The sequence below is a fragment of the Panicum hallii genome, chromosome 9 (assembly GCF_002211085.1).
Source record: "Panicum hallii strain FIL2 chromosome 9, PHallii_v3.1, whole genome shotgun sequence".
Taxonomy (NCBI): Eukaryota; Viridiplantae; Streptophyta; class Magnoliopsida; order Poales; family Poaceae; genus Panicum; species Panicum hallii.
In genome coordinates this window covers 6437513-6561235 of record NC_038050.1, presented here as the reverse complement: position 1 = coordinate 6561235, position 123723 = coordinate 6437513, and the positions used below count along the sequence as shown (strand labels likewise).

Here is a 123723-nt window from a genome sequence, read left to right as displayed (position 1 = left end):
GCGCAGCGGTGAGAGCCGACGAGAGGGCACGAGAAGCGGGCAAGGAAGACGACGCCAGCTCACGCCCGCTGACGCGTGGGGACCACGCGGGGAGGCGGGCTGTAAAGCGCCGCGATCCCTGCACCAAAAGGCGTGGCGATTTGCGTCCGCCTCATCCGGCCTGTCTCCGCGCTGGAGCAGAGCTGGACGGTCCGCGCCGGGCCCAGCCGGCAGCGTCACGGGTGTTCACTCACGCCGGCGGTGGGGGCTGCTGCACTGGCAGCAGCGGAGGAGGAAACGAGAAAAAAAGGCAAAAGGGAATCCAAGACGGCTTCTCTTCTCTCCCTCGTATGAGGTGGGGCCGGGGTGGCTGCCGATGTCGAACCGCCTCACGCTGGGCCCGGCATGTCAGTGACCGGTACGGTCACGGCCGCGTTGGCCGGCGTGCCGCGTCCGGCTCCGGCATTCAATGGGGGCGGACGGCGAGGGGGGATGGGATGGGATTGGGGGATCCCTTGCGGTTTGAATTCGTGTGGGCGAAAGGCAAGACCCCGCTTGGCTAGTGGCTACGGCGCCCTTTCCCTTTGCTGCTTGCTCGCACGGCGAGGGAGTGAAGGGCTACTGCTGCTGTACCAGTGTACCCCGTACCATGCGGCATCTCTATGCGCGGCCGACGAGTTAGGTCGGGCTCGGGCGGGGCCGGCGCGGCCACACCCCCGATGGAGTGCCGGAGCCGCAAGAGTGCAAGACCCGGCGGGTGGGTTCGTCCTTCGCCGAGGGTTGGTCGGGAAACGGACGGCGGCCGAATTGTCTCCGGTGACAAACCGCCGGGCTATGGTTGAAGACTTGAAGTGACTCGGCACGATAGAGACGATACTCCTTGGAAATTCTTGGTTGCCGGCGATAATCTGGATTTCCTTGGCGGGTATGGGGGCCATCGTTCTCCGTGAAGATCTACGGTTCACGCCGAGAGGAGCAGAAAGGGACGAAAACGAAATAGGATCCCCGCGGTATCTCGCGTTTCATTTCACCGGCCCACATGATTCTTGCATGGGTCGCCGCACTTGGCGGCCCCCTGCCTAGTAGTTTGCACGCCCACCTGACCAATCACCGTTCTCCATGCAGGCGCATCGGTCTCGGTCTCGGCTCTGTTTTTTCCTCTGAGAATTCATCGACCCGAGCTAAAATGGCAAAATGCCTCGGTAGACGACGCACGCGTTTGCCGCGTGCGTGTGAAACTGTTCGTGAGGCAGGCGCCACAGTTGGCTGGCTACATGCCTGCACCGCCCGGCCCCTGACCTGACCGGTAGTCGTTTAAGGCTGCCCTGGGCAAGAGGCCTGGCCTGCGGAAGACAACAGGACGAGGAGGAACCGGGGCCCAACAGGGAGACGGTTCCTCTGACATCCCTTCCCTTGACGGATCTATCAGTGTCCAGGACGGATGTTTGAGAAAACTCGTCCCCCTAGAGGGCGTGTACTACGGCAGCTGGTCGTGGTCTCGTTCAGCTTTTGCTAAGTCAGGCGGAGCCCCCACCGTTCTTGCCCTGATAGGATTAGATACTGTACGTTTTAACTTTTATTTAAGACAGTGCTCATTTATAATTAGTGGTACACTGGTACTGTAGTTGTAGAAGGGTAGAAGTGTGGAACAGCTTCGAGAGATCTGGCACTCATTTATCCAACGAACTGAACTGGTCAGGGCTGTTTTTTCGTGAGCCCAGTAAACAAGGTTTTCTTTTTGTGATACCGTGGATCGGCCCATTTGCATCGGGATCCGTTTGGAATTCCAATCCGTTTCGTAGAGTCTAGAATAGGCCCAGCTCATATAGGATCACGAGGCCACGAGCAGAATAGAAAGCCCTATACTCGTCTTAGCTTTATGAATTACTCCATATAAACTGGTCGCCTCAAAAAAACATATATAAACTGGTGGCGGTGGTGATCCAGGAAGCCGAGAGCAGCATGTCCTCTGAACTTATTTCCTGCTCCATATATTTTTTGTAGTTGATCATGTAACATGGCTGCCCATGAGCTAGCCGGCTTAGGATCTAATTTCGAGTCTCCTAATGCCTGGCCGCCTGGGATGTGTCACTTCCAGACACGTCGCGGGCAAGAATTTCATTACCAGCGATACAGCATTTATTAGTGAGCTCCGGTAACGATAATCAGTTAAAAATTAGTGAAAAATCACCAAAAACGATCGGTAAGGAGATCTAAATTCAAAAAAATAAAAATCAACAATTTATCATCGATAATCGATGCAAACTGAACGATTTATCGCTTCGCCTGCTGAAAATATGTTTTGGCAGTGGAAAAAAATAAAGGTTTGATAGCATTTAATTTTTTAATTATGTATTATATTATATTAGATAAATTACACATACATGCACAATTTTGCATATAGAATTGCCTAAAAAATAAACATGTTTACATATTTTGCCCATAAAATTGCATAAAGCACATGAATTTGCATATGTATACAAACCACGAAGTGCATAATTCATATAAACAAACGAGTGCATAGTCTATACAAACTTTATAGTTTACAGAAATAAAAGAGTGCATAGTTCATACAAACCTCATAGTGCATAGAAACAAGACTACATAGTCTATACAAGCCGCATACAAACTAGCAAGCACATAGTCCATACATGAAGGCATTCGGCATATCAATTTAATCATTCTTCGGTCTCTTCTTGCTGGTACGTGTGATATCCATAATAATATTTCTAAATATTGAAATGAACTCAAATAAGAGGGGAACACATAATGATGAAATTATAATATATGTACATATATACCTGTAATTCACCAATCTGACCACTAGTGCTCATGCCAACATATACCGGTAGTTGAATGAAGTGGCTTGGATATGGTGGTGGGTGTGAATATGGTTGTGGGTACGGATATGAGTATGGTTGTGGGTATGGATATGGGTAGGAGGGTGGATGTGGATAGCTGAAGGTTGAACTCACTGAGCTGGAGCTATCACCTTCCCGAGGATCAGATCGATGTCAGTTGCTTGTCGTCCTCCGTTGTGATATGGGTTGACCATGATCTTGATCTCGTGTGGTATGGGTGAAATCTGTCTCCCCGGTAAATCAAATAGGCGACATACTATGATCACTCCTTCCACCAGCTTGACTAGATACGGTATAACTACTCCCTCCATCATCATTGTCATCATCATCGTCACCGTCATGGTGTTGCCTTCATCACCACCACCACTAGGCTCAGGTGTTGTCTCATTGCTCGCAAGCTCTTCCTCTGGAGGGCTCCTAATTATTTTTCCCTTCTTTTCTGGTCGCCGAGGTCGGAGAACTTTGGTCTTCCTCTTGCCAAGATGTGTATCATCAACATTCTCACCTGCCCATTGCTCTAAATTTTTACTGTCCTCTGCCAAAGAAGTGAACATTGGATTAGGAAGGGGAACATCACTAATATCAGAGTCCTCATCCAATGTTGGAGGGGCATTGGATCTGCTGTGCTCCATCCAATTTTGAATCGCACTTCGTTGGCGATAGAATGAAAGATAATCATCCGATACAAATCGATAATCAACGATTTACCTCGATTATCGACGCTACAATCACAGCTCCCTCGCTCCCAGCTGCAGCATCATCGATAATCGCCGCATATATATTGATTATCGGACTTAATAGCACGAAAATCAGTGAACGGAGCTGAAATCACCCACTCTCTTGCTTTGTGCTTGCGCGCGTGTGAGAAAAGTGACAGGCAGGTTGGGGAAAGTGAGCTGGAACCTGAGGAAAGGGACAAGAGGTTGCTGGGAGAGAGAGTGATTGTGGTCCTCGTGAGGCCACAGTGTGGTGGAAGAGTTAACGGGTTAATGGATGGTAACGGGTAGTTAGATAAAAATATTTTTTTCTCTAAGCAAACAATTGTTGCTTTCAACATGTGATAATATTCTGGAATCAAGAGAAGGTCTAGTTTTTTATAAAAATAAGTTCTCTACTTTTTATGATTTTTTAAATTTTTGAATTTTCCATTGAAATCCAGCGAAATTCCAGTCGGTTTACGTTTTCAGCTAGCATCGGTAACGATAAATTTCACCGATAATCGCGATTATCGAGCGGTTTTGTATTCCATGGTCGCGGGGTACTCTGTAAAAAAAAAAGTGCAGAAAAGGAGTAGATACGATGCAATCTCGCGGGCATGGTCATTACCTTTTCTACGAATAAAAGGGTAGCCTCTTTACCTCTGCTTTAGCAGCCAGGGCCAAATTCCAAAAGGAACTGAATATATCGACACTTTCCATCACTTTCCTTCCTCAGCCGGGCCGGTCCATGTCCCAGTAATGTTCTGGCCGAGTGTAAGGGTCTGAACATTCTCCGAGATTACTTGCTCACTCGCAAAGCCAACAGCCTGTTGTCTGTAGAGGCCGATGCCTTGCTTAAACACCCGGCTCGGTAATATACCAAACCCAAGACCACCTCCCCTGTGTAACCTCAGATTCCCGGGCCAGGCAGGCCGGCCGCGCGGGGTCGTTAAAACCCCGGCGCTCCCATGCAACCACCGGTCAAGCTAACCCTCCAACTGCTGCTCCTCTCACCCGCCTCCTCGCGCCTCCGCTCGCGAGCCGCGACTCCATTGTGTCTTCTTCTTTGCCGGCGGCGGAGAGCTAGACAGCGAGCGAGGTTGCCGCAGGCGGCGGCGGCGGCTAGCCATGGCGCACGGGATCATCGGGAGCCACCACCACTCCATCATGGCCTCGCGGGTGGCCATGCTCGCGCACGTGCTGTTCCTGGCCACCGCCGTGCTCATGCTCGTCTGGCTGCTGCACTACCGGGGCGGCATCAACATACAGTCCGAGGACCCCGAGCAGATCTTCAATGTACGTCTATGATTTCTTCTCTTCGCGTTCCCCTTGTTCTGTTCTTGATACGAGTTGGTGTCGATCGTCGTCTTCCAATTAATCGGACGCAAGATTATTCATTCTCACAAGAAAAAATTCCTTGACAATCGCAATGGGTATAGTTGTACTAGTTTCTGGATTTGTATGATCCTGGATTGTTCACGAATTGTTACCTAAATTTGCCTTTAATCTTCTGGTGCACTCTTTTTGCAGGTTCATCCGTTTGTGATGTCCTGGGGGTTCATTCTTCTTATTGGAGAAGGTATGTCCAACTCCAACCTGATAAAATTGCTCCAGATCACATGATATGAGTATTGCGGATACGAATTATCCTCTAGAATGAAACTTTAGAGAGACTATATATATGTCTGTTTGTTCGATGTGACGGCTCAGCAGAATCACTGCCAAAAGCTAGCCCCTGAAGTCTGAAATGACAACATGCAGTAGTTGTCCACTCGTCCTTGTCGAAATGGGACACCATTCCCTTTGGTTTTTAGTGCGAAGAGGAAGGTGATCACTGGTTCACTGCGCTTTAGACCGAAAGATGGTAGGCAGCTAGTAAGAGGGGGGGGGGGGTGTTTGGTTTGGTGGCTGCAAAAGCACTGGAGCAGCTCCTCGTTAAGTGACAATCAGTGTGTTTGGTGCCTGTCTTATGCATCGGATTTTTCCGATGATGACCACTCTGATCGCTACGTTTTCCTGCCAAAGTTGGATCGATTAGTGTTGCAACTGTACCATGAATGTTTTGCAACGATGAAGATTGAAAGCAAGGGACCGTGATTCTTCTGCGTGGTTTTGTGCTGAAAAATATAATGAGAGTTCAAATAAACTTCGCAGCCATCCTGGCGTACTCGACGATCCCGATGGACCACCGGACGCAGAAGATGGCGCACATGATGATCCACCTGGTGGGCCTCATCCTGGGCATCTTCGGCGTGTACGCGGCGTTCAAGTTCCACGACGCGGCCGTGGTGCCGGACCTGATGAGCCTCCACTCGTGGCTGGGCATCACCGCCATCGCGCTCTTCGGCCTGCAGTGGCTCTTCGGCTTCGTCACCTTCTGGCTGCCCGCGGCGCACGAGCACACCCGCGCCGCGGCGGCCCCCGCGCACGTCATGGCCGGGCTGGCCATCTTCATGCTGGCCGTGTGCGCGGCTCAGACGGGGCTCGTGGAGAAGAGCGCCGGCGCCGCATCCGCCGCCGAGATGAAGCTCATCAACGTCACGGGCATCTTCATCCTCCTCTACGGGGTCGCCGTCGCATCCGCCGTCGCGCTGCGCAAGGCGTTCTTGTAGGCGTTTGTTTGGCCGGCCGGTCGGTCTGGATCGGCGTTCACCATTGATGTGACACGGTTGGTGTTCCCTTGCGGAGTTGGTTTGGGCGGTTTGCGTGGTGGTTGCGTCTGCATAGCACCGTGTGTCCGTGTGAGTGAGTTTTTCTGCGACATTTGTGTTCGATCGATGCCTGCCTTCTTCATCGGGAGCTTAAAAAAAAAAGATGCACTTGGATTTGTCATTCGTAATTCTTTCTTGGGCCTCTCTACTTTGTAGCTTCAGCTTTCAATCAATGTTCCTCCAAAGCGGACCGAATTATGGCCCGACAAAAGTGCAATAGCTTTCTGGCCCAGGGAAGAACTGGGCCACAGAAAACCCAATGGGCTGCCCAATTATTCTGTAATATTCCAAGCCCACCAAGTAGGAAGAATAAGCCCGAGACCGTGCTCTCTCTGAAAAACCATTTTTTTAAAGGACTCCCTCTGAAAAACCTGGTATCCACAAGTTCGCAGCAGATACCAGGAGCATCCGATTCTCCTCCGCGCCGATACCTCTCGGGCCCCAACGCACGCGGGCGAAGAGCAGCATATGCGGCTTCCACAAACTGCTCTCTTTTGTATTTTCCATCTCTTCCCCCCACACCACAACTCCACGAGTAAGGATGCAGGCGGGCCCGTCTGCAGACGCCTGAAGCGCCACCCGCATCACCTGCAAGCCAGCAACCTGCGATCTCCTGTCGGATTTTTACAGTATAAATCAAGCAGGCGTGCGGACGCCGAAGAGCTGATGCATATCTACATCTTATTCGTCTAATAAATTTGAAGGATAAAACTTTACAAGGGATTGAACTGGCAAAGCAAAAGCCTATATTATCCAAAATACTGCTGCAAACTATGCTTTAGGGAGAAAAAATTTGTTTATTTATAAACAAAAGCAGCATGGACTCCCTCCTGCAAGTACAATAACATTTATCATGAGGTTCAAACATTCAAATATGACTATATTACTGCTTGTATTTAATTTAATATACCATCACATATATGAATCCAAAAACAATGGTTATGGTTAGTGTTGTAACTCTCTCCTATGGGTTTGGTCAGGAGATCAACAGAGATATTAGCCTATATTTTGGGTTAATATAGGCTTTTGCTTTGCCAGTTTAATCCTTTGTAAAATTTTATCGTTCAAGCTTATTAGACGAATGAGATCGCACGTTCCTGCATACGTTAGCGGGCTCCTGCAGAACGATTAATTAGTGCTTGCATGTGATGCGGGTGGCCCTGCAGCGACTGCAGATGGGCCCGCCTGCATCCTTATCCACGAGGAAGGCTTGGGAGATTTACAATATACTACGTGCACAATTCTTGCCCAGGTGACAAAATCATCATGCAGCTCTAATCTTGCGCCAGAAAAAGGAAAATACGAAACGGGTTCCTCTGAAAGCGACGACGAGGAAGACGGCGGCGCCGACCTTCTAGAAACTCCGGCACCTACTGCTGCGTCCAACAACCCGCTGCCCTGCAGGTCGCCCGAACACGGGTTGGTCGGTGTCGCGCCTAGGGAACGCTGACTTCGCAACAGGTTCGGCCCTCGCAAATCGCGACCTCGCAACAGGCTTGACGGACGACCGCCGGCTCCCAGGTCCCGGCCGCCTCAGCATCTTCGCCCCTCACACACAGGGTTCTCCGTCCCACTGCTCGCCGACAGCAGCGCGCGCCGCCCCCTCGGCCACGCGAAAGGGCTCCGAAGCGGGCACCGGATTTCGCAGCAGTGCCCACCGGGGCCAGCAGCGGCGGGGGTTGCCCGGAGACACGGCGATTATTGGCAACGACGGTCGCCGTCGACGCGTGCCGCTGGGCTGGTCGAGACGGGCGCCGCCGAGCTCTCGCCTTCCCGTTTCAACCGCAGCGGGGCCGGATCGCGGCGCCATCAATTCGCGATCCCGGGCAGCTAATCAGAGGCGGACCGCGCTTAATAATCGTCTTCCCAGCGTGCGTCGGTGTCACCAGGGAAGGGGGCGTCGACTTCTCCACCCGCACGCTCGCCTCCTCCACCCGACGACAACATGTTCATCGACGACGACGACGAGGAGTACCGAGTAGACTCGCAAGTACTCGTGTCCATGAGCATGTACATGTTCTGCGATCGTATCGATCTGGTCGTCGATCTGATATGGTCTGGTGATGCTGGCGCTGTCAGGGGCGGATGGACCAATAATTGTACGCCTGCCTGCCAACCACCACACACCCTACAAAGCCGGACCGCCCGGCTTAGCCTGCCTCGTAGAGTAGGCCTCTCGTCACATGCCCGGGATCCTAAAACATCCTTGTACTGACATGACCCCCGACAGGTCGCCACTGAACTTCGCCCCGCTCTGCACGGGGTGGTGTGGTGCCACTTGGTTGATAGGTGATAAGCAATATACTATCCCATCCCATCTCATCTCTAATGTCTTTTTTCCTTTTGGAGATGCCATCTCTCACGTGTGACTCTCGTCTCGCCGTTCCCCAACCGCAAGCTGCAGGAATGCTCTCCTGTCTCCTTCAGGCGGGTGAGCGGAACGGAATAACACCCGCCACGATCCACTCGAACGGGCGCTTCTTACACGATGGCCGTCCATTCGCCGCTGATCGGACGGCCCACAGATCCTCCGCGGCGTCCCAAGTGTAGAAACCTTTCCCAGGCGGCTCTCCGCCGGCGACGTTCCGGCCAATTCTGATGGTGGCAGGCGGGGCCGCAGGGAGGCCATCTCGAGCGAGAACTCGACCCCCCCCCCCCCCCGGCGGCATCTTTTCTCGGCCGCACGATTCGCTGCCGTGCACTGCGCGCGCTGCGGCTGCTCCACTCCACAGGACTGGCAACGATCCAAGGGCCCCTTTTGGCCGGTTGCAGTTGGTGGTGGGTCCGGCGTGCGTGCGATCTCTGATCTCTTCCTCCTCATCTCGCCGAAGGGGGCAACTGAATGTCATCATTGGGTGTGGCGGGCGGGCGGGGGGTGGGGGGGGGGGGGGGTGGGGGCGGCACGGCAGCGGCAGGGCATTGAACCGGCCACGAGGAGAGCCGCCGCCTACTTTCACCGGCTCGTGAATGTGCCCGCCTGGCCGGCTGTCCTCCGCTTGCTTGCTCGCGCAGGGCGCTCGGTTGGAACGGCACGCGAAAGGCTTCTCCCGAGCGGCAGGCAATCGGCGGCGGGGTTTCACTGCGTGGCCAGCCGTGCCCGATCCGCAGCGACATGGCAGGCTGGCTTTGCTCGCAGGTGGAAGAAGATGCAGTATTGGTAGGTGGTGGCATTCTTGCAACAGAAACGAAAGGCAGCCGCGAGGTTTCTGTGCTTGGAAATTCAGGCCGGCCATGCCAGTATGCCACAGGTTGGGTATGGAAAGTTGGTTGCTGATCGGGAAGCTTACCAAAAGCTGGCCTGGTCACGACGTGCACCGCACTGGACGCTGCTGGCTTGTCCACTTTGGACGGGTTCAAGTTCAAGTCAGGGCACGGCGGCACGCGAGTCCACGGGTCCGTAAGGAGATGGCAGTAGGTGAAGCACTGTGGACCGTGCCTGGTGACGCACACCAGGCAGCCTGCCTCACCTTCTCCTGTACTCGGCTGCTTGATTTTCTTCAGGTGGTTTTATAATTATCTGTGTGCTCAGCTAAACTGCTGAAACCAACGGATTCCAACTTCCAAGCAGTCGACGTCGCAGCATTCAGTTTATAATTATAATGAGAAAACGATCGGCATCAGAGAATTTGGTCTGGATTACTGATCAGGCGATCCACTACGAAAGGCTTTCCCCGTCCTTTTGCATCGCAGGGGCACCTGGAGAAAGAAAAAAATTCCCACGAGACGTTTCGTGCTGTAAAAGGGAGTGGAGCGATTCACCGTCGCCATGATGCCCGGGTGACTCGGATCGACAGGCTTGCTTGCTTGTCTTCGCCGACAGCCATCACGAGCAAGCTTCCCGGTGCTTATTCCCGTGCGTGCGTGCGTGTTCTGAGACACCATCATGGCAGCTAGCTTAGCTGCTGCCGCGTCGGGTTATCCGTCTGCTGTTCGACATGATGTGGTGGATGGATGGAGTGAACGGACGGCTCAGGGTCGGCGTCGTTCTCCAAGTGGATTTCGTGGATGGCACTATGGCGGCGAAGACTTTCTGCACTTTTGCACGGACCCCCTGAAACGTGAAACAGTGCTGGTGCAGTCTTCAGTCTTGGAGGTTCCGGGATACGCAGTGATTCTGTGAGGGCACTTCTGAATGCTCGCTTTTTAATCAGGATTCGTGAACATGCATGTTTTGTGACGATGCATTGAGATACTTTATTTTCTACCCTGATTCATCCATAATATTTTCTTTATAAAAAAAGGTCTGAATCACCAATCATGCATACCTGTTTCCTATCCTCCGATCATTCTTTGTCGATAAGAAAAAAGGTTTCTTCTTTGGGTTAAGTGGTTTTCTGAATCCCTAGAGCAAATTCAAACCAAGATGCAGTCCATATAGGGAGTAGTTCGACGTGGATTAGTCTTGCCAGAAATGGACGACAGAGATGGAGAAGTTCCTCCTCTCTCCCGACCAGAAACTAGTATGGCACACAGTTTAGATGACCCATCCCTTGAAAAGAAAAATCACAGCTCATGGTGGTCTCCCACGTAACACTGTGGTGCTCCCGGTTTTACCATACCGTGTGAATCGCCGAGCACGAAGCTCGTAGCCAATGCCAGGACGACAGGGCCAAGCCAGCCGTCCAAGGTTGGGAGTCTGGGATCTCCTCATCAACGATCGATCATGGGTGGAAAACTCGGACCACAGCACGACACTAAACCGTGACCAAGTACCTCGCATCTACCGTACGCGAACGCGAGAAGGCGCATTCGGCGCTGCCGGCCGCAGGGACGGCACGGGGCACAGGGACCACGCCCACGGCCACCGGCCTCGGTCGCGCGACACCGCGGCGCGGCGCGGACTGGGTGGATGGACATGGGGCCTCGCGATTCGCCGTGCGCTTCTGCAACGGCCGTGAGGCTGGCGCCCGCCGCCGCGCCGCGCATCCCGCAACGGCCGGCCAGGCGCCCATGCGGTACGCAGCGGCCGGTGGTGGTGTCGCTGTGATCGATGGCAGCGCGCGACGATCGGTTGGGTCGGCCTGGGCACTTTGGCCGGCCTTCCTCGCTCCGGCGTCTCCTGGGCACGTGCCGCCGGTTGTGGACGACCGGGTTGGTCGCTGTCGATTTTGACAGAGATATCGGTGCGTTTCTGTTTGTGACTCCGTGTGTGTGGCGAGGGGATAACATGGGTTACCTGCGCCAACATTTTGACGGTTCTGGCTTTAGTACGCAGGAAAAGGTCACAGATTTTGCAGCTAGCTTCAACCGCATACCGTCCTTCAGACTCTGTCGCTGCTAGCAACCTTTGGCCTATACTATACGTGCACGTCGCGCTCCCCGGAAGCCAGCCAGCGTCGCCGTGGGCGCGCGACGCCTTAGGCTGGCCGGCGGCGGCGGCGACGGTGCTCGCGAGCCGCTAGTCGACGGAGAACGGGTGGCGGGCCTCGGCGGTGAGACCGGCGGCGCGTCGTGGCGCAACGTCGACCGGCCGGCACAGACGCAGCGCCCCCCATAACTAAAGTTGCTCCAACCACTCGCCGTTCGCGAGCCGGGATCACCACATGCGAGTGGTGTGTCGTTAGCTGAAGCCTCTTGATCCAGAGCATTGTGTGCCGCCCAGTGCCCACGCTGGTCGACTAGGCTGCAGGATAGAAAGGAGGGGATTCCCCGCTATCTACCCTGTCGCCCTATCCGGACGTAGGAAGCTGCCGGCGTAAAGCCTAAAGCGGTAGAGTGATTGTTACCATCCTTGTAAAGAACGCCTCGGCGTTTCACTACCGTTCGGATGGCCACGGAACAAAGTCGATCAGAGCAATTTTAAAAAAAAATATAAAAAAATTCGATACGAGCATCATCACGCCGCATTTTTTTTTCTACCACCAACTAGAGTAGAGTGCACACAAAGCACCGGTGGTGGGTCACGGCAGAATGACAGAAAAGACCATGCGCGAGGCTAAACAGCTGCTGCACGACGGAACATCCGTGTAGACGACGGTATGGTATACTTGCTTTATTTATAAGGCGTCGTACAGGCGTACGGTGCCTGTTCTGCACCTGTGCTTGCGTGTGGGCGACAAGCACTGTAGCGCAACCTGCCGGTCCAGTCGAGTCAACGCGCATAAAAGAATTGGGAGGGGGTCTGACCAAGCCGATGCTAGAGCAGTTGCAGTTGTTGCAGATAGCAAATGGAAATGGTTGCTTCTTTTTTATGTTGGCCGTCTAGGCATGTGGCCTAGAAACAAGTATAAACAACACGTCCTCGTCAGATCAAAACGGACACTAGATAGTATACTATTCGAGATGCCCTGTTCTTATAATATGAAGCTGCAACGCTCCCACAACACGGCACGGTGCTACTGGTATACTATACATATAAATAAAATAAGTGTTTGGTCCCTCAACTCTGCCGCGCTTTTGGACTCCCTCCAACAGCTCACGGGTCATGGCGTTCCAACCGATGCCTTTGTGTTCGCAGCCAGTGCCTGAACGGGTTGGCCGGCCTGCCGTCGTCAAGGACCTCAGGCTGTTTGGACGAAGGCAACTAACTTTTCCGTCATCGGATGTTTTGAACACTAATTAAAAATATTAAATATATACTGATTATAAAATTAATTGTATAAATAGAGACTAATTCATGAGACGAATCGTTCATGATTTGACCATATTGTATTACAGTAAATATATGTTAATAATAGATTAATTAGATTTAATAGATTTATCTGGTGAGGTAGCCTCCATTTATACAATTAATTTTATAATTAGCTTTTATTTAATATTCATATTTGGTATCAAACATCCGATGTGATGGGACTAAACTTTGGTCCGGCGGATACAAATTGCTGGGGTTCTGCTCGGACGTGGAATACAAGAACATTATCCCGGGAACAATGGATCTCCGATTAGCGTAGCAGTTTTCGCTTTTCCATCTCGCCAAGAAAGTTGGGGGCGTGACAATATGATATGCACATGTTCCCTCCCCTTTCCGTCGATGCTGCTAACAGCCTACAAGTTTCTAGGTGCACCTGTTCTATAGTGCCAGCTTTCGGAAATGATTGGGCATGAATGGGCTGCTGTTCTGCTATGCCGCTCGGAGAACCAGACACAGCTGATCATAAGCTGCCGGGGCTAATGATTTGGATTTGGTGCAGAGGGGCTATCCCAACGGCCACGGACACGATCACTTTAGTAAACACCTCGAGGCCGCACGCACGAACTGCCGCTCCATCACCCCGCGACCAAACGCGACCGGATCCCGATGCAGGTGTGCAAATACCCAGCCGCGTGCTGTCTCGTCTCGTTGGGGAAAAAGGGGATAAAAAGTTGCTTTTAAGCCGAATAATCAAAGAGGGAACACGCGCAGGGGCTCCGTTCCCTGACCAGTAATCGCGCCTCACTTCACTTGACCCATGTTAAGACAGGGCATCGGTGATCGCAGCAAAGCGGAGCGGAGCGGATCGGCGAGAAGATTTGTCCCGGGGGGGGGCATGGCGCCCTGTTGACTGTTGACGACGGCGACCACCGGCTCTGCCGTGCCGCCTCATCCTCGCCGATACGCTCGCTCTCTTTTTGGACCCGCGCCGGATTCGTTGCGCGCGCCGGCCCCACCCAGGGCACCCACGCGGGCGCGGGCAGGCGGGGCCTGGCGAGCGCGCGGCGAAGGGATCTCCCCCGTAACGAGATCCCCGCGACGGCGACGCGCGCACCAACTGCTCAACCACTGCCGGCGACCGCGCGGACCCACCCCCGACCCCGTTAGGAAACCAGGGCCCCGTTTAGATCGCAAATATTTATAACATTTGGAACTTTTTAGTACTGTAGCGTTTTCGTTTGTATTTGACAAATTTTATCTAATCATGGACTAACTAGGCTTAAAAGATTCGTCTCGTGATGTACAATTAAACTGTGCAATTAGTTATTTTTTTACATACATTTACTGCTCCATGCATATGTCCCAAAATTGATGTGATGGAGAGAGAGTGTAAAAAGTTGGAATTTGGAGTGCATCTAAACAAGGCCCAGGGCAAATTCACCAAACCGCAAGGGAGGCGGCCTCCGTGCCCCCGGCCGTGTGGCCGAGCCGGCCGGCGGAGGGCACAAACTGGGGGACGGGGCGCGGACGTGGTGCGGCGGTGGGGCTCGGATAAGGGATAGCAACGGGGCACAGACACCAGCTGCCGGCCGGGGCAGCAGCGGCAGCGGCGGGCGCGGCGACGGGGTGGGGTGGGCGGGGCCGCGAAAAGGCCGGGTCCCATGCCGGTGGCGCCCGCGGGGTGGAGGCGGGGAAAACACACGGGTTATTTTAGTCGCAGCGTATCTCGTGAAATCCAGGAAATTCGATTCACTCGGCGCCCGGCTGCTTTCTCCTCCGTCGCGAAAAGCCGCAAGCCAACAAAAACACATCGAAGCAGCGAGGCGAGGGAGGGAGGAGAGAGAAGGAAAAAAAAGAGGCGAGGAGGCCTCTCTCCCTCTCCTCTGTCAAAGGAGGTGGAGGAGGAGCAGCGGGCGGAAGCAGGAGTGGTTGGTGGCCTGAGCGGCGGCGCATGTGAAGCTGCGGAGGTTGGGGAACTGGGATGGGGGTGGGAGGCGGCGGAGCGGGGGAGGCCGCCGCGGCGGCGGAGGAGGAGGCGGGGAAGGATGGGGAGGGGGCCGGCGGCGGGTGGCGCGTGAAGGTGAGGCTGAGCAGGGGGGTGGTGGTGCTGTGGGTGCTGGTGGCGGCGGTGGTCTGGGCGGGGCTGCACTACCACTTCCGCCGCGCGGCGATGCGCAAGGCCGAGGAGGGGCTCATCAGCATGTGCGAGGAGCGCGCGCGCATGCTGCAGGACCAGTTCGCCGTCTCCGTCAACCACGTCCACGCCCTCGCCATCCTCGTCGCCACCTTCCACTACGAGAAGCACCCGCCCGCGCTCGACCAGGTCCGCGCCCGCCCCCCTCCCTCGCTGCCGCTGCGATGTTTGTGGTCTCTGATGCTCTGCGCGCGCAGTTAATTGCGTGTCTCGCCGTCTTCGGAAAATCCTTGCTGCTCCTTCCATTGCCATAACACCTCGACCATGTAGTAGTACTTGCTCTGCCTCTGCTGCTGCTGGTCTGCTGCTTCCACTTCATTTAATTACTGTCAAGCCCATGGCTCCCTGGTGGCATAGGCTACTGTGCGCGGACCGTTCCTTGCGCCACTTCTTAAATGGAATTCTCTTTGCTGTTTTTTCCCCTCTTTTTTTGTGTTTGCTCGTGTGCGCGTGTGATTTGCCGATGCAGATTGCTGTTCGGCCGATTTGTTTTGTCGGCCGCCGTCTTTATTTTCGTGGGATTTCTTCTGCAGGACACGTTCGCGGACTACACAGCCAGGACGTCGTTCGAGCGGCCGCTGCTGAGTGGCGTGGCGTACGCGCAGCGGGTGGTGCACGCCGACAGGGAGAGCTTCGAGCGTCAGCAGGGGTGGATCATCAAGACCATGAAGCACGAGCCGTCGCCGGTGCAGGACGAGTACGCGCCGGTCATCTACTCGCAGGAGACCGTCTCCTACATCGAGGGGCTCGACATGATGTCCGGCGAGGTCTGCATCGTCGACTTCCGTTTCGTACTTTCGTTCCTTGGGCAACAATTGCTCTCTGCTGGTGTTGGCTCTGAACCTGGGTGTGTTTCTGTGGCGCCGCAGGAGGACCGTGAGAACATTTTGAGGTCAAGAGCATCGGGGAAGGCGGTGCTGACGAGGCCGTTCCGGCTTATGTCGAATCACCTGGGTGTTGTATTGACGTTTCCTGTTTATCTCGTGGATCTTACCGCTGATGCCAAGGAGGAGGATCGTGTTGCGGCCACTGCAGGGTGAGGTTTATCTCCAGTTTTCATTAAGCATTTTCTCCATTCAGTTGATTCCTCTTCTGTGTAGAATCCACTGCCTGTGAAAGCCTATGGTTCTCACTGGGAGCTGCTAAAGCATTGTCAGTGACTCTAGAAATGGAAATAAGACCAGGGTCTGTGAAATACTAGTAAAGAAATGGGACTTCTATAATTGACTGATATCATGTGTTTTTCTTACAAACCAACTTTACTCTTACCCTCTCTCCACCTCTTCTCCAATTGCAGCAACCGAGCTTTAGCGAGGTAAGGGTTATGTTTGGGGGAGAGGATTTCTCTAGCAAGGCTCCAGGGGAGTTAGGGTTTTGGGATTTGGGTTAGGGGCTTATGGCATGTGCCTCCACCCTCCGGAGCTCCAGGCTTAGGGAGTTAGGGGGGATGACTAGGGAAGCTGGCCAGCCTGGTGCCTGATGCCAGCAGCAGCTGAAGAGTGGGGCAGTGAGATTGTGTCGGAGTAGCAGTGGCGTGCAGGGTCGGAGCAGGGGCAGCTCATTAACAGCCCATGGTAGACGGGTTACCATAGTGGTGCCCGTGGATCAAGTGGAGGAAATCACCAGGGGGGGACAAAGCAAAGGGATCAAGATGAGGAAGAATGCTTTTGGATTTAGATCTGACCGTCCAAAATCGAGTTTTTTGGGGGTGGGGGCAGGCATAACTTGAGGCTTACAGAAATGACTTCAACTGCAATTGTGGTCAAAACTACAGTTGTGTTACTTTACCTCACGTGTTACCTTACCATGTCACAAAATCAAAAGATCTAAATGTGTAACTATTCGCACTTGGAATTTGAATTAATAATGGGCAAACATGGCTTTTTTAATTTTTTATGTTTATTATTTTTTTAGAATAATTTTGCTGTTTATTTTCACAGGTACCTTGGGGGAGCTTTTGATGTAGAATCATTAGTAGAAAATTTGTTGAGGCAGCTAGCTGGCAATCAGGAACTGGTGGTAAATGTTTACGATGTCACAAACAACTCAAACCCTCTCCTCATGTATGGATCCGAAGTTCCTCTTGGTAACCCCTCACCATGGCACGTCTGCATGCTAGATTTTGGCGACCCATACAGAAAGCACCATATGATTTGCAGGTAAAATGTGTGTATTTATTATTGGTTTGTGTCGTCTTGTACTTTGGCATGATCTAGTTTTACATCCCACTGTCCATAATCTGAGCAGGTACAGAAACAAGCCTCATGTTCCATGGTCTGCAATTACTACGCCATCTGGTGTCTTTGTTATATTTATGCTTGTGGGGTACATACTTTATGCTGCTTGGAGTCGCTATGATAATGTTAAGGAAGATTGCCGGAAAATGGAGGAGCTGAAAAAGCGGGCAGAAGCAGCCGATGTTGCTAAATCTCAGGTTTAAGTTAGTTGCAATTTTTTGATGTCTTAAGTTTGTACTAGCAATTTTCTTTTGGAATCTAAAAGAATCTTGTTTGTCAATGGTAGTTCCTTGCAACTGTTTCTCATGAGATCAGAACACCCATGAATGGTGTCCTAGGTAAAAAAATTTCGATCCTACAACACATTCCAGCTTGCTGTCATTGTAGCTCATTCTTAGGAGGAAAATCTAGTGATTTGCCCTATTCCTTGGTTTTGTAGGAATGCTTGACATGCTGTTAGACACAGACCTAAAATCAACCCAGAGAGATTATGCACAAACCGCTCAAGTCTGTGGAAAAGCTTTAATATCCCTGATCAATGAAGTGCTTGACAGAGCGAAAATTGAAGCTGGAAAGTTGGATCTTGAGTCCGTACCATTTGATCTGAGATCCATCCTTGATGATGTCATTTCGCTATTTTCTTCAAAGTCAAGAGAGAAGGGAATTGAGGTAACATTCATAGAATTGGTCATCCTGCATGTCTAATTTATTGTTCTATCCTTACTAATTTCCTTTTCCCCTGCAAAATTGTAGCTTGCTGTATATGTCTCGGAAAGAGTTCCTGAAATCTTGTTGGGTGATCCTGGAAGGTTTCGACAGATAATTACAAATCTAGTGGGTAACTCAATTAAGGTAAGTCTGCGTGACCTTTTCTTCCAAGCATGATTATGAAAATGAAGGCCGTTTTATGTACAGACGGAGCATCTCAGTTTTAGCAAAATGTAGGGGAGTGTTTAATTAGCACTCTAGAGTTTGTTGCTGCAATAAGTTCATGATTGATTATTCTTTTGCACTGACAGTTCACAGAACGGGGACATATTTTTGTACAAGTTCATCTAGCAGATCACTCAAATCTTGCAACAGAAGCCAAAGTTGAACCAGTTGCAATTGGGATGAATGGGCATAAAAATGAGACGACTGCTGTAGCAACCAGCGTCTCTCGCAACACACTAAGTGGTTTTGAAGCTGCTGATAGCCGAAATAATTGGGAAAACTTCAAGCTTTTGCTTTCTTATGAGAAAAATGAGATGCCTTATGAAAGTGTATCTGATAAAGTGACTCTTGTAGTAAGTGTGGAAGATACAGGGATAGGAATACCATTGGAAGCCCAAGGCAAGGTGTTCACGCCTTTCATGCAAGCTGATAGTTCAACTTCTAGGACATACGGTGGTACTGGAATTGGACTGAGCATCAGCAAATGTCTTGTTGAAATAATGGGTGGTCAGATAAACTTTGTCAGCCGACCCCATGTTGGCAGTACATTCACATTTACTGCAGTGCTCCAAAGATGTGACAGAAGCGCTATTAGTGACAGTAAGCCTGTTATGTTGCACCCTCTTCCATCCAGTTTTAAAGGTTTATCTGCACTATTGGTTGATAGAAGACCAGTAAGAGCTACTGTAACTAAGTATCACTTGCAAAGACTGGGAATTACCTCTGAAGTTGTTGCTACCATTGAACTGGCTCTTGGTGCGTTGTCTGGGAGAAATGGCCATTCCCTAGCCAGGTACTTCTCTTTCCTACATGCTCTCCAAAGTTAAAACCCTGAAGTGATCTTGAAGATGTAGCTATAGCATAGCATGCTTGCATACTCGCATGAGACTTCTTTTGAACAAAGATATTTGCTTTGCAACAATTTTAGTTGCAGAAGAGTGACCGTAGGCATATTGATTACTTCAAAGCAGTACTAGTTGGTCCTTTTCAATTCTAATTATCAAATTCATGGTGTTGGTTTCGTTTTCTGTTTGTATCATTGCTACTTTGAGCTGTAGTTCATGTGAGGTTCTTGCATATCATTTATACAGTTCATAAGTCATATTTGGTAAATATTTCCAGGAAAAGGCAGTTTTTACTCTTGTGGACTGCCCTACTCAAATGGCTACTAAATTAATTGTTAACTATAATAATTTTACATGCATGTTCGTTCATGTTTCTTGAATCTAACTAGTTCCTAATTCGTTGTGCAGCACAAAGCTACCATGCATGTTGTTGATTGAGAGTGATTCATGGAGCTCAAAGATGGATGTTTCTTTGCGATCTAGACTCTTAGAGATGAAGCAGAATGGTCACACACCTGTATTACCCAAAATTATCCTTCTCACAGCTGCAGAATCGGACAAGCTAAAAGCAAACTATGCTGTTGATTTTGTGATCACCAAGCCTCTGAAAGCAAGCACACTTGCTGCTTGTCTATTCCAGGCACTTGGTATCACACAGACACAGCCGAGCCACGAGAAACGCGACAGCTCAGTTTCTCTTCGTGGGTTGCTTCTTGGCAAGAACATATTGGTGGTTGATGATAACAAGGTAAACCTTAGAGTGGCTGCTGGCACATTAAAGAAATTTGGAGCAAAGGTGGAGTGCGTGGAGAGTGGAAAAGATGCTCTCACCCTCCTACAAATTCCATATAAGTTTGATCTCTGTCTCATGGACATTCAGATGCCTGAAATGGACGGGTATGTTGTGCTATTCAAGCTTTCGCATGTGAACTTGGGCCTGTTCTTTTTCCCTTGTCATTCTCTTGTTTTTAGTTGAAGGCAATACTCAACTACTTTGTACACCAGGTTTGAGGCGACCAGACACATACGGGCAATGGAAGCTAGAGTGAACGAGCAGGCAGACGCCGGTGACGATTCAGAAGCAGACGGCGCGACAGGGGCAGGGAAATGGCACTTGCCGGTCCTTGCAATGACCGCCGATGTCATCCAGGCCACCCACGAGGAGTGCACGAAGTGCGGGATGGATGGGTACGTCACGAAACCCTTCGAGGAGAAGCAGCTCTTCCAGGCGGTGCAGAAGTTCTTGGACCCTGGCATGTCTAGCTAACACCGAAGTGATGCATCCTGTTGCGCGCTGGGAAGCCCTGAATCTGAACTGAGGCAGCCGTTCTCTTCCATTCTGTAATTCCTTAACTGAGGACGTGCTCTGATCCGGAGAAAGCCCGCCCGTCACCGTGGTTCTTCCGGGCTGAGCGCCGGCTCAAGGCTGCGGCGAGGAGCACACGGTCAGGGCAGCACGCAGCACAGGCCGGTGCTGGGTCTGCTGGTGCAGCCGTCGTGTAAATGTATTGTATTGGCAGGGACCCTGTTTATAGCACGTAGTGTGGCGTGCGGCTGCATGCGTGCTGATGAACCTTGAGCAGAGTTTTGTTGTACAGCTTCCACGATTTTTCTGCTCCAGTCCAGTCCGTTGAAGAAGGCAGGCATGCTCGCTGGGTGCAATGCAGCAAACGCTAGGAGGAGATTCTTAGTAGTTTTTGCTGTTTACATTGCATTGGCATCTGTCATGGATGGTAACAACCTACATAAGTCGATGTAATTGGCTCAGGGCATTTCCATATTATGGATATCAATTAGGATGGCATTGATAAGAAACTGTGCCCTCCTGAGATTATGCCATTTTTTTTTGAAGAAATGAGATTATGCAATTTCATTCTTGTCAAAATGTTGCAAGGGAAATCTCCCTGCAAGTTCTCTGGAGCATGCAAGGGACCTGGTCACCTGTATAGTCATGAAACTTGAACCAACAGTCCAAAGGTTTATGGGCCAACTCCGAGGCCTCATGCAAGCCACACAATCATCCAACTCACCCCACTTATGCTCAAGTTCTCGTTCTCCGAAAGATTCAGGTACTCGTCTCAGGTATCCACGGGATTCTGGAACATTCTCTCTCTCTTTTAAAAGAGAGAGAGAAACCTGGTCTAAGAGAAAAATATTCAAGCTCAACATCATCCTGGAACAGGAGGGACGCGAATTCAGATAGCCCTATCTGAAGGCGGGAAAACAAAAAAAAATACTGGCGGTGGGAGCACGTCCACGACACGATCACACAGTCGGCAATGGTTCCTGGCCTCCTCTCCGGCGTCGTGTCTGCACGTCGACCTCAGCGGCTCGCGCCTAACTTTACCAGGCCAGACCAAAACCTCAGGGCAGGGGCACGGCTGTAGCAGCTAGCTTCCCTTCTCCAATCTGCGGTGCCCGAGAGCACCCAACGAGACCACGTCCCACTTCGCGATCCCCACACGCGCACATGACAAGCGGACAGGTCCGAGCGTGAGGCAGAGCACGAAGCAGATAACGAAACCAGCGGGGGAGGGGGAAGATCTTTTCTTCCCGCCGGTGATATCGTCGGTTTCCGGCGCCGAGACGCAGGGGCGAGCGGAGGAGAGGTAGCTCCGCACGCCGCCGCGCTCGGCGTGTGGTGGCGGTGAGTTTGGTCGGGGATGCATCCTGAGGCCGTGGGGCTGCCGGGTCACGGGGGAGCCGTCTCCATCACCGGCGAGAGTTGGAGGCCCCTCCGGAGGCTACGTGGAGCCGTGGATGCGTCTCTGGGCGATGTGCTTGGAGCCGGAAAAAGATCTGTGCCGCTGTGCGCCGCAATGCGCCGGCGTCTAGATTCAGAGAGACTTGGTCATCAGCATCAGATAAACCCTTTTCAGAAGGAAAACATCAGATAATCCTCTAAACATATCCTCGCAAAAAAGAAGCATCATACATACTCCTGTTTGAAAAGGAAAATCAGTTCTACTAGCTAATCCAACCGCTGTATAGCATCTTGGAGTTTTCTTTAGCACGGCTTAGATCAAAACTATCAAAATAAAAATTGATGATACTATAAAAAATAGTTTTTACATACGAGTAAAAACCTATTTGCACTTGCAGAGGCGGGTGCGGTACCCGTCCCTACTTCTCGCAGCTACAAATGCTATTTGCGGGGGCGGATCACCCCCGACCCGCCCTTACATATCAAATAAAAAAAATTGCGGCAGCTGGCAGCCGCCGCACCCCGCGTCGGCAATTGCTGCTGCCTCGTGCCGACTCGGGGCGTGCTGCCAGGGACAGAGAGCATCGCCGCCGCCGCTGCTCGTGCGTTTGCAACCGGAGTCCGCCCATGCGCTCGCTCGCCAATGAATCCACCCGTGCGCTCGCCATCTGATCTACCCACCCGCGCGCTCGCCGCAGCCTCTTGCCGCCGGATCGGGCCACTGCTGCCACATCCGCCTCCCTCTCCCGCGCCGTGCCGTCACTGCTTACCCGTGCCGCGCCGAGCCGCTACTCCTCCCCCGCGCCGACCGCTCCCCCGCACCGGTAGCGCTGCGCGCCGCCGAGGCCCCCTGCCGTTCATCCCGCGCGCTGCTGTCCCCCTCACGCCGCGCAGCCCTCCTAGAGCCACCGCGGTCCCCCTCACGCCGTCGTGGTTCCGGGTGACGGGAGTGAGAAGGGGAGGTGGCGGCGAAGGAGGAGTGGCTCGATCTGCGCCGTCGCAGCCCCCCTCGAGCCGCCATGACTCTGCTAGACAAAGAGGGAAGGCCGGTGGGGGAGGGAGAAGAGGGGAAGGGTGGTGGGGGAGGGAGAGGAGGAAGAGAAGGGAGGGCGGTGGGAGAAAAGGGAATGGTGATGTGGTGAGAGAAGAGGGGATCGAGAGAGGAAGGAAGGAGATTGAGGGAGAGAGAAGGGAGGGGATTGGAGGGAGAGAGAAGGAAGCAGGCAGGGAGGTGGGGTATGTAGAGGCCGTGGCGGCGTGCGATTGGCGGAAGACGAGGGGGCGCGGATTGATGACGTGGATCGGGGAGTGAGCGAGAGATAACTCAATTTTCAAGGGTAGGCGACACCATCACCCGCCCCTAAAAATATATATTTTCTACTTTATTCCGAAAATTTATTTAAATCATTTCATATAGCAAAATAAATAAAAAAGTGAAACTTCTACACTATAGTTATTGCGAACTATAACTAAAAAAATATACCAAGTATATTTTAGTGTATATAAATTGTTAAGATTGTTCAAACCTCAAGGTATGACTTGAGTTGTACGAGATACTGTATAGTCATAGCCATATGTAGGTTTATAATATTTTTTTTCCATTAAATGTCCTTATTAAATAAAAATTTATAAAGTATAAAGTTTTAGATCTCGTCATTCTCTACAATTTTGATACAAAGTTTGATTTCATCCGAGATCATATGAAAATTATAAATTTTTTTTTGTGTGGAACAATTTTTAGGGGGTGATACCATCACCCACCTGCTAAAAATATATTTTTAGAGACGGGTGATGCCATCACCCGCCCGTGAAAATAATTTTTTAGAAGCGGGTCGGATGCTACATTAACCGCACCTCATTTGAGGAGCGGGTTAGCTTTTGACCCATCCTAGAAAAAGACCAGGCCGTCCCTGCAAATCGTCGAATCATTTTTGGATAGTGTGATCTCTAGGTTGTTCAGCCTTTGCACTCTGCTAATTGACGGCATATATTACCTCAGGGGGGCGAAAGGAAGAAATCAGACAAAAGGTGAAGTATCAATCATGTATGATTTGCTGAATCAGATCAGCACTGTCGGGAAAATGCTGATCCGTAATCACACAGTTAGCTTAAGTGGACAGTTGTACGTGTAGAACTCGTCGTTAGGAACTTTATCCGTGTCTGGTTGGTACTTTCGCTTTTAGCATTGAGTGTGCCTTAAGGATGGAATAGTACAGCTGCAGAGGGTGCCCTCATCTAAGTTCAGAACTAGGCTATGAAGTTCACACGGACTCTCAGTCCTGAAGAATCCTGCGTTCCTTGAACGAGACGGCAAATGCTGCCAACACACTCCGTTTGCGTCAGTGTCTCCGAAAATGAAATTATGACCCTATGAAATCGTGAATAACTTCTAGTTACTTCCAGAACATCATGAGTTTCTTTCAGCGGCAAATATAAAAAAGATAATTAGTCGTAACTAGCTGCCCAAGAAAACATACAAAATACAATCACCACTAGAATGCCAAAACTCCTATCAACCCCTAAACAAATGGGACATAAGAAACACAAATAATAACACTGTACTTCCTAGATAACATTACTTATTATTCACTAAAAAGTAACTAAAAACTATCTTTTTACATCAAATTATAGCCAGACTATCTAAAAATATACTTCGACCTTCAAGGGTTGCATAGATCTTTGGAATTTGTGAATTGCAAACCGAGCCCTAGCATGCGAACCACAGGTGTGCGTACCGTGCCACCTGCTCCATCACCCGTATTTTTCCAGCCTGCGTGCACGTTTCCTACTTCATTTTTATTTCCCTCTCGTTGGAATTTTAATTTTTTTTCACACGAAAAAAGTAGACCATGAAAAAGAACAGACAATCATATCGCCACCTGTTCTAACACGCGAGAAGAAGAAACACGGCGATGGCTGCTTCGTTTCCGTCCGCGTGCTCTGACCCCGCGGCCTGCCCCCCTATATAACCGGGCGCCCCAAAACCCCAACCTGACCCAACGAATTCCCAGTCTCCAACCAACCACCGCCGCGCAGAGAGAGATCCCCAATTACGCAACCCCAGGCCAGGCTCCCCGGATTCGCGCGTGCTCCGTCCAGATTCCCGCGCCCTAGGCTTCGAATCGGCCCATGGAGGCGGCAGCAGCAGCCGCGGCGCTCAGGTCGCCCACCGCCGCCGCCGCCGCGGGGCCCTCGCTGCGGCCCGCGGCGCCGGGCGCGAGCTCGCTCCCCTTCGGCCGGAGGCGCGGCTTAGCCTTCAGCTCCATCAAGGTAGGCTTTGTGCCTTGACGGGCGTGTGCTTCTCTCTTGGAAAATGGAAAGGAAGCTGGTTGGATTTTATCTCTAGTTTCCTTGTGGCGTGCTTATCCATTTCATGGCTTTTGTCTGTGTCCTTGCTTGAGGAGGAAGGATTTCACCTTCCTGGGATTGCTTGGTTTTGGTGCGATTGTCCTGCAATTTGTTCATTTTTTTTTATCTTCACACAAGATTCGGCTTGTCATGTGTAATCTGTTTGAGCATGGAAATGGAGTGGTTGCCTGATCCTGCCGGTCGTTACGCGCAGGGTCTCGGGCGGCAGCAGCTCACCTCTAGAACCAAGAGGCGAAGCAGTGTGGTCAGGGCCTCCTGGTCCCCCTCGGATTCCCTGCCGCCGTCCTCGTCGATCGCGCCGCTCAGGATGGAATCGCCGGCGGGGCAGCTCCTCTCGCAGATCCTGCACACGCACCCGCACCTGCTGCCCGCCGCCGCCGAGCAGCAGCTGGAGCAGCTCCAGACGGACCGCGAGGCCGAGAAGGACAAGGACAAGGAGAGCGGTGCAGGCGACAAGCCAGCTCCGTCAGGGGGCGACCTGGTGCTGTACAGGTAATTGTGGTTTTTCGTCATTGAGTTCGTTGCCCTTGTTAATTACGGTGCATCCAGCTATTAGAGGATAGGATTTTGGTAAAGATATTTATTCTGAGTTATCAGATTGCGTATCAAGAGACCAGGCAAAACAGACTCACATAGGGATTGTATAACTGTCAAGCTATCATGACCAGCTGACATGTTGACCTCCTTAAACATTATGTACGGTTAAAATAAATCCAGAAATGTTTCGGGAGATGGCAGTACCATATACTGAGTGATTCTCAGTTGTGTCATGCACAGAGGAAAAGATAAATTATTCTAGCCTATTTGATTGTGATGGAGCTATCATAGTTGATAATATATGAGCAATTGATAATTGTGATTTAGAATTGTTTTCTGAATCACACTGTAGCTTCCTAAAAGGGGGGTTTTCCTAGTGACATCTGAAAGTCCAATTTTGGTTACTTCTAATAATGAACTAGTAGTTTCATGTGAGTTGGACATGGACTGTTGGAAAACTCTTGGCTAATTTCCCCTTCTTGTTTTTTTTCCTGGAAATAGGCGGATTGCTGAAGTAAAGGAAAAGGAGCGGAGAAGGACCTTGGAGGAGATACTCTACGCTCTGGTTGTTCAGAAGTTTGTTGAAGCTGGCGTTTCTTTGATTCCAGCTCTCTCACACTCCATTGATTCTTCTGGAAGAGTTGACCAGTGGGGAGAAACTGTAGAAGAAAGGCTTCAGCGTTTGCACTCGCCCGAGGCCTATGAAATGATCGAGAACCATCTTTCTCTCATTCTGGGGCAGCGTCAAGGTGTTGCCACCGTTGCGGCCATAAGTAAGCTTCGTGTTGGCCAGGTCTATGCTGCATCTGTGATGTATGGTTATTTCCTCAAGAGAGTTGATCAAAGATTTCAGCTCGAGAAGTCGATGAAGAACCTCCCTTGGGGATCAGAAGAGGGAGACGATGTTTTCAATGAAGTTATGACGACCGACTCTATGCCCTCAGCTCAGGCTTCTAGCCCTCATCCGGAGATTGCCTCATGGACCCCACCTAACTTCAGCGCAGGAGGGCCTAGCCAATCTATCAAGCCTTGCCGCCTTAGATCGTATGTCATGTCATTTGATTCAGACACATTACAGAGGTATGCGACAGTTAGGTCAAAGGAGGCCTTTGGCATCATTGAGAAGCACACGGAGGCACTATTTGGGAAACCAGAGATTGTGATTACACCTGAAGGCACAGTTGATTCTTCCAAAGATGAGCATATTAGAATTAGCTTCGGTGGGCTAAGAAGGCTGATCCTGGAGGCTGTTACTTTCGGATCCTTCCTCTGGGATGTTGAGAGCTTTGTGGACTCCAGGTACCATTTCGTGACCAACTAAGATTGGTCCCAAAGAGTCAACAAAGATTCATGGTTTGCATATCTGGTCTGTTGCTACGGGCTTCAGGAAAGAATGTTGTACAATGGTGTTACTGTTACGGCAACCCGTGCTATATGCAATCCTATTTATGATTCGCCTAGTTTTATGGCATCACAGTATTGTAAAGACCTAATGTCATTAGCCTGATATTTAGCCATTAGGTTCTCTATTAACATCTGTATTGCCCCGGGTGCTGCTTTGTGTTGTATTTTATGACTCTCTCCTCTGAAAATTGCAAGAGGAGTCCTAGGCTCCTAGCCAGCTCTTTTGCGAAGCTATTCTTGATTGCCTAGCTGCTGTTATATATTTGACTATTTGAGTGCTTTCCTCCAATTTAGTTCGGAAGGCAGTGCCAAACATCGCATAGATTTTTGCTCTGAATTTGTTCTGTGGTTTAACATTCTTTGTTGTACGCTGCACATGCCTGACGACCGCGAATAGGGATGAAGTCTCAAAATTCACTGCATTGAACTTATGGCCGCGAATAGGGATGAAGTCTCATAATTCACTGCATTGAACTCGAACCAGTTACGAGTTCATTTTGTTCGCAAGGTTTAGAGGTCAAATGCACTAGAGGGGTAACTGAACGTTGGGTGGCCCACTTGTATCCCTTTCCGCCAAAGAAGACACAATTTCATGTCCATTTTGTAATATGACATAGACGTGTGGACATGTACAGTAGTTTGACTTGGAGCGTTGTGACACTTGAACGTGAGCAGCCGAAGTTTACATGTTTGAGCACCAGCGGAATTACGCTGATGGGAGACCAGAATGTATCGTGACAACATGGTAACCACGTATGTCTGCTGCTTCCAACTAGACGAATCATGGAATGCCGTTCAAGGCTTCGTAGCCTTCAATGATCTTGATGAAATTCTTGATCATGAGCCTCCCTTCAGTGGTTATGATGCTCTCTGGATGGAACTGCACGCCCTGCATCATGAATGTTCACGGTGTAAATCAGAAAGGGAGGACGGTGACACGTAAAAGAAAGAAAAGACTGTGTTTTCAGTTGTTTGCATTCATAAGCATTAAGCATGCTAGGCAGATCGAAACAGTTGGTTTGAGCAAAAATAAAAACAAGAATTTCAATGACATGGTAAATAACAGCAATGGTGTCGAAAAGTATACTGGCAAAATGCATATAGATATAGGCTCTACTGGCAACACCAACCAGAGGTCTGCTAGTTTTGCTCAAAGGCAGCCCGAATTCAAGCAACCTACGCAAACCCACCAAGTGTAGATCAAAGTTCCAAAAAAAAACCCTAATCTGCTCCCCTTGGCAATTTAGTTATGGATTGTGTGCTGATAGCCCAGAGGTGAGCACGGAAGAAGACAACTTGTGTTGCTGAACAGGTAATTTCGGTCATGATTCACAATTACAAAGTAGTAGGATGACATGTTTCCATCTCAAAAATTATGACATGTTTCAAAGGCCTTAACTGCTATATAGGCTTCCAGTTATTATGCACCATTTTTGGTCTTTGTGTGAGAGACCACAAATCACAAGGCAGCAGAAGAGGCATTTTATTTTGAGGAAAGAAACTTATAAACACAATAGCAAATTTCTGGGTTACATGATGCTTAGGATCACATCAAAAAAGATATATGAGCATACCTGAATATGTCTGTATTTTCTGTGGCGAGCAGCCATGATCAACCCATCATCTGTCCATGCAACAATTTCTAGGGCATCACGTGGAAAGCTATCCTTTTCAATCACGAGGCTGTGGTACCTTCCGGCTTGGAATGGGCTACAGGACAAGTGATCAGTCTTTTGCATAAAAAGGAGACAATGCTAATAGATAAGTTGAGACTCCAAATGAAGCTTTAGCCTGTTGCAACTGAAGTGTTTCTTCTTTTCAACATGAATGAGATTGGCAAATTCATTGTCGAAAATGTCTGTATCCTATTGCATTTTTGTATGTCGCTGATGCTAATCCAAAAAACTAAATTAGCTATGAAAATTGCACCCTGAAAACAGGGAGTTATATTTTTTAACAAGAAAAAAATTCTCCATTTCAGACCTTCCCTCCTGTACTGTTGACTCAAATGTTAAGAGAAAAATATATCATACTTCTCTACATTTCCAATAGCCCTAAATGGATGCTCCAAAGAGACAACAAGACAAATTAACTTCCTTTCTTGGAGAAAATAAAGATGGTTCAACAATGCTTCTTTGTTCCCTTTGTGCTAAAGCTATTAAATGGAACAAAAGAAGCAATTCTATTTCTGTTGTAAAGAAACTCTACTTTTGTGATAAATAAGTATAAGGATGATAAGTCCAACAATACAACTCTCAACAAAAAACTTGATTCCGATTTAGTGAACCCAAGTTCTTAATTGGCACTATAACTTTTTGTTGTATTGTCAAGCTGTTTGTACCATAGTGAATATCCTTTATCTTTAAATCATGTATCATCATTCCACATTTTGTAGTAAAGCCTTACTACTGTGCTCTTAACTCGGACATACATGAATTGAGCTTATTGCTTGTGGCACTAATAGGCTATATGATAAGCTGGTCATATCAAGGGATCTTACTTTGGAAGACCAGAAAACAGAGTTCCATCAAGCTTCTCATCATAATGAACAAGGGAGCCCTTTCCATGCACAACTCCATAAGGAGATCGGACAACCTTCCCTACAAACATACAATACTTGATAGGAACACTTTCATGCAGAGCAGAAAATCAAGACAGATTTGAAGTTTATAAAGAAACTAATGAAGTGAACAACTTTTTATATACAAACCTCCAAATGCCTCTCCAATGCATTGTAAACCCATGCAAACCCCAAATAACGGTATAGAGGGTCCAAGCTCTGTAACTGTTTGCAAGGATATTCCTGAATCTTGAGGCGTGCCTGCCATTTCAATTTGGTTAGAAAGAAACTGAAGAATACTTAGACATGCCAAAACAGTAGGTTTCAACTTTGAGCTCTGTTGCATCTAATATGTTAGCATTGTTGTATGGAATTATTAAGAAAGACACTAACCAGGGCCTGGGGAGATAAGTATTCCTCTAGGAGAAATCCTGTAGAACAAGCACCACGTTTAGATGATTTTCTTTATTGATAGAAATCAACATGTAAACATGTAAGACTTTATATAGGACAGAACAGCTACCAACTTCTTAATTTCTTCCACGGTGATCTCATCATTGCGATAAACCTCAAAATTAGCCCCCGCCTCTCCCATGTACTGCATATAGATAAATGTTAGGGAACTTCATTGAAATCCAGTAGAGAAGCTGTAAATATTTGTGATGCCTTGTTCCTTTCAAGAATGCATATTTGTTAAAGATTTTCCATTGGACATTCTAAGAAATGTCACAGCTTTGATTGCTTTAAGCTAGCTTCATTCACCAAACATTTTTTTTTTAAAAAAAGGCATCACTAAGGATGTAACAGGGCAAAATTAAAGTTGTTCCATTTAATTATCTGAATAAAGATGGAAAGTATTGTCTTAATAGTAAACACCATAGTTTACCATACTGAAGAGAATGTGGAAAGCTGCCTTTGATACTAATACACTAATTATCCCATCACATCACCAATCTAATTATATTTGAATTTACCATAATGTGTGAAAAAGTCCCTCCATCATTAATGCAGCAAAAATATTGCTTTTACCTGGCATAGATTGTATGTGAAGCTATCGTAGTTGTCTATGACTATGATTGATCTAGTATTTTGCTTTACTCCAACAAATGCATCACCACCTTCCACCACGGAGATAGCAGATTTAGCAACAAATTTTTGTTGTTGAACTGTTGTGCATCCACTCAGAGCCCCTGCATGATGCAGTTAAAATATCTATTGGAATTAAACAAACAGGGCTAGATTCTGTGAATTCTGGGTTTTCTCATTCTTATTATGGGAAAACTTAGCATAGCAACTTCAAGTGATGGAAAGATATCACAGCTTGCTAAAAGAAATCGCATAGACTTCTTTGACCATTCAATTAATTGATCCGCGAACAAGAACCTAGTCTGCTTCACTGAACAGGAAAAGTTAAAAGCAGCATGTTTGTTTCAACACTCCCAATTCCTAAGAGTCAGGTTACCACTACCAAGATTAAAAAAAGGAGGACAGAATACAGATCATTGGTTGGGGGCAGGTAAGACAGAAAGAGACAGCCAACCAGCTTGACCAAGTACACGAAGCATCGCCGGCGGCCGGCGCTCATGACGAAGGCTATAGGTTGCTCCTACCCCTCGGTCGATCTCGGATTCATCCCGATCGAGGGAACACAGCTAAGATACCCGACGGCAACAAAGCAGTAAACACGCGTAGCGCCAAGTCGCTCACCTACGCGGAGGCTGGAGGGGCGGCGCGGCTCGGACCGCGGCGTCGCGGCGAGGGAGGCGGCGGGCTGGATCCTGGCCACGACGCGTGCGGCGTAGGCCATTGGATTAGAGCAAGGAGGCGGGGCGGCGGCGGGGGGTCGACCGGAGCAGAGAGGGGATGCACTGCTCTGCTCGGAAGGCGATCAACTTTCTCTTGTTTGGTGGCGATTGTGCGTTTGATTAATGATCATGTCTTAAGTTGGCTGCAAATTTCTTTCTTTTTTAGGCAGCGTTTCCGGCATTTTTTTTATTTGACGAATTATCATTGACGCATCAGTGCTAGTAGAAACCCGGGACCGTATGTCAGCAAGTTGTGTGTGTTAGATGCTCTTTGATTGCGGTTGTGGTATCTATTGAATACATTGCCGCATCTTAGACCGTGTTTAGTGTTGGAAGCCACACAAGTGAGGAGGAAAAGGCAAAATGGGCGCTTCGATCGTAAAAACGGCAGGCATGTGAGAAAGTTTTGGCAAAAGAATCAATCTACGACTGTTCGGATTCGAAGTTTTGGCAAGAAACGAGTCCTTGCGCAAGATTTTCAAAAAGTCTATAGCATTTTGGTGATAGCTGGCGCGACCTCCATTCGAAATCCTCAAAGCCGTTTCCAGAGGAATCCAAAACCTCGAAGTGCCCAGTAGCACGAGCGGTGGGCCAATTCCCTCTCCCTGGCGCGCCAGCCGCCTCCAAAAGTCCAAACGTGCCGGCCCATCCATCACCCACCCGCCCGAATCTCCGCGCACCCCCTGGAGGCCTCCTAGGACGAGGACGATGGACCCCGAGCCCGAGCCATGCCCCGGCGCCGGCGCCGGCGCGAGGAGTTGTCCGCACGCAGACGGGCACGTCGGGGGCGGGGCCCTGGCTTCCCTGGCCGTCCGCCCTTGGCGAGTGGGAGGCCACTGCTTCCTCCCGCACCGGGTCGTGTGGCGGGGCGCGTGGGGCCACAGGCTGGGGCCGCGGCTCCCGGCCCGGGGCGCCGAGCGCGCTCCTCCGCTCGCGCAGCGCCTGCGACACCCCCGCGCCGTGGCTTATATACACCCCTCTTCCCAACCCTACTCTTCATCACCACCGCTTCGCCCCTCTCCTCTCCTCTCCTCTCCCCTCCTCCCTCTCACCGCCGCGAGCTCGCCGCCCGCTCCCCGCCGCGGATCGCGCCCCCCCCCCGCTACTCCGGTAACCGCCTCGCCACTCACCACCCTGTGTCTTCTCGGTAGAGCCCCCTCCCCTCTCCCACTCCGGGACGGTCCTCTCAGATCCGCCCGGCATTGCTCGCCGGGGATCCGATCTCGCATTCGCGCGCTCCCGCCGCGGATCCGGCCGGATCTCGCGGAAATGGGGCGCGGGTTCCTTTGGAATGATGTAGATCTGCCTGTTCCGGCGCGTGATCTGGTGGCGCCGCGGGCGTTTCAGTAACGAAATGGCCCGATCTGCGGCGCCTTCGGGGAATGCAATGTTTTAGTTTGTTAATTGCTGGTTTGGGGAAGTTTTTTCTATTTTATTGGGAGGGAAAAAAACAGAAACAGAGACTTCAATTGATGCCTTTTTAGAACAGATTTTGTATGTAGAGCAAAAAATGGACACAAATCATCGATTGCTTTGCAATTTGCCTGTTTGCCTTTTTAATTCCTGCTTGATTTGACAAATGTGGCATCGTGCGAGCTTTCCTGTAGGTAGAAAATGGCTGACGCTGAGGACATCCAGCCCCTCGTCTGCGACAATGGAACTGGTATGGTGAAGGTAAGCAACCGTTTTGATCTCTGACACACTCGTCTTCATTTGGTAACTGATGAGGCTCTAACAACAGCAATGTGGGTGCGCTCTTTGATGGCAGGCTGGGTTCGCTGGAGACGATGCGCCCAGGGCCGTCTTCCCCAGCATCGTGGGGCGCCCGCGCCACACCGGTGTCATGGTGGGGATGGGGCAGAAGGACGCCTACGTCGGTGACGAGGCGCAGTCCAAGAGGGGTATCCTGACCCTCAAGTACCCCATCGAGCACGGCATCGTCAGCAACTGGGACGACATGGAGAAGATCTGGCATCACACCTTCTACAACGAGCTCCGTGTGGCTCCCGAGGAGCACCCGGTCCTCCTCACTGAGGCGCCCCTCAACCCCAAGGCTAACCGTGAGAAGATGACCCAGATCATGTTCGAGACCTTCAACACCCCCGCCATGTACGTCGCCATCCAGGCCGTCCTCTCGCTGTATGCCAGTGGTCGTACCACAGGTGAGCTGATTTGATTCTTTACTGAACTGTAGCCTTTTGAATTTTAGAAATCTTGGAAAATGTTCATATGATGAATCAATCTAAATCTGCTCTCTTACCTCTCAGGTATTGTGCTCGACTCTGGAGATGGTGTCAGCCACACTGTCCCCATCTATGAGGGATACGCCCTCCCCCACGCCATCCTTCGTCTTGACCTGGCTGGCCGTGATCTCACTGACTACCTCATGAAGATCCTGACTGAGCGCGGCTACTCCTTCACCACCACTGCTGAGCGGGAAATTGTGAGGGACATGAAGGAGAAGCTGGCCTACATTGCCCTGGACTACGACCAGGAGATGGAGACTGCTAAGACCAGCTCCTCTGTGGAGAAGAGCTACGAGCTTCCAGATGGACAGGTCATCACCATTGGTGCTGAGCGCTTCCGCTGCCCTGAGGTCCTCTTCCAGCCATCCTTCATTGGGATGGAAGCTGCTGGTATCCACGAGACTACCTACAACTCCATCATGAAGTGCGACGTGGATATTAGGAAGGATCTATACGGCAACATCGTCCTCTCTGGTGGTACCACCATGTTCCCTGGTATTGCTGACAGGATGAGCAAGGAAATCACTGCCTTGGCTCCTAGCAGCATGAAGATCAAGGTGGTTGCTCCTCCAGAAAGGAAGTACAGTGTCTGGATTGGAGGGTCCATCTTGGCTTCCCTCAGCACCTTCCAGCAGGTAAATAAACATTGCTTCAATAAACTACATTCCAATTTCTTCAAGGTTAATGGATTTGCTTACAAGTTTGCTTGCAACTGCAGATGTGGATCGCCAAGGCTGAGTACGATGAGTCTGGCCCATCCATCGTGCACAGGAAATGCTTCTAATTCTTCGGGCCCAAGAAATGCAAGCCGAGAGGAGCCATTATCGCCAGCCTCCTGCCCCGTTTCTTTCTCTTTTTGTTGCTGTTTCTTCATTAGCGTGGACAAAGTTTTCGGCCGGTCTATCGTGATCGTTTTCTTCTATTCATCAAGACTGTAATATCTATTGCTACCTATGCTTCTCACTTGTGATTTTGGACGCATATGTTCGGTTTATTCAATTTTAATGAGATGCCTGATGAGGCAACTAGCAAATACATATGGTGTTCTGATTGTCATTGGTTATTGATGTCTTATGAAATGAATGAATAATATCAAAATTTGAGCTCTCTATATCTGTGTTGTTACACGAGCCTTTTGTTGTGGAATTTGGTGCCTTTGTGATGCTTTTAACTTGTCTAGCTTTGAGAATTGAGATGCATCTATTTTCTGATTGCTGAGTCCCAAGTTTCATCAGATTCCCTCCTGCCTTGGTTGCTGTGCTGCTGCATGCATCAGAATTATTCTGCTGTCTAGGCTTTTGCAGCGCATGAGCACGCTTTGCTGCTCAAAAGTTGTTCCGATCGATACATCCTCGTTGGGATGAGGAATCTTTTCTCTTTTCTTCAAACAAAACGCGAGCGAGCCTGGAACCATGTGATGCTTTGGCTGTCGTCTGGTTTTCTACAAGGTATACATTGTGGGCCTCTTAGCTTGTTCCAAATGGGATGATGGTGTGCAATTGCCATGTCTTCGACAGATTGGATGAGCCTTCACCTGATCTGGTCGATCTGGTCAATGCGAGTGCATCTTTGCACGTTATGTGTCCAAAAGAATGTGACTCATGTCACACCTTTGCTTTGTGTGTGCTCCACATGTTCCTGCCTGATAGCTTTGCACTGTGCCTTGTGTTAGATGGGCGTTGGAAATGGACAAATGGCTTCTAAAGGTTGCACAACGCCGCCGTAGCCACACAGGACTAAATAACAGGCCTGCAAATTTCATAGTATCCAAATAGACGACATTTTTTTTTGCCACTTTCTAAGGTTTGTGTGCATTTTATTCAGCTTTTCTGCTTGACTTTCCAGTCGATGAGAGGCCTGGGTAAATTACACAGAAATGTTTAAATTTGCCCATATCCTGTAAATTTCCTTTTCAGAACAGGCTATAGTACATCTGTTCGAATCCAAATATCATCATCACAAGATAACTTGTGTTTACCATGGTAATCTTGGAGTTATATTGAAGCAACAAATTGGGATGCAGATGGGGTCGACAGATGAAACGGCTAGAAATTGAATTCATCAGGGAAATCATCTCTAGCTACAAACACATATATGAAGCAGGAATTGACACAACAGAGGCAAATATGCACTATAGAGCCATGTTCGTCACATTGTACATCGACTAACAATTTGCTGTTTCATGTGAACTATCTCAGAAAAGGCAACCTGAAGAGTTTGCTGTGCAAAGGTGAAAACCTGCCCAGATGTTGATCCTTCCCTAGCATATCTAAGGGCATCTCGGTACAGCCCACTATATCGCAAACATTCGTCCAACACGAAACCATTCTTCGCTTCTTTCGTCCACCGTTTCAGTATGTAAAACTCTGGTATGGCACGCACATCAAGAGCTAAGAATAACCTCAGTATATGCCGACACAAGATCCCAGAACTCTCGAACTTACAGCAACTGCAGTACTGCACTGAGTTCTCTTGTCAGTGGCGTCGTAGCTGACAGTGAATGAAGATCCGGTGTCCTCCTTCATGACTTTATTTATAGCAATCTGCCCATCATTGTTAAGACTGGAAACATAATATCCTAATGATTCGATGAATTCCTCCTCAAAGATGTTGAAGACTGTAACTATGTATATTTCTGAAACCTATTTAACCACGTTTGAGGGAATTCTTAACATAGGTATAGTACTAGATGTGGCCAGATCCTCCAGAGCTTCCTTCTCTGCCCATCCAACCATCGCATGTCCAAATAATGAGATGAAGACTGGCAAAGTTGTTGTTTTGTTGAAATATTTCTTGAAGAAGCTTCTCAAGCTTTCAGGTCCGTGAGTTTCTGAAAGTTCAGCAGTAAAAACATTTTTGAAGTACACAGGAGCCCATCTTTGCCGAATACTGTATAGAGACTGGAGCCATAGGTTGTCATCCAGATCATATTTATCAAGGATCTTCTTCCAACTCGACTCAAATATTTCAGTTGTTTCAGGCTCATTAATTCACACACCAAATTCCTCTTCAAAAGAAGCATATCCAGAATATATGTTTGCTAATTTTTCCTTGCATCTGTCCACGATAAAACTCAATGCTTTCTAAGCATAAAAGTTGCGTTTCTAGCACCATGAGTCATATACCCTGGAAAAAGAATAGTAGATCAAACTCATTCCGTCTATAAATCTACACGTGCAAAAATACGTAGACAATTAACCAAATGAAAGATAAACCGCCATCTAAACTATACATAGCAGTCCATTGAAAGCTTCAGGCTAAAGACTAATTGTTCAAAGTTACAAAATCATGATTAGTCAGGTGCTACAACAGAATATTACAGTAGTGTCACTCTCAATCAAGGCAACCTCGAAGGCCTTTGTTGTTCGCCATCTAGAACTAAACCAATGCCAACGAGACAAGCGCAAAGATCTAAATTTTTCTCGGGGTGACTACAAATTATGAAGTCAATATTCTATAGACTAGAAGAAGGTACCTATTAATATATCATAGAGCTGAAACTATGAAAATATAATAAAATAAATTCAATTACCATTTAAGCCTCTAATTCATACATCTTGAAGCAATTATATTTATTGTTTACCGTCATCAAAGATCTTTAAATATCCCTCTTCTAACTTATTAATAGGATCCATGCCCTGAACCAGGAATTCAATTCCTGAGTTTAGCCTGAGGAGAGGGAATATGTAAGAAATAAATTGTCAATTATAAATCTTAAATAGCAAGCAGACTGGTTTATAATGTAAATATATTGGTTTTGCTGCTTCAGTGTTACTAATTTACATTTCTTGAGAGCACGCAGTCAGTGTTTCCTCCACAAACCTTCAAGTGGTGAGATTGGGATGAACAAATACCAGCCAGAACATGACGCACGAGCGTAGATATTGCAGGAGAGGAGCTCCAAACCAGAAGAGTTTGCATCCAAACAAAAACTAGATAACATTTCTTCAATTCTTTGGTTCCATCTGTAATACATAATGTTAACTGATAACAGATCAATTTGAGAACGTATCACTGATGTTGTCAGTTTGATAATCTAGAATTCAATATGGCAGTTTGATACAAGCAAGTGGTGGTGCGCAAGCGCAATCACAAGTTACAATCCCAATTCACATCAGTTACAGCCTGAATTTTAACATTCAGTCACACGATTTCTGAACTCCACTCTAGATTCACATCAATTACCATCTCCAATTTAGCATTTGGCATGCGTTTATGAGCCCCTTCTTGCTGCCCCCACAGCTGCTTCTTCACAACAGAAAACGAGAACAGTATGACGCCAAGGCTAGGCAAGCAAGCCGCAGACCAGTGCATACCATATTACCATCCATCAAGACTCGACAGCGCTCGCTTTGCGACCTCGACGGTTCGGCGGCGGCGCGGACTCGCTAGCTCTACGGCCTCCACGGCTCGCTGGTCGCGGACTCGGCGGCGCTCGCTCCTCGGCTTCAAGTCTTCAACTGGCTGGTGGCGTCGATGACGCAACGAACCCGAGCAATGTTGGGCCTTGCTTGTTTGTTGCTGCCGACGGGGCAAGCGGCGCCTCACACTTACCGTTGGATGCCGAAGGAACGGCGATACGCGTTGGACGTCCCTCGGAGGTAGTTTTTAGTATGTTGAGAATCTGGTTCCATCCACTCGTAGGCGAGACGCAAAGCAACCAGAGCAAGGCCAGAGAGCTGGAGAGGGATGGGTCACCTTCGAGCAGCCGGATAATCGTACGGACCAACCTCCACGGCCGCCGCCGGCGGTCCACTGCTCGCGAGAAGCTAGGGCTAGCCGCTAGGGCGTCACCACCACCTCCGCCGGTTTCCCGTTGCTCGCCCTGACGCCCTGGGGCTTTTTACATTTTTGCTATTATCACAGACGCAGTCCCAGATGGAGACGCCACGCACGGCAAAAATATCCGTTTTTATAAATTTGTAGGATTTCTTCTAGTTTTAGTGGCAATTTTGTAAGAGTAACTGTAAGAAATGATATTCGGATGAATAATATTTGTAATAATGGTAAAAATGTAAAAAGCCCGACTCCCTGGCTGTCTAAACTTGTCTCGTAGCGGTTGATGGATGGAGTTGAGGCCTACTTGATTCAGTTGGCCCAAATTTAGAGGCTGAAATTCAGCGAGAGCGCGGCCGAGGGCTCATCGCGCTCGGCGTCATGCCAAAGTCCACGCACCAAAGCCCAAAAGGACCGTCGGGCACCATCATGGGCTCATGGCCCAAATCTGCGAGGCAGGGGCAGCCCGTGAGCCGTGTCTGGAGGAGAAGCCCCACAGGCCCACACGCTGTTTGTGCTCACCGTGGAGGAATTGGTGATCCGCTTCACTCAAATGGCTCGCCCAACGGCCGGTCAGGTCAACTGCTCAACCCAACGCCTTCAAATCTCAAAAAAAAAAAAAAAATCAACGCCTTCAAAAAAAAAACGCATTCCCAAGCACAGACGGGGTTATCCATGTCATCAAATAACTGGAGTACCTTTTTAAGCTGTGTAGGGTCAACATATTTTAGTTTTGACTCAATATCCTTTTGTATGTTTCAAATTAACTTTTGAAAATGTTATGGATAGGTTCATCTTTTGAATAGTAGTTTCAGAACTTAACATATTTTTTATATTTCAAATGCATATAATTCTATTATTTTGCGATTAAATTATTATCTTGGTGATTATCACTGTAATACGAATCCTGTGGGAGAGGAAAAAACGCAGAGCACAGCACATCCCTATTTATATTGGTTAAAAATAGCTAAGGGTGCAGGTGAAGATAACACCACGATCGCCCACATGTAATTTGCTAATTACTGTTTACCGTTGAAGGAATATAGCTTGTCTGCTGAGTGCATGTAAAATGACGGCAAGTGCTGCAGGTACTCAAATCTAACAAGCTAATGAACTCTGTGGCGCAACATATAGCTGTGTAGCTGCACGAGCCACCAAGGAATTCATGATAATCTTTTTCCTTTTTTTTTTTGCAAGACACAATCTTTTCGTAGCTAGTTCTTCGCAAAAAAAAAAATGCTCCTAGTTAGCTAGCGATGTGCCCTGGCGAGGCTACAAGAGCTGCAGCCAGAATCTAAGCTTACATACATATAAAAAGCTGGACCGATATGCGTAGCGATTTGTGAATCCTAGATATGATACTCCCAGCCTCCGGAAAGTTGTCGCCGTTACGGCCAGATCGCTATGTGCTCGCCGTCCTTTGATTCGCTCTGATTTTTCTTCCAAGTAGTGGAGCAGAGTGACCACTACGACGGCGTGCAAGATCATGGACTTGGTGCTAGGAATTTATTTGTTTGAAAATTTGGTGCCAGGAATTGCTAACCAGTAGCCAAGTGCCATGACCAGCAGACCAGCTGCTTGCCGCGTAGTGGCATGAACGTTCTGCGGCCACGTTTTGCCTCCTACCGAGAGGCCGCAAGATCTCGCGAGGGAACCAGCATTCACTGCACCTCTCTAACGGCACACTGGAATCTCGCGCTTGCCCTATGCGATAATGCTATCTAGTACAACTTGACGAGCATGTCATGTTCTCTTGGCTAATCGTGTGCATCATGTAGCTTTTCGCTTGCATGAAGCTTACCTTGCTGGGGGGCGTTGTTTGTTTTGACCGTCAAATCCATTTGTATAAATCTATTTGTATTTTTTTGCCAGGTGAAAACTTGATCTGCTCCTGCGAGGATGGACAGACGATGGTGGCATCCTCGAAGTCAGTGGCGGAGCCAGACACAAACAACAGCAGGGGCCAATGACAATGAGCACAGAGAAAGTTCGCAAAGAAATAGAGCTACAAGAACCACAATCACTATATTAATTAAGCTTACTATTGTTCAGCAATACATAAAGAGTGTTCAAAAGATCGAACTTACTTTAAGTTGGCAGTACATAAACTTCAAAAGTGTACTTTTCGTTTCTTCACATCAATAAAATCATGAATTATGTCTTCATAATTGTAGTCCCCAAGAATTTCAGCTTCTATATTCACTAGCATGCTATTAGCGAGAAAGTCATCTTCCATTCTGTTGCGTAGCCTTGTTTTAATGATCTTCAAGATAGAAAAAGCACGCTCAGCAGTAGCAGTTGAAACCGGAAGAGTGACAAGCAACCGAAGTAACCGATCAACCAAGTTGAAGACTCTATGACGTCCTGTGTTAACAAGACATTTGCAAAGCTCGGCTAAAGTTGCAATTCTTTTGAGGTCATCACTTCTAGAAGCCTCCACAACAAAATGGTTTAATTGGTACTCCAATCCAATTATTTCTTGTTGGTTAAAATCAGCTGGATAGTACTTCTCAACCATCTTACAAATCTCACTAGATTGGAAAGATGCAAAACTATTTTTTGGAACCAATGTGACACAAATGGATAAAAGACCAATCACCTTCTCATTAAACTTCAGATTTAGTTCAGCCAACTGAGTATCAAGTGTTGCCCGAAATACCTCCACTCTAAAGAAATGATCTGTGGTAAAATGATTAGGTTGACGACGAGCACGGCCACCACGTAAAATGTATGTTTCATCCATGTTCGGGATATCAATATCATGGTCCACACAGAACTCCATAACCTTGCAAATAAAAGTTTCCCAACCATCATCTGATCTCATTTTCTCAAGAAGAATTTTTGTTGTTTGCACAAGACGGATAGCATTTACTATGTCCTGTGATTTCTTTTGGAGAGCTTGACCAAGTTGTTCGGTGATCTCCAATATTTCTCTCATGAGACATAGAATAAATACAAACTCAAAAGATATCATGTAGTTGAAAGAAGTATCCCCATCAGCACGATTTGTACTAGCTGTTGAGTCAGCAGCTAAATTTTGCAAAACTGTACTTACTGGATTAAAAATGTCCATAAGGCTCGAAATTGAACCTAAGTGTGAACCCCACCTAGTGTCTCCTGGACGTTTTAGTGAGCGGATTTGATTTGCCCCTTGACCTGTCTCAAGCTCATCAACAGCCAACAACCGTGCAAGTTCAACCACTTGGGCATCATGAAGCTCATCATGCCGCTTTGCTGACGAGTCAACTGTATTCACAATAAAGAGTAACTTCTGAAAAAACTGAGTAACAGGAACAACATCCTTTGCTGCAGCAACCAAAGCAAGTTGTAAACGATGTGCATAGCAATGGACATAATAAGCATAAGGGCATTCTTTAAGAACAAGTGCTTGCAGTCCATTCAACTCCCCCCTCATATTACTAGCACCATCATAACCTTGACCTCGAAGGTTCTGCACATCAAAACCATAGGTAGACAATACATAGCATATCTCCGCTTTCAGCGTTAGAGCTTTTGTGTTCCTCACATGTACCAAGTCAAAGAATCTTTCTTGTAAAACACCATCAATATCAACAAATCTCAGAACAATTGCCATTTGTTCTCGCTTTGAAATGTCACATGTCTCATCTACAAGAATAGAGAACTTTTGATCACCAATTTCTTCACGAATATGCTTCCTGATTTTCAATGCAAAAATACTTAAAATTTCCTTTTGAATATCAGGTGACGTGTACTTGGCACATTGAGGAGCATTTTCCAAGACAACGGCAGCAATTTCAGGATTAAATTCTGCAAGAAGTTTAATCAATTCAATAAAATTTCCTCTATTTTTTGATTCAAGTTTCTCATCATGAGCTCTAAGAGAACAAGCTTGAAAGGTCAACCACTTAACAACAGCAATTGATGTTCTCAAACGTAGACGATTTTTTTCCCTCTCTTGATTACTTGCTACCTCCATAATATTATCTATATGATTCAGATTATTCAACAAAGCTTGGCATTCCTTAGCTGAGTTGTTGTGTTCCGAGCAAGGATCAGATCCTATATGAACCAAGAATGCACAATTTTTTCTATCATGAACTTTTTTCCAATTGTTGAATCCCTGTATTGTGAAGGCATCAAAACCACCCCTTTTCTTTATATTTTTGCTGCAGAGAAAACAAAGAAGACAATATGCCTTGCCACTACTCTCTGAATATTCTAACCAAGATGGAAACTCACTGAACCAATGGTATTGGAAACGGCGTTGATGTCCCTGAGGACCAAAAGCTTTATAATTCTTCAATTTTGGTTGCATCGGACCTAACTTCAAATATGCTCGCTGAACTTCATTCTGTTGATTGCTTGGATACTCCCATATTTGTGGACGCAATGCAGGGTCCCTCTCTAAGAACTCAATTCCGCGAAATAAAACAGGAATAGGCTGCTGTTCCTCTTGCCTATGATGATGTTCGGCCTCAATCAGGGGAAGGGGAGATTGATCAGCATCACGAGGTGGCTCTTCCACTTGGACTTGCACTTGCTCATTCTCAATGTTTGATTCATCCCTTTTCCTTTTGAAAAATGAATTAATTCCTTTCTATTGTATACGCATTGTTATCTACAGAAAAACATACTAATTTGAAACAGGGGAACTGAACAAGGCACCCTAAAAATCTAAATGGAGTAGAGAAAAATTTAGATTAAACTGCTATCTGTACCTTCGTAGCTCTGGCCTCTGGATTAGATCAGCAATTCAGAATACAGCTGCCAAATGCGATGAAGAAGGAGCCGACTCAGCCGAGGATGGAGTGAAGCTGCCAAATCCGGTCTGCGCCTGGCCGCTTCGGCCTCTCTGGCGGCGTCTCCGCGTATGCCCTCGCCGCTCGTGCTGCTTGCGTTTTGGGAACCGACCAGAGCGAAGCTTGCAATGGAAGGCAAAACGTCTCTGCCTCTCTGGACTCCCGCCGCGTGGGTGCTATTGTTTCCTGGCTTGCTTGTTATCTGCTTCATGGGCTGATCTCGTGATACTTGGCCTGCTGGCCTGCTGCTGCTTATTTACTTCATGGGCCGATCTGGACACGATCTGGTGCAGTCCCCTGCTGCTACGTGTGTGTGTTTGTGGGCTAAATCTGCTCATACTTATTATATCTATAGAAATTTGCAAAGGGCAAGGGGGGGCCGCGGCCCAGGCTGGCCGATGACTGGCTCCGCCAGTGCTCGAAGTCACGACCTTTTTTGAAGACATCGTCCTTCATGACCTCCACATCGTTCCTCCTGCTGGTCTCATTAGTTAGGCAACCTTTGCGGTTATCCATAGTTTCTTCTATCTCTGCAGGTTTTAGTCGTTTTAGGTTGTTTTGGTGTAGGGTGATGATGTGGTTTTTTTCTATATGTTGCTTTTTATAATTTTTTAACTTTGCATTTCGAGAATTTTCTTGTAGTTGTGTTGTTGTAATTCTCTTCTTTTTAATAAAATATACGCTCAGACACGCTCTCAATATACAGATGTTGCAGTGGCTTTCTTAACATATTAGATAACCTCTGCATATGCTTGTACATACCGTATGCAAAGGAAGCAAACAAATAGCTATCTCTCACAAAAGTCCTTAGTAAAAAAGATCATTGCCCAGCAACCGAAGCTGCTAAAACTAAGAGGCAGCTACGCTAGTTACAAGCGAACGGGCTTGAAGCCTAGTGGTTGTAAAAGACTCAGTAGCATCTTAAGTTCTGTATTTGACTCTCTATAAGAGCAAATTTTTTAAATTTAACGGCGTTGTAGTTTTAGTGGTAGGCGATGTTTCCGTCGACAGCGAGATATCTGTGGTGACTTCGTCAATCTTAAGAATATACCGGATCAGTCTTCGAAGATGCTCATAGGGATAGAGTTTGCGTACGTGTGTTCATAGGGATGAATATGCATACGTTGTAAGCGTCTACGTTGTACTAAATAATTTAAAAAAACTAGCTAATTAGAATACTTTTAAAAAAAATCATAAAAAGCCATTGGAGTACTCCATCCAGATATCCCCTTAAAGTCTAGCTAGATTCTAGTAGACCGCAGCGTAGCAACCACGAATTTAACCTAGACGCTCACACTGCCGACACACGCCCATTGATCATCAGGAAGGTGGCACTGTCCAATCCTGAACTAACCACATGAATTCCGAGCTCCACACGCACACGGCCGCAACATTTGAGCCGAAAAGTCCCCGATCCGGACGGAACGGCAAGGCAGCTCGCCCCCTGGCCGATCGAGCATCTCTTTCCAGATCGCAAGGGTCCGCCCGCTCCCGCCACCGCGGGTGAGCGATGTGATCCGACAAGACAGTTCGTGGTAATGCACCACCACGATGACGCGCCAACCCCCGCCTAAACACGCCCGGGTGCAGCGCACCTCCCCTTGGACGGTCTGTGCATTGTGCGTGGGCTCTCTCGCGCCGTGGCCTGTCCGGGTTAGCTCGGCGGCAGGGAGTCGTCGCGGGCGCCCCCACACGGGAGTTCGGGCCGTTCCCACCGCGGCCGCTCGGGAGCGAGCGGGACGGGGCTCGCGTCCGTGCGCACGGCGCGCCCGGGTCCGGCATGTCGAGAGGAAGAAGATCTGCCCCCTCCCCGTGGATCGCGTGGCCGCCGCCCGCCGCAAGCAACTCGAGCGGCCGTGAACGTGCGGGGCGCGTCCCGGCCTTGCCCCCCGGGACGGACATGGCGGCGTGAGCGCCATGTGCCGCCGACCCGCGCACGGTCCACGCCAGGGGTTGGACTCTCGCCGAGAGCGAGACGAGGGCGGGGGGCATGCGGATATGGGGAAGGGAGAGGACGGTGTCAGGGGCCGTCAGGGCTCCGGCGTGGCGTACTGGCGCGGGGATAGGGTTGGGCTGGGCTGGGCTGGTCAGCAGCTGGTGTGATCTGCTGCCTGCCGGTCAGCTGGTGGTAGGTTTGTCGGCGTGCGGCTTGGACTCGCTCGCTGGCAGGCACCTGCCGCCTAGCGCCCCTAGCCCAGCGTGCTGCGCTCTAGCCTCAGGGCGCAGGCAGAGCGAGGCCTGCGGCAACGTCTAGTTTGAAGCGTCAACGCTGGTTCGCAGGCAGAGCATGTGTTCAAAAATTCTACTACCACCTGTTGATCGCTCGAGCACCTTGCACCTGCTAATTTTTCACTACGGATTTGCGAAGTGAAGTCGATCTGTTTCAACATGGCGTGCCGTTTTCTATTGCCGGAATTTGGTGGCGTAATGTGGTTAGCGGAGGAAACTGTGATGAGGATCTCTCTCCAAATGGGCGCGAGTGGCACGCAAGCAGTGGAGGATGCGCCACGTCTGCAGACGAAATGGCCTGGATAAGTACCACATGTTTCTGCGTACTCCAACTAAAATAAGAGAAGCAGCAGGTCGCTCCAAGATAAAACCACAGAAAATCTCCTTAAAAAATCACAAATTATTGGGGACTGGCTGCATTGTGGTGTACTCCTCCTTTTTCTTTGCTCTCGTGGCTCAAGTTCCGATGCTGATTAGTTATTTAACTACGCGCACGATTTGATTAGTCCTCCTCCTAATCTGTACGCTCGATCCAAGAGCTTAAATAAATAGGGTTACGCAGGGGGGCACCGACCCACCCGTTTTGTCCATGAGCGAGCCACCAGATTATTCCTCATTAGGCAAGGTTCCATGTATCGGATGGAGCCGCACGCTACTAAACAGGCTAGCGGTACCACTCCATTATGCTAATAATATGGTCACTCTGGCAGCCAGTTAAGAGAATGTACAAGACACAAAACTATACGGAGTGCCTTCAAATAGGAAGAAAGGCTGAAGGGGTCCCCCACCCCCAACTCCAATTAACACCATGGAATGTTCCAATAGTAAAATTCAAAAATTAAATAGGACCGCGGGGAAAAGGTTAACATTGCATCACGCACATAGACACATTGGAGTAGTAGCACTATATTATCGTTCATTATTCAAGCATAGTGCTGCAAAGTAGGAGTGCAAATTGGTGATCCTCTTTAATTCAAATATTTATACTAATTTTCTAAAATTGGATCTTATTTTGGAGAAATAGCATAAATATTTGAACTAAAAGGGGTTGGAGGTGCATGTAAGGGTCACTAATTTGCATCCCTACTATAAAGATAGACAACAACATGCATGGAATGTTAACATTATACTTGGCTCAGCTTTGCTAGTTTGACAAATTGTTTGGTCCAAACTTGACACGATAAGAGGTTGTTGTGCAATGCACTGTAAGCTTAGACATTGCTAGTGCTAGAGCCAAACACGCAGCTAGATCTTTGAAAAGATACGGCTGAGAGACATCGCACCTACTACCAGTCTCTCCAAAGAAAAGCCATCCAGGAAAGTCAACTACTAGTACTTGGCTCGTGCCGCCTGTTTGCTCGCCGGCCTGTGCTCTGGTCCTGGATCGCAGTCCGGATTGCAAAGATCGCAAGAGCAGCCAGCCATCGGAATCTGGACGTGCCCCTAACTGCCAACCCACAACAACATCTCCTCACCGCATTACTGCCGAAGTGCTTAGCTTGCTGCTAACCTTCGATCTGCATCCCAGCAAGGAGCTCGAAGATGTTTACAGCTCATACATCCCCGGCGGCACTGGCCTAGATCCCTCTCTTCTCGAGCTCCCACGTAGCATGCGCACAACAGCTGCTGCTCAACGAGCCACATGCTAGTAGACTAGTCTTAGTAGTTAGTACCTAGCTAGAGAGAGAGAGAGGGGGGGGGGAGAGAGAGAGAGAGAGAGAGAAGCGAGAGGGAAGAAGCAACCGAGAAGGAGAGAAGGTAGCAAGAAGGAAGAAGGCGAGCGGAGAGGCTGAGGAGAGCGCGCAATGGAGCAGCAGCATCAGGAGCGGCCGCGGGAGGTGTACCGGGAGTGCATGCGCAACCACGCGGCGAAGCTGGGGACCTACGCCTCCGACGGCTGCTGCGAGTACACCCCCGACGACGGCCAGCCCGCCGCGATGCTCTGCGCCGCCTGCGGCTGCCACCGCAACTTCCACCGGAAGGCCTTCCTCGACGCGGCCGCGGGGGCGCCCGGCGGCGGCGGCGGCTTGCACGGCGCAATGCTGACCTCCTCCCCCGGCGCGCCGGCTGGCTACGGCATGCACATGGCGATGGCCGCCGCCGGCATGGGCGGGGACGGCGGCGCGCACGGCTCCGCGGGCAGGCGGCGGACGCGGACCAAGTTCACCGAGGAGCAGAAGGAGCGCATGGCGCGGTTCGCGGAGCGGCTCGGCTGGCGGATGCCCAAGCGGGAGCCCGGCCGCGCGCCGGGGGACGACGAGGTGGGGCGCTTCTGCCGGGAGATCGGGGTCACCAGGCAGGTCTTCAAGGTCTGGATGCACAACCACAAGGCCGGCGGCGGCAGCGGGGGCGCGGGCGCCGGCGTCGCCGCTCAGACGTCGTCGTCCACGACGCGTGGCGGCGGCGGCGTTGGAGCAGCAGGAGGAGGGAGCATGTCTCCGGTGATGGGCGGCGACGGCGAGGACGACGAGGAGGTGAGGGGGAGCGAGATGTGCATGTAGCATCGTCGTTACTTGCGGCGGCAATGCCATGGCCTGCTGGCTGCGATCCCATGATTAACACCTCCTTTTGCTGCTAATTCCTTTCGGTGATTTTGCTTCCATGAGTTCATGATTGTTGATGATGAGAGGCTGATTGTTTAAACGGCTGTACCTGTACTGATGCTGTGCTATTGTGATCATTCATTCATTTGTATGTTCACGATCTCTTGCTTTCCTGTCTTATCACTACTACCTACCTCGCCATGAAATTTTAAGATCGGTGATACTGTGATACACATATGCATGGGCATAGCAGGCAATAAAGCATAGGGTAAGATCGTGAACTTGCCTTATTAACCTTAATGTGTACTAGTTTCTACAAACATTCCATCTTTCGAAAAGTTTAGCAACGTTTTATCGGGAACAACAGCTTCAGGATGCGATGTCAGATCGAAGCTGCATGGGTACATGCATATAGCAATATTCCAGAAACTTGAGGAAACGGAGCGCTACCAAGAAAATCCATGAAATACTAATCAGAGTTTGGAAGTGTTATTTCGCGAAATGCGAAACACTATTAAAAGCCGTTTGCATCCTCTTATTTTTTAAAGAAATTAAAATCTACTTAATAAACTAGACTATTTGGTCTAGAATTTGACATCCCACCACTTTCTGACACTTACTTTCCAAAATTTAGATATAAATCTATTCTAAATTCATAGGATGGAAGATATAAATTGATTCTATACACCGCCAAAACTATATTTTTATTCCGTAACTTATACACGCTATTTGGCTCGCTCCTCTACAGCAGAAATATAGCATGCAAATATCTTCCTCGTATAACTAATAATAATGTATAAATATATTTCAATAATATTAGCTTAATAGATTTATGTCTAAATTATAATTATTAAAATAAAATTTAATTTTAAGGTTCTGAACCGGAACGACCACCCAGGTAGTTAATCTCAATCTTAGGGTGCTATTTTTCGAAAATAAAAATCGTGTATTTATTTTCTATATCATGTATGCTTCGATTTTGCCGTCTAGATATACAAAATAACTGATCAAGGAACTAAATAAAAAAAACATATGAATGAAGAACTTCCCAAAACAAACTTAGTGCTATGATGCTATCTGCTTATATGTAGTATGCGCATGTTAGCCTGTGTGTCTTTTTCGTGAGAGATTACATGAACTAGTTCGCGCACTGTAACATGAACTGCTACGTTTGTAGTGCGTGGACGACTTATTAGTAACCCATGCAATCAAAGGGTCAAATTAAAGCGCAGAAGCATGGACCTCTAGAGACGATTCGTACAATACAGACTCGTGTAGTTGACATTGAAATCGAGCAATTTTTTCTGAAGGAAATGGAATCTCATAACTCATAAACGTTATTGAAAGGCTGCATGAAATTTTGAGTCCATGCACAAGTTTCACCCAGATAGACTCAAAACATGAACATACAAGTAACACTGCGGTGCTTGTGCTTGCGGTAACACACACCATAGACAGGGACCTAAAGCGAGCCTCCGGTACGTTGTGAGTTGTGACGGCAGCCTTTGACTTGTCCCGACGTTTGAGAATGAAATTAGGGACCAAATTAAGACCAAATAAGGAGTTTGAGAACCCTGACGTTTGATATTTAAGTTATGGATTTGAATGTATAAAAAGAAGGAAGTTAAGGGATGAGAATGTCTGGTAACAATAGGGAGAAATTTCCCATACATAATGCCATGGATTCTCAGGACCGACACGCCTGCAAGTCCTTCACCCTGCAGCTCCGATCCACGGGCCCTCCACGGGCGGGACAGGCAGTAGGCACGCTCGTACTCCAAGAGTCAACGCCGTCCAGGCTAAAGATCACTGCGTCGCCACACGAGGCCGCCGTAGCAGCAGCGATGCAGCGCTGCGAAAGCCGGCTCGTGCCACGGTCACCGCCCTTGCTGCCACTGCCATTGCCAGGGCACGCACGCTACGCTACGGCCCGCCCGCTACCGGCCACCGCCGCACCAGCAGGGTAGCCTAGCTACGCACGTCCGGCGCGCGCGGATCCGGCGGCAGCGCCGTGCCGCGCTCCGGTTTCGGTGGGTGGGGTTTTGGTTCGGGCCGAGCCTCTCCTCTGATTCCATCTCGTCGCGTCGCGTCGAGTTCCCTCTTCCCATGCCGGCTGCCGCGGGGCAGAGGCAGCAGCGCGATCGGTACGGCGGATTCGCTCCTCACCCCGCGCTTGGCGCGACGTGCGCTCACGCCCAAACAGTTCGCTGCCGGCCCTGCCGCGGCGGGGGAGTAAACAAACCGGGCGCGCGGCTGCGGCATGGCCGCGTACCGGCCAGACTGCCTCGATCCCGCGTGCGCCCGGCCGTGGAGCGCAGGCAGGTTGCCGTGCCGCTGGCCCGGCGCCCATCGCCTGCTGCCCTCCTCCGGCGCGGTCTCCCTGTCGCTGCCGGGCGGCGGAGCAACAGGGAGGACCGCGGATCCCGGACGAGTGCTCCGTAAGATTTGGGAGATCTTGGGATCCTCGTTTCACTCATAAAATGGAGGGAGGAGGGCCGGCCGGCGGCGTGGCTGGCGACTCGCTTTGATGGAGGAAAAACGGACAACTGAGTAGTAGGACGTCTATGCGTGGCAAGCTCCCACGATGTGCTAGCATTCAAATGCGTCATAAGATACGAATCACTCATGATTCATTGGGCAGTGGACATGAATTGCAAGACACGGCCCTGGCTGTCTCCAGCAGCGTTCTGTAAAGCGTTCTGTACTCTATATATAGAGGAAGATTCCGTTCTCTATTAGTTCAGCAGCGTTCACTGAATGGTTCTCTAAAATAGAGAACGCTACAGGTTTCCTCTATATATAGAGATTCTCTCTCCTCTTCTCTATTTTTTCTTTACGTTTCAAACACTGAATTAAATAAAAATAAAATATGTCCATAGCGTTTGAGGTATGATAAATACGTACGTATAAAAATTTGGAACAAAATACGTTTCTAATATAGGGTTTAATGTATAGAGAACGAGATTTAGAGAACGTTGTTGGAGAGAAATGAGATATAGAGGAGAGAATCTTGTAGAGAATTCTGTAAATGAAGGATGTAGAGAATGGGATTTGGAGGATATCGCGACAGGCTAGCCTGCTACCGATGCCTGAGGATCCTGGGTATTCCTCAGTCCTCACCCTACCATACGACAAGAAGATCAAGGTGCGACTCGCCTGATGAGCTGACATAACGAAGGCTGAAAGACTATTACCCGTGGCCAGCTTTCGTTTTTGCAGCCGCACGGCAGGTCCCGTCTTGTTGTGCAAACCGCTTCATTTGCCCGGTTTCTAAAAGGTTAACTTTATTTGTCGAAGTCTACAGTACAAAGGGGAATCGCTACTTCCTTCCACTTTGTTCATAACGTGATGCCATCACTTCGGGTATTCAAAAAAGAAATGCCATCACTTCAATGCCGCCGGATCCTTGATACATAGGAGAAGGAACCACATTTTGGTTGCGTCGGGTACACTGTAACTGTTAACAGATTATTTGCAAAATTTTCCACAGACAAATGCGAGCTAACTACACAGACAAACAAGCTCTTCTCGTGATGTTACATGAGATGCGCTGTTTCGAAGCATACAGATTTGATGAAGTGTTTCTCTAATAGAACAAACACTGTTGCTCTGTTTTCTTTCTCTAGCTATCGTTCACCTTAAAGAACGTGTAGGAAAGAACTATATTGTTCACCCCCTCCATTTTGGGGTCTGTCTCAAACTCAGGATCGATGTAGAAGAATACCTGAAAAGTTTCACAAGTGTTGTAAAAGTTTTGCGCAGCGCACATAAATAATTGTAGATAACTGTATGTACGGAATATTTCATGACAGTGCAAACTGAACTTACTGGCATGTCTATCTGCTCCCCAGGAAGAAGTGTTTGCTCCTCAAAGCAAAAGCATTGTATCTTATTAAAGTAAATGGCAGCCTGCACGATAAGAGGAAGAAAATACTACTGAAAACTCAAAAGAACAGGAGACAGAACTTCTCTTAGCTAATATCATGCAACACCCTAGCTCAAGTTAAACTTTCTGACCCACACCAATTTGCAAAGCCACGAGAAAAGAGTCAAAGGTAATTCTGTCAAACATTGGTTTGAAGCTATTTCACAGAAAGGAACCATACTAGTGTGCCTGATAACTTCTCAAGTCCCAACAGCATTCCTGTGATTCTCTCACAAATCTTGCTGCTCAGGACATGCTGATATGCTTTAGGGTGAAAAGTTGTACTTCATTACAAAACAAGTTTTTTTGATTCAATAAATAAAACATGTGCTTTTTTATTTTACTGAAATGTTGCAGGTGTATAAAACAATACATGTACAACTTCCATTAAAAAATTTCAGGCAAATGGAATAGGTGACAATTACAATTTAGAAATCTGGTTAAGTGTTCGAACTTTCATGGGATGATAAAGCCAATATAATCTTCAAATTCAAGGAATGGAGGAAACAAAAACCAATACCCAGAAACAGTATTAAAAGTATACTACAGACATTTTAAACATTTTTCTACAACTTGAACTGAAATATTTAATCCTTTATCACCCTCGACTATTAGCATAAACTGTGATTCGTTCCATATGAGAATGCTCATATGAAAAAGTGCACTAATAGGGGAAGTATTACACCTAGCATTTCTTGGCAGCAGACTGAAAGATATGCCAGAAGGGAATACCTAAGTATTGAACAACCCAGTATATTAGAAATGGTTGCGGTAAAAAAAAAATCTATTGCACAAAGATGGCATCGCATTTCTAAAGAAAATGTCAAAATAGGATCAATGATAATATAATTAGCTTCGAAAAAGAAACAGCAGATACATGCGAATTGTGTTGATAGCAACCAATGAAATGCAAATTACAATTTCAAACCTTCATCGGAGCAACATTGTATGTGGATACACCAGTAATTGGAGCTGAACTGCGATTTTCAGCAGTATAAAACGCCAGAGCACTTTCACCAGGTTTAACCCTGACCTACAGCAAATGGAATAGGTCCAGAAAGAGTATACAACAGAAAGTGCTAGAAAAATGTATATTAATCCCAACCAATTAGGCAATTACCTCTCTCTGTGTAGGAATGAACTTCCATGGCATTCCATCAGCAACATCAGCATTAAATTGGACAATGATCTCCCTGGAAAATGAAATATTTTTAAAAATGAAGGTGTAAGCTCTAGAGTTTAACTAGAAATATACTCAGTACGCAATCATTTCACTGTAGGGGATGCAATGGTTGTCAAGACTGTACCAAGTTAATCTTTAACATGGCATTTCCATACAAACCATAAACATTGATGAACAGACACCAAGGAAAGAATATGTCAAAGACAAGTAAAGAGGGTTTGGCGCTCCTATGAAACTAAGGCTTGGCTTGATTTTTGAATGAATAAGTACAAAAGGCTCAATATCATGAGTTATAATTGGCAGAGCAGAATTAAGTGAAGCCGGTGAACACATTAAAGTGTCCTGGTATATTTCAAACTTTTTCATAAAACATATTTCTGGCAAAAATCCATTAATAGAGTCTTCAGGTTTAACATCAAAGACACAATAAGGAAGTGGCAGGATAAAGTATTCAGAGGAAAGTGTTCCATTAGTGTAGGAACATGAAACAAACAATGCAAAAACTTGGTATTTCCATGTTGAGCAAGGCTCACCGGGACGTTGTAGTTCCATCTCGAGCATGTCGTGAGATTTTCTCCTCCACACTCTGCAGAGCCAAAAAAAAAGTTCAAGCCCATTTCATAAATAAATTGGAAAATTCAAAAGGAATTTATCATCATATAAACTTTCAACATGATCTATTTGAAATATGACTTCTGGCTTCTCTCGGTTCCAATCATTTGGATAAAATTTGGCAATAACGGTTTCAGCTGATGATATCATCATCAATGTCAGCCTTCACCTGGGAAACGAACTAGAAACAATAACGTCATCTAATGACAGTTAAAGAACTCATTCCTAACTTAGGTTAACATACACGCACCAACTCCAGCATGCACCGAATGAGTCACAGAGGGGAAATTCCATTTCTCTGAAATTGAAAATTTGCAACTCCCTTCACCTCCAGGGTATACACAAGTTTCCATTGGCTTAGAGGATTTGCTACAATGCTACTGTGTTTTTTTTCCTCGAATACACAGGACAGCTGCGTATCTTTGTATTAAGAAGGAAAAAGGATCCAATTACAAAAACCAACTCCCCACCTTGGATCAGAGTGAGGAGTGGAATGTTTTACCAAAACAGACTGTTACAAGAAACTGAGAAAACTAGGACCTGACCAACAACTTAACCCAACTAGGTTACCCGCCCTAGGCCCAGGGCAGCAAGGCCCTTAGCGCCCCATACTAGGACCTGGAAGACATTTGCCACACGTCCTACTGTATCCCATTTTTCAAATATGGCAAAAGCTGTGGTTGCGCTGCAAGCATAAGGCTTCAATAAAACCAATAGCAGAAGTAGGAGTAGCTTTGGCCGGCTTCAATGAAATCAATTTTTGGAAGAAGCAAATCATTACTTTTGCACGGCAACAATGCAGCTACCGATTCTAAATTTCCATTTCTCTGGGGGCAAACACAAGATTTCAAACTAGACAACTCCTAACAACTCAAAGAAATTCCTATTTCCCTCGTAATAAGTCCATTGGAACAATGAACTCCATATAGCTTCGAAATGACACACATTCACACAAGCAACATATAGCAAAGCATAACAAGCTATGGAACTAAACCCTACCATTGATCGAGCCATGCAATTAAAAATTAAAATGGACCAAATCAAACACATGGTTTTAATTTACGCACAATGGGCAATGCACATCTCCAACCCTAACAAGGGGATCGAAACACAAATCGAAAATGAGGAGAGTCAAGTGTCAGACCTCGCGTCGTTGGACGGTGCCGCCGTAGCCGGTAGCCTGGCAGAAGCGACGGTATAGCGGGACCGCCGCGTAGGAAGCGCCGACCATAGCGACCGCCACGCCGAGCAGGTACCCCAGCGTCCGCCTCGAGCTCTTCTCCCGACCCGCCGCGGCCGCGGAGGACGACGCCGACGAGGCGAGCCCGCGGCAGAGGAACGCTGCGTCGGCGGCGGGCGGCCACGCGCGGCTCGGGGCGTGCTGGCGGGGGATCAGAGCAGGGGAGAGGCGCTGGTGGAGCCTGGCGAGCTGGCGCATCGCCATCGCGGCGGGGAGGCGGCGGGCGGACGGGCGGTGGTGTCGCCGCCGCGTTGTACTATTTCCCCTCTCTGTTTTTTCGGTGCGCGACGTAAACCGGACCGCGGGTTTCGCCAACCACGGCCTCTTTTTCGATGGGCCGAGACTGGCCGTAGAATTTGCGGCCTAGTTGCGTTGTTGGGTCGCGAACTGGTGATCCAGCGGGCCGTAGCAGGCCCGCGGATGAGCAAGTCCTAGCTAAGCATAAAAGAAAAGAAAAAACTAAGCAAGACTGCGGGCCTGCTACGGCTATTTAGCCGACCTCCCCCGGCGATCAGTGGGCACCTGCACGTTGGTCACATCAGAAAACCCCACTGTGGCGGCAGTGCGATCCACCACTCAACCGGCCATCACTCACTCCCACGGGAATCTACTACCCGTCCATGGACTCATGGTCGATCGCACATTCACACGCACCACAAAGCCACAAACCGATCGAGCCGGCGGCCAGAGTCGCAATCGATCCACCTTCTGAAGCCACCCCCAGCGCCAGAAATGGTGGCGACGACGCGGCTGGTCTGGTGCGGCGCGTGTGCGGTGGGGATGTCGGCTAGTTGGCTCCGAACGAACACCACTGCAGATGCGTTGCGTGGCCGCGTACACGCACGCACACCTGCAACCGAAAAGAAAAAAGGCTGCCGCGCGGACGATGGATGTTCTTGGCACGCATGCAGTGCTCGTCGAGTTGCAAAGCTTGTTTTTTTTTTGTTGAGGAAAAGAGTTGCAGAGCTACAATCTGCAAACAGATTAAACAGCTACCCGGACGTGATTGTTGCCTCTATGGAGTGCGGACGGCGGCCACCTCTCTCTCACCTTTATCTGCAGAAAGAGGAAGTGATCATCGTGCGACGACTTGATCACCGGATAACATTGTTTCGCCGCCGCCACTACCCGTTCCATGTACACACACGCATGATGCACGCACGCGCCCACAAGGGGAGAAACGGAAAATATCTGGTCGTGCCATGCCTGCATCGCAACTCTGTCTATAAATACTTCACACTTGCAGGCTAGCTACCATACTCCAGGAAGCCAGCCACGAGCCATCCACTACCACTAGGACCAGCACTCCAAACAAGAGCAGAGCTAGCAGGCAGCTACTGCCCGTCCGTGCAGTGCCGATCGAATGGCTCTGAGATCCGCGGCGCTCCTCCTCGCGGCGGCGCTGCTGATCTCGTCGGCGGGCGTCGTCCGCGGGCAGCAGCAGCGGGGCAACCCGTGCCCGACGAACGCGCTGGCGGACCTCAAGGTGTGCGCCGACGTGCTGGTCCTGCTCAAGCTCAAGATCAACGTGCCGCGGAGCCAGCAGTGCTGCCCGCTGCTGGGGAACCTCGTCAACCTCGACCTGGCCGCCTGCCTCTGCGCCGCCATCAGGCTCAACGTGCTCGGCATCCCCGTCAACCTGCCGCTCGACGTGCCACTCGTGCTCAACTACTGCGGCCGGAACGCCTCGGCCGTGCCGGGCTCCAACTGCTCCTGAGCGTGTGTTAGTAGCCGCCGGCGGCTGGTCCTGTGGATCGAATGATGGATGGATGCTCAATAATGGCTTCAGGTTAATCGCGATGAATAACAGTGTTCCCAACTCGTGTGTTTACATGTAGCAATCATCTATTCTTCAGTGACGGTTCTGTATGCCACTGACAAGTCACTCCGTGGCTATGTGTTCCGTTGGACCAGCTAGCACAAGCAGAATAAACATATAGTTTATTTACTCTTACCATCCTGTGACCCTGTCCTGATTGGAGAGTCGTGTTGACAGGTACCAGGTTAAACGTGTGTCCTGCTAAGGTGATGGCCAAAATCCGGGAATTTGGCAGTGAAAACTCTGTGTGCCAAGGAAGATAAGGCGCCTATGCAAATGTGCTTATACCGTTTCGTTCTCCTTTCTGCGCACTTACGAGTTTTCGGCACCTCGTCGCACATGTCTATGGCAAGCCAGGTTTTTCTATAGCAATGGCTAGTTGAAAGTGTCTCCTAGTTCCTTGTTGCGACGACGGGGCAACACTAGCCCGAAATGAATTGTTGTTGTGTTTTCTTTTCATGAATTTTGTCTCGTGGGACTACAATCTTGTATTTTTTTTCTTCTAATCCTTCTTGTATAAGATACGCACAAGCACCGTATGATCAAAGGGCCCGCGCCACACTCTTATATAATGAACTATAAAAAATAGAAAATAGTTGACCTCTTCATGCTTGTGTATGTTTTCTTTTGGCTCCGTTGCTGCGTCTAGTATTGGTTAGGTTAACAGCATTTTCCATTACTTTTCGAGCACCCCACTTCTCAATTGAGCTACCTTTTGCACATCCCAACTAATAATACTGCCTTCACGTTTTATGACCTATGTCTTCCTTAAAAAAAACAACGGAATATACCGTTCATTTGGTGCACCCAAAAGTAGAAGATGGTAACTTTCATCGGCCTTGATCCATGGTAGGAGTAGAGTAATGGAGCATGCTATATTTTACAATTTTCCCCTCAATGGAACCGTGCCCACGGGAAATACCAAAAAGCACGATGTGGCCGACAGCACTACCCGCCGGCGCCGCCCTACGCCCACCGCCGACCGTGCACGCCGCCGCCGCACCAGCAGAGGCACGGCTCCACGAGGTGATGCCCGCCTCGCCGGCTCGCCCCATTCCGTTGCGCTGCTTCCGGCAGCTGATCGAGGCAAAGGCGCCGTTGCCGGTTGCCCCTTCCAAAGTTTGGACACGTCCGACCGAGTTGAGCATACGTGCCCGAGCGCCACCGTACCAGAGCGGCGATCGAGCTCGCTTCCGCCGACGGGAAGGGGCACGCCGCAGCGCACGCGCACGCCTCTGGTCTGGTGTCGCGATAGAGCTAGCAAATGTTCTCATCCATCAACCGTCACCAGCACAACAATTCGAATATGAATAGCAAACGATTTTTCCAGCACGGCTATTGACAGGTTGATAGCCCTTCCAAAAAGAATCATCTCTGTATGCAGCACTGCTACAGGTAGTACTAGTATGTACACGACCGTGTTGCTACTATAGCAGCACTCGTTTTCGACCTGCGATCAGTTCAAGACAGCGCCAGCGACGAGGACATGCCGCCGCCGCCCTTGGGCACGGCTGCGTAGCTGAACGGCGGCCCGGAGAGCCGCCTCGCACCCTTGAGGAACTCGCCGCAGTGCCCAGCTCCCGCCCCTGCCGCCGAGGACCGGGGCCTCAGGAGCTCGGCTGCGCCACCGCCGCTGCTGCCGCTGCCGCTGGAGGACGCGCCGCTGCGCACGGACGGCGCGGGCCTGGCCGCGTCCACCCGCTTCCGGTTGACGGCGCAGGGCTCGGCGCAGCCCCGGCCGAAGCTGCTGCCGGGCCGCTTCAGGTGCGGCATCGCCTCCTTCTCGCTCAGCAGGGTGCGAAGCTTCTTCTGCTCCTGCGCCATGGAAGTCAAGTCACTTCAGGTCAATTCTTGTGGCTCAGCAGAGCAGTTCATTAGCGTGTTCTTGGAGGTGCCAAAGCCAAACAATTGCAGTGATGTTTTCTCTTACCCTGAGCCGCCGCCTCTCCTCCTCCTGCCTCAGCCTGGCTTGCTTGTGCTCCTCCAGGACGGCCACCAGGCGAGCCCCGTCGTACAGGAACGGCTTCTTCCTCTCGCTCTCCCACGCGAGTGTTCGGCTCATCAGGTTGTCAACGATGGCTGCAGGTTTACCCCCAGCGAGTTAGTGTAAGTGAACATCTTTCAAACAGAGAGTCAGAAAGTCGAGCTCAAAACTTCAGAATTCAGAGATGCAGTTGGAATAGCCAACTCATCATCTGTCAATGCACCTGGGATCTTGGTGATGATAAGCCTTGCTTTCTCGGCGCGTTTCAAGTTGAGCCGCGCGATTCTGCCAGTACTGAACCTGTTCTCATCCTGAAAGCAGCATTCCCTTTTGTCTTTATCTTTTTATTTATCGCATAAGAAATTCAGTTGCCAATCAGTATTTCTAAATGCACATTAGGACATACCATGTTGTACTCCTCGAGCCATTGCTCCTCCTCGCAAGCCAACAGCCACTTGTTTATCCTGTCCATGATGTCTTTCCTGGACTGGAGCTCTTCCCTGGCCTTCGCGATCTGATCGTCGATGCTGGCCATGAGCTCTGAAGGATTCACGAGGCCTGAATAAGATTCCACCCAACATTAGAATTGCCCTCACATACATCTCTTTCACTTGGAACGCAATTCAGTAGCCAACACGAGAGCTCTGAACTTTTACCGGAATCGATCAGCGCAATGGACTTCTCCGGCACGGTGCTCGCATCGGGCTCCACGTGCATGCTGCGGCAGATGTTCTCCAGCTCCAGCCGCCTCTTGAGCACCAGCTCCTTCATCCGGCCGGCCTTGAGCCTCGTCAGCCTCTCCACCTCCTCCTCCGTCTGCGCCGCGCCGACGCAACATCTCAACAGATCAGTCACCGACATTGCAGCTGCATCTAGTTGATGAGCGACGGGAGCAGAGTTGTTCAGCGCCGCACCTTGTTTATGGTTGCTACTGACAGGACACCGGAGGACAGGGCCTCGTCCTTGTCAGGGTTCAGAACGGCCGTCACCTTCCTGAAGCCCCGCCGCTCCTCCTCCGGCGAGTCCATCAGCTCCCACAGCTCCACCAGCGGCACCACGGCCTCTCGCAGCTGCAAATGCAATGCGGAACACGCCGGTCGATAAGCAAGTTCAACAAGAAGCGGATCGGATGCAGGGGAAGGCTGGTAGCAGCACGCACCATGGCTGCCCGCTTGGCCTTCTCGGACGCGAGCATCGCCACGACCTGGGCGAGGCTGCCCAGCGTGCTGTCGCTGATGCTGGTGGGCTTGCCGGGGTCGGCCGTCTCGTGCAGCCCCGGGTGGACCTCGTTCACGATGGCGATGAAGTCCTCGCCGAGCACGTCGCACAGGGAGTGCACCTCCGTGACTTGCTCCAGGACCCTGTGGAGCCGATCCGACTGCAAAGATTCCACAATTTGTGTCAGTTCCTCAGTGTCATGTTGTAGGTTAATGATGGTGACTGCTGGTCAATTTGAGCTAGTCTCATTAACTCTGGTCAATTTGAACTGAAAGATTTTAGCCTCGATCTCACAGTCAAATTCCTACGAGTGTGACAGGTGACGACAGGCTTCTGAAACCAGTACGATACTACCAAGGCCAGGAAAGCCAAGGGCGAATTGACTGATGAACCATTACCAACTGAACGACATGAACAGAGTGAGACTGAACTGACGGACCTCCTACTAGTTGACAGGCCCACCTCACCTAAGGTTCAGACCTGAGTGTTTCTGTTAATCAATGATTTGTGTTAAGCAGCCCCTGTTACTTTTAGTTTCCTATCTGAATGTGCCGTTGCACAAGTTTGCACATTCAGAAGTTTCAGAATCAGAACCAGAACCAGGAATGCGTTAGGTTGCCGTACCTTCTCTTTCTGCAGATTTGTCAGGCGTGCCTTGTACTCGTTCAGCCTCCTGATCGTCAGGTCATGTTCCTCCACCTCGCTGGCCCTGGGGGAGCCCTCGTAGCCGTAGCTTCTCCCTGCGATTTCAGCGCTGATCTTCTCGATTTCCCACTTGATGTCAGCGAACTGTCTGCTCCGTTCTGCTCTTATCGTCCTCAGTTCTTCCAGCAGGGACGTCGCCGACGACACCCGCTCGGTCAACGACATGGTCCATTTGTTCACCTAGAGGAAGGAGGTCACGACGGTGTACCAGTCGTAAGATAAAATCAATTGTCGTCTTACTACAATGCCTGGAATGAAGCTATCTCAATCTTGATTTTATTGACAAGAATATTCAGACTGAATGTGTGAAAATAATTAAGTTGGCCTTGAGAACTACTCCTACACATGTACTAAGTTTTATTGTGTTCTGCTTTTTTTTACCGTAACTATACTACTGTAGAAATTTATGAGGAAACTATACTTTTGTACTGTATCAATTTCCAATAGCTACACTTAATTACTTGTGATTACACGGGTAATGCTATACTACCACTGCATTTCGCAAAAAAAAATATACTACTGCAGTTATCCATTTTGATTCTTGACAGTGTTACATTGAACGGATAAAATATTTCAGCAGGAGCAGTACTAACTGTCTAAAACACTGCAGGGAATTAAGAAAAAGAAATTACGAAATGGAAGAGAGCAATCAATACCTTGAGCTGCGGGCTGTTTTCGGCGCCGAGCGCGGCGGTGAGCGCGGCGATCTCGGCCTCCCCCGCGGCGAGCGACTGGTGCAGCAGCGCCCGCTCGCCTGTGGCCTCGTCGACCTTGCGGCGGTACACGCGCATGCACTCGGCCTCCAGGTCCCGCACCATCCGCTCCCGCTCCTCCCGGCTCTTCCCGATCTCCCCCCACAGTTGCTGCAAATGAAACCGCAGGCGACGGCAGCAATCACGCGCTCAGCCCAGACATGCCATGCGCGCGCTCGCAAACGACGGAGAGAGAGAGAGAGACATAGAACGCACGGCCACAGCCACACACCTTGAGCTCCGCGAGCAGCGCGCCGCAGCCGCCAGGCTCCGCGCCGCCCCCGTCGCCGCCGGTCACCGACCGAAGCAGCGGCATGCCGTAGAGCAGCTCCGCGGCGGTGACGGCCTCTCCCATGGACCTGCCTGCCGGCGAGCGAGCTTCTCGCTTCTCCGATCGAGCTCGCGCGAGCCTGAGGGCGGGGGGGTTTAAGAGGGGTTGCTGCTGATGCGGAGCAGCACAGGGGAGGGAGGAGGAGGCGCGTGTACGTCGTGTCAGGTTGGTTGGAGTCGGGTGAAGGCATATATAGCTAGCGAAGGATCGGGCCGGCCGCGGGTCGTTGCATGATTAGCTGGGCTCGCCGACGTCGCTGTCGGCCGCGCCGGGGAGCTACCTGCAGCACCGGCAGACCAGACCAGCATTGCATCGGTGATGGGTGTGGTGTGGCCAGCCACGCCGCCGGCTGGTTGATTCCGTGTAGGCCCCTGAGCGCGCCGCGAAAGGCGAACGGAGAAAAAGAAACGAAGCCCCGCTAAGAAAGCCAGGGTTTTGGTGCGGTGCCTGGATGGATGGATGCTTCATGCTTGGTCCGCCGCCACCTGCTCTCTCTCTCTCTCTCTCTCTCTCTCTCTCTCTCCGTGTGTTTTGCATGCCTAATCCTGCGGTTAGCGCAGGACTATCACGCCGTGTTTGTTAATCGATCACCAAACTGAAGATCGTTGGTTACTGCCTTACTGGCTTCGATGGCCAATGCATTCGCTTCTGGGCCAAATTAAATTAAGAGATGCGGACCAAGTCAATAGTAGTAGCATGAATCGTCATGGCAAAACAAAGAGAGACAAGCAGATAGTGTATGGGGTGCCGTTCGTCCATTCCTTTCATATACACACACGTACGCGCAAGTTGATCAGAATACGTTCTCACGGGTCACGAGCAGTCTTGTCCAACCCGGTTTTATTTCTTCCTTTTCCATACGTCCGGCCTGCCGGAAATACGTACGTTGGGCCGTGCTTTTCATGCATGGAGAAAACGCTGCCAATAATTAAGCAATGCAAGCTACCCATCAGAAAAGTTCAGGTCATCAGAGGCCATTTCATTTCGTTTCAAAAAAAATAAAATAAAATTCGTTTCAAAAAGAGGCCATTTCATTTCACACTCTGAACACAGCTATTAGACAATTGTGCCCCTGTACATGGAGCTAAGTACTTTAGCATCTCTGGCTCCACTGATTGCTTGATGATTATTAGCTAGCTAGGGTCCCTCTGATTCCCACGAAGAGCTAGCTGTGGGTCTTAACCTGCGAGCTTTAGGTTAAGCGAGCGAATGGTTGGAGCAGAGCATCTCGTGATCTGAGGTCAACCACTACTACAAATCGACCACGCACCAGATGCCCTCATTGGGAGTTGGGCAGGGGACGCTGTGTGTTCCCAAGCCTTTGTTCCAGAACAGTGCCAGTGAATCATGAAGGCATGATTTGGTCTTGGTGGTGAGTCCCAAAACCCCCATTGATCCTCCTTGCTAGCACCAAACATGTATATTAGTTTCTTAATCTTCTCTGTCTCGAACAGTTTAAGATAGGGAGAGTTCCGTGTGGGCTCTGCGTGTGATGCAAACATTCTAACAGTCCATATCATGGAACACCGAGGTGCACTTAAAATAAGCACTAAAGAGGGGAGTTCTACGGGCAGGTCGCATCAAATAAAGTAGAAAAGGCATGCATGCATGACAAGAAAATGACCTCTTAACAGATTCTTGAATAGAAAATAGTGGCAGTCGGTGGGCAGAAGGAACAGGAAACAGGAGGAGGTACAGTCACAGGAAGGGGGGAAACGGAATGTCGTTTCAGTCATTTTCTTTCAGAAATGAAGGTATTTCTTCGCAGGTGCCTGAGAGGAAGCCTGAATTTTTTTTTTTATAATGTTTGAGAACTTCTGCACTTTTCTTGTGAGGAACTTTGGTGCATGCTCTCCTGAGGAAAATGCTTCGATTGATTATGGCTTTCTCGGTCTGCCTTAACGGATCATATTTGGGTGTCTGCACACAGGCAACCGAGAATGATTGGCCAGTGATCGAACCGTCAGTTCCTTCCCAGTAGATGCTGTACTGACAAATGGCAACTGCTGGATTCATTCCTCAGCCAGGAGGGCCTTCATGTGCCGCGGAGTGTTATCCGTATGTGTCGCCTCACGTTCATCTCGCGTCAGAGCACGTGGATGCTGGCACTGCATCACCTGATGCTACTGCTAGATCTGGATGCAGGTCATGCCCAAACCGGTCGAACCGCCAGAACAGGAAGTGAACAGCATGCCCGTTGGCCGTTGGTTACATGTGCTGCCTGCCAACACACGTAAAGACTCAAAGCAGAGAAGGAAAGGAGTCGTAAAGAGAGTTGACAATTGACAACGAACAGCCAGGGTTGTTAACGGCTTGCCGCCAGCCAGCACGGCAGGAAAGACGAGCGACGGATAGATTTCCGAATCCAACGCGCGGTGCGCACACCAGAACGTTCCAGCGCCGGACTGCCAGACTGCATTGTCTAGCTGAACGCTGTTGGCTCGGTGGAGTCTGGAGTGCGAGCAAGGCGACCGGATCCCGTGAAACTGAGCAAGAAGCCAATCGCCGCTGTGACAGTGTCCATAGCATTCGCATTGCATCGCGAAATGAGAGTCGCAGGAGTTCGTTGCAGTCAGATTGTTTCCTGCAAAACTCCCGTAAAATTTGTGGCACCCTAACCAACAAAAAAGGCAGTTAGTTCGTTCAGAAGACTGTAGACTACACATGATATGTACACTTTTCTCTCTCAAAAAAAAAATAATCCTAAACACCCTCTATTGTCAGGTGCATTGGAGTCTCCAACCGCGACTGAGGTCGGGACAACCCAGCCAATCATGGAGGCACTAATTGAGACACGGTAGATGCAGGCATTATCCATATTGGATGCGCACAGGCCGAACCAGCACGCAATCCCTGACTGTACCTTGGGCCGGCCCGGCCTAGAACAATAATTCATGGCACCAACCGTCTTTTTTCCCAACCTCTCTGTTTTTTTTGAGGGCTCTTTCTTCCCAACCTCTCTTTGTCCCCTGTTTCGCACACTTTTCTTTGGCCATTATCCGCTTTACAGTGATTTCAATTCTAAAAAGAACGGGCCAGCAGCCCCGGATTATCGTAATGCGCTCTGATCCCTTGGTTGCATTGTATCGTATGATTGTGTGCTTTGTCTAAAAAAATACAGGCTTTACAGTTACCACCTACCAAGGTTAGTTAGCTGCAGCTTTGTTGAGCACACAATAATTGACAGTATAAGCTGGAGATTTGGTACAACTCTAAACTATCCTGTCGGAATTGGATTATGTGGCCTTGATTAAACCAAGCTATATCGTTTCAAAAAAAAAAAGAACAAGAAGAAGAAGCAGCTATGTTCCATAACGACTTGCCGTAATGCAAAAACGATGGAACCCAAGATAGGCACACCAACTTGTTCAACCATCTAACATACTGCATGAATAATGGAAGAGTCTACAATGATGCACCTTGCATGATTCTCAAGAGTGCGTTAAGTTATAGTTGCCTTAAATGGACCAATATCCAGATGGAGTACAGTAGCATCACAGTTGTAGACAGCTTTGCAACTGAACACTACAGTTCTACATATATTTTTTTTATCAATTCATTGTCAATTACTGACGACATGCTTCAGTGACAATCTTGCAAAAAGTATATTCATACACTGTAGCATGTCTCTCTGCTCAGGTTTTTGGGGATAGCCCCGAGTAGTTCAATGCAGCAAACATTAATTACAATGCAATCATATATGGTAGCATAATATATAAGCTAATCAGTTCCTATCTGGCTAGAACAGTTAGTGGATAAGCACCATAAGTTGGAAATAAGCTGGCAAGTATGGTTCAAATGATTGGCCAATCACTCCAATGCTAGATTCTACGAGAGCCAATGAGCCACTCACGGGTACAAATGCACAGCAAGGTGTGCTGTGCAGTTTGCTGCCAGGAGAGATGCTGAGGACAATGGATCATGGATGTAATTTTCCAGTGCTTTATCAAACTTCATTTAACAAAATTCACACTATCTTTTCATTCAAATATTTATAGAAGTGGGCAGATGAGCGTCTTGTAATTAGAGCATCATTACCATGCACAACACTCCCGTGAAAGTTTTCATGCCAAGGCCAAGCAGAATATATACACAACTGAAAATTGGAGCCGACAGAGATCACAAGGGCTGGCCTGTATATGTGCGAAACTTCGGTAGGCAAGTGGAGCTGAAACAGAGCTATGATTTTGAGTGGCGTAACATGCTCTTCAATGAAAGGGCTACAGCTCTATACCAAGCAGCAACAGCCATGGCTCCAGGATCAGGAGCTGATGCCAACTTGTCAGCAGCAATATAGGATGATCTACCAGCCTGAAATTATAATTTCACAGTATCAGTACCACTTGCCATATGGGGGAAAAAATACAGGTTCAAATTTAATCATCGAGTAGATGGTTTGATTTCCACTGCCTCAAAACTATTATCTAGCATGTTCCCTTTTGACAATAAAACACTAAACTATAAACTAAATATAAACAGCAGAAGTTCAAGCTTCATCATCTAATAAAAAATCCAGGCCACAGATGAAGCAAATCTGGTAAAACTGCTTGATTTTATTTTTCAGAAAATCAGGCCTCCTGAAGTTTAAAATGCATAAAAAGAACCTCTTCTCTTTTTTGCACCAAAATTCTGAAGATGACAAAATATCTCACCTGGGCCTGCATGTGTCTTGTGGATTCAGCGCCAGTCATAGCAGTTTCAGATGATACAATGAATGCATCAAGAGGGTCATCCCCAGCTTCAAGTCTCTACTCAATAAGAAAGACTTCTTGGGTGAATGCTGATACTTGCCAACATAATAGAACCGATATATACAGTAACTGCCTACCTCTCTAAGCGTTTCTGAAGCAGGAATCAGAGCATCAAGCATGGTACGATAGCCTGCACGAGCACCACCATATTTGCTGATGGCATCGATGGATGCTTGTAAAGCATTAGCCCCTGGAAGCAATGCACCCCTTGTATGACTTATATGGTACATGGAAGAGATTCAGTATGTACATGAAAAGTTTCTTACAATGCTTTGCTTCTACTGTTTTAATGCCCTTTAAACTTGCATAGGCAGCCTTACAGAGGATGTCATACCTATATAGAACCAGGATTAGTTATGCTAGAATTTTTCTAATTTCTAAAAGGAAGCAATTCCAGCAGGAGAGTGGTGATACAAGATCCCAGTTGTTCCTCCCATGACCCGTCTAACTGTGGCACCAATCTCATTCACTGTTTCAGCCGCATCATTCATCGGGTAGCTGAGAAGAGGGATACTAATATTAAACACAAATCCTGAGATGATATGCAGGGTCATATTACAAAGGGACCCTATTACAAATGATATAATCGCAGGAAAACAACTCACAGATGATACATGAGGTAATATAGTTGTTTCTACTCAAGTGTCTCTAATGCCAAGTGTTTAAAACAAAATTTTACCCAGTCAGCGTGTTAAGCCATGAGCCCATGATACAGGTTTACCAGTATACCAAGAAAGTGGTTGGCATGTAAAACTGATTTTAGTTTTTCTCAGAGTATTACCATTTTTTCATGTCATCAAGTATAGCAATTGCCCCCCTATACATCTGAAAAGATTAAAACAAGTTATATTTTTACATGCTATGGGATTATAACTAGAAAATAGCAGAAAAATAGTCCTAGAAGTATGGCTCACCGTTGTCCCACAGTCACCATCACCTACTTTACTGTCCCATTCATTTAAACTATCCTTTATCCTGATTATTTCTTTAGCACCTGCTTCAATAGAAGCCTCTAAAATGCAGCCCTCCTTGGTTAGCTCTCGACTTTGTTGAAGCATCTGCCAATTAACAGAAAATGAGGTAAGTATGAAAGTATCAACCAAAGACACATTGTATAGTTTTTTTTATGTCAACAAATTCCCCTTTTTTTGAAAATTTGCAGTATAATTTATCTAGCTTCATCCACTACCAGATGAAAATTTCGGTAATAGTGTCATCAAGTGGTTATTTGAGCATAAAAGTAATATTCCTAATTATCCTATTTGCAGTAAATTAGATGTACAATAGTGATCCCATCCATAGTTTTGGTTTGTGCATGTTCTCTTGTTACCGAAGGTTTTATGACCAGATGGGACTAGCAAAAACAGAAGCAGCTAGGAACATGGGAGAGTGTTGGACCCTACTGGTTGCTTGAGCGCTCAAATGCATTTCTATTTTTTCTGAATGCAGTAGACAGTTAACAATAAAATCATGTACTATAATGAAAATTGGCAATTCGATAACTTAAGTACTTGAGCAGATCGTCCATACAAACTCAGCAGAGGCACTATTTCAATAATGAAATATAGGAGTAAGAACAGATACAAATCTATAGAGGAAAGCAAAATATAGTTTTGCTTTCAGAGACAATGACAGAGTTAGTGTAATCGCTATGGAAATCCTACCTTATCACTCTTCATCGCACATGATGGTGGTGCTGGAACAGAAATTTTTGCAGGTTTTTGCCGATCTCCTGCAGAGTAAGCCATGTCTATCTTTAAGGGTCAATACGTTCTTGAGTGTGTACAGAAAAAATATATAATAGTGAAGCTTGGAGCAATGCTTGCTTGGTTAATGTAACATGAGCATGGTCTAGGTCAACTTTCACCAATAATAACACCTTCAATCAACTTCACAAGTAAATATGGACCAGATAATAAGAATCCTTTTTCTTTTGTCAAAAAGAAAATATGGCTAAATAGACCTTCAAAGATACATTTTGGACAACACAGTAAATTCCTAGCCATCCAAATTACCTATATCCTAGACACGTTAAATCTGTATGCTTATTCCGTGTGTCATCCAGAAAGGGCATGACTAATCCAATCAATCCAAATTACTGTATATCCTAGCAATGTTAAATCAAGTAAATGGATTGCCAAAACTAAGAGCAACACTTAAGTTTATCAAGTATGATGCACTACTGAAAGCTGAAATGTAAGAAATCGCTACCATGATAAATCAAATTACTGTCTAAAACAAAATTATTACCATTGGTTCCAGCTGGCCAACAAGGAGCTTTAGTAGAGGCATCTAGGCACTGCAAAATGGTTGCATCTGACTTCATGATGGATATTGAGAATCCTACAGAAAATGATGGATACTGAGCATCCCACCCAAAGATGTTTGAAGCCATTCCATGCTATCCTAGTCCTCAAGCAAAATGGTAGTTTTTTTTTCTTAGTTCCATCATATTAAAAATCTTATATGCTACCTTGCATGTCAAGTGAAGTCATAAAAGATCCTGTGTAGACTCTGTCAGTAGCAATTCCATATTCCAGTTGCAACTCACGCACAGCCTTTCTAGTGGCAATCATCAACTCCATGATCGGAGTAGCACCTAATCTGTAAATTAGAATGGTACATAGATGAATATTGCATTCATTTACCTAATCTTTTAATTCAAGGGAATACTTAAAACAGTTGAAAGCGACAGTATCATGCATGTGAAAAAAATCAAACAAACTCAGACTCTCATTTGAAGAAAGAATAACAAATATGTAAAATTGCCAAACTTCATACATGAATTTCAGGATAAGCATGATGCATAAATTATGGTGAAAGTATAAGTATAAATTTCGTTTGAAGTCCTTTTCATGGAACATTTTCTGTTTTCTGCATGGAATATCTACAACAGGTTATCGATCTTCATCTGCAAATTGAAGTTTGCTAAAGATACAGAAGTGTATATATAGCTTTATCTGCACATTTTATGACTGTCCAATAGCTACTACCAGAAAGTCAAGGGCGCCAAAGGGCCAGTCCTAGAAAGATGGGACAAAGGCCAAATTGTGCTATACGCATATACTATACTGTTGTTGCACATTTCTCATGTCAAGTTCAATCATACCAAAATACTACAACCATCAACCATGCATGCAGCACCAATGTCATTCCGCATCATTACCCAAAAGTCAGGCCGAAGACGCACTGTCAATCAAGTCAAGCATGTTCATATTCTGGAAGAATATTTTAGCTAAATGATTTAATCATATTCTATGATTTGCATAGTACTCAACATTATTGCGTCAGGAATGAAGAAAGTTATATATTTAATAATCTAATATACTAAGTTGAGAATGTTACTAAGGAGATGCAACAAAACAACATTTGATAATGATGTACCCATTAGTCAGGAGAAGAACCCTGTCGCCTCTTGTAATAGGAACATATCGAGTTTCCTGTCAGAGTGAGCAGAAGTACATTCTTAAAAACTCATTTAAATAGTTCTAACAACAAGTTGAACTAAACTTTTAAAAGACAGATCAACTAACAATATGAAATGTTTATTATTGGTTTTTTAAGTTATTGTGAGCACAGCAGTACTAAATGATAATAAAAGGTAGCTTAGGTCAACGTTGTCAAATTCCTGCAATTAGGCCTAGTTCCAAAAACAATTTTTATAACTAGGTATGGCGAATAAAACTAGGTGGCAGGCACGAAGCAGTTGAATATCATGGTAATTGGAGAAACAAGGTTTGATTGGATTGAAAGAGGAAGAAACATGATATTCATATTATCTAAATGTGAGATGGATAAGCAGCACAAAAATAAGAGAAGTTCCTTCTCAAGGTCTAGCTTGGGAATTCACTTGTTATCAATTGTCAGCAAATTTGGATTATTGTATATAGCTTGTGATATATACATACAGCTTAATTTGAATGAATGAACCGCATACCAATCATTTGCTTGAAGTGCCAATTTATATTATACTAAATTAGCCTTTCTTTCACGTTGACTTCTAGTTTCTAAAATTTAAAAAATTGTTTATTTAAAAAACAATGAAAAAAACTGCAAAGTCAGCAGAATCATGAAGTCAAGTGTCAGAAGAGCTAGGATACCGGTGACAAGATCTGCTTAAGAACACGAGTCACCACTACATCAACAGGCTGAAGTTCAGTGACAGCAGTGCCAGGCTCTCCATGCTAGAAACACAAAAATACTGTACAATTAGATAATCAAAAGTTTATGCAAATGATGTATTCTCAATAATAAGCCTTTTTAACCTAAAATGTAAAAGATTATCACAGCATATAATCTCAAGTATATAGGTACAACTCTAAAGCATGAATCCTCTGTGCCATTTATGAGCTGACAGAAATTCGCTGAAGTAAACTTACTATTCCAAGACCGAGCTCTATTTGTTCTAGACCTAAACGATCAGAGGTATCCTGACCAGGCAGTGTGCACACTGACAGAGCAACTCCCACTGTACCAACTAACTCGGATGCATGCCTTGCTTGCTCAGCTACCTCTTCAAGGGGCAAACCAGCATCAGCAGCGGCTCCAGCTACCTGTGAATCAGACAGGCCGATATTAATCTTAAATAATCTAGTGAAGCTTGTGAGGAATCAATAGTTATCTCTCGGTTGTAAATAGTTTCAGAACGAAAACAAAGCCTTTAACATCAGAACAAGAACCAAACAAATGAAAAATTAAAAAAGAGGTGTTCACAACGATGTGCATTGTAAGCGGAAGATAAATTTTAATCCATTTAGAACAGAAATAAATGCATTTGTCGCTCACTGGATCTAGCATACAAAGTTCGTATCAGGCTATCAGGAAACCTTATATGAGTTATTATTTCTAATAAAAAAATTGAACATTAAAGTAGATAGAATGGAAGAGTTTATAAGATTATGTCATGCATCACGACTTCATGGTTTCACCAAAGTGATGAGTGACAATCAACTATCTAAATGACACTATTTAAACCCGAGAAAGTAGTAAACCCCCTGATCTTTGAAACCAGGTTTTATACCCCCTGAAGTATTTCAAACCGTTTAAATAACCCTGGACATTGGTGGGTTAAGTATACTTATTCCAATGACAGAATATGCAGCAAGCAGAAAAGATAGGTATCTGATCTTGATGCAAAACAGCAAAAGTAAGCAGGGAGCGCCACTGCATTCTGAACTAAGAAAACTAATAGACAAATCACATGATCACCTGTACATAAAAGGCCCATAGAGGAAAAGGAAGATCCTCCACCTCTATAAATTTGTAGTACCTCGTAGTTTAGAATGTACATGTCATCCCACATGAAGATTACGGTCTGAGGTAGAAGTTTATTTTTGGGAACGACATAGTCTACCACCTTTGACATTTCATTTCTATTATTTACGAGTAAACCGAAGAAGGCAAGATAGAATTAAGGAACAACAGAAATGGAAATAATTAACCCATATTTAAGCATTGAGACAATGCCAAACAACTAAAATAGGAGAGTATTACCTTATTCACAAGAATTGTCCCTGCAAGGCCTCTCCTGCCAGCTATGCCTTGAGTCGGTGGGAGAGCACAATCATCTCCAACTATAACCATCTGATGTTGTTGGATACACATATGAAAATACATTCACCAGTTTTTATCTAAATTGATATTTAGAAGGCATAGAACATGCGCAACCTCGACTTTGTGGCCTTCAGATTTTGCTTCCTCAGCTGCTAGGCCAAAATTAAGCCGGTCGCCCGTGTAATTCTGTATTTAAGAAGGGTGTTTATATACTCAATTTAACATGTACTAAGTAGAAGCTGTGGCATGCTGCCAGCAAAAAAATCCAGATGTATTAACTCATTGCCCTATGGGTGTTCCTATTAAAGGCCCCCGTTATCATTTGATGTAAATTTGTAATACATGAAAGTGGTTGTAAAGGCAAGTACCGTTACTACTAGAAGACAGCCCTTAGGACCTGTTACAGCTCGGATAGCCTGCGGTATTAGAACACAGCATGGAAGTTTTGAAATCCAAGTGATTTCAATTCTCTAGAAGCGTTTTAAGAAGGAGCATACAGCCAAAATAGAGTTGACAGGTGGAGAAGTGAAAACATCTCCAGAAACAGCAGCAGTCAGCATTCCTTGACCAACAAATCCACCATGGGCTGGTTCATGACCACTTCCACCTCCTGCGTGAAGAAACAAGTTATCAAACCACCTCATATTAGTTAATATGTTTAGCCAGCAGGAAAATGGATAGTTGCCATTAAACTTTTCGAAATTTTACTGAAAAAAGAGAGAAATCTGCCTAGACAACTATCGAACCACTGTTTGAACACATGAAAGGAATTAAATAATCAAGGATAGCATGCGAGAGCACGTCATGCCATTCCATCTAGCAAGATCACTCTTCAGCTCTCCAAGCAGATGCTTGATCAAAATTCAAAGTACCTCGCATCTTCACTTAAGCAGTTTATAACTTCCTAGCGAATATCATACTATACTCTGTGAAGAGGATTGCACTTCCATATCCAGCGACTCTAGCAAGCATGCTTTAATAGCTTGGCAGACAGCACAGTATCCGATATTTTAGACATTGTTAGCTATCATGCACGCCAGAACTGGAACTCATACCAAAAGTACAAAGTATAAGCAACCACTCAAACTATCATCAAATATCAGCCTAGTACTAGTGCATGATCGTTAAAACTTGCCAGTTACTGCACGAAATTATCAACTGCAAAATAAAAAAAAATATCAGTCAGGTTCATCAGCAAACTATACATTGCTCTACCCTCGATTACCATCGAATCCTAGCCTGATCATCGGCCTGAGTCCAAAATTGAAATTGACGCCCAAAAAGTTCCGAGGTGAGCATGATTACCGCAAATAACAGCAACCTTATCGTACGTCCCGACCGCGACATCAGAGCGGAGAACCACCTTGATCTGCACACCCGAGTGCAAAATCAATCGCACAAACCACATAAAAATATTGGGTGCGGAAGCGGCGGCCGCCGTATAGAATTCAATCGCGTCGCCTCACCTCGGGGAACCCGTCCAGGTACTGCAACCCCGGGTACGTCTCGGCCAAGCCCTCAATGAACTGCGTCACCACATCTGCGCCTCAAAAGTCAAAACCCATCAGGTTCCCCGGGAATGAATTTCGCGGGGGCCGTCGAAGCAGCCCGAGAATTCCACGCGAACGAGAAGGAAGCGGCGGCATCGTACCGTTGGGATCGTTGATGAGCTTCTTCCCCCGCGCCGCCATGGGTGCCCCCCGTGCCCGGAAGCGCAGGCGCGTCGCCGCGGACGTCACGGGAAGCGAAGGCGCGGTGCTGGGGAGTCGCCGCAGTGCACAGCACAGATGCTTTTCTGGTGCTCCCCGCAGGGGTAGAGTGGAGTAGTGGCGCTTTGTCTCGTCGCCGTCGTCGCGAGATGGCGACAAGTGTTTGGACGTGCTGGTGTGATATTACGATGCTGCCCCTCTGCTGACAATGTGTGCGCGTGCTGCCTTGAATCACCTAGTACGAAGCTGACCTCTGACCACAGGTTTGGTACCGTTTCGGATTTTGGAGCTACTTGAGTACTTGACCGTCGTGATATACAAAGTTCTCGGTAATACCAATGGGCAACTTGACTCGCGAGATGTGCGTATGCAGATCGGCGAGACCCAGGCTACCACCAGCAGCATTCTTATCCAGAGAACGGTGCAGCACTCCATCTCCATTGATCCAGTCATCCAGATTATACTAGTCCTTTGCAATCTCCAGTTCTCCACGACAGGAGGTAGAAAGAAGGCCACCATTTCAGTTTCAGGCGACATCACACGCACAATGAAGTTACGAGTTACAGAAGACCACAGCTCGATCAAGCTGGTTTGCACCATTGACATACCTAAATGCGCGCAGCTGAAACGAAACTCGGGCAAGATAAACAACGATCGTTACCACCACCGAAAGAAGCAAAGGTATCACGGGCAGTGCAAAAGCATGGTTTCACTTAACTTGTAACGTCTACAGACTCTTTGACCATCTCTTTGTAAGATGTGAGCAGGGTGAAACAATATGGAAGTCTCTTTCTCGGCTCATGCAAAGCACAAGCGGAAACCAAATCTAAGTGGTGGTGGGGGGGGGGGGTGAGAAAATGCCCCAGCGATTTTCCTGTCAGTATGGTATTGAAGCAGATCATACGCTATTAGCTCTTTGAACCGTGCAGCTTGTTCTTCACTGCAAGAGCAGCGGCTCGGTACCAGGCAGCTGCAGCCATTGCTCCTGGATCAGGGATTGAAGCCAGGAGGTCTGGAGCAATGTATGACGACCGGCCAGCCTGCAAGTTGTACAAATTATAGAAGGAAATAGGAGTATTTCTGTTTAATAATCTGGCCACAGTCGGGCAATTGCAAAGCTTAAGCATAAAGGATGTGGAGTAGGAGTGCGATTATATACCTTTGCTTGCATCTGTTTAGTGGATTCAGCACCAGCTGATGCTGCTTCAGAAGATGCAATGAAGGCAGTCACAGGATCCTCCCCAGCCTTAAGTCTCTGCTCAGCATGGTAATTTTTTCAGAAAACCATGGATGATTGAAGATTGAAGAAAGAGAAATAAGAATCAAGAAGCAACCTGTTTCATCACAGTAGAAGCAGGAATTAGGGCATCCAACATTGTGCGGTACCCTACACTGGCACCACCATATTTGCTAACAGCAGCAACAGAGGCCTCTAAAGCATCAGCCCCTGTAGAAAAGCAGCAAGATATAGTGTAAAATTCATGGTACATGGACAGAAAGATCAAGCACATTTCTTACATTCATTTGCAGTAACAGTTCTGCTCTGTTTTAAGCTTGCATATGCAGCCTTGAAGAGTATATCATACCTGGAGTACATTAGGAACTGTAAGTTTACTTAGTAGGAATCATACATTCAATAAGGAAACTACAGGCACGGATAGAACAAATATCATACAAGATTCCACTTGTTCCACCCATCACCCTTCGGATTGTAGCCCCAATTTCATTTATTGTTCCAGCTGCATCATTCATAGGGTAACTGGCACAGAAAAATGCACTAAAATTAGGTCAATTTTTTTGACAGAAATAAACTAGAATTGTATCATAAAACTAGCTAACCCAATTATAATATCAGGAAAATGACACATAAAAAGCCACTGGTTGGGAATGAATCTAATACTACTAATGAAACACTCATCATCATGTATCATTTTCCACTGGACAGGAACCGAAGTAAGAATTCGAAATGTATTGAAGTTAGTAAATCATGTTGTAGTTCATATATTGTATACTATCACGTGTCAGCAGCTTAATCACTGTATTTCTTATCTAGATTTCAAGAACAAAATTTAAAGTTCTCACCAATATTTTGAAATGCTTTTAACTTACCGCTTTTTCATATCTTCAAGAATAGCTGTTGCTCCTCTATACATCTGAAAAAACAGCAGTGATATGCTCAATCGTAAATGGCAATAGTCAAATAAGCGTTGAATTGATAAACAACTGACTCACTGTGGCTCCACAGTCACCATCGCCCACTTTACTGTCCCATTCATTCAGGCTGTCCTTCAGATTGATAATTTCTTTAGCACTTGCTTCGATAGCAGCCTCCAGGATACACCCTTGCTTGCTCAACTCCTGAGGTTGAGCAAGAAGCTGCAACACAATAACAAAATCTTCATAACTGAGGGACTGCAAGAGGCAACTGATGGCCGTGCATCTGCCAGTGTGTTAAAAACATCACATCATGGTTTTGACTAAAGTTTCATGAAGCAATACAGTATTACTGGAAATAGAAAGTTGACACCATAACCACTGCAGAAACAGTAGACCGCTAGTTGGATTTCTTGCATACTTCCACATTAAATCACAGGGGAACAGATGATCTGAGAACAAATAGTAAAAGAAAATCTAAAAAGGGTTTTTGTTTTACCTCGTCATCCTTCATTGATGGTGATGGTGGTACAGGAACAGGAAATTTTGCTGGAGGGCGGTTTCCTACAGTCAAGTGATCAACATTAAGTTCAGAAAAAATGATTTAAAATCAAAAGGTTCTGATAGAGCTTAAAATGTTTTCTGAGAAAATATGCAAATTTTCCCATGTTCCAGAAACATGATTTGAAAGTTTCGATAGCAGTCCAGTGTCTCATTGAATTCCCATTTATCAGAACAACCTGAACTCGATTTACAGCCTTCAATCAATGTTCATATAAAATAGTCTGTAAGCAGTCCTTTTAGTATGTAAATGGTAGAACCAAAAAACACATGGCAAGTTAGATGATGGTAGCAGGTAAGGGGAAAATAATAGGAGGAAACCATGACAGATTTTTCCAACTTATATACCAAAAATAAACTGACTATAGCACTGTTCTGAAACATGACCATCTCAACCACCGAGCCTTCACCTAGGTGTGAGGTGCCATCCTTCCGCCTAAGACCTAGTCATCCAATTAGCCACTAGGCACCAACAAACCACCTGCCTAGCAGCGATTAGCCACTAGGCACGCCATTCACCTAAGACCTAGCACCTTTTAGAGCACTGGATTCAAACCTCCAAAGCATAGCTAGAGAATACTAGCTAAAGGCAGATGCAAAATGCCTGGGATTCTGACACTTTGCTATCAAGTAATTTGTGAAATTCAACACATTAGTTGATTTTGTCGCCATGACCATGGTAGTTACCTTCAGAACCAACAGGCCAAGCCGGAGCTTTAGTGGGAGCATCAAGCCTCTTCAAAATGTTTTCATCAGACTTCATAATGGTAATAGATAATCCTGCAAATGTAAACAGAGTGAAACAATATTGCCCACAGACCAGTTAATTTGAGAGTGTGTCGACAACACATGCTTAGGTATGAATTGTGGTTAGATAAAGAATTCCACTCACTACTAGTATAGCGGATGTTAATGCACAATACATGAAGCATTTTCTTTCATGGGTGTGTGGGTGGGAGTACCAATTAATGTTTATGAGATTTGGTCAAATCATGTTAACTGAAGTAAGAGATGACAAAACTCATTCACATTGCTATTTCAGAGAGATCAAGCAAAAACTGACCAGCCATATCAAGTGATGTCATAAGTGTGCCAGTGTAGACCCTATCAACAGCAATTCCATACTCCAATTGTAATTCAGGAACTGCTTTTCTCGCTGCAATCATAAGTTCCATGATAGGGGTGGCTCCTAATCTGTGTATCAGATATGGGGTTAAACAACAAAGCAACAAACTGCACTCAATTCAGTGTAAACAGCAAAGAGAAGGGTAATATATATGTTGATAAACGTAATGTAGCGCTTTCAAAGAGATCCAAGATAGAAAAAGATCTGGATTTTATATTTAAGTAGGACTTGATATGGTAGACCATATCATAAACATGCTGTCAGAAAGATACACTTTGGTAATAAGGACTAGCTAAATTAATGTGGAACCAGCTATTTCTAGTCTCTATCCTAATAAAATCACAGAATGAAGAGTTACAGAGATGGTACAATACTAAGTAACCTTTCAGGAATCCAAAATGGATCCCCACCACCAGCGAACAAAGGATTTATCCATGACACAGGATGACCTCTGTACAAGTGCTATCGATATGCAACATTTAACCAGGTCCCTTTGGCGTATGATCAGCAGGGAAGGAAGCAGAAATCTCCTACTGAAAGATACTCATAAATTTTTTCAACTCTTGTTTCTTCTCCCATGGATACTAAATTTTTACACTGCTTCATGTCTAGCGCTGTATACTCAGGAATCAGGATAAGTTTGCAGAAACAACTTTCACAATAACCCGTAAAAATAAATGGATAAGAAGATGGTCAAAACCAACTAACCAAGATTGAAAATGAGCACCTTATGTCATCATGAAAGATGCAAAAAGTAGAAATAGGGAAAACATCAAGATATAATTAACCTTCCCACGTTCAATTTGTGTTAGTACTGACTCCATAAATGTTATTCAATTTATAGAGCCACGGGAAATGTTCAGATTTGTATTACCCATTGATTAGGAGAACAGCATTGCTCCCCCTTGTGATAGGAAGATACTGAGTTTCCTGCAAGGATGCAAGGCCACCAAATGAATTATTAAAAGCATCTCAAGCTGCAGTAGAAAGTTCCCTTTTTACATAGTGCAGTTACTGAGAGTCCGAGACAGATACGTATTGTTTCACTTAAGGTAAACCATGGAAGGAGAGGATTAGTCTCCATTCCCCGTAATTCATCTCCCACCCCATTCTCATCTTTGTCTCTCCTGTAATGCCTTTTTATTAATCTTAATAAATAAATTTCCTACTTTCTTGTTGAAAAGACCTATCTAAATCAATAAAGAAGAATTTCAAAGCCGAGACAAGCTATAGTTTTCACCTTTACAAAATAGCTAACCAAACGCTAAATACAGTTCAAAGTTGGACTTCAGAAATAATGGAAAACAAAGTGTTGAAATTAAACAGAGAAACTTGATTAGAGAATTTTGTAGCGATCTATGTGCCTGCAATGCAGGAAATAAAATAAAATTTGAATTTTGATCAACGAAGACAAATAGATGAAAATAAATTAAGGGCTCAACAAAATATTAAATCAAAAACTTACCTGTGACAGTATCTGCTTAAGAACATGTTCAACCACTACATCAACTGGCTGGAGCTCAACAACAGCAACACCAGGCTCCCCATGCTGGAAACAAATATATGTTTGTTATTTCAGATTTACAGATCTCAGATATGTAGAAAACAAACATTAATGCACAAAAGCTCCCAACTATATCCATGTATGCTAATTGTCTATACAGTAATATAAAAGTATAACAACAGATGTGGTTTAAACTTACAATTCCAAGGCCAAGCTCCATTTGCTTTGGACCCAAACGATCCGATGTTACTTGCCCAGGCAATGTGCAAACAGAAAGTGCAACTCCCATTGTACCAACAACCTCAGATGCATGTTTTGCCTCTGCGGCAACATCTGCAAGAGATAAACCAGCATCTGCTGCAGCCCCAGCAACCTGTGGATCAAACAAACTTAACATTAAAGAACAAGAAGAAATTTTACAAGAAAGTATCAATTGCTTCATGTTTGACATCCATGCAGCACAATGCCAGAATTTATTCCAGAAGAAAAGAATGGTGCAGACTGGTCAAATTAGATTAGAAACGTGTGTTTCATAAACATGCAGTACATCTTCAATGCTAGTTGAGAAGATAGCTATTAGCTAGTATTATTTAGTGTTTGCACACGCAAATACCACATCAGTTTACTTAAAAGGCACTCCCCATTATTTTAGCAAGCATAGTGCAAGGCTAGTCAATTAGAGGGAAAAGGTTGCTTGCATGAAGAACAGATAAGTTGAATCAAAAGATATCTTCACAGGCCAGCTTTGCTGAGTAAACGGATGTAACATGCCACATGCCAGTAACTGAGATGATGCCTAAGAGCAGAATCTAGGATATAAAATACAATAGCAACAATAAAATACCTTATGCACAAGAACTGTTCCGGCTAAACCTCTCCTACCAGCTATCCCTCTAGGTGGGGGAAGGGCACAATCATCTCCAACAATAACCATCTACAAGTGAGGGATAAATGTTAAATAATTAATACATGATGTGATCTGCTATACGAACATAGTAAGGTGTGTTGATCAACCTCCATCTTATAGCCTTCAGATTTTGCCTGCTCAGCAGCTAATCCAAAATTAAGTCTATCACCAGTGTAGTTCTGCGAATGTTTGGCAATTGAAGGTGAAAAAGAAATGCAACTTAGTAAGATGAGAGTAGGGCAATGCTTTACAGTTTACACATATAAGGTGGAACAGAAAGGAGCATTACAGATTAAAATATTGGGGGGAAACAGTATAACTACATCAAGCATACATAACTATCAAAAATTAGCCAGCCATTTCAAAATAGATGCAGAGGGGTACTGCACCTTTCTTACTGAACTAAACTAGGGGGGAGGGGGGTGGTAATTTTTCCGAAGTAAATTCAGAGAAGCAAATCTTCTCCTTCCTCTCTATCCATCACTGCCAGTTTACGCACAAATACAGGACAATCGGTGGAGAAGTGCTAGCATAAAGTTAATGTGGTAATAAAGAAAGAATGCACCGTCCCAAAGCATCAGGTATTCAGAATGCACGATCTGCTGGTGCACTAAAAGATCCCTCTTAGATCACGATTTGACTTTTTAAAGTTGATATCAAAGTGAGACTACCTTTACTATCAGAAGGCACCCCATGGGACCAGTTACAGCGCGAATAGCCTACAATGAGAATGAGAAGATGTAGTTCAATCTCAGTTAGGAGATGATTTAAGCAGCCGAAGCTAGAGAGAATTTTACAAAAGAAAACATACAGCTAAAATAGAATCCACAGGTGGAGAAGCGAAAACATCTCCAGAAACAGCAGCAGTCAACATCCCTGGCCCAACAAATCCAGCATGGGCAGGCTCATGGCCACTTCCACCACCTATGAACAAAAAGTGGTGCTACAATTAGTTGAACATGGCATGAACAAATAGATATATCCAAGGAACGAACCGTCTGCCATGAAAGTTCATAATGAAGATTTTTTTTAAGCAGAAGTTCCTAATTGACATTTGTGCTAGTGATTGCACTGAGATCTGATCAGTTAAAGGGCGGACAAAGAAACAGCCTGTATTTAGGTTCAAACAAGGAAACACAGCAAGCATATAAGAGATTATATGCGTGCAGATATGGCAACTAGCACATTTTTCCACAAGTCTATGATACTGCCGTGGAATGCAAGGGCTACATGGGCTACACTGTCCCATATTATTCCTCCGGCAGTATTATCTCCAAAGCGTAGTCCAACATTATACTTCTAATGTACAAAGAACATCCTAGCTTAATATATTACATAAATCCAAGCAACTAGCCCAACTACCATTATAGCATCTAGCTTAAAATATGTAGATTTGAATGTAGCATGACTTAAACTGATTGGGAAAAAAAAACTAGATCTGGCCAATTCTATTTTAAAAAGGGTAACGAGCATATGGAAGCAGCCCTACTAATAATCATAATACTTCAACGTAATAAAAAGATTTCCAAGCTAGATTATACCATATCTGATACTCGAAACAGGGCAATTCCGTGGCATTTCATATGTTCGACATAACTCAGGAACAAACCATCATATGCCAATGCAATTAGAACAAAGCACAGTTCGAACCTTGGAAAATTACCTGAAATGACAGCAACCTTATCATAGGCGCCACGCTCGACATCAGCACGAAGAACGACCTTAATCTGCACGGGTTTCAGGGGAGATCCGTCACTTAATGCTTCCCGAAACAGCTCCAAATTGTTCCCTAATGCGAAATATCACCTGAGGGAACCCGTCCAGGTACTGCAGGCCCGGGTAAGTTTCTACCAGCCCCTCGATGAACTCCGTCACTACATCTGCAAAAATAAACCAAACCAAAGCCCCGCCGGGACCATCCGATGCAATTAAACCCTAGCAATCGAAGAAAAACTGACCGAAATTTAGCGAGAAATGGGGGAATGGAGAAGCAGGCTGTTACCGTCGGGGTTGTTGATGAGCTTCTTCCCCTGAAAGGCCATGGCGCGGGGGCTCCCTGCGGCTGCGCGGGGCCCAGCGATCGCCGGCAGCGGGGAAGGTCGAGAGATTGGGGGAAAGACGGCGAGGCGAGCAGTATGAAGTCGCCTCCCTCACTCGTTCTGTGGGCTTTTGCTTGCTCAAGGAGCTTATCCTTTTTATAGAAGCGGATTAGCAGTCCAAAGGAAACTGATAAATATAGAGTTACCGTAATGCCCTTCTTGGTATAACCCGCACCCTTCTATGCTGTTTCCGGTTTTCATACCATATTCTTAGATGAGTAGATGATGTTGTCACAACTTATTTCATATTTTAATGAGTATCGATTTTTGTTTTTTATTTATTGTTTTTAAATTATAAGACAAACTAAGGCCTGCGTGTGGAAATGATATCTCTTTTATCATAATAGTAGAGGAAAAGAAATTGATAGCAAGAGGCAATCTTTTTATTTCCTATGCATAGAGATGGATTATACAATCATTGTATCTTTTACCCCTCCAAATTATATCTTTATAACATAGTGGTAGAAGAAAATAAATATGGCGGTCCTTTATTGCTCTCACATAGGAGATAATGAGATATACTCATATCTTTTCTCAAAAGGAAGCATTTATTGCATAGTGTTCCGTTGTGACAAATCATGTAATACTTTTGATCAAAGTGATATCTCTTTTATCATAATACAAGGAAAGGAGAAATTAATAGCACACGGTACGTAATACTATATTTTTCACATATAGAGATAGATCATACGCATTGATTGCATACTAATCTAGTATGGCTCGTTGTAGCTTATCTCTATGCAATACTCCTCTATTTGAAGTGATATCTCCTTTATCATAGTAGTAATAGAAGAAAACAAATTAATAGCATGTTGCAATTCTTTATTTCTCCCACATAGAGATAGATTTGTATCTTTTCACAAATTGGTGCATTGATTGCATAGTGATTTGGTACCATTGACGATAAATCATGTAATAGTGCTTTTAGGTTCAAAGTAGTATCTCTTTCTAATAACACTGGAAGAAAAGAAATCGCAATCCTTTAATGTTTTTCGCGTATAGATAGATCATACAATCATCGTATCTTCTCTCATATGGGGACATTGATTGCACAGTGATCCGGTACTATCGTGGTAGCTCATGCAATACTTATCGTAGTAGTAGAAGAAAACAATTTGATGCATCCTTTATTTCTCCCATATAGAGATTTATCATACGATCATCAAATATTTTCTGAGGACACTGATTGCATAGTGATCTGGCACCAACGTTAATAAATCAAGTTAAAAGTGTAACTTGGTTTGCTTGCACATGAAAGCAATATGAATAGGTTGTGTCATATTGGCATTCATCTTATAGTATTCCAATTTTGCTTATTTGTTCAGCATCTTGCAATAAAAGCCATAGTCTGAGTTACATTTCATAGCTAGACCATTACAGATTAATGATACACAAGTGACACCTCCATGATAAAATATTGTAAAGGGATTAATTACAAATATCAACGTATTATATCAATTATGAAAAAAATACCAAAAGGTGGTACCAATAACAGCAAATCTGCATATACACTAAACACAGCCTCACACATCGTGCAATCTTTCTTAAGCAACATTATGCTAGAGAGTTTTCATATGTAGTCTTTCTTAAGCAACATTATGCTAGAGAGTTTTCATATGTGCAATGTTATTTGCATTCATTAGATGGAAAATTAAATGATAATATGCTAATACCAAGTTATACTTGAGATTTCATTAAAGTTCACTGGGAATGCCAGTCTATAGTTGAGATTTCATAAAGAAAAAAAGAGCTTCTGGGAATCTCCCCCTTAAAAAATTCCACCGATGTGAGTTTCTTATCCAACAACGAGACCTGTAGGTCGTGGTGCCGGCTTGGTCATTTCCTTTTCCAAGCGAGAAGCACGAGCATTGAGCGGCGAGCATGCCCGATGGCAAGCATGTAAATTTGAGGTGGTGTGCATGGCAAGAACGGAAGGTGCCGAGGTGGTGACTTGGAGCTTTCTAGAGAGGACAAGGTGTCAACCCGGCCCCGCCGGATTGCGGCGTCGAGTTCACTGGTTGGTATCGCCCGCTGATCGAAGATTCATCCCGGCCGTCCACCGGCAGATCGGACGGCACCGGGTCTCCGCGTCGATTGGCACCACCCTTCCGTTCAGAGCACCCCCCCCCCCCTCCCTCTCCCGTGAACAATTCTTGCGTGAAGCGATGGACTTCCGAGCTCTCGCCGTCGCCGACTGCGACGCCTGAACAACCCCCGGGCGGGAATAGAACGGAGAGAATCAGAGAAACGTACTGCGCTGATACGGGAAATCGATGGCCAGCGAGTTTACTTGTGCACCATCACATCACGTGTACACGAGTCGAGGTTGCCAAAATCACGAAACGCTCGTACGGTCGCACAACCTCCGACACCGGCAGTGGCTTGCGGCGGCCACGCTAGCCACCCGGGTTCGCCGTGCACACCGCAAGGCGCACGCTACACGGTGGCAGGAGACGCAAACCCAGGCACAATCCAGAGCAGCGTTGCAAGCAACACAAAAGGCTAACGTGCCAGGAACAGGAAAACAGAGCCTCGACATCGCATGGGGAGACCGAGACTGTTACAACTCTGATTTGGAATTGCAATTAAATGCATCACCCCGAGGGGAATGGGCGTCTAAATTATATAGTATCGGACACCACTCGTGTGGCCACACAGGGCGAAACGAACAACAATTTTACAAATCCATACGTATCCCTGACCAAAAATCTCGGGATACAGCACACCGCGAGGCGTCAGTAAAGCGCCATCACCGTAGGTACTCGGGTTCGGGTACTCCTGTCCTGCTCTCGCACCGTCACCGCGCCAGGGGGCGAAAGACATCTCCTGCTCTCCCTGCTGCTCCGCAGCCGCTGATCGCACCGCGTCATCACCGTCCGGAGGCGAGGCGGCGGCCCGCCTGCTTGTCCTCCGCGCTCCGCGGCTGGCGACAGAGCTGCGTCCTACGGTCAGCGCTTGCCGGCTGCGGAGGACGTCAGACCCTGGGGCGCAGCCATGCCACGATGTCCTCCATCACCACATCCTTCTCGGGCTCGATCAGGAGGTCGTGCAGCAGCCCGTCGTAGAGCCTGAGGGCCTTGTCCGCGGACGAGGACAGCTCGTAGAGCGCCCGCGAGCCCTCGGGGTCGGTCACCATGTCGTCGGCGCCGTGCATCACCAGGGCGGGGACGGTGATGCGGTGCAGGTGCTGCTGCAGGAAGGACGTCAGGCGGAGGATCTCGTAGCCCGTCCTGACGCGGATGGCGCCCGTGAACACGAGCGGGTCCGTGTACTTGGCGCGCAGGGCCTCCGGGTCGCGCGACACCGGCGGGCCGTTCCGGTGGGACGCCGTGAACTGGTACCTCGGCGCGATGAGGGCGAAAAGTGGCGCCATGACCTGCAGTAGTAGGCAACAGGAAAATATTTTTGAGAAGGGCTGAAAGGCGAGCAATGATGTGTGCAGATTCCACAAAAACTCTAATTGTTAGCACAATGATGTCCACAGATTCCACACAAACTCTAATAGCTAACACATCATTGGTTACAAGCAGGAGCGGAAACATTGTTTTCTCTTCAAACATAGTACACAAATGATCAGATATTGTTTAAGAAAGATCGAGTCATACCCTTACGATTGGGTGGGCAGGCTGTACACGAACAGCTGGTGATGTCAGGACAATACCGTGAATAAGAGCATCTACCTCTGGGTCAAGGGCAGCCTGTCAAGAATCAAAATACCATTAAATGTATGAAGCAGAACCCAAGTGCACAAGCACACTACTGGAGAAGCAAGCATTGCACAGTTACAGTTCATATGGTGCCACTGATGTTACCTTCAAAATGATGCCACCACCAGTTGAATGGCCAAAGCAGAAGCATGGAAGCCCAGGGTTCTCAGCTGAGACTTTCTTGAGGTACATTTTCTACAGTGAAACAAAAGCAATTGAATAAGAATTTACATCACTAAGGGTGTGTTCGTTTCCTGGGGGTCTAAAGTTTAGAGGGATCAGATCAAATAGAATCTTGTCATTTAGAAGTACTAAATAAAGTCTAATTACAAAACTAATTGCAGAACCCCAGTGCTAATTCGCGAGACGAATCTAATGAGGTATATTAGCCCATGATTAGCGGATGATTACTGTAGCATCACTGTGGCAAATTATGGATTAATTAGGCTCATTAAATTTGTCTCGCAAATTAGCACCCAGCCATGCAAAAAGTTTTATAAACAGATTTTATTTAATACTTCTAAATAACAAGATTCTTTTTTATGTGACGGGTCTAAAGTTTAGAGGGTAGGAAACGAACAGGCTCTAAGTCTCAAGAAACAGAAAGTAGATTTGATTGCTCATACCAAGTCACTGACAGCATGATCAAGAGACTGCACATATCCATGAAGACCATCACTTCCACCATGGCCTGTAAGACAGCATAGTCTTGTAGGTTAGAAAAGACTAATGAATCAATGTGTCGCACTGAATTTCAGTACACCCTGAAGTTCAACCATAGAAGTACCACAAATTATTAACATCAGTTAGCTCAACACGCCCATAATGTTGATACAAGTGGTCAATTAAGTAAGCGTAAGTTTACTTAAATGGCTAGTCAAAGGTGGCGACTCTAGCAGTCAGTGCCATGAGAAAAGTTCAAGGTAGCATGTCACGGTTTATCTAATTCAACAAGGGAGAAGCTAAAGTGAAGAAAGGAAGATTTTTCTCATAGGCCATTTCTTCTTCAGAATTATTAAATGATACCGCGTACCTAGTATCTGTCTATCCCTCAAACAGAGTAAATGTCCAAGTCAGCAATTATGAATTATCAGTTATCACAGCTTTTAGTTAATACCAATGAGAAACCGTCTATCTAAGCTTCCAGGTCACAAATCATTTACAAAATATAAGAATGGGAACCATGAAAGTGATGTAGCATCATATCTAAGCTCCCAGCTAGAAACCAGTCATTAATATATCCATCTCAAGGTTAAAAGCTCATCTTGACAGGCATTATGCTTAGGATCCACCAAAAGTTTCTGAAATCTACCACTCAGCCAAGGGTCATACACATTTTGAAACCCACCAGTTAGCTAGGTTGTCTCAATGTCATGATCTTTTTCTTTAAATGATGCGGATTTGTTTCAAATTAAGATGGAGTTGGACCTCCTACGCTAGTGTCAACCTAAATAACCAAGGAATGAACGGCCAAATGAAGCCAGCAAAATATCTAGACATCCACAAGCAGAAAGTATGTTCATCCAAAATCTAGCCTTCTAACAGACACATTTCATTTCAATTTCAGGATGCTATGTAGCCCTAAAAACAAAGATTTTTCAAGCCCTCGAAAAAGTTGTAAGCCTCATATAACTAGATTCCATGTGAGATCTTTTTCCCTGTCTGGTTCTGAGACACGCAAATCTATGGTCACCATATTTGACACTGACCCGTGCTATTCTTCTTTCAGAAAGGAACTTGAGAGAAACTGACATCTTTATTAATTTCTCGTTAATAATTGTTTCCCGCACGAATTAGTAAAGTTCACAATCAAAACCGTGGAGTATAACCGTGATTCGAGATATAATAAAATCAAATCAAAACACAAATGCCTACCATAATATAAGTGTGAACCATCAGAACTAAAAAGAAGGATAAAAAAATCACTCACCAGTCCAGTCCATCCCGTACACCTTGATGCCGATCTCATTCAAGCGCCTCGCTAAATGATCATATCTCCCACTGCCACACCAATCCAAGGAAGGTCAGGGTCAGCCATCCGCTACCAATCAGCATAGCCGAATCATCATTTCGAAAGGAACTGACAGGAACAAGAACCGTTCTTACCTGTGCTCGTTTAGCCCGTGCATGACAACAACTAGCGCCCTGCACCACAAGATCGCCAACAACAAAGGACGAATAATCAGCACAATAACACCAGAAGGCACCTTTCCAGGGAGAAAAAAGGAACAAAATTTTCAAGCACATGTGGGCACAGCCCCCTGGATGCCTGGATTTTCTAGTTCTCTCACCGTGGTTTACTGGTGGAGGTGGGCGGGTACGGCCACCAGCACTGCGTGAAGAGCGTCTCGCCGCGGGCGGTGGAGATGAGCTCGTACTCCCGTCCGCCCTCCCGCGCGCGGCGGATGGCTATCTCCCTCCGCGCCGACGCCTGCCTGCGCGCGGCGACCATGGGCGAGCCGGCCGGCACCCGCAGCACCACCGACGCCGACGCCTTCCCCTTCTTCCCGGTGGCGCCCGACGCGGACGGCGCGGCGTCGGACGCGGCGTCCGCGGCCGCGGCCCCCGGGCGCGCGCGCCACCGGAAGGGTAGGAGCAGGAGCAGGGCCAGCGGCTGGAGCACGGCGAGGAGGCGGCGCAGCGCGAGCAGCGAGAGCAGCGCGCTCAGCCGCCCCGCGGCCTCCGCCGCCTGCATGCTCCCGGCCATCCTCGCGACCACCGTCGCCGTCTCCTATCCCTTGTTCTCCCTCCTCGACGCGGGGCTGGGCTGGGTCGGGTCGGGTCCCGGGCGTCGCCGCTCTCGTGGCCTCTCTCGCTCCCAACAACAAAAAGCTCCCGATCCCGGACCGATCGCGCCGGCACCGCCCTAAAAATGGATTCCCCCACCCCACCCCACACCCAGCGCGATCCTCCACCGCCGCCGCCCAAAAAAAGGAGCGCTCGGTTTTATCGGTTTATGCCGCCGCCCACCGCCGCCGATTCTCGAACCAGATGCTCGAGGCGCACGCAACGGAGAATAGCTTCTCGCAAACGAGGCCGTGTTAATCGGCAGGGAGAAAGGGAAGGAGAAGTTTTTTTTTTTATACTATAACAAGGGAAGGAGAAGTTGAGCAAGTCTTCCCGAGTGGGAGTGGAGGCGAAGCTTTATAGCCGCCGCTCCGAGAACCAAGAGGCGGAGGCGGCAAGGCGGAGGGAGAGCCCGCAACCAAATCGAACCCGCCGCGGGTGGTGGCCGCGCACGGGCCCACGTGGCGGGAGCCATCCGGGTGGGCCCCGCGCACCAGCCAAACGTGTGGACGGGGGGCCGATGCGGCAGGCCGCGTGGCGCCCCCCCAGCGGCCTGGGGCCGCGAAGGGAGACCGGCCGAGGGCGGTGGGGCCCGTGAGTCAGCGGGTCCGGCCGGTCGCCGTCGCTTACCTCTTTTGTTATCTCCACCGGGGGGCATCCCCGCATCGGTAGCGTCGCGCGGGGCTCGCCGTCGCCATCTAGATTCTCGCGGCCTGTGGCTGTGGACGTGGGAAAAGGGGCGGACGGGGATAGGGGCGTCTGGAAATTTCGGGAGCGTCGCCGCATATGCTGCCACCCACTACTAGCGCCTAGCGGGGTGGGACGCTTGTGCCCCTGCGGGAGCACGTCGCCACAGGGGTGTGCAGTGCTGGGGCTGTGGTCGGGCGCGGCCGAGGAGCGAGGATGGCCGCGAGGTCGCGATAGTAGGAGGATCACGGTAAACCTGCGCGGCCGGAAATCTCGGCGACGCTGCTGCGGGATAATCTCGACAAGGGAGGCACGTTGGAGCCCAGTTTGGGCGAGGGCCGCGCGGCTCCTTCCTGCACGGCTTCGTGCAGCCGGCGCTCTTTTTTACCGGCGAGGCGGCAGTAATTAATTGTTTAGGTGGAGAAGGAGACCTATTTATGTAATTTTTCTTTCCTGATGAGGTCTTTTTTGTGAAGTTACAGACGGTTACCCTGCCTTCCTCCACGCTTTGCCAACCAGAGAAAACGACGTACTGGAAGCATACAAGAAAGCCTACTATGATCCATCTTATTCACCCTTGGGCTTGTGCAGAGACGGTAAAATGAAAGCATTTCTTTCGAACGCAACCCGCGTGCACGCCCCGGTCCAAATCGAAATGGAGCAACGTGTCGGAGGCGCCTAATTTTACCTAGTTAGCGACCATGATGGCCGTTACTTTCGATAAATTTGCTATCCCTCTTTGGCTCTTTCGCACTCATGCTTGGTACACAGAGACGTTAGAAAGCACTTCTTTCGGTCACAAGTTCACAACCCCCACGTGCACGTCTCTGTCCCGGTCCAAACCGAAGTGGAGCAGCGTTCGAAACATGCCTAATTATACCTGGTTTAGCGACCGTGATGGTCGTCGTTAGTCAGTTTGCTATCCCTGTTTCCACACATCCACAGCACTGCAATCCACAGCTGGACAGACAATCCACAGCACTGCAATTGGGCGGGCTGCGCGACCCAACTACTGGCGACGACCGATCTAAAACTCGCAGAGGAAGACCCCTTCCGGCCGTGGCGTGCGCAACCTGGTCCGCCCCGGGCGGCCGCGGGCGGAGACGACCGCTCGAGCCGCGGCGCGAGCTCGGCGGCCGGACCGCTGGGGAGTGGGGAGTCGCATGCCAGATAGGACGCATGGAGCTCAGCAAAATAAGAGCCTGCGGCCGTGTCAGGCCAGGCGCCCGTGGGTGGTGCCACGCTGATCAACTCGGCGCGCACGAACGGGTCCACCACGGCGCGCTCGACGAGACGACGAGTTTGAACGAACACTGGCTAGCTACCACCGGCAGCACGGAGTTGCAGCCTTGCAGGTGTATCTGGCCGCGGCTGCGCGCGCACTCGGCCGCTGATTACTCGGCGGCGGTTGCGCGTGCCCGACCGAAGGCAGCTGACATTGGACGGGGCCGTGCGCCATTCACCTTCTTTGCACGAGATGGATAAGCAATTTATCATTAAAGTCTATCAAAATTTACTAAACTCATCTTCTTCTCCCCACCCTGCCATCCTCCGTCCCGCTCTCTCATTCTCCACTCAGGCTGGTGGCTCTCGCTGCCTGCCCACCACCCACAGCCTTCGACCTTGCTGACCCCGATCTTCTTTTCGCTCCTGCCGTCGGCCACCGTCTACCTAGGATCCAACTTCAGCCGGAGCACCACCTTGCCTCCCCCGCCGGCCGAACCACCGACGAACCTCTTCTCTAGAGCTGCCGGCTATTAAAACTCTAACTCTGCCACCTCGACCACCATCCCAATCATCGCCGGCCGCTCCCCCACCTCTCATCCTATGCCGACGTCCTCCTCCCCTAGCTCTTCCTGGAATGATGACGGAGGAGAAAGAAGCAAGCAAGGCGGAGAGTGGAGATGATGGATCCAACAAATAAAAGCTCGTGCACGAATCTTAAATATCGAAAGCTACTTAAAATGCTTTCTTTCGGAAGATATATGGGTTCTGTTGCCCCGCCGCACGCGCGTAGGGCCACGGCCCACGGCCCACGGGCCATACGGGGCGCGGGCCGGCGCAAGCGCGCCGACTCGGCAACGCCTCGCGGCCGCCGCCGTCCACCACGTACAATCCCGATCAGTAGATAGCTAGCGCCCCCCACCCATGCTCTCGAGGAATCTATATCTATCGCTGATCTCTTGCACGCGGAAGGCAAAGGCGCGGAGACTGTCCTGTGCACGGGGATGGGCCGGCGCCAATGATTTGTTTCTCCCGCGCTTCTATGAGACTCCTTCAGTCGAGGCGACGTCGCTATCTGGAACAGAAAAATGGGTGTGCCTTTGCTTATTAGTGCATGATACTGATAGCACACGTCTTGTGTGTTCGGGAAGGATGAGTAGTCTTTTGGTGGCTCGGTAACGCCACACGGTGACACAGATTCGATGAGCATGAGACTATGAGTGCATGCCTTCCAGCTTCTATGGCTGCAGGAAGCTCCCAGCATCCCAGCATGTTCAGGCTTCTGCTCTTCGTCTTCAAACTAAACGATCTACTCTGGACGACAGCACCCAAGATGCCACGCAAATGGCAATTGACGTACTGCAAGTGGGGATCTCGAGAAGAAATAAAATCACGGCAGGTCAGAGGCCGGCCGCGGAGGATTCATCTGGCGGAGTAAACAAAGCCGTTGCTTCAAAAGCATTAGCCATCATATCCCCATTCGCACGCTGCAGGGTGACAGGCATGTTAGCATGTACTAGGTCCGGATGGCCACCGAGTATATGCCACCCATCAGCTTGGTACATCAAATCGATCGCCCTTTGAACGGCAGTGCATTGATGATTAAGGGAAATTGTTGAGACTCGTGTCATTTTTCCCGGAGTGCGTACAAAAGCAAAACTTTGGTCTCATCACACCCCTCCGCCCTCACTTTCTTCAGGACTGTTGCGGATGTGACTGACGCTGACTGTTAAAAGCAACATCATCCTAGACATCATTACCCGCAAGCGTTACCTGAGGCCGGTTTAGTTGCAACCGGAGATACTGTAGCGCATTTGTATTTAACGAATTTTATCTAATTATAGACTAGCTAGGCTCAAAAGATTCGTCTCGTGATGTACAATTAAACTGTGCAATTAGTTATTTTTTTACATACATTTACTGCTCCGTGCATGTGTGCTAAAATTGATGTGATGGAAAGAGACTGTAAAAAATTGGAATTTGGAGGGGATCTAAGCAAAGCCCTGACCGAAGTACAAGTTGGACAGGATTCAAGCTTCAACGGAAAAGATTAGGCATGGCAGCAAAAGCAGATTAAAAAAACGTTTAATCTGAACATACGCTACCTGGCGACCAACTCTTGATAACAATCAGATAAGGCAAGCCAAACCTTGTAAGCTTCGCAGGCAAGCTTTGACAGGCATATTCCTAAACACCCGGCAGTGCAACGAGAGAGGAGAAACGTTCAGAACTTGGGTTAGAACCGTAACACAGGTGCACAGCATGGCACGGCCGCACGGGGTTCAACAATGATCACACCATGTACAACATGACAGCCCTATTCCTAGAAATGCGTTCCAAAGTACCTAAACCAAAATGGCCTGTTACATCGGGGGCTAGAGATGGACAAAAAAAAACCAAAGTTATATTACAAGCACAACACAGGGCATGCTGTGATAGTACATGGCGCATAAGACCACCTGATTGTGGCACCAAGACATGATCAAACCATATCCAGATTTGCCTTTTGGACTTTGGTTGATGCCATGGCTTGGTCGTGGTAGAACATATTGAATCTTGATCTATCAAAATTTCATGGTGCTCAGGTGTCGAGACAAATGTTAAGCCACCCGTGACCCAATAACAATATGCCTCATGAAGATATTGGCTCGTAAGGAAAAGAAAGCCATGGATGTTTCAATGCTTCTGAGGCACTTGGGCGCTTCTTCGGGTTTACCTCTAGAAGGTACGCAACAAACTCGATAAACCCTTGATCAGCCATGGGCAAACGGTGCCGCAAGGATGTCTTTTTGGGAATCAAGTATTCAAGTCTGTTACTTTCCTGAAGCACAGGAAAATGCGAGCTTAAATGTTAATATGAGAAGAGATTCACTAAAATCTACTGAACGAACACTGAGGAGCACAAACCTGATTTCTTTCATACAACATGTGGTTCTTTGTGAAATATTTGTAGGTATCCCGTCCCTGCGCAAGCATAGCTTGTTCTATGGAGCCAATGATGCCCATAACACGTGCAAGTAATGTTGCAGGAGAATCATTTTGGAAAAGGACCTGAAAAGCATAGATGATGCATACATCAGCTCCAGTACTCGATATGAACATATAACAGAAAATAGATAAAACAAGACACCTTCAAACGATAAATGAACATAATAACAAAATGCATAGCTTTCAATCACCAACTTCACTATGTTCCTTATTCCTCTGATTAGCAGTAGTGGCCAATGAATTATAAGTACATGATCTTACTATGACAAGCACCTTAAAAATAGAACCGAGCAGTTAGAAGAGGTATAAAATGAGATATTTTATTTTGTTTTAGTACATTCTTCTCTTGCATTATGTGTTTGTCTGTATCTCCTAATATCATAAGTACAACAGTAACCGGTAAGAACAATAGCAGTCAGCATGCAGTAACCACTTACATTTCCGGTGCAAAGTTCTGCTAATATACAACCAAGTGACCATATATCTATCTTTTTGTCGTAAGGCAAGCCTAGTATAACCTCAGGTGCACGGTAAGATCGTGATTGCACATATGAGCATAGATGATCTGTCTCAAAACAGCTGCTCCCAAGGTCAATGACTTTTATTTCACATCTGCTGTAGCTCTTTACCAATATGTTTTCTGGCTTCAAATCACAGTGAATTAGACCGAGACCATGCAGAAACTGCAGTGCCTCAAGACACTGAATAGCTATTGACTGCATATACAACAAAGGAAAATATTAAGTTGATGTGAAAAGTTGAAGTCACATGTCTGGTTACTGGTGGTTAAACATTAAGTCAACAATAGTGGATATCATAGCTCAGTAATACCTGCAATCTTGGCATTGTGAAGTAAACCTCACCCCCTGATTCTCTATTGAACTTTTGAAATTCATATAAATTTGCCTTCAGAAGTTCACAGACTATCAGTAAATGCTCCTGCAAATAAAACTTCGAATAAGCGCTACAGCATTCACAGCAAACTTTAGTACAAGATTTGACATAAATTTAGAAGACATTTTTTGGGAAAAGGTAATTTATCAACCCTAAACTGAGGCTCAGTTCAATTTTCATTCTTGAACCTCTTCATACACATAAAATGCCTACAAGCAGTTATCTAGCCATTCTAATTGATCAACTTGAAGAATTTCAGAGCACTATACTGAAAACGCAAGATTCACATGCCTGGAATTTACAAACAAATAACCCACCAAATAAATACGGAAATATTTCACAGGATGTGATGCCAAATATTTCACAAACATCAATATGGAAATACCAAGAAATGTGAGCCATTATAATGGATCAATTCTGAATAATATTAAGATGTGCCTTAAATATCTGGATCCTATAAACTGTAAAATGTTGTGGCACACATAACAAAAATGGAATTGTGATATTCAGAGAGTGAAATGTAGAGTGCTGGATAAATTACATGCCGAATCATGTAATTAAGAAACACTCAATTTGACAGTTAAGAGTGGAGTACAAGACGTGTATAGAGCCAGTAGAATTTCAAACATGCCACGACGCAACATTATTATTTACTACTTCAGCGACTCATTAAGATTATGTAGTGAAGTTGTGATAAATTCCAAGACTCAGCGGAAACTAAATTACACTGGAAAGGGATCTATTAAGAGTAAAAGCACAAATTTACCCGGTAGTAGAAGTAATCATACAGACGCAAAAGGTGGTACTTATCAGCAGGATCATGCTTGTTAACATACTTCAGAAGCTTGATCTCATCAAGGCTCTGATCAAAAAAATCTTTGTTATTTTTTATTATTTTGACACAAACATCCATTCCTGTGTGCAAATCATGTGCCTGGATAGCTTTGCTGAATGCAGCTGAACCCAAATACTCTGAGACATGATAACGCCCAGCAATGACAGAATTGAGAACAACATGGAAATTTTTGTCTTCCTCAAAGCCAGTTCTGTCATATTGTTAACAGGAAACAATGTTAGAAGAGATAAAATCCTCCAAGAAAAAGGAAGTGTAAGTGTTGCACGGTGAACACAGGCATAGTGGAAGGATAATAAAGAACTGGAAATCACGACATCATTTTTATGCTTTACCAAAATTAAAAGATGGAACAAATATTTAAAGAGCAGTACCTGTTTTTTCTATGCACAATCTTAAGATTGAAAGTTTCAAACTCTTCCTCCTGCGCCTTTATCTGTCTAACTTGCTCTTGCAATGCTGCTGCTTCCTCGTCATCTAAGGTGGTTCCAGTGTCTTCTTCTTGTGCGTCGTCTAGTTTGTGATGCCGAACATTGGTTGTGTCCTCCGTTTCATCGTACGATGCACTTGAATTTCTCGATCTGACAACATCAGACGTCATTTCATCTCTAGAGCTCCTTAGAGAAGACTCACTGTTCTTTTTCCTCCACGTGGCAAGCATATCATCTGATACCATGCCATTTTGACATTCATCAGGATCATTAATGCAATACATTTCATCCTTCTTTGACCACAAAGATTTAGCATCAGAGTCATGATTTTTCCCAGAATGCAGTGGTGGAGGAAAAGAAAATCCACCATCAGCTGCTCCAGGTGGCAGATTGACCTTCTGGATATCAGCAGCATAATTGATTTGGTCATGTTTAGCTCCTTTACCACCTATTCTCTTCTTTTCAGTTTCCTGCTGAGAATGTCTTTTTGCACTAACACTAAGGCTGCTCTCGTTGAAGTATTCAATATCCCCTTCGCTGCTACCTCCAATCAGACTTTCCCGCACCTCACTTCCAATGTCAGCAGCATCACTGCTTATCCCAACACCAATCGACCTAACAGAGCCATGCTGATCATCCTCCACAAAAGGGTCATCAGGATGGGGTCGTTCAGAATCATTAAGGAATTTTCCATTCGCTAACATACCTAATTCACTGTTCTGCGACACAAATCCCTGCCAGACTGGTTCAGAATGCATCAAATTAAGCTCTTCGGGATCCAAAAGTTGACCATCATACTGAACCATCATATCATTATCAGGAATTCCATGCACCATTGGCCCCACCGAAGTGCCTACTTGTGCAATATTCTTTCCATGAAAATATTGCTCACCAGATATGTAGGAGTCTTCCTCAACAAATGACTGGTCATCATCTTCGTCCTTTGTGGGGCGATCATGTCGATCAGGCCCTCTTGTGTGGCCAGTTGCCTTCTCATTGTCGCTAGGATAGTCAATCTCATGCGCTAGAAACCAGGTTTCATCCTCAATTGGTTGTCGGGTGTAGCCAACATCATCATCGTCATCATACTCATCGGAGTCCCAATATTCACCAATTGGATATTCAAGCGTATCATCACCGATTGTTGCAAAACCAGATACCAGGTCAGAAGTGTCCTCTGCAATACCTTGACTGACAGACAACCAACTATTGCCAATTGGTCGCCTTCCACCTGAATATGTTCATGCAGAGGTCAATGTTCAGGAGACAAACAATTAGCAAATCTAGACGTATAACACACTCTGATAAAGTTTAAATTAAAATAACAGCATTAAAGTCAATTGGAGTTATCACGTCATACTTATAGAAACACAATTTCCTAGAAGATGAATGGAGAGCAAAACAATTACAGAAACATGAAACATCAGTCAATGATCCTGCGCGAGGGGAAAGAATGAAAACACTAATTTAAACAATTGAATTATGAAACATGGATGGTCACTAATAATCTATACACAAAAGAAGCATTCATTACAAATGACACATGTACTTCAGACTTCTGGAAAACAAAAACCTCATAATTTTCTCACATGATAGTGGCACTAAAGGATCCATGGCATGAATAAGTTAAGTGTCAGTAATGTACTACTGACACCAATATGCAAAGATTTCACAAGGTCAGTTGTGCTTCTTTTTATTATAGCAAAAGTAGAGGAATAAATTACAGAAACTACATCAACTGATGTCCTTAGTTGGTCCCAAATATGATATAAATCACATGAACATTAGCCGAATGTCCAAGTTTTCTGGCCTACACAACCAAAGTCAAAATTATGCAGTGACTTTTGAACAATGGATCTTTTTTCAAACAGCACAGTGCGCAATAATCACAACAGCTCACTGGAATCCAGAACAAATCAAGTAGTCAACCATTGCCTTCCAGCACACAAATACTTCACAATTTCCAAAGCCTTTTTGCCATAACAAAGATAGATTGGTAGAGACAAAAAATGTCTTGAATTAGATCCTAGTATTATTGCAGTGGCATATGTTTGCACAGAACTGAATTAACAAATCATATTGAACACCATGTAACACTGCTTGCCTAGTAGTTTGAACTCAGTACCATGTAACTCACTAGCAACATACCTGAAGATGTTATTTCTTGCCCGATTGGAACATCGAGATAAGACCCAATCATAAAGGCATGATCAGCAGCACTAGATTGCTTGGCTCCAGATCCATGATGGTTTATCTTGTCCTCCCAGTTCATATTGACTAACTTATCTTCAGACTTGAGCCTCACAGGGGGTAACTTGGGAAGCTCCTCACGCTGGTTATCTCCAACAAGCTGCAGATCAAAGCAGCGGTCAGCCACCTGATCTGTACCCTGGGACTTTTCAAAGTAATATTGCCTGTTCCCTTCATCAAGTTGTCCTTTCACTGCTTTTCCAACACCATCTGCACTAATGCTCTTCTTTAGTTCTTTCTTCTCATTTTCGTGGTGTGTACCATTGTAGCTAGATGACGGGTTTTCTGCAGGGAACGGAAGCACTGTCTTAACTGTGCAGCCATTCAAGATCTCCTCTTTTTCTGGAACCAGATTTTTATCCCTGGAATGACCCTGTTCGTTGGTTTCAGCTCTCCCGGTAGCATCAACTTTTCCCTTCCCTCTTCCAAACGAGGCTTTTTGCTCCAGCACCGGGCCAGGCTGCTCAGTCCCAACGCCTCGATCCCTCTTCTCTGCGATCATCGCACCACGTCTATGTCTTGGCACCTCCTCCGACACCAGAAGCTCGGCCAGCTGCTCTGCTGTGCTGTTCGCAATGCTGAAGGTCCAAGGATACAGATCCCCCATGTTGTTCTCCTGAGGCTGGCCTATCCCGGAGCCCTTCCTTCCATCCGACCCATTCGGCAGAGCTCCCACATCAATCTCCTTCACGATGAACTCCCTCGATGAGTCTGCGCTCCTCACTGACGCAGCGCCCTTGGGCCCTACATTGGAGCCCACCGAGTCCTCCTGCTCCTCGTCCTCTTTCAGCTCAGCGCCGCGCCTCTGCGTGGCTGTGCCGTTCGAATCGCCCCGGCCAGTGAGCTCCCCGCGGAGAGCAGCCTCCGCCTTGGCGAACCGGTTCTTCCGCAGGAACTCGAGCACCAGATCGATGTTCTCCGACATGGTTCCCTCCAATATCAGCTAGCCCAGAAGCGAGGAAATGCTTACACAAAGGCCGGAGACGAGCTGAAGGCAGCGCCTTGTCAGAGACCCGAACCGGCCGAGTCGAAGCTCCAGACGCCCGGAGACTTGGGAAGCCGCCCAATGCTGCGGCGCCGGCAGCCGCAGATCGGCGCCCCTGCCTCGGAAACCCCGCGGCGAATCGAGCTTCCGGAGAGCTCCTCGGAACCGCAGGGCCTCAGCGAGACGAAATGAAACCCGCGCGGCGGACCCCCTAGGCGAAGCGCGGACCGGCACCCGCAGTGCAAGCGCGAATCCGCTGGGGGCACCACGAGGCGAGTGCCGCGGAAACCCTAGCAGCCGTCCCCGCACCCCGCGCCGGCGCGGGCACGACGAGGGCAGGGGCGGGGGAGGGGGAGGTGGGGGGCAGCGCGTGGGGTGGGGCCCGGCCGGTCAGCGGGGCCCGGCGCCGCCGAGAGCGGAGGGCTGCCGGGCGGGAGCGGATCCGGCGGCGGCGTGGCAGCGGCGGCGGAGCAGGGGGCGGGGAGGGCGCATCGGGTGGGGGGGATCAGGGCGCGGCCGGCGCGGCTGGGGGCAGCATATTCGGGGGGGTGGTGGTGGTGTGCGTGCGCGAGACCGGAAAGGGCAGCCCCGAGCCCCCAGCGAGAAAAGGAAAAGAAAGGGAAATGGGAAGTTTTTTTTTTTTTTGGCTTTCGTCCCGTTCCAGCTCGGTTTGGTCGCTTGCGCTCGGGCTGCGGGGCGCCGATCCGCACTGCGCAGATAAGCTTTATTTTTTGGGGGCGTCTAGTACGTTGCAAACCGTAGCTTTGGGCGTTCAAAACTCCCCCTGGTCCCGGTCCCGTGTGGCCGTAGTGGCTGGCTGTGGCTGGGCTTGAGCCCTGGCGCCAGGCTGAAGTGAGATCCGTGGCTGGGAAGGGCTGTGGACGGAGTGGAGAGGAAACCGGTTCGTGCGACCGTTCGGCGGCCGGTGGCCGACCTGGGTCTGTGCGGGTCCTGTCAGAATTTTTCTATCACTGATTGGCAACGAGAACGGGGAACGGTCGCCCCGGATGACAGTCCCTGTCTTGGTTTTTCAATTAATAATAACGGCAGTCCTTTTCTTGTTGAAATTGTAAGATAGTTTTCTAAAAAATGTATGGCCAGTCGATTTTTGTTTCCACCGTATGGTCTTGATGCCGTGATAAGAATTTTGTTTACTCCATACTAATAATATCAGCGCTCAATGCTAGCATAACACTGATGAATTCTTTTTCTAACTCATTATTCTTGCTTCAAAGAAAAAGATGAATCGTGACACTGCAAAAATCATATTTAAGTTCGATCATGGAACTTTTTTATCACGAAAGAATAAATATTCAGAAGACTTTAGCTCAAGTACACACGGGCGATTGGTTGATGAGCTCTATTCTATTTTATGCTTGTAGCAAAAAGAATCATGCTGAAAACTTTGCAATTAGTTTTCCTTATTGTGATAAATAGTTGACTTTGTGCACCTCGTAATATATAAGAAAATTTGGCCAAGGCTACTTTAGATTCCAGTTAGACGGATTCTTGTCGAGGCTTACCGTGCTAGTACCGTTAGCAGGACGTTGTCTGGATCTCGTTTTTGAATTAAAGTTCAATGAGGCGGCACCGTCCTGTTTGTCCACTAACAGAAATCCAGTTCAACTGCCAAACCTCGGTTCGTTGGGCTCGGAAACGAGATAGTGCACTGGTCAAAGCATGGTGCGGTCACTACTAAAGCGGACGCACCCAACGGGCAACGGTTGAACCGTCCCGTCCCGCAGGACGGCCGAGGGATGCCGCCCTCTTTCCCGTTTCCTGTGGCCGCGAGTAATGAGCTCCGACAACCACCACCCCGTATCCTCGCCACCTGATTGGCGCTGGATCGGAGCAAAGACCAAAAATTCCAGTTATCAGGTCAGTACTCAGTACAGCCCCTGCGTTTCGAGTCGACGACGGCGGCGTGGGGGCTGTCGGGTACTCGGGTTGAGCTCGGGGGCGGGCCGGCGACTCTGCAGTCTGTCTGCACCGCCTCCGTCCGTGGATTTTTGTCCAGAAGACCCGAGCGTTTCGCCCGGTGATTGATTTCCAAGCGCTTTTTTCCGTGCGGTTACAGTGGGTGAACGGCACCGGGTGTCTGCCCTGTTCCCGTGAGAGGACAACAGCGACGTCCCTTGGATAAAACAGTGATCCAATTGTGACAGCGATGGTACAGCTGCTCGGGCCACCCCCGAAATGAGTTTTCTGCGGCCGGCCTGGGCTGTAATCTCAGCGTGCTCTGGGTCCTCGGTCTCACATGATCGCCGTGACCTCCTTGAATGCGCCGAGTGTCAGCTTGTCAGGCAGGGGAACCTGGAGGCTGGATGCCCTTTGCCAGCACCTGCATCCGCATGTTGCAGGTTCAGGCCGCCGCTACTCGATGTGCAGCCCACGGCCCTGTCCCACGCGGACCGGACTTGATGTCCTGGTCTCGTTCTTTTCTTCTTGCAGCTGGAATTCTCCAATCAATGCTAGGTGCTAGCAGGGTTTAGGGACCGCGTGGGTATCCGACATGAACTCAAGGAGGTCTACAGCCATGGCGGCGGCGACCGCTTGTTAGCGGCAGCAGAAATGGAAACGGCGATGGGGGCGAAGCGCAAGTGCGCAACGGTCCGCACGGCTCGCGGGCGCGGTCCGTGATAGTTGAACGGCTGCCTGCGCGGCTAGCCTGATTCGAGCCCAACACGAAGCCCGCTCCCTGTTTCCGGGTATGCGAATAGCCACGAGCCCACGGGCCTCGAGCACGGGGGCAGAGCCGTTCACGTAGCGGTGAGCCGGTGAGGATAAGGTGCGTTTGGCAGCTTTGCATGCATAAAATAGGTAAAGCTGAAGCCAAAATAAGCTATAACAAAGGAGCCTAAGGGTGTGTTCGTTTTCTGAGATGTAAAGTTTAGAGGGTCACATCAGAAAGAAAAGTTTAGAGGGATCACGTCAAAGAGAATCTTGTCATTTAGAAGTATTAAATAAAGTCTAATTATAAAACTAATTGCAGAACTCCAGTGCTAATTCGCGATATGAATCTAATGAGATATATTAGTCCATGATTAGCGGATGATTACTGTAGCATCACTGTGGTAAATTATGGATTAATTAGGCTCATTAAATTTGTCTCGCGAATTAGCATCCAGCTGTGCAAAAAGTTTTATAAACAGATTTTATTTAATACTTCTAAATAGCAAAATTCTCTTTGATGTGATGGGTCTAAAATTTAAAAGGTAGAAAACGGGACCTAAGTTTAGTTTGACCTGCCAGTCAACTTCCCTTATCACGGATAGCTCTGAAAAAATTCTTGACTTGGGTACACCACCTGCACAACCAGTACAAGCACGGCGCATGGCCTGATGCCTGATTGGCAGAAACAGGACACCAATCTGCAGCTAAAATTGACGCTTTATTCATGTTAACTTAAACTTGAAACTTACACGGAAGGATTTTCTGTTTCTGAAAGGATAAAAAAACTACACAGTTGGATAACAGGTAGAAACAGGGCAGAAATACAGGGCCTATTATGCCCGTACAACCTTTTCCACCCTGACAAACAACCATACAAGTCAAACTTATTCATGCATTCAGTGGCCCTACAACCTGCAGCATTCCCATTCTCCACGAACCATCTGGTTTTCCGAATGAACTGAAAGAGAGCTGGAATAAGAGCCAAAATAAAATTCTTAAGCGAAAAATTAACATCGCTTAATATTGAAAACTGGAAATTGTTTAAAGAAAAGCACACATGAAACAAAATGCATCACGATATAAATAGACCATTAATCAGAATCAGCCACATAGTTAACCTCTATACTGTATTAATTTTCTCTGAATATGCAGGAGATCTATGTATCATTCCCCATCATACTGAAAACATGGGTATATTATTCATTCATCATATAGCCATAGCAAGATTTTTGGGAAATGACAGAATATTTCAACCTTAAGTAAGCAATTCAAGATTAAATGTTCTACTGGCAGGTATCAATCACAAACCCCACTTTAGTATGTGTAACAGAGCAAAAATCAAGTAAGGAGTTGCATAACCAGCGGTTGAGTGGAAACAAACACAGCAGATAACCTTAGCCCGTTTACAAACTAGTGAACATACCATTCGAAACCACTTGTTGCAGTGTTGGCTTCAATGTCCACCGGCGGCAGGAGCAGAGGCAAGTTCCACGGTAAGGATGAAGGTTGACATGCCAGCTTCCCTCAGGTGACGAATATCACCATTCATGAGCCTCAGAAGGTTTCTAGAAACAAGAAGGCTCAACCCCTCTTCTGACTGTTCCTTATTGTCCTCCTCGTACATTTGTGATAGTATTTCTGCTGGAACACCTGTTCCCTGGTGCTTGATCCTGAATATTCATAAACACAAGAGTAGCTTTACTTTAAACATTCATACTTCAGAATTTAATTATCAGAAACAAGTGTATGCATGCAAATTTGAGTGGCCGGTGTACCTAAGCTCCAGGTCTATGAGATGGAGGCTTTCCCCAATGCTGTTCTTAGTCAGTTTGGAAGAGATATCAACAGAACCTCCAACAGGAGAGAACTTCACCGAAACAAATAGGAAGTCAGAGAGGATCTGCTGGATTCGAATACCATCCCCGTACACTTTTTGCTTCATGAATCTCTCTGGCAGGTTGCAAGAAACTCTGATCCCTTTATCCTGGCAACCTATCAGTACTTGACTGACTGCAGCCACCACCACATCTTGCAACACAAATTCAGCCATATCCAAATCCAAACAACTTGACCTGTGGACACAATGATAGAGAAATATAGAGTTTATAGTAACTCATATGACTATAAGGTTCAGTATTTAGTGAAAATAAAACAAAGAGTGATATCATTAACCTACAGTCAGAAAACTGACAAATAACAAATGTAGATGAAATTACAAGAACCTAATAGAACAGTTGAAAAGTTTTATTCTTACTTGTCAGTAATGTTATCTTGATCTAAGTCGGAAAGTATTAATAAATGCAGATGAAATTACAAGAACCTAATAGAACAGTTTAGAAGTTTTATTCTTACTTGTCAGTAATGTTATCTTGATCTAAGTCGGAAAGTATCTTGTTTAGCTGGTGATGACAACTATCTGCAACATGGACCTGCCTCATCTGCTCTTCATTCAGACCTGTGCTCTTGAGTGCTTCCCTAGAGTAAAGCATACCTGAGAGAGGTGTGTTGATGGCATGTCGCATGTACGAGAAAGCCTTCAGCCTTCTCACTGCTGTTTGTTCCGAGGCTTGCTGCACATGTAGTGCATGCTGCAGCTCATCACTAGGAACATGAATGAAACAGAACACTCCAGTGACAACACCATCTGCATTTACTTTTCTGTTCACTGAAAGAAGACACTCAATGTGCTTCCCATTTCGATCGAAGAAGCCAAATGGAGCCTTTTCTGCCTCGTCACCGGCTAATGCACTATTGATGATAATGCAAAGACGCACAAATGCATCTTTGTTCTTCAAAAGGCAGGAAGCATTACTGCTATCAAAAACCTCACCAAGGAGCATCTTATCAATCACCTCATCTCTGTGCCACCCGGTAAGCTTGGTCATCGCTGCATTCCACTCAGAGCACCACCCAAATTGGTCAGCACCAAATATGGGAGGAATGAGTGGGTTCGGGTTATGAACGATTGCCTTGTAGTCCCCTTCAACACGAGTAAATTTGTCCATGACCAACTTATGAACAGTCATATCCTGGGCTACAAAGCACACCCCAACAACATGGTCATGAAGGTCACGACTGGCACAGGCATTTACAACCAAGATAACAGGGCCATCATCCCTCTTGGAGCCATGTGTTTTCAACTCAAATCGAACTTCCTTCTCTTCTCTGCCTGCTCGAATGAAGAAATATTTAGAAATCAATACATAATAATAATTAATAATTTAGTCTTTTTTGTGAGGGTTGACTATTAAATGACAATCAAATGTAGCAGATAATAAATTAGGTTCTTGACACCTAAAGTTTCTTTTTTTTGGGGGGGGGGGTGGGGGGGTGGCGGGGGGTTCCGATAAATAATGCTGTCAGATAAGGATAGAACCAAAGACATTAGAAATATACTAAAGCAACTAGAGTGAATCCACTCACCCTGCAGAGCCAAGTATAGCATCCTCTGAACAGTTGATACAGAAGAATCTTCCACAAGTGTAAGTATGTGTCTTCCTATAGCCTCATCAACTCTCAATCCTGTCAATTCTGCTACCTTTTGATTCCACCCATTGACCAATCCATTGCCATCTACTGCTAAGATTGGAACAGTTGCTGTTTCCATCAGGCGAACCATTTCACTTGTCACTGCCTGCAATTCAGCAAGCCCATCAAGTTTGAGATCACCAATCTGGTTATCTAAACCAGATGTCTGGGCCGGCTTTGTGGCATCATTCAGCGTACCTCTAAGTATAAGTTGCAATGAGTGAATAGCATCCATCTCGTAGTCATTCCATGGCAAACTCTTCATCTTGACAACCTCAAGGAATGCCTTGAAGGACAACCTTGGGTGCATCCTTCTGTTGTCGTCCTTGTCAGATGGATCATGCTTTGCACCTCCCCATTTAATTTCAGCAGCTGTATGTGACCTGAACCAGAAAAGAATATCCTTGGAAGTGATCTTAGCCACTGCCATTCCACAAATCATGTCACCAAGGGAGGCAGCTCCTGGATATCCAGCATCCTGGAGGCTGTCAGTACTCAAGCCAGTGGAATCCCTATGAACTTCTGAAAGCCAGAAGGCAATATCACGTATCTGAGATTCAGTTGGAGCCGTTTGAAGACGCCATACTTTGTCCCCATACAAAAGAGCAGCACCATCACATCTAACTAGGTCCATGATATTTGGACTCCCAGATATGATACTCAAGGGAGATGCTTCCCTGAATAGCATGTCAGAGAGCATTGTTTGCATTCGTAGAATGCTTTTCTCTCGTATCTGCTTCTCCAATTCAAACTCCTTGTTTACATGGACAGCAAACACTTGTGCTAAGAATTCACAGGCATACCTCAGTGGAAACGGGACATATCTGGGGCTCTCATGATGACAAACAAGGAGACCCCACAGCCTCTTCTTCTGCTGCTGCTGTGGTTGTTCAGGATTGGGTTCATCATCCTCTTCATTTTCATTGACCACAACAGCCATGACAAGGGATGCAATTGAGTTCATGTTCTCCATATACTGAAGGTGACAACTGTGTGGTGCTCTAAGAGTTGAACCACACAAGCTAATATCAATGGAGAGTGCTTCATCTTCAAGAATCTTCACAGATCTTGCACGACAATCACAGATCATTCGTACTTTGTTCTTCATGAAAAGGAACCTTGCAGCTTGAGGGATATCAGTGGCCGGATAGTGAAGGCCAAGATAAGGCTCAATACCAGGTTTTGTGATCTCCGCAAAGACCTCCCCATGCTCATCTTCATGGAACTTGTAAGCCATCACCCTGTCGTAACCTGTAAGGTCGAAGACTTCCTTAACCACGGTATTGCATAAGGCCTCCATGCTCCCACCTGGTAGTGACTGAATTTTGGAGATTGCCTTAGCAGCAAGCTTATAAGACTGCAAAGCCCCAGCAGCAGTGGCAGGAAATTCTGTAGGTTTTACAGGCTCAAAATCTACCACCAGACAACCAGTTGCCCTATGAACAATGGCATAGAATGGCTTGCCTGAGGTCTTGCATTGGACTAGGATAGGATTCAGCAAAGAAACGTCAGCAAATCCTAGTGCCTTTTGTAGTGCTGTGGCACCTGGGTCAGTGAAAAGGGACCGCACATTGGTACCGATTCCTAGCTTTGGGGGATCATCAACATTAGGCACAGCATGGCTGACTGTTGTAAGCATTTCCGGAGCATTCTCACTGAATGCAATAACCCTGAAGCTCTTCTCATCAAGGGCCAACAAGCAACCAAATGGTTGGATTAGCTTTCCTCTCTGAATGTGCTGCAAGTAAGCTATGACCTTCTCTGAACGCCCTTGCTGCTCAGGTGGGCCACTCCGCTGCGCTTCAACCAACTTGGAGTAATCAAAGGAATCACCAGATTCTTCATACTCTGCATTGAGTTCAGCATCAAGGGTTGTTTGTGCTAATATCCTTGCTCGTGAGTTCTGGCGAGTCCTGCTGGATGAACTGGAACACTGAGTAGGCCTTGAGGAAGACATTTTCTGTCTCAATCTCAAATACTTGAAGCACTCAACCACTGGATATCACTCCTCCTGAACTGGTAAATGGGCAATGGAAAACATAAATCAGTAAAATAGAAAGTTACAGCACCCCCAGTGAGGTGCAAAATCAAAGATTTTCTCGGTGTACTACAACAAATGCGAAGATTCAAAGCACAAGACAAGTCCCTGTTGCAAGAGTAGATCATGAAAGGGATTTTCTTTTGTTTTTCCAGGCCTCAATAAAATATAATTAAAAATTGCAAACATGGATCACAAAAGTAGATCTTTCAGATAAATATTTAATCTTCCAATCAGAGAGCCAAATTTTTATTCAGCACACAAAAAGTACTGCTTGGCTAGCAGAAGAATCCTGAGCTTATCCAAGTTGTAATTTTGATCAAGAAATGTTAAAATACTTATCACACTGGGAATCATGGATGTACCCCTTGGGCTATTGAACATCAAATGCCTATGAACAGAACTAGTGCTGCTAGAGCATCTTCAACCATTTCTACTTCTTATTTGCCAACCAATCTAATAGATAGCTCATGAGTCTTTCTCCAATGGTCTAGCTTTAAGCTGCCATCGTGGGTTGCATACTTTATATAATTTTATGAGAAACCAGTGAAAGAGGAGGTGGGTGTGGGTGGGACCCCGATTGATCTTGGAATCAGTTAGAGACTAGCTCTTCCCTCTCCTCCATTCCTCTCTTCTTCATGTAATCAAAAAGTTGAGGTCGTACAAGACCTAGGTGGTGTGTAACAGTTAGAGACACCCTTATACGTGGTCCTTGGATGAAGCTCTAAGTATCATATTTGTAGATAAAGCAACAATTGGTAAACAAGAATAATAAGATCAAGTTCATTTACCCCATTAACGGCAAATGAGGTTTCTCAGATTGCAATTTCTCCATTTCTTTTATAATATTTTTTCAACAATTCATCTAGCAACGCGTAGGTAGATATAAAAATATCACCGTATTCATATTTGAAAATACTTTCCAAAAATTATGACTTCTTAGCTATGGACAATATAATATAAAGAGAAACAAATTGCCAGAGTTTTTGGAGATCACATATTCTTCTGATATGAATAGAGTATTAAACTGTCATTTTTCTCACGAAAATTAAAGTGCATATATCGTTCAGACATGTAAAGTAACTAACTAAGGCTCTTCTGTTTTAGTATAATAGTACAATATGTGTACTATTTTCAGCAAATGGGCCAGAGATATCATAAAGCAATATAGCTTAGCTTCTCAAACTGGAGCAACAAAATTTTGGAGGAAATAACCTTGGACAAAGGGTGAATAATACTGTCTGAAACGTCCAGTAGTACGCTATTCTGGAGCAAGATTTCATTTCATATTCTTCCCAACAGATGGGGGCTTGAAGTTTTCACTTCAGTGACATGAGAAAATCTCTCGAAAGGTGGCACAGTTCAGCAAGCGGAGTTCACAAACATATATCAGGAAAACACATACAGCTAACTTGGAGAACCTAACAGAAAGTAGGATAACACAGTGCTAACAAACAACACAAGGCATCAGCCACAAAGAACCCCAGGAAAGCAGGTCAATTGATCCCCATTTCCTGCTCCCCCTGATCAAGATATTGCCCCGGTGCTGACTTGCTCTTACTTTTCCCCCTCGTCCTTTTTGGTCCTATCCTCTTTCATGTATCGAGTCTTTCGTGTCTTTCGTGTCGGGAATTTCATTTGGTGACAAGGACATGAATGGGCATGGCACATGGACAGTGCCGACTGCCGAGAATGCAAGAACCACCAGGCACTGGAAAACGCCAGTTGGCCACGAAATGGACTTGCAGCACCCCTTCTCCTCCCGCTCACGATACCAGATCAGCTTAACAGCGACAGACACTATCCTTTCGCTAGCCGTCAAGAACCCCAGAAAAGAAAGGAGTTTCCTTTTTTTAAAAACAATCGTGTATGTGGGAAGAAATTCCAGAAAAGGGGGTCTCGGGATACTCATCTTCCATTATCTAAACACTAGCATACTATATTTGCTAATCGCAGCCACCCAATACGCGTATGATGTCAAGACTAACCAGAAACGCAGAAGAACTAACCTTCTGCAGCTCCTGCTTCTCCATCCCCCCTAAAATCCAACAACCCATCAAGCAATCCTTCTAACGAATGAATAAGCGTCTCTCCTGCTGATTCGTCCACACCCAGACGGAAGCAAGAGCAAGAGCAACGCGGCGGAGCTGCGGAGGATCAAGTGACCAGGCCGGGACCCTCACCGCAACCCGTGCCCAAGAACATGAGCCGACGACGATTAAAGCTGGGCAACAGGGGAGGGAAGAGTAGAGGAGGGGAGAGGAGCGAACCTACGGTGGCGGAGGAGCGCGAGCGGAGTGAGCTCTGGAGCAGGAGGACGACGCCCATCCCCGGCGACTCTCGCTCGGCGAACAAGTACGCATAAATAGCGGGCGGGGTGGGGGCGCTGCCGGTCGACGGCTGGGGCCCGGGGGTAGGGTCGGGGTCGGCGGGCGCCCATGCCCGGCGCGGGTGGGGGCGCCACCGGCAGGTGTCGAGCGCTGGTTCGAGCCGGCAGTTTGTTTACCCGGTTTAGCAAGCCGCAAGCGGGTCATCCTCTCCTCCGCCCGTGGCCCTCGCCGGTCGAACTCACCGGTTACTACTGGGTCTGTTTAGTTCCTCACGTAAAGGTAAATTTTTTTTGCGTTTACAGCATTTTTGTCTTTACGCATCTAAACGGATCGGCACATTTTTTTTTTGGCATTTGGGCCCTGTAAACGTAAAAAAAATTTGCGACGGAATGTTGCCAATTTGAAGTACTAAATGAAGTCTATTTATAAAACCTTTTGCATAGATGGGCTGTAAATCGCGAGACGAATCTAATGATGCTAATTAATCCATGATTAAGCAATAATTAGCGGATGGTTACTGTAGCATCATTGTTGCAAATATGGATTAAGTAGGCTCATTAGATTCGTCTCGCGATTTACAGCCCATCCATGCAAAAAGTTTTGTAAATAGACTTCATTTAGTACTTCAAATTGGCAAGATTCTTTTGAAAATTTTGCGTTTACGGCTTTTTTGCGTTTACGGGGTGGGAGCCGTAAACGCAAAAACTTGTAAACTTTTACAGCCGCCATTTTGCGTTTACACATTTTTGCGTTTACACACGATCTAAACAGGGCCACTACTCTTCTCATCTTCTGACGCGCCATGCTGCTGCTGCCTACTTTTATCGGCGCGAGGTTCTCCTCTCCAATTTGCACTAGTGTACTAGGCTGATTTGGGCAACCTAGGCACCACGTAGTGATTAAACAACTTGTAGCGGCGTCGTCGTCAGTACTAAAAACACAGCGTTGTACGGACGCCCCGTGGAATCAGGGTGGGTGGATGGTTAACGGATCGATGAGGTTAGGGTTAGGGGGAGATTAGCCTAAGCGTAACCTCTTCATCAGCTTTGTGCTTTAACCGTGTGCAGTGTGCGGCTGCGCAGCATCATGCAGCGCCAAAGTGCCCCAGCTCCAAGCTGGAGCTGACGCCGACAGGCGGGCAGTGGATAAAATCGTCGAGCTGACTGCAAAGCTCCGGCGGCCATCTCCTCGTCGGCCTGTTTCCTTCTCTGGGAAACGTTTCTTTCTTTCTTCGGGTCCGCCGCCGTGGCTTGCCCTTCTCGGGGATGGGGCTTTCCACTTGGGGACACGAGCACGTGAGAGGCACGTGGGCGCCCCGTGCGCCCCATCCGGGCTGCCCGGGAGGGAAACCGAGGCAGCCCAGGCCCAGCAGCCAGCACAGCACACCTTCAGCGAGTTCTCTGGAACGACGATCATGGGCAACGGCGTGTGAGCCCGGCCGTGATGGGAGGGAGACATTCTGTAGATCTGGAGGAATTTTTTACGGGTTTCCCGCGCGCAGATGCACGCCGGCCAGCGTGTCGACGAGAACTCTCCGCCGCTGCGATTCATCAGGGTAGATCAGAGGATGGAGACGCCGGCGCCATGCCAATGCCATACTGAGATATTCGTGCCCGGATTGCGTTTGCCCGTGCGACCTCGCTCGCCGTCGGCAGCTCGTGAGCGATGGGCACGGCCATCACCCCATGACATGATCTCGCTGACGTTCTCCCGGGCATCAGGCCTCAGTCGCCGGCCGACCTGACTTCTCGGTCTCGTCGCCGGCCGACCTGACTGGGGACTGTTACTCTAAATTTTAGATCCATGAATCTTATTATTTAGAAGTATTAAATAAAGACTAATTATAAAACTTTTTCACAGATGGGTGCTAATTCGCGAGACAAATTTAATGAGCCTAATTAATCCATAATTTGCGACAGTGATGCTACAGTAATCATCCGCTAATCATGGACTAATATACCTCATTAGATTCGTCTCGCGAATTAGCCCTGGGGTTCTGCAATTAGTTTTGTATTTAGACTTTATTTAATACTTCTAAATGATAAGATTCTATTTGATGTGACCTCTCTAAATTTTAGACCTTCAGAAAACGAACACACCCTATATCGACACACACGGGCGGCGCTGCGAGTGAGCTGACAGCTGAGCCGGGAGGGGAAACAAACAAAAGATTTGAAGCTGCGGCGTTGCTTCCACTGATAACCTATAGTAGGTGTTTGTGCTCAACCGTATTGCAGGGTTGGTTAGTCCCTTTGGAGTTTTTTGATTTCTCGTTGATCAAACCTTTCTTGTACAATCTTAATTGAGTGGCAGAGCTCCTGCATTTTGTTTATAAAAATAGAAGTTCGGCGGGGAAGCTGTTAGGAATCATATGTATAACTAGCCGTTAAAGTATTACATAAGTAAAGGTTGGGCATGTGGCTCAAGAAAAAACCAAACAAGAAAAAGTTATATTTTCCAAACCGTATATCTAAATCAAAATCCGACTGCACCACTGTATTTTTTCAACAAAATAAGATCACATTTGAATACATTTGGATAATTTTCTGGTGGAATTTTTTTGATGCGGAATAATCTTTTAAGCTGGAACAAATTTAATAGAAAAATATTCCATCTTCTGTGACGGATCGGCTCCAGATTGTGCACGCAACCTGGAATATAGAGGCGAGGCCGTGACCGGCCAAATGGGCCATAAGTTCAAGCGTGACTTGTGTGATAAAAGGGGGATTTATTGGGCTCATGGGCCTTAAACCTGTGTTTTGTTCCAAATTTGTATGCATAGTAGTAGGTCGTTACGGCATATGACAAATTTAAAATTTCGCCATCGTCAAAACTGTACTTCGCCAGATTACCATCCCGCAGTTGGATTTTGCTGTTTTGCCATTATGAAACACAGTCATCCCGCCGCAATGCCTTTTCAAACTTTTTTAATTCATTTTTCGTTTTTCTATTCTTTTAGCAATATGAACCGACCCTTATGCCCTTCAAAGAAACTTTATCCTTTCTTGGTCATGAGCACTGTCTGCTGCTCGTCCCCCTTCTCTCTGCTGCTCCCATGGGCCATGGCCGCCTTCCCCTGCATGCCATGGCCCTAGGGCAGCGCCCCCTCGAAATCCACCCAAGGTCGCCCCCACCCCCTCTGGATATGCCGCAGCAGCTAGTTTTAGCTGCGTCAGAGGTGCGGAGGCAACGCCATGAACTGTGATTGGGCTTATCTCGTCGCTGGGTATGTCCTTTCCTTCATTTTCTTACTCGTCATGCTTCCGAGATCGATCAGATAGCGCATCTAAACTCGAGTGCGCAGAAATTTAGTTGGCCTTTTTTTCATGTGCAACCAATTTTACTAGGCTCGATGGGAGCCTGAGCTTAGTTTAGTACCTGTAAAGCTCCTGGCCCTGTAGATGAAGCTTTACCTTATGCAGAACAACTGCCAGCACCAATTGTTGATTGGAATACGTTCTCTGCAGACCATGGAAGCCTCAGCGACCAGTTCTCTGCGAGACCATGGCACCTGCTGTCCAAAGAACACCACCAAGGAAGCTGACACCCAAGAAGCTGAAGACCAATTGATGTAACTGTGAACCATGTCATGTAACTGAGAGTGGACTCAGTGTCTACTTTCATTTAACTGAGATGTGAACTCGGTATGTCTACTTTCATGTAACTGAGATGTAAACTCAGTATTTGCCATGTTTATGCAACTCAATTATGACAGTAGTGAACTAAATGTGCTGTTGTTTCCATTCACAAAGAGCACTGCATTCTGCATTCTGAAGATGACAGAAAGTGAGTGTGACATGAATTTTTTTGACACTACAATATTCAGAAAGACAGAGTGCTTGTCACCAATTTGCAGCCAACTTCATTTTCATTGCAAGACAGTACCAATTACATTTAGAAATGGACATTACATCTTCCATCACTGATACACCACATCACTTGACAAGCAGTACTACCACACCAAAAAACACTCAACACAAATGAGGACACTAATCACCACCAGAAACTGAACCAGATTTATTAACTTGTCCATCTTTTCTTCAGCACGCAAATTAGGCATGAGCTTCAACTATGCACCAACTAAATTGGGAACAGGACCATGATTGGCACCACTGCAACTGGGAACCCAATCTGCACTCAGATGTTGCTCATTGCTGCGAGCACCTTTTCTGTACTCTGAAATCGACTTGAAAAAACGACAGCATCCTGGCACCTATAACCAACAATAATCATGAGTGTCGATTTTTCAAAAAAAGAACAATAATCATGAGTGTCGATTTCATCAAAGGGCAACCAAAAACACCTTGCCGCTATTCTTCCATGACTTGTCCTCCACCACCCGATCCCCACATTCTGGGCAACTAATGGGAGGGAGGCCACTAGGGCCGAGAGGGATACCGAGCGAGGGGCACGGCATGGCCACGGGAGAAGCTCCCCTGCGACATCTCCTTGGCCGGCCGCTGCGGAACCAAATCACCTAGGTTAGGGAGAACTACCGGAGCCACGCGAATGTGATTGTGGGACTTGCCTGGTAGGAGGAGTCGATTTTCTAGGAGGATTCGTGCCGGGGATGCGATGCCCGCCGGCGGCATCCTGGGCGGCGCCGCTCCAGACGACGGCGAGACGGGAACCGGCGGCGAGAAAAGAACATGCCGGTCTCGTACAGCCTGGACTGGAAGAGGATTTCGGTTGAGACTTGAGAGGGTCAGGGGCAATTTGGGAAGTTTCATCAAAAAACTGAGTGAAAAAACATAAAATGAATCGGAAAATCTCGAAAAGGTATTCCAGCCTGTATCATAGTTTCATAATGGCAAACCGGCGAAACCCAATTGCGTGATGATAATCCGACGAAGTTTAGTTTTGACGATGGCGAAATCCTAAATTTCCCTTACAGCAACCCTCTTCCGGCCCGGCTCACGAGATTGGATTTCTGAGATTGGAGCTGAGAATTTTTAGCTTTTCGTGTTGCGAGTTTCGGAGTTGGAATTTTCAACTCTGAAATTGGAGCCTGAACTTCCGGGTCAGGATTACCGAAACAGGTGGCATGTCTTGATGCGCGAATTTGCGATTAATTATTTCCAGATTTTACAAGTAATGGTACGTTCACACTCTCTTAGATTGGCCAATCAGGCCCTTCTCGTGACAACAATTTTACTACGGTTCCGTGAACATGAACGAATTATAAAAGTTCAAAAACTTGCTCGATTACAGTAGCGCAGGGTGACTGACATCCACTCTCTCTATCTATCTACTGGAGATCCCCTCCACCTCCAGGCCGGGCGTTCACGAGGGGCTGCAGGGCCTTGACGACGATGGTCATGTTGGGCCTGAAGTCGGCCTCGTACTGGACGCACAGCGCCGCCACCGCCGCGAGCTGCGCAGCACAGACGAGCAGCCCAGACGGATCAATCAACAGGACGGTCATGAAGTGAGCAAGCAAAGCCATGGGCCATACGGCGGCGTCGCGTACCTTGGCCACGGCTTTCGGCGGGTAGTCGTCCTTCAGCTTGGGGTCCACGCACTGCTTCACCTTGTCCTCGCTCAGCCTTGGAGTGGCCTGGGCAAGGTCACCATTTTTATTTTATTTTTTTCTCTCAGGCAGCTCATGAGAAATTAGGACGAGGGGGAATCGGGACCTACCCAGGTGACGAGGCTCTGCTGCCCCTTGGGCATGGTGTGATCCACGGGCTTCCTCCCGGTGAGGAGCTCCAGCAGCACGACGCCGAAGCTGTACACGTCGCTCTTCTGCGTGAGCTGGCCCGTCATGGCGTACTCGGGCGCGTGGTAGCCGAACGTGCCGAGCACCTTGGTGGAGTGCAGGCGCGCGGCGGAGTCGGGGGACTGGTTGGTGAGGTTGAAGTCGCCGATCTTGGCGTCGTGGCCGTCGAAGACGAGCACGTTGCTGGAGCGCACGTCGCGGTGCACGATGGGTGGCCGCGCCTTCTCGTGGAGGTGCTCCAGGCCCCGCGCCGCGCCGTACGCGATCCGGGCGCGCTGGCTCCACGTCAGCACCGGCCCGGGCTCCGCACCCTGCACCCCCTTCTTCCCTGCAACAAGCAACGCGATCGATCTCAGCGCTTGGTTCTGAAGCCGCTCTGGATGATGGCTTCTTCGTTGCTACTACAATACTACCATACCGTGGAGTATGTCGTAGAGGGAGCCCATGGTGGCGAACTGGTAGAGCACGATCCGGTTGTTGAGCTCCAGGCAGTAGCCCAGCAGCTGGGTGAAGTGCTCGCACTTGAGCCGGGACACCATGGACAGCTGCTCGCAGAACTCGGCCTCCGACTGGCCGGAGGAGCTGCCGTTGTCGAACATCTTGACGGCGACCACCTCCCCGGTGCCGAGCCTGGCGCGGTAGACGCGGCCGTAGGAGCCTTCACCGACAAGCGCCCTGTCCCCGAAGTTGCCCGTGAGGCGGTTCAGCTCCGCCAGCGGGAACGCCGGGACGTCGATGGGCAGCACCTTGGCCGCGGACGCGCCGCCGCCGGCCCGAGGCATGTTCGGCCCTCTCGGCTGGGCTGCGCATTAATCATGGCAACAGGGAGCGAGTGCGCACGGTGAGATAGTTGTCACGTCGTCTCTTCATCAGTAGTTTACAAAGATGATGATGATGATGATCGTCAGGCAGGGTGCCATGAAGATGAAGCCACCAAAGGAAAAGGGAAATGGGGAAAAAACGGAGAAAGGAAAGAACCTGGTGCACGCGGCGGCGTGGCGGCCGGGTAGCCGGCCGGCGGGGCGGCTAGGGGCTCCTCCTCCGCGCCGTTGCAGCACCACATCGTCAAGTCTAGCTAGGCGCGCGTGCCGGCCTGAAACCTTAATCTGAGAAGCGGCAGCAACCACGGTGGATCTGCAGCTCTCTCTCCGTACGCGGCAGGTTTTAACTGATCCAGGCTCTCTATGGCGACGGGCAATGGCAGGCAACTGGCTGCTGTTGGACCGAATGGTTGGGCGAGGAAGAAGATGTGGCTCGAGAACTAGTAAGAGCGCGCGCGCGGCGGGTCGACGCGATTCCCGGAGCGCGGCCGGCCGGCCGGCGTCGCAATCATTCGCCCGCTCCGCTACGTGCGGCCTGCGCGCGCGGCTGCGCTGATGTTGCTGGCATGTCGAACCGGTAGGTCGGACAGAAAAGTTTCTTGCACGTAATCGTGTCAATGTACAAGCACGAGTCAACGTGACAGCGGATACGTGCGTACAGCCATGCTGTCCTGCAAGTTTTGCCGGACAAGGGCCGAGGGGGAACTCATCAGTTACTAGTTTACTGCTGCACTTGCTGGGGCTAAAAGAAGATTACTTAGCTCCCAAATCGGTTGAAGCTTACTTTAACAATGATATCCTTGTGATACAGGATCACTTAGGTCGCTTGTGTGATGGGTTGGCGACATACGGGAGGGGATGCGTTCATCACAGCGGCGGGCCCCACATGTATTCATAGTATTCAGTTGAATACCCAAAAATTTTGGCAAAAAGATTGTATACGTAATATATAATATGTATATGTATAAAAAAATAGAAAATAACACTTCCAATCTTAAATTGCGTTTTGGGCTCAAATGGCCCACTACTCCTCCTCCTCCAGACCCAGTTGTGGCGGCCCAAACAGCCCAACTACTCCCCCCTCCCCTCAACCCGCGCAAACGGCCCAAACTGGCCTCCTCTCCCGATTCCTTCACCCTTCCCTGTCCCGACTCCCGCCGCAAACCCTAGCCTGGCTAGTGGTCAGCGGGCTGGTGGAAGTAGGACAGGGGCAGCGGGCAGCGGCGGCGGCTGAGCGGCGCGGCGGCGAGGCGCCGGGCGGGTGAGCCGGGGGTAGGGGCGCCAGGCGGTCGGGCTGGGAAAAAAAACCTGAGAACCGAGAACCGATCCAAAATTACCGAGAACCGATACCGAAGGAACCGGAACCGAAGAAGTTCGGTTCCTGTTCGGTTCCATGATCTAAAGAACCGAAGTTCCTCAGGATATTCGGTACTTGGGCTCGGTTCTCCCGAAGAACCGAAATTCAGCCCATTAGACCCAATGTCCCAATGTAAGTTCGGCCCAAGTAAACGGCCCCTGCTCCTCCCTGCGGCCCGCGCGCCGACCCCTCTCCCTCCCCCCGGCCGGCCCCGCCCCCCCCCCCCGCGCCGCCCCCTCTGGCCCTCTCCCTCCCGGCCTCCCCCCCCCCCGCGGCGGCGCCGCCCCTGCTCGGCTGCTCCTCCCCGCGGCCCCCTCTCCCTCCCCCCCCCCCCGCGCCGCCTCCCCCAGCCCCAGTCCCCCCGCGCGCCGCCGCGGCGCCGCCCCTGCTCGGCTGCTCCTCCCCGTGGCCCGTGCGCCGCCTCCCCCAACCCCAGTCCCCCCCGCGGCGGCGGCGCCCCTGCTCGGCTGCTCCTCCCTGCGGCCCGCGCGCCGGCGCTGCACCCTCCGGCCCTTGCGCCGCCGCCCCTGCTCGGCTGCTCCTCCCCGGCCCCCCGCGGCCCGCGGCGCCGCCGCAGCGCCGCCCCCTCCCCCCCCCCCCCGCGCGCCGCCCCCTGCTCGGCTACTTCAATTCCTTCGGTAAGTACGGAACCGAACCGAACTACCCGAAACCGAAGTTGCCCGGTTCCTACCTCTAAAAACAATCGATCGGTACCTATTATCTAGGAACCGAAGTTCTGTTCGGTTCGGTTCCTCCCGAATGCCCAGCCCGACCAGGCGGCCTAGCAGCACGGCGCCCGCAGCGCAGGGCGGCCGGGCGCAACTGCGCCAGGTTTGAGCTGCGCAGGCGGTACACCGGCGGTGCCTGCGCCCGCCGCGTCGGGCGGCCTAGCAGCACGGCGCGCGCAGCGCAGGGCGGCTGGGCGACGGGCTTGAGCTGCGCAGGAGGTAACCGGCGGTGCGCAGCTGCGCAGGCAGGTGGCACACCGGCGGCCCTCTTCCTCAGTTCTTCGGCTGTTCCTTTTCCTCTCTAGCCTCTGCGATTCTGAAAAAAGAAAGATGAGCAGTGTGCAATTTTAATCGGCGATTGCTTGTTAATTTATGACAATTCTAGAGCAATGAAAGCCAAATACAGTTGGTGGTACTCCAAGAACAGAGGGACACAGGAACAGGTACTAGTCAGTTGAACCTCCAATCTGTACTAGTCAGTTGAACCCCCAATCTGTACTTTAGGCTGCTAAAAAAAATTCACTCTTTAAAAATTTTAAATACCCAGACTCCAAATCCAAAACCCAGCCTGGTTCATCAGATGGCCATGGACGTACGGGGCGGTGGTCAGACGAGAGAGATTGCCCACGTTACCCCGCCGCAGGTAGCTCCAGGCCCAACCCAACGTGCTCCCATGCTCCCTTCACGTCGTCAAACTCAAACAGCAACGACTTAACCTGTCACAACAAAGCTAGTTAAGTTGGTCATCCCAGGCAAAAGAAAAAAGAAAAAAGATCAGGATTACAGGTTCGTCCGCACGGGCACGGCAGTCCCGTCTCCCGGTTCCGGGAAGAAACCGACGGACCCCGCGTCGGTCAACGTTGACATGCTAAGTTGCTAACAATAATAAGCTCTGCATTTTACACGGCAACACAAACAACAGACAGCTCTCAGCTCAGTCAGATGCTCAATCTGCAGCGCAGGCGCGACCTGCTTGCCCGTTCTCCGCAGAGATGGGCGGGGTCGTTTGAGGTTGAACCAACCTTCCGGAATTAACCCAGAAGGAAAAAACACGGCAGTCGGCAGGCGAATGCCCGACTGCTCGTTGTTTCAGCCAGCACATTGATGCATGCATACAAAGAGGTAGACACATAACCAGCAATTGAAATCCTTGCTGATACCAGAGTAGAAGCGCATGCAACTTCCAATAAGTCATATATACAGAAAGGAGAAGTATGAATGTAAAATCAAACTTAGTATCCTAGTACAATGAGAAACAGAAGCTTGCAACAAGTACAGATTGTTGCTTCGGCTAGATTTAATGCAGTGGGGAACATATATACAGGTTTTGAAGTGTGCTATCCACGTTGACATCACACCATCGAGCTCCTCACCCTCTGAACTCAAGCTGCTTTCTTGCTCTTGTACTTGCCGGCGCAGACCACATATATGACCAAGTTCAGAAAACTGAGAGCAGCGAGGAGCCAGAAGAAGTAATCGAGGTGCCCTTGGTTCAAGTTATCTGGAATCCATCCAGGGTTGCCTCCCCTTGTCGTGAAGTAGGCGACCATAGTCAAAATGAAGGTGCTGAGATAGTTCCCAAATGCTGTCGTCAGGAGCTGTAGCGCGCTGCAGAGGCTTCTCATGGCGTCTGGTGACTGATCATAGAAGAACTCAAGCGCCCCGATGAATGTGAACACCTCTGATAGACCGACCAAGAAATACTGAGGGATTTGCCAGAATATGCTCAGCGGGACTGGGACGTTCTGATCCACCAAGTGTTGCTCCCTGGCAATCGCCAGCCGCTTGATCTCGAGGATTGCAGCTACTGACATGGTTATGACGGAGATTACCAAGCCAATGCCCATCCTCTGCAACTCCGTAAAGCCCCTCTCATTGCCAGTGAATCTCCTAGCAAGTGGGACCAGTATGTAATCGTAGATTGGGACACAAAGAATGACACTTAGCGTGTCAAAAGTGGATAGGGATGCTGGAGGAACCTTGAATGAACCCAAGGATGGGTCAAGCACCATCCCCTGTTCCACAAACATAGTTGACATCTGAGCATAAACAGCGGAAAACACTATTGTTGTTGCCCAGATAGGGAACATCCTTAGCAGTATCTTCAGTTCTTCCACCTGGGTGACAGTGCATATCCGCCATGGATTACTGAAGTCAGCTGTTTTCACATCAACATCAGTAATTGTAGCAGCCTTGTCCAAACATCTGAAACAAATGTCAGTTGGAATATGTTAAGCTCTTAGCTTTCACATCATGAGAAATGAAGGATACCACAATTCAAGTCATAAATATTCATCTACTTGGCAAAGCAACAAAACAAAAGGTTTACAGAGCTGATAAGTTGCAATTGAGCCAAACTAAACCCTGGCCAGAAAAATTAGGGACTGATTTAGCAACTAGTAAAAACCCATTGCGACACTATTTAACAACTAAAACATTGATGGCAGGTTGCATCACAGAAGGAGACTTACGTGAGTTCATCAGTGTGCTCCAATTGTCGGCTCCCTTCAATTGCTGACACCCCATCAGGTAGCTCATACAAGAGGGAGCTGTCCTCTGGGACATGTACATTCCACTTGCGCAGAGAGGCAACAACCACCTGGCATACTCGTGTAATAGGACTACCTCCTGGTTTCTGGAACCTATAAATTGATGTGCCAGAGAAGAAGCTTATGATTGCCAAACCCATGAATACTGTCGGGATGCCGAAGCCCAGGCCCCATCCTAAGTTGTCTTGGACCCAAACCAGAAAGCTGCTTGATATGAGAGCACCAATGTTTATTGAAAAATAGAACCAATTAAAGAAAGACCCTTTCTGGATTCGCTCAGCTGGATCTGTATCATCAAATTGATCCGCTCCAAAGGATGAGACACATGGCTTAATTCCACCAGTACCCAGGGCAATCAGATAAAGACCAAGAAAAAAGACAGTATACTGAAAAGGGCTTGCTGGTGGGCAAAAGGATCCTTCACAGGATGGAGGCATGAGCACAGGAACTGATGCTGAAAGAGTCAGTATTGCCATCCCCTACAATTAAAAGATGATTTCAAGTTAAAATGTAACAAACTAACAGGGTGCTACCAGGATCAGTTGAATGTATGGGCTAACATATAAGCAAGACCTAGTAGCCTAGTTCACAGATATTAGAGGGAACCTTCGTTTGTTAAAAAAAAAAGAACAAATTACTCGCATGTACCTTTTCAACGTCCATGTTAAGGGTTGACACATTACAATAAGAGTATAAGACATCTTTAGATTTTTTCTTTTCTTTTCATGTGTGGGTTCAGAGCGGTGGCAAGGGAAAATATATTTAGCTTGACAGAGATGCATTAAAGATACATGTCATTTGGAAGGAAATTGTGGTATATCATTAAAAATCACATGCTATCAAGAAGGCAATTTCTACCAGCATATGACATCCATTTGCCTTCTTTTGATTGGAGGGGTCTTTAATGAGCAGCAACAAGGAATGTACCATGGCACTACAGAGCAAAATAACTTACAATGAAGTATATCGTGGAGAATGTTGCAATTGTCCAGTACCTCCCCCAGTATGCATCAGCCAGGATTGCTCCAATAAGGGGAGTCAAATAGCAAGTTCCCTGCCATGTAGTCACATTGCTAGCAGCAGAGGCATTGCCATCATGTAGCTTTTTTGTCAAATAAGTAACGAGGTTTGTAGAGATGCCATAATAGGCCAGCCGCTCACAGCATTCATTACCTAGGTTAACACAATAGTTAATTGCGGGTTATAAGGGAATTAATGGAAGAACGTACTTGCACACTTAGTGAGCTTATTCCAAAAAATTACCTAAAATGAATGGACATGCCTTCCATCTACCAGTTGTTTCCTTCACAACAGGATTTCCAGAAAAGTCGACAGATCCATCTCCAGTGTATATTAGTTGGTTCGGTTCCTGAAACCAAGATCATGTTCTCGCACCATTATATTTTTTGTCAAACAAATGGTACAAGTACTAACAGACAAGAGAGCACTTTGACTACATATGCCAATCATCATACATTGCTGCGTATACTTTGACTAAAACAATCTAGTAAGCCACTAGGACTTTCTACATTTATTCAGCAAGGCCCAATCCAGACAATTTGTTCAGGTTTTACTTCAACATTAATGTACAAAGGAAACCACTTCAGCAATATACTGGTACTATGGGGTTATAGCTCCATCAGCTTAAGAGAAATGCCCTGGAACTGGAAGCTTTTCAACCCGCCCATGAGTTCAGAGAGCCCATAAGACAAATTTGTTTGGGCTCAGGTATATATATCAAGCAAATTAAGTGAAGACAAAAGAGTAAAAGCTTCTAATTAGAACTGCAATTGCAATTCTAGAATTTTACTCGTGACCCCGTGTACATGTATAGAGAACCAGAATTATGCCCAAGTGCGAGTGGTGATGGTGTGCGAAGCTATTCTTAAGAGTTGCGTACTAAATCAATCAGAAAGTTCCACTCAAACTATTCCAAAATCGGCGCGCCAAGGTTTGATTTTGTCCATAAAATAGACTAGGAATCTCACGAAAATATCCTACAGATCGATAGCCGCCACTCATCATCATTAAACAAAAGCACACAATCCTCCAAGTTAGGCAACCCCAGCCCGGCGGGCAACCGAAGCGGCGGAGTCAACTCACCTCCGGAGCGAGGAGCCCCTGCTCCAGCGCGGCCTCCTCCCCGCGCTCCGCGCCAGCCATCGACAGCGAACCCTAAGGCACGAGCACGCCGGATCGAACCCCGGGCACTCCAATCCTCCGCCCGATCGGAGGAGCAAGGCTGCAAGGGCTGCAGTTATTCTATGCGTTTCTCGCGAGGAAGCAACAACCCGCTAGTCCAAGGTGGAATCGCGGCGGGACTCGGGAGTGGTATTTGTGGGAAGCCGAGCAGTAGCTTGTAGATCTGGGTACGTTTCAGGGGCGCAGGGAGTGAAGGACACGGCACCGGCGCCCCCGCTGCTGTTGCTCTTCCGGTGCCCCGTTGATTTGCGCCTCGAGCTGGGGTTGGTGCCGGAGTTGGAGTCGGGATGTGCAGGGTGGTTGGAGTGACTTGGAGAGTTGGAGGCTTGGAGCGAGGTGGGAGGCCGATGATAAGTTCGGCTTGGGGCGCTCGCGTCCGGCGTGGCCAAAAAGGGGACGGTCAGATTGTATTTTGTTTTTTATAAAAAAAAGGTTTTCTGGAGTTTATACGATCCGCTAAAGTTACTAATCGAGACCAAGCTGTGGGTAATGGTATGCGAGTCGCTTGCAGTTTTTATTACTTGCGCTCTTTCCTTGCCGGCTCTGTTAGTCAGCGTCCAGATCTTCTTATTCTCCGCGTATAACACCAATCTTAATAAAAGTTTCATAGTACATCACCATATCAGCAAATTTACTAACAGGACAGAATAATTTATAAGGAGGGAGGAGAGAAAGTTTGATAGAATAAGAAAGAAGTGTCGTGATCATCATCACGATACTTCTCCGGTACAGTTATCAAATTTTCAATTTTAATAACTATACGATGACAATTCCTACCGAGACTGCCCTAAGACCAGTCCTAATAGGAGTTTCATGAAGAGTTTTATAGCATTGAATTCTATGTTACATCATCAAT

At 47.5% G+C, this 123723-nt stretch overlaps 17 protein-coding genes and 2 long non-coding RNA genes across 21 annotated transcripts; 7 read left to right on the top strand and 12 right to left on the bottom strand.

The window, feature by feature from the left end:
• Positions 1-4364: 4364 nt before the first annotated feature.
• Positions 4365-6382, top strand: LOC112876397 (probable transmembrane ascorbate ferrireductase 3). The gene is made up of 3 exons (XM_025940495.1): positions 4365-4834; positions 5069-5117; positions 5693-6382. The coding sequence occupies exons 1-3, from the start codon at positions 4667-4669 to the stop codon at positions 6148-6150; spliced, it is 675 nt and encodes a 224-aa protein (XP_025796280.1). The 5' UTR covers positions 4365-4666; the 3' UTR covers positions 6151-6382.
• An 8172-nt stretch (positions 6383-14554) lies between these two features.
• Positions 14555-20868, top strand: LOC112873581 (probable histidine kinase 4). Its single transcript, XM_025936589.1, has 11 exons — positions 14555-15143; positions 15548-15781; positions 15884-16050; positions 16955-17173; positions 17262-17448; positions 17538-17589; positions 17691-17920; positions 18005-18103; positions 18271-18977; positions 19438-19926; positions 20035-20868. Exons 1-11 carry the CDS (start codon positions 14802-14804, stop codon positions 20294-20296), a joined length of 2988 nt encoding a protein of 995 aa, XP_025792374.1. The 5' UTR covers positions 14555-14801; the 3' UTR covers positions 20297-20868.
• A 3849-nt stretch (positions 20869-24717) lies between these two features.
• Positions 24718-27291, top strand: LOC112873582 (UV-B-induced protein At3g17800, chloroplastic-like). The gene is made up of 3 exons (XM_025936590.1): positions 24718-25003; positions 25296-25594; positions 26141-27291. The coding sequence occupies exons 1-3, from the start codon at positions 24863-24865 to the stop codon at positions 26958-26960; spliced, it is 1260 nt and encodes a 419-aa protein (XP_025792375.1). The 5' UTR covers positions 24718-24862; the 3' UTR covers positions 26961-27291.
• A 193-nt stretch (positions 27292-27484) lies between these two features.
• Positions 27485-31544, bottom strand: LOC112873584 (anthranilate synthase beta subunit 2, chloroplastic-like). Its single transcript, XM_025936592.1, has 8 exons — positions 31311-31544; positions 30633-30793; positions 30131-30201; positions 29997-30034; positions 29754-29864; positions 29544-29643; positions 28618-28753; positions 27485-27932 (listed from the first exon to the last, which is right to left on the bottom strand). Exons 1-8 carry the CDS (start codon positions 31408-31410, stop codon positions 27825-27827), a joined length of 825 nt encoding a protein of 274 aa, XP_025792377.1. The 5' UTR covers positions 31411-31544; the 3' UTR covers positions 27485-27824.
• Positions 31545-32225: 681 nt separating this feature from the next.
• Positions 32226-34710, top strand: LOC112873583 (actin-1). The gene is made up of 5 exons (XM_025936591.1): positions 32226-32518; positions 33016-33082; positions 33177-33570; positions 33676-34289; positions 34373-34710. Exons 2-5 carry the CDS (start codon positions 33023-33025, stop codon positions 34436-34438), a joined length of 1134 nt encoding a protein of 377 aa, XP_025792376.1. The 5' UTR covers positions 32226-32518; positions 33016-33022; the 3' UTR covers positions 34439-34710.
• Positions 34711-40430: 5720 nt separating this feature from the next.
• Positions 40431-42025, bottom strand: LOC112877465 (zinc finger MYM-type protein 1-like). The gene is made up of 2 exons (XM_025941774.1): positions 41030-42025; positions 40431-40693 (listed from the first exon to the last, which is right to left on the bottom strand). Exons 1-2 carry the CDS (start codon positions 42023-42025, stop codon positions 40541-40543), a joined length of 1149 nt encoding a protein of 382 aa, XP_025797559.1. The 3' UTR covers positions 40431-40540.
• Positions 42026-47048: 5023 nt separating this feature from the next.
• Positions 47049-48232, top strand: LOC112877999 (zinc-finger homeodomain protein 11-like). The gene has a single exon (XM_025942374.1). It carries the CDS (start codon positions 47246-47248, stop codon positions 47939-47941), a length of 696 nt encoding a protein of 231 aa, XP_025798159.1. The 5' UTR covers positions 47049-47245; the 3' UTR covers positions 47942-48232.
• A 3170-nt stretch (positions 48233-51402) lies between these two features.
• On the bottom strand, positions 51403-55246 carry LOC112873483 (cytochrome c oxidase assembly protein COX11, mitochondrial). Its single transcript, XM_025936439.1, has 6 exons — positions 54848-55246; positions 53625-53677; positions 53029-53101; positions 52837-52941; positions 51812-51892; positions 51403-51707 (listed from the first exon to the last, which is right to left on the bottom strand). The coding sequence occupies exons 1-6, from the start codon at positions 55145-55147 to the stop codon at positions 51606-51608; spliced, it is 714 nt and encodes a 237-aa protein (XP_025792224.1). The 5' UTR covers positions 55148-55246; the 3' UTR covers positions 51403-51605.
• Positions 55247-56190: 944 nt separating this feature from the next.
• On the top strand, positions 56191-57309 carry LOC112876073 (cortical cell-delineating protein-like). The gene is made up of 2 exons (XM_025940111.1): positions 56191-56732; positions 56940-57309. The coding sequence occupies exon 1, from the start codon at positions 56307-56309 to the stop codon at positions 56658-56660; it is 354 nt and encodes a 117-aa protein (XP_025795896.1). The 5' UTR covers positions 56191-56306; the 3' UTR covers positions 56661-56732; positions 56940-57309.
• A 760-nt stretch (positions 57310-58069) lies between these two features.
• Positions 58070-61896, bottom strand: LOC112876235 (65-kDa microtubule-associated protein 6-like). Its single transcript, XM_025940300.1, has 10 exons — positions 61654-61896; positions 61326-61532; positions 60589-60849; positions 59906-60124; positions 59661-59816; positions 59403-59562; positions 59153-59304; positions 58970-59057; positions 58693-58841; positions 58070-58577 (listed from the first exon to the last, which is right to left on the bottom strand). The coding sequence occupies exons 1-10, from the start codon at positions 61774-61776 to the stop codon at positions 58224-58226; spliced, it is 1869 nt and encodes a 622-aa protein (XP_025796085.1). The 5' UTR covers positions 61777-61896; the 3' UTR covers positions 58070-58223.
• A 3771-nt stretch (positions 61897-65667) lies between these two features.
• On the bottom strand, positions 65668-74265 carry LOC112874108 (putative 3,4-dihydroxy-2-butanone kinase). 2 transcript variants are annotated; one of them, XM_025937283.1, is made up of 20 exons: positions 73708-74265; positions 73523-73596; positions 73362-73425; positions 72554-72666; positions 72425-72472; positions 72171-72242; positions 71997-72086; positions 70883-71056; positions 70604-70687; positions 69888-69943; positions 68977-69107; positions 68754-68846; positions 68168-68253; positions 67418-67561; positions 67285-67328; positions 66918-67001; positions 66770-66837; positions 66581-66693; positions 66405-66500; positions 65668-66063 (listed from the first exon to the last, which is right to left on the bottom strand). In XM_025937283.1, exons 1-20 carry the CDS (start codon positions 73745-73747, stop codon positions 65932-65934), a joined length of 1806 nt encoding a protein of 601 aa, XP_025793068.1. In that variant the 5' UTR covers positions 73748-74265; the 3' UTR covers positions 65668-65931. The 2 variants fall into 2 exon arrangements, with proteins under 2 accessions (XP_025793068.1, XP_025793069.1); XM_025937284.1 differs by having other exon boundaries at positions 68168-68235.
• A 182-nt stretch (positions 74266-74447) lies between these two features.
• On the bottom strand, positions 74448-82059 carry LOC112874109 (putative 3,4-dihydroxy-2-butanone kinase). Its single transcript, XM_025937285.1, has 20 exons — positions 82020-82059; positions 81824-81897; positions 81681-81744; positions 80829-80941; positions 80689-80736; positions 80125-80196; positions 79955-80044; positions 79310-79483; positions 79072-79155; positions 78481-78536; positions 77544-77674; positions 77168-77260; positions 76419-76483; positions 75998-76141; positions 75875-75918; positions 75441-75524; positions 75284-75351; positions 75100-75212; positions 74925-75020; positions 74448-74805 (listed from the first exon to the last, which is right to left on the bottom strand). Exons 1-20 carry the CDS (start codon positions 82057-82059, stop codon positions 74674-74676), a joined length of 1785 nt encoding a protein of 594 aa, XP_025793070.1. The 3' UTR covers positions 74448-74673.
• A 2615-nt stretch (positions 82060-84674) lies between these two features.
• Positions 84675-88949, bottom strand: LOC112877094 (monoacylglycerol lipase-like). The gene is made up of 7 exons (XM_025941301.1): positions 88115-88949; positions 87930-87968; positions 87754-87824; positions 86450-86514; positions 85929-86018; positions 85722-85814; positions 84675-85492 (listed from the first exon to the last, which is right to left on the bottom strand). The coding sequence occupies exons 1-7, from the start codon at positions 88528-88530 to the stop codon at positions 85091-85093; spliced, it is 1176 nt and encodes a 391-aa protein (XP_025797086.1). The 5' UTR covers positions 88531-88949; the 3' UTR covers positions 84675-85090.
• Positions 88950-92923: 3974 nt separating this feature from the next.
• LOC112874439 lies at positions 92924-99452 on the bottom strand. The gene is made up of 7 exons (XM_025937756.1): positions 97836-99452; positions 95631-96918; positions 95170-95449; positions 94341-94448; positions 93947-94225; positions 93429-93572; positions 92924-93342 (listed from the first exon to the last, which is right to left on the bottom strand). The coding sequence occupies exons 1-7, from the start codon at positions 98860-98862 to the stop codon at positions 93154-93156; spliced, it is 3315 nt and encodes a 1104-aa protein (XP_025793541.1). The 5' UTR covers positions 98863-99452; the 3' UTR covers positions 92924-93153.
• Positions 99453-102294: 2842 nt separating this feature from the next.
• Positions 102295-109585, bottom strand: LOC112874438 (phytochrome a). 2 transcript variants are annotated; one of them, XM_025937754.1, is made up of 6 exons: positions 109432-109585; positions 105019-107139; positions 103948-104764; positions 103371-103667; positions 103019-103265; positions 102295-102564 (listed from the first exon to the last, which is right to left on the bottom strand). In XM_025937754.1, the coding sequence occupies exons 2-5, from the start codon at positions 107078-107080 to the stop codon at positions 103049-103051; spliced, it is 3393 nt and encodes a 1130-aa protein (XP_025793539.1). In that variant the 5' UTR covers positions 107081-107139; positions 109432-109585; the 3' UTR covers positions 102295-102564; positions 103019-103048. The 2 variants fall into 2 exon arrangements, with proteins under 2 accessions (XP_025793539.1, XP_025793540.1); XM_025937755.1 differs by having other exon boundaries at positions 102295-102553.
• A 2914-nt stretch (positions 109586-112499) lies between these two features.
• LOC112876446 lies at positions 112500-113218 on the top strand. The gene is made up of 2 exons (XR_003225317.1): positions 112500-112717; positions 112959-113218. It is a non-coding gene; the product is annotated as an uncharacterized LOC112876446 (long non-coding RNA).
• Positions 113219-113330: 112 nt separating this feature from the next.
• Positions 113331-113948, bottom strand: LOC112876445. Its single transcript, XR_003225316.1, has 2 exons — positions 113795-113948; positions 113331-113704 (listed from the first exon to the last, which is right to left on the bottom strand). It is a non-coding gene; the product is annotated as an uncharacterized LOC112876445 (long non-coding RNA).
• A 590-nt stretch (positions 113949-114538) lies between these two features.
• Positions 114539-116599, bottom strand: LOC112877461 (probable protein kinase At2g41970). Its single transcript, XM_025941771.1, has 5 exons — positions 116560-116599; positions 115629-116012; positions 115132-115538; positions 114962-115048; positions 114539-114865 (listed from the first exon to the last, which is right to left on the bottom strand). Exons 1-5 carry the CDS (start codon positions 116597-116599, stop codon positions 114740-114742), a joined length of 1044 nt encoding a protein of 347 aa, XP_025797556.1. The 3' UTR covers positions 114539-114739.
• Positions 116600-119247: 2648 nt separating this feature from the next.
• On the bottom strand, positions 119248-123231 carry LOC112874541 (protein NRT1/ PTR FAMILY 8.3-like). Its single transcript, XM_025937912.1, has 5 exons — positions 122769-123231; positions 121929-122034; positions 121621-121838; positions 120588-121144; positions 119248-120321 (listed from the first exon to the last, which is right to left on the bottom strand). Exons 1-5 carry the CDS (start codon positions 122826-122828, stop codon positions 119499-119501), a joined length of 1764 nt encoding a protein of 587 aa, XP_025793697.1. The 5' UTR covers positions 122829-123231; the 3' UTR covers positions 119248-119498.
• Positions 123232-123723: the final 492 nt, after the last annotated feature.

What these genes read in the sequence shown, in the direction of transcription:
- LOC112877465 (XM_025941774.1), bottom strand. Translation starts at nt 42,025, where the DNA reads ATGGCAATTGTTCTGAGATTTGTTGATATTGATGGTGTTTTACAAGAA. An exon ending in ATCTGAAGTTTAATGAGAAG is followed by an intron (nt 40,694 to 41,029) that starts GTGATTGGTCTT and finishes TCTATCTTGAAG; the next exon opens with ATCATTAAAACAAGGCTACG.
- LOC112873584 (XM_025936592.1), bottom strand. Translation starts at nt 31,410, where the DNA reads ATGGCCTACGCCGCACGCGTCGTGGCCAGGATCCAGCCCGCCGCCTCC. An exon ending in ACTTATCTCCCCAGGCCCTG is followed by an intron (nt 29,865 to 29,996) that starts GTTAGTGTCTTT and finishes TTGAAATGGCAG; the next exon opens with GCACGCCTCAAGATTCAGGA. An exon ending in CATTGGAGAGGCATTTGGAG is followed by an intron (nt 29,644 to 29,753) that starts GTTTGTATATAA and finishes GTATGTTTGTAG; the next exon opens with GGAAGGTTGTCCGATCTCCT.
- LOC112873581 (XM_025936589.1), top strand. Translation starts at nt 14,802, where the DNA reads ATGGGGGTGGGAGGCGGCGGAGCGGGGGAGGCCGCCGCGGCGGCGGAG. An exon ending in TCGACATGATGTCCGGCGAG is followed by an intron (nt 15,782 to 15,883) that starts GTCTGCATCGTC and finishes GTGGCGCCGCAG; the next exon opens with GAGGACCGTGAGAACATTTT. An exon ending in CGTGTTGCGGCCACTGCAGG is followed by an intron (nt 16,051 to 16,954) that starts GTGAGGTTTATC and finishes TTATTTTCACAG; the next exon opens with GTACCTTGGGGGAGCTTTTG.
- LOC112877999 (XM_025942374.1), top strand. Translation starts at nt 47,246, where the DNA reads ATGGAGCAGCAGCATCAGGAGCGGCCGCGGGAGGTGTACCGGGAGTGC.
- LOC112876073 (XM_025940111.1), top strand. Translation starts at nt 56,307, where the DNA reads ATGGCTCTGAGATCCGCGGCGCTCCTCCTCGCGGCGGCGCTGCTGATC.
- LOC112874541 (XM_025937912.1), bottom strand. Translation starts at nt 122,828, where the DNA reads ATGGCTGGCGCGGAGCGCGGGGAGGAGGCCGCGCTGGAGCAGGGGCTC. An exon ending in TCTCCACGATATACTTCATT is followed by an intron (nt 121,145 to 121,620) that starts GTAAGTTATTTT and finishes TTTTAATTGTAG; the next exon opens with GGGATGGCAATACTGACTCT. An exon ending in GAGCACACTGATGAACTCAC is followed by an intron (nt 120,322 to 120,587) that starts GTAAGTCTCCTT and finishes CATTTGTTTCAG; the next exon opens with ATGTTTGGACAAGGCTGCTA.
- LOC112876397 (XM_025940495.1), top strand. Translation starts at nt 4,667, where the DNA reads ATGGCGCACGGGATCATCGGGAGCCACCACCACTCCATCATGGCCTCG. An exon ending in ACCCCGAGCAGATCTTCAAT is followed by an intron (nt 4,835 to 5,068) that starts GTACGTCTATGA and finishes CTCTTTTTGCAG; the next exon opens with GTTCATCCGTTTGTGATGTC. An exon ending in CATTCTTCTTATTGGAGAAG is followed by an intron (nt 5,118 to 5,692) that starts GTATGTCCAACT and finishes TAAACTTCGCAG; the next exon opens with CCATCCTGGCGTACTCGACG.
- LOC112874108 (XM_025937283.1), bottom strand. Translation starts at nt 73,747, where the DNA reads ATGGCGGCGCGGGGGAAGAAGCTCATCAACGATCCCAACG. An exon ending in CTGTCAACTCTATTTTGGCT is followed by an intron (nt 72,473 to 72,553) that starts GTATGCTCCTTC and finishes CTAATACCGCAG; the next exon opens with GCTATCCGAGCTGTAACAGG. An exon ending in GTGCGATGAAGAGTGATAAG is followed by an intron (nt 67,562 to 68,167) that starts GTAGGATTTCCA and finishes GTTAATTGGCAG; the next exon opens with ATGCTTCAACAAAGTCGAGA.
- LOC112874438 (XM_025937754.1), bottom strand. Translation starts at nt 107,080, where the DNA reads ATGTCTTCCTCAAGGCCTACTCAGTGTTCCAGTTCATCCAGCAGGACT. An exon ending in GCTATACTTGGCTCTGCAGG is followed by an intron (nt 104,765 to 105,018) that starts GTGAGTGGATTC and finishes TCATTCGAGCAG; the next exon opens with GCAGAGAAGAGAAGGAAGTT. An exon ending in CTCATAGACCTGGAGCTTAG is followed by an intron (nt 103,266 to 103,370) that starts GTACACCGGCCA and finishes ATGAATATTCAG; the next exon opens with GATCAAGCACCAGGGAACAG.
- LOC112873483 (XM_025936439.1), bottom strand. Translation starts at nt 55,147, where the DNA reads ATGGCGATGCGCCAGCTCGCCAGGCTCCACCAGCGCCTCTCCCCTGCT. An exon ending in GCACCGTCCAACGACGCGAG is followed by an intron (nt 53,678 to 54,847) that starts GTCTGACACTTG and finishes TTGGCTCTGCAG; the next exon opens with AGTGTGGAGGAGAAAATCTC. An exon ending in ACAATGTTGCTCCGATGAAG is followed by an intron (nt 51,893 to 52,836) that starts GTTTGAAATTGT and finishes CTTATCGTGCAG; the next exon opens with GCTGCCATTTACTTTAATAA.
- LOC112876235 (XM_025940300.1), bottom strand. Translation starts at nt 61,776, where the DNA reads ATGGGAGAGGCCGTCACCGCCGCGGAGCTGCTCTACGGCATGCCGCTG. An exon ending in CAGTAGCAACCATAAACAAG is followed by an intron (nt 59,563 to 59,660) that starts GTGCGGCGCTGA and finishes GGCGCGGCGCAG; the next exon opens with ACGGAGGAGGAGGTGGAGAG. An exon ending in CATTGCGCTGATCGATTCCG is followed by an intron (nt 59,305 to 59,402) that starts GTAAAAGTTCAG and finishes AATCTTATTCAG; the next exon opens with GCCTCGTGAATCCTTCAGAG.
- LOC112877094 (XM_025941301.1), bottom strand. Translation starts at nt 88,530, where the DNA reads ATGGCCGGGAGCATGCAGGCGGCGGAGGCCGCGGGGCGGCTGAGCGCG. An exon ending in CACGGGCTAAACGAGCACAG is followed by an intron (nt 87,825 to 87,929) that starts GTAAGAACGGTT and finishes TTGGTGTGGCAG; the next exon opens with TGGGAGATATGATCATTTAG. An exon ending in ATCATGCTGTCAGTGACTTG is followed by an intron (nt 86,019 to 86,449) that starts GTATGAGCAATC and finishes GTTTCACTGTAG; the next exon opens with AAAATGTACCTCAAGAAAGT.
- LOC112877461 (XM_025941771.1), bottom strand. Translation starts at nt 116,599, where the DNA reads ATGCCAGCAACATCAGCGCAGCCGCGCGCGCAGGCCGCAC. An exon ending in CCTCTACGACATACTCCACG is followed by an intron (nt 115,539 to 115,628) that starts GTATGGTAGTAT and finishes TGCTTGTTGCAG; the next exon opens with GGAAGAAGGGGGTGCAGGGT. An exon ending in CGCCGAAAGCCGTGGCCAAG is followed by an intron (nt 114,866 to 114,961) that starts GTACGCGACGCC and finishes TGTGCTGCGCAG; the next exon opens with CTCGCGGCGGTGGCGGCGCT.
- LOC112873582 (XM_025936590.1), top strand. Translation starts at nt 24,863, where the DNA reads ATGGAGGCGGCAGCAGCAGCCGCGGCGCTCAGGTCGCCCACCGCCGCC. An exon ending in TAGCCTTCAGCTCCATCAAG is followed by an intron (nt 25,004 to 25,295) that starts GTAGGCTTTGTG and finishes CGTTACGCGCAG; the next exon opens with GGTCTCGGGCGGCAGCAGCT. An exon ending in GGCGACCTGGTGCTGTACAG is followed by an intron (nt 25,595 to 26,140) that starts GTAATTGTGGTT and finishes TCCTGGAAATAG; the next exon opens with GCGGATTGCTGAAGTAAAGG.
- LOC112873583 (XM_025936591.1), top strand. Translation starts at nt 33,023, where the DNA reads ATGGCTGACGCTGAGGACATCCAGCCCCTCGTCTGCGACAATGGAACT. An exon ending in TGCCAGTGGTCGTACCACAG is followed by an intron (nt 33,571 to 33,675) that starts GTGAGCTGATTT and finishes CTTACCTCTCAG; the next exon opens with GTATTGTGCTCGACTCTGGA. An exon ending in CCCTCAGCACCTTCCAGCAG is followed by an intron (nt 34,290 to 34,372) that starts GTAAATAAACAT and finishes TTGCAACTGCAG; the next exon opens with ATGTGGATCGCCAAGGCTGA.
- LOC112874109 (XM_025937285.1), bottom strand. Translation starts at nt 82,059, where the DNA reads ATGGCCTTTCAGGGGAAGAAGCTCATCAACAACCCCGACG. An exon ending in TTAAGCAGATACTGTCACAG is followed by an intron (nt 78,537 to 79,071) that starts GTAAGTTTTTGA and finishes GCATCCTTGCAG; the next exon opens with GAAACTCAGTATCTTCCTAT. An exon ending in AACTGTTACTGCAAATGAAT is followed by an intron (nt 75,213 to 75,283) that starts GTAAGAAATGTG and finishes GCTTTTCTACAG; the next exon opens with GGGCTGATGCTTTAGAGGCC.
- LOC112874439 (XM_025937756.1), bottom strand. Translation starts at nt 98,862, where the DNA reads ATGTCGGAGAACATCGATCTGGTGCTCGAGTTCCTGCGGAAGAACCGG. An exon ending in ATGATTACTTCTACTACCGG is followed by an intron (nt 94,449 to 95,169) that starts GTAAATTTGTGC and finishes TTTTATTTGCAG; the next exon opens with GAGCATTTACTGATAGTCTG. An exon ending in CAGAACTTTGCACCGGAAAT is followed by an intron (nt 93,573 to 93,946) that starts GTAAGTGGTTAC and finishes TATGCTTTTCAG; the next exon opens with GTCCTTTTCCAAAATGATTC.